The sequence below is a fragment of the Oryctolagus cuniculus genome, chromosome 2, assembly GCF_051225735.1.
Source record: "Oryctolagus cuniculus isolate XC-2025 breed Fujian yellow rabbit chromosome 2, ASM5122573v1, whole genome shotgun sequence".
Lineage (NCBI taxonomy): Eukaryota > Metazoa > Chordata > Mammalia > Lagomorpha > Leporidae > Oryctolagus > Oryctolagus cuniculus.
In genome coordinates this window covers 42,835,209-42,947,436 of record NC_142868.1, presented here as the reverse complement: position 1 = coordinate 42,947,436, position 112,228 = coordinate 42,835,209, and the positions used below count along the sequence as shown (strand labels likewise).

Sequence of the window (112,228 nt, the reverse complement as noted above, 5' to 3'; positions counted from 1 at the left end):
CCTACTTGAGTCCCGGCTGCCCCACTTCTGATCCAGTTCTCTGCTATGACCTGGGAAAGCAGCAGAAGATGGCCCAAGCCCTTGGGCCCCTGTACCCCTGTGGGAGACCTGGAAGAAGCTCCTGACTTCTGACTTCAGATCTGCCCAGCTCCTGACTTCTGTAGTAGGCTAAGTCTCTGCCTGTGGTGCTGGCATCCCCTGTGAGCACCAGTTTGTGTCCTGGCTGCTGATCTTCCAGTGCAGTTCTCTGTTTCTGGCTGGGAAAGCACTGGAAGATGGCCCAAGTGCTTGGGCCCCTGCAGCCCTGTGGGAGATCTGGAAGAAGCTCCTGGCTCCTGGCTTCATATCAGCCCAGCTCTGGCCGTTGCAGCCATTTGGGGAGTGAACCAAATGATGGAAGAGCACTCTCTCTCTCTGCCTTTCAAATAAATGAATATATCTTAAAATAAGTATGTGGAGAGGGTGAGCAGGGGTCCAAAGGCCACTCCTGCTTGTCACTGGTGAAATCAGTCTTGCCACTTCCCTTTAGTAATGACTTTCACAACACAATTACAGACAATGCCGGAAGACCCCTCATTCCTCTTAGAACATGTCCCTCCCCCCAGACTGCTCACCAGACTTGGCTGCTTCCTCAACCCCGGGGTATCCAGAGCAGGCCAAGTTGCCACCAAACAGGATAGAGTAGAAGATGCAATTTCTATATGGCTGGGGGGTGGTGGGGGAGGGTAGTAGATCATCGTCCTTAGAATAAAGGATGATCCAGTGGGCGAGTGAAGCTGCCTAGGGTGCAAGGCTGCGGTGAAATCCCTCCCGTTCCCTTGCAGCCATGCGTCTGGCTTTGACAAAGCCACTGACGCGCAGGGCCAGCCACGTGACAATTGGAGAGAATCACTCTTCAGTATTTGACTTGTCTGCCTTTAAGGGCAATAATCTACAGAAGCAGATTTAGTTGTGATTATGCTTGGCATGGGTTCAGAGGAGGTGGAAGGAAGTGGATACTCACTGACTGTATACTGAAGCGAGCCAGGGTTGGGGTATCTGGAAGAACTCCCACTGCAGAGCCCCCAGAACCCGCCATCCTGACTTGTGTACTGAGCGTGTGGGACACAGCCATTTGGAAAGGGGCTTTTGGAGTAGGTGAGGGTGTTATGCTTTGGGTTAGCTGGATTCAGATTTTGTGACCCGGGAAGCTGCTCTCCGGATTGCATCCTCACCGTGCTTGAAGCTGGAACACAAATACGTGTCACCCGTGGCCGTGGACCAGCCTTGGAGCTTCCAGGTGTGGTACGGAAGTAGTGTCTCTGGGAATCCGAAGTCTGGTCTGACACCCAGCACTGCTGCTGAGGGCTCTGTGCCTGCGGGGCTGCCTCGGAAGCCCTGGCTCCCGTGTGACTCATATTTCTCCCCATATAGCTGCAGCAGTCGCATTTGGAAAAAGGCTGATAACAAGTGAGAATAAAATAATCAAAGCCAAGATGACATTAAAGCAGACCTGGTGTTTCAATGACCAGGTGTTTTTTTTTTTTTTTTTCCCTTGTCTTTTCATTGCTAGCTCGCTCTCTGGCCAACACCTAGGAGACTGTGGGTTTGCTTTTACACAAGGCAGAGACTGCACAGCTGCCCTCTGGGCTAATAACAGGAGAGAGAAAAGGCCAGTGAGGTGCCCAGTGCTCATGGCAGCCGGCCCTCTGCGGGGAGGTCTGCAGATGGACGCACAAGGGAGCGTCTCCCTCCCAAGTGAAGAGTGATGAATGAGACCCTCTCATACCCCCTCACAGTCCACCCCTTCTCCCCTCTCCAGTGGCTGTGGCTACCAAGAAACCTCTCTCTCTCGCTCTCTCTGTGTCCCTCCTCCCACCATTGGATTTACAGCAGGTTTTTAACGGCACACCCGCAGCTCTAATCATTTCAAATCAACAGGACAAGTGAAGGTTCCTAACCCATGATTCCCTATGATGAGTTCGGCCCAAAGCAGCCCAATTCTTGTAGACAGTACCAGCAGACTGCTCTTACAGGAGAGGTACTGCAGTTTCTTGTGTGTGTGTGTGTGTGTGTGTGTGTGTTTTAAAAGATTTATTTTATTTATTTCAAAGATGGAGTTACAGAGAGAGGTAGAGACAGAGATCTTCCATCCGCTGGTTCACTCCAAAGATGGCTGCAATGGCCGGAGCTGCGCCGATCCGGAGCCAGGAGCCAGTAGCTTCTTCCAGGTCTCCCACACAGGTGCAGGGTCCTTGGGCACTTTATACTGCTTTCCCAGGCCAGAGAGCTGGATCAGAAGTGGAGCAGCTGGGACTAGAACCGGCATCCATATGGGATGCCAGCACTTTGGGCCAGGGCTTTAACCCACTGCACCACAGCGCTGGCCCCTTTTTTTTTGTTTGTTTTTAATCTATTTATTTCAAAGTCAGAGTTACAGAGAGAGAGACGGAGAGACAGAGATCTCCTATCTGCTGGTTCATTCCCCAAATGACCACAATGACCAGGCTGTGCTCAGCCAGGCCAAAGCCAGGAGTCAGGAGATTCTTCTAGGTCTCCCACATGGGAGCAGAGGCCCAGGTACTTGGGCCATCCTTCACTGCTTTTCCAGGTGCACTAGCAGGGAGCTGGAGCAGAAGTAGAGCAGCCAGGACTCGAACCAGTGACCATATAGGATGCCAGTGCTGCAGATGGTGGCTTTACCTGCTACACCACAGTGCCGGTCCCTATTGTAGTCTATTGTGCTGCCTCTTCTTTAAGATTTAATAATCTGCTGACATGAAATGAATAGTAATCATATATGTTAAAAAATTCAATTGATTCTCCCTCTTTTGTGCTTTTCCTTTAGAACTCAATTAAAGGTAAAAATAAAATATCTGTTATTGCTAGGATTCTTGATTATCTGAAATGGTTGAGCTGGGATGAAGATATATTTGGCAAGAAAAGACTGAAATAACAATCCTAAATAGGCCTTGGACCAGAGATGCTGAGCAAAGCAAGAGGTGGTGCCAAGTCACATGCCGTCCAATGGGAGGAGTTGCTATCAGTCCACTACCAGTCCTGCCGTACTAGGGTGGATTGGACACTCATTAAGTCAACCTCCGTTCCCACCTCTTCCTGCCGTCCCCACCGTGGTTCCCCAGGCACCTTTCTCTGGATATCTCCAACCTTATCAGAGTCCCCTTTGTCCACACCCACCTGTGCCTCACTTCCAATCTGCAATCATGCTATCTACACAACCATTTGGGCTTCCCTTCATATTTCATGGATCAAAACTATAACCTCATATAACTTGTACTTTTATTTTAAAGAGGACAAAAACCCCAACTTCATCTCCACCAACTAGTACCAGCTGAGTTCTTGCCTAAGGCACAGACATCTGATTTCATTCAGGGCCTTGTTACTGATGCTGAGCAGTTGGCCACTTGGGGGATTTCTGACTATTTTTTAATGGCTGTGGGTTCCTAATGGGTGATGCTTTGGGCCACGGGGGGTCTAGGAAAGGACCGTGCCATGCACACACCCTTGGGATGGCTTCTGCATCTGTGTCCAGTTGGGCCAAGAAAGTGCCCCAAACAGGGAATTCTGAGACCCGTGCATCACACTGCTCTCACCTCAGCATCCTCAAGCATAAAGAGTTTCAGACTGGGGATCTTTAAGCTCCAAGGAGTCTGTGATAGCTGAAATAATCTGAAACTATCCCTGCTGTATCTGTCACCAGACAAGGAGCACAGGTCACCTTTCCTTTGTGACACTCTACCAGGCTGCAAGAGTGGTCAGGGAGAGACAGAAAGAATCCCCCGTCCCCCGCCCCCGTCACACTGCATCGCACCCAGCACCTCTGGGCTGGCAGCCGAGGCTATCAGGAGTTGCAAGACGGGGCCTCACCTCTCCCTCTCCTCACACACTATTGGTGGGAAAGAAGAAAGCCCAGGGCTCCAACATGCAAAGGTGGGTCCTTCTGAGACTCAAGATGGTGCTCTCCAAATGCAGAACAGGACCTTGACGGGCCCAGTGTTGTGTGGCCATGGAATGCAGCAGAAAGCACACAGCCAGTGAGCACTGCCCCTCAAAGTAGCTTCCCGGGGAAGTGAACTCATCTCAAAGTTCCAGCAAAAACAAGCATTGTAACTCCCTTCAGACACTGTCCAGAACCTGCTCATGAACAGCCACAGAGAGCAAGCCTTGTGGCTTCTTAGCCACATTTCCTTAGGGGGCCCCAAACACAATCATGCCACCTGACCATTTCTGGTGCGGTCCTGGTTCTGCGGTGAGGGCCTACTGAAGCTGGGCTCGTAAGCTCTGCAAAGGGATTCCAGCCAAGGCAGCCTCAGCTGCTCCCCAGAAGGGGACAGCACAGCGCGCTTTAGTCCTAGGTGTGTCTTCCCAAGCCCATCAAATGGCCTTGGCATTGTCCCTCATTGCCCAGCTGTTCTGGGCAGATGTGAGAGGGGCTGCAGGTTATGAGGGGGGGGCAACTCGGAGGTTTCGTGCATAGAGAGTGTTTGAGGTCAGTCATTGCAACAATTTGGGACAATGTGTGTGTGTGTTAACTTTTGGAAGTTACAAACCTCTGAAAATATACAAAAGCTGTGCCCACTGTCCCCAGAGAAGTACATAAATCTTGAGGCTTTGGGCACCACTTACCATTTTAGGGGTTTTATGAACTCTAGAAGCTTCTTCAGATATCCCAGGTTAAGAACCCCTGCTCTGAGGATCCGGTTTAGTACAGAACTACAAAGACCAGTTAACTTCATCTAGGGTGTCTGGGGCTTGGCCCAGAGTGAACCTTCCTGTTCAGCTATGAAGTCAAGCAAGCAAACAGTCCCAGGACTGCTGTCCAAGCCCCTGGGGCTGCTCTCAGCTCCAGGTAGGGACTGCAGCCTAAAACCTAGCTGTTTGCACAAAGGCCAGGCTGGGGAATTTCTGTGAAAGTCCTTCCTCCCAGGAGGGTATGGGTCGGCTTTGTAGGAGTGTTGTGGGGTTTCAGGAGACAAACTGCTAAGGATTTGAGAAGTTAGAACCAGTAAGGTTTCCAACAGCTAGCCTGGGGGAACTGAACAAAACAAAAGGAAACTGAACCCTGCTATGAACAAAGCAGCCAAGATTGAGACACCAGACCCATTTCTATCAATTTTGAGAGGTCTCAGAGATCATCTGGTCCAAATCCTTTTTTTGTGCTGTGGAAGGAACTTGCCCAGACCACAGAACTGGTATGGGGAAGAGCAACTTTGACTCAGCATCTGCCCTTGACTGAGAAGGTCATGGACACAGGCACCGTGCTTGCAGTTAATGCAATAGCCATGTGGGGGCGCCCATGCTCTCTCTCATCTTGCCTTCAGTCTAGCCCATGTTTCCAAACTCCATGGCTCTGATCATCCCAGTCTCCTAACAAAAAGCACCTATTGCTTGTTGAGCAATACTGCATGCCAGACACCACTAGGAGCTTTAAATAGCCACAGAAAAAAAGCTATATATTCCCACAATCACATTTTGCACACAGAGAAGACAGGATCCACACTTTTTTTTTTTTTTAAGACTTACTTATTTATTTGAAAGACAGAGTTACAGACAGACAGAAAGGGAGAAACAGGGAGAGCTCTTCCATCCGCTGGTTCACTCCCCAAATGGCTGGGAAGCGCTGAGGCTGGTGCTCGGCCAGGCCAAAGCCAGGAGCCAGAAGTTGCATCTGGGTCTCCAATGTGGGTGCAGAGGCCCAAGCACTTGGGCCATCTTCTGCTGCATTCCCAGGCCATTAGAGGGAGCTGGATCAGAAGTAAAACAGCCAGAGGGTTGACACCCTTATGGAATGATGGGGTCGCAGGCAGCAGCTTAACCTGCTACACCAAGACCCTGGCCCCAGGGTCCATTCGCTTTGAGTCATTCCTTGAAGGTTACAGAGCTAGTGAGTGCAGGATCAGGATTCAAAAAGCTTTTCTATCTGTCTCTAGAGTCTGGGCTTTCATACCCCATCACTGCCTTTCCTAAGAGTAGACACCCCCTAGCCGGGGATAGTTGCACATCCTGGGTAAGCACTTGCTACTGTATGGGAAGTGTTTACACGTGTTTCCTAGCCACTTCATTAACCATTCAACATAGGTTGATTCAAAGCCCTCCAACTGCCGAGTACTACTGCTCTATGCCCTTGCTGCTCAGAGTGCTCGCTGGGCCAGCAGCAGCAGCACTGGGGAGCTTTTTAGAAACATAAAATATTTTTTTTAAAGCTACTTATTTGAGAGATGGAGAGAGAGAGAGAGAGAGAACTTTCCCTTTCATTGGTTCACTCCCCAAATGCAGAACTCAATCTGGGTGGCAGGGACTCAATGTTTGAGTCACCACTTGCTGCCTCCTAGGGTACACATTAGCAGGAAGCTGGAATGAGAAGCGGAAATGGGAATGGAACCCAGGCATTCTGACATGGGATGCAGGCATCCCGAGTAGTGTCTCTATTTTATTTTTATTTTTTTAAGATTTATTTATTTATTTGAAAGTCAGAGTTACACAGAGAGAAGGAGAGGCAGAGAGAGAGATAGGTCTTCCATCACTCTCCAACTGGCTGAAGCCAGGAGCCAGGAGCCAGGAACTTCTTCAGGGTTCCTCCATGTGGGTGCAGGGGCCCAAGGACTTGGGCCATCTTCTACTGCTTTCCCAGTCCAAAGCAGAGAGCTAGATTGGAAGTGGAGTAACCGGGACTCGAGCTGGCACCCATATGGGATGCTGGCACTGCAGGTGGCGGCTTTACCCACTAGGCCACGGCACTGGCCCCCCAAGTAGTATCTTAACCGTTGCACCAAATACCCACCCTGAGAGGTAAAATCTTGAGCCCCGCTATAGACCTGAGTCAGAACTGGAATTTAAACAAAGCTCCCAGGTGACTGACACACACATTAAAGTTTGAGAAGTGTGTCTTTATAGTAGTTCTGTAAGACCGTGCAATGAACAAGCCTGAATGAATAGATTTGGAGATGCTGTCAGAGGTACTAGGACTTGCTTGTATTCTCACAGCTGAGGCATTATGGGAAGGCAACTGGTGCAGAGTTAAGATGTCACTTGGGACACCTGCATCCCATACCAGAGCGCTCGAGTTCATTCAGTTCCCACTATGCTTATGATCCAGCTTCCTGCTAACGCCTAGCCTGGGAGGCAGCAGGTGGTGGTTCAAATATGTGAATTCCAGGGTTGGTTGCCATGGAGCAGCGGGTTAACACCCTGGCCTGCAGTGCCAGCATCCCATATGAGCGCTGGTTTGAGACCCAGCTGCTCCACTTCCGATCCAGCTCTCTGCTATGGCCTAGGAAAGCAGTAGAAGATGTCCCAAGTCCTTGGGCTCCTGCACCCATGTGGGAGACTGGGAAGAAGCTCCTGGCTCCTGGCTTTGGATTGGTGCAGCTCCGGCCGTTGCGGCCATCTGAGGAGCGAATCATCGGATGAAAGACCTCTCCCTCTCTCTCTCTGTGTGTGTGTGTAATTCTGACTTTCAAATAAATAAATCTTAAAAAAAAATATGAATTCCAGCCACCCACATAGGCAACATAGATTGAGTTCCAAGATCCAGGCTTTGGCCTGCCCAGTCCTGGGGTAAACCAGGGGATGGAAGATCTCTCTGTGTCTGTGTCTTTCTCTCCCTTTCAGATGTTTTAATTCATAATGAGGCACTCTGTCTAAAAAACTTAAACACCAGTGTCTTGTACATAGCATGTGCTCAATGGACAACAGCTATAATATATATATAACATGACAGACCCAAGCTGCGTACTGTCTGGTTTCTCACCTGCCCAGCTCCTTGGCCTCAGCAGATTCCTCTTAGAGACCAGGCATCGGCATGACCAGGTGAGGCAAGGACCGTGGCCATGGTTTCCCTCCCAGCACAGCCACAAGCTACAGAAGGGACCACCAGCGTTCTAGAAACCAGCCTGGGGTGAGCCTGATCCCATAGCAGGAGGCATCAGGTGGAGAGGATGCTACTCTTCAGAAGATAGAAAGTGGGGGACCCCTCTCCCGGAGCCTCATCCCCTCTGCTCCGGGGTTTCTCTCTGGCTGGGGACCTGGCTATCCGGAGCCTTTCTCTCCTCTCCCTGCCCCAGCCCTTTCAGCAAGCGGGCACTGTACTGCTCCCTGTTGGCAGCCGACACGGTGGCATCTCTGAGGACCACTGGCTGGGCTTGGCCAGGGTCGCGCGGCTGGCTGTTTCCTGAACACCTGCTCGGGCACTTCCCCAAACTTCCTCGCTGCCTTCCTGGAAAGTGCTGGCCGGGCATCCCCCCTGGAGAACCAACGGCAACAGAGGTATTTTATCTTTGAATAATCTATTCTTTTATCTTTCATTTATTGAAATAAAAAACACAAAACTTTAAAGCAAAATTTGCTGTGAGTGAAAATTCAAATATAAAATAGAAAATCCCCCCCTTTAAAAACTTCAGGAGGGCCCAGCATTGTGGCGTAGCAGGTAAAGCCGCTGCCTGCGACATGGGCATCCCATGTGAGGAAGACAAATGGGGGGATGGGGGTAGGGTGCGGGTTCAAGACCCGGCTGCTCCACTTCTGATCCAGCTCCCTGCTAACGTGCCTTGGAAAGCAGCAGAAGATGTACCTGGGCCCCTGTCACCCACTTGGGAGACTTGGCAGAAGCTCCTGGCTTGGGCCTGGCCCAGCACCGGCCATTGCAGCCATCTGGGGGGTGAACCAGCAGATAGAAGATCTCTTTCTGTCTCTCTGTGTAACTCTGACTTAAATAAATAAATGACTTCACGGGAATTTCTTGACAACCTGGATCCTTTCCGTCATTCCTAGGCTCCGAGGACGAGCAGAACCAACAGAAAGGTTTGTCTTGTGCCCGCACCCCACAAAGTGCTCCCATTCAGCAACGCACCCGCCTTCTTCCATCACTGTCTTGTGTTCTGATCCTCAGTCTCCAGTTCTAGTCCCGGAACCCGCCAACCTCTCACCCGGGTACTCTCCACCCTTGGCGGCTGCCCCGCCTCCAGCAGCCCACCCCCCAACACCCTCCCCAAAGCGGCGCCCTCTCCAGGAGAACAGGGCCGGCGCCGCCAGGACGGGGCCCCGCCCCCAAGGGGCGGAGCGCCGCAAGCCCGCCTCCATCCCGGCTTCGCCCCGCCTCCTGCGCGCACGCTCCGGGCCGGCGTCGGAAGCGAGCGTGCGAAGTGCGCTGCAGAGCCGCGGCGAGCCCAGGGCGGCCGCCCGGAGCCGGTGAGTTCGGCAGCCAGCCGCTCGCTGCGCGCCCGCCTCCTCGGCCCGACCGGGGCCTGCGGAGGGGTGCAGGCGGGGAGGGCCGTGCGGCTCCCGAGCCGAGGCTCTGCGGAGTGTGCGCGGCGCGGCCTCGCGCGCGCCCAGAGCAAACGGGTGCGCCGCGCTGTTTTTCGGAGTGAAAACTTAATGACAGGAACATTAAGAAGGGTCTCTAGACTCCCGCTCCCGGTTCAGTTTCTTTGTTGTGCGCGGCCAGTGGCCCTCGGTCCCGTCTCCGCGCGCTCCTCTTCCCCTACCCCAAGACTTGCGGAAAGCAGTCATTTTTAGACTCCTTGGGTGGTAACGACGTCAGCGGCGACCCCCGTGCGGGGATGGGGCACGCGGGTGGGGGGCGGTTCTCCTCGTGCTGCCGCTCGTCCCCCTCCGCAGAAACACCTGAGAGAAGCAGGGGGGGGGGGGAGCTTTTCCAGAACCTTCGTCCAGGCTCACCCGCACTGCTGGCAGGACCCCTGCAGGGCTTCCCGGCGTTAGGATTTAGGAGAAAAGTGGCTGCGTCGCAGGGAATCCCTGGCAGCTGCGAACAGATGTGCGTTACCCAAAGTGCAGCTAACCAAGCTGTGAGCAGGCATGGATTGTCAGCGGCAGTTTGCTAATCTTGTAAAGGTCTTTTAGAGTCACTGAAATGCGATAGATTCTACCCCCCCCCCCCTTCGGCAGCACCTGTGCACCGTTACTACAGCGAGTCTTGCGCTGCTGAGGAACCTGGGGGCTTCCGTATGCGAGCAGCCACGCAGACCTCCTGTGGGTGGCGTTGGCGCAGAGGGGGAAGGGGCCACAGACAACTCTGCATCAGCGTTGAAGGGACGCACAGCTGTGCCGCGGTTACTAGGGATCCGTCTCTAGTTAAACCGCGAGCGACCCCTCCCTGCTCCGAACTGGCCTGGCTAGGTGTCTGCGCTTGTCAGGATTCCGGGCTCTGCCCTGCGCCTGCGTGTCCCCATTACTGGAGTGGAGATTCTGGGAGGTCCGAATCCACGGCCGTGTCTCCGTGTCCCTCGCAGCCTTCACCACTGGGTCCCCTAAAGGTGGTGGTTGGGGGGGATGAATCAGCATGGAGAGGGTTGCAGTGGGGGCAGAGAGAGCCTGGAGATGAGATAGGGGCCCACAATCCAGGCAAAAAGTAACAGGGTCAGCTCCTGCTGCGGATGGAAACGGCAGGTGGTCCCGACGGGCTGCTTTGCCCACTGTGGGTGGTGGAGGCGGAAGAGGCAAGGAGGGGGCCGTTCCTTGTGAATTTCTTGTGAAGTTGATCCACTTGGGGCTGCGGCTCATCCCCACTGGTGAGCTAACCCCGTCCCCAGCCACATTGGCTTTTGGGCGCTCTCTGCTTTTAAAGTTGGTGGCATAGAGGGCTGTTTGCAGCCTGAGGTGAGTCAGCGTGCTAGAGAGAAGTCCGCGGCCTCTGACGCCGGTTTCTGCCTGCAGGGATGCCGGAAGGGCCGTCTGTGAGGAAATTTCACCACCTGGTGTCCCCCTTTGTGGGCCAGCAGGTGGTCAAGACAGGGGGCAGCAGCAAGAAGCTGCACCCACCCGACCTTCAGTCTCTGTGGCTCCAGGACACCCAGGTGAGTTGAGCATCCTCAGGTGCGTTGATTCCCTCGGCCCCTCCCACGCTTCCTCCTGGAGTCTGTCCCAAGACATCCCCGGCTGTCGCTGCCATGGGCCCCAACCAGCACACTGGGACTCCACACAGCTCCCATGGGCGTCACAGTGGGCTGTGGAGACCCTGATTCAGCAAGTCTGGAGCGACTCTGGTCCTTCCTGCTGTGCCCATCAGGCACCTCTGGCTGGAAACCCATGCTAGATCCCACCGGGAAGTAAGGGGAGCTGTGGGTCAGTCCTGGAGCAGAAGTCGGGTTCTTCCCCGCTCGCACAGCGCCCTCTGGTCTGACCCCTGCGCTGCCCTCCAGCCTTCTCCCCCTGCCCACCTGGGGCTCTCCCGACAGTCTGTGTTGCCCATGCTTTTGACCTGCTGCTCCCGTCATCCCGAGCAGGGCTTCCTTTTCTCCCAGCCCCGCCTGTCTCCTCAGCTGACCACGGCAGTTCTGTCTTCTGGTTGCTGCTTGGCTGTCACCTCCTCCGTGAAACCTGCCCTGCCTGCTTTGGACTCCTCTGTGCTTCCTGGGCACCCTGTAGCCCCTCCTCTTGCATCCTTCCTGCTGACTGTGTCCGGCCTGTTGAGTGGAGGAGACAGATACACAGGACGGGGCTGTGTCCTCATCAGTCATGTATCCCGGCTGCGTGGCACCCAGTGCCAGGTGTTTGCAGAGTAGACTTGGGGCTGTGCTGCCGTTTGCTTGGCTGTGTTCTCCAGCAAGCTCCTGAACCTCGCAGCTCTAGTTTCTTCAGAGGTGAAATGGGGATAGGCTGCCCACTTATTACCGTGATCCTAGGACTGGACGTTATGCCTGGCACATTGTAGGCATTTGAGAAATACTAGTTCTGCTTCTACCCTGCTGTTTGCCACCACTATCTCCCACCGCAGAATGGGTAGCTGGTGAGGGGCAGCCTGGAGCGCGGGTCGTCTGACCTCCAGGTGCATGGCCTCTTAGTTCACACAGCCCTGGGAGGCTTACAGGGGTCAGCATGATGCCCCTGTCTCTGGAATGTCCGAGTGATCACAGTGCTGTCCGCAGAGCTGGTGCTCAGACTATTTACTCACTTGTAGCATGTGGCAGCTCTTTTTCTCCTTTTATTGCTGAATTATATTCCATGATGCAGATACACATTTTTAAAAATATTATTTATTTGAAAGGCAGAGTTACAGAGAGAGGGAGAGAGAGGTCGTCCATCTGCTGGTTCACTCCACAAATGATTGCAACGGATGGAGCTGAGCCAATCTGAAGTCAGGAGCTTCCTCCAGGTCTCCCACATGGGAGCAGGGGCCCAAGCATTTGGGCCGTCTTTTACTGCTTTCCCAGGTGCATTAGCAGGGAGCCAGATTGGAGTGGAACATCCAGGACTTGAACCTGCACCCATATGGGATGCCAGCATCGCAGGCAGCAGTTTTACCTGCTACGCCACAGTGCTGGCGCCTGTTACTACTTTTTGATGTGAAGAGTGATGCTGCCCAGGGGCAGGTGTTGGGCATAGTGGTTAACTTGCTGCTTGGAATGCCCAGACCCATACCAGAGTTCCTGGCTTCAAGTGCTCTCTGATTCTGATGATCCTGCTAACACGCTTCCTGGGAGGCAGCAGTTGATGGCTCCTGTATGGCTCCCTGCCACACATGGATGAGACTAGGATCGAGTTCTTGGCTCCTGGCTTCAGCCTGGTGCAACCTTAGCCATTAACAGTTATTTGGAGAGTCAACCAGTGGCTGGAATCTCAATCTCTCTCTTTTTTTTTTCTTTCTCTCTTTTACTCCTCTCCTCCCCAATTTTTCTCTGCCCCCCCCCATTAACTGTACTTTGCAAATAAATAAGTAAATCTTTTAAAAAAAAAAGGCATTTCCAATGTTAATGGCAGATGTTTTGATTTTAAGTTTTTGAAAGACTGCCTGAATTTAAGGTTGTACAGAACAGACATCCTGGCTGGGACCGGCGGGCACTATGGAGCAGTGGGTTAATGCCTGGGCCTGAGGCGCCAGCATCCCATATGGGCGTAGGTTCAAGACCTGGCTCCACTTCCTGTCCAGCTCTCTGCTATGGCCCAGGAGAGCAGTTCAGGATGCCCCAATCCTTGGGCGCCTGCACCCACGTGGGAGACCTGGGAGAAGCTCCTGGCTCCTGGCTTTGGATCGGTGCAGCTCCGGCCATTGCGGCCATCTGGGGAGTGAACTAGCGGATGGAAGACCTCTCTCTCTCTCTCTCTGTCTGCCTCTCTTGTCTTTGTGTAACTCTGAATTTAAAATAAATAAATAAACCTTTAAAAAAAAAAAAGAACACACCCTGGAATCTGGGCATGCAGATATTACATACTAGGAGCTGGCAATGTGAAAATAGAGCACAAAGCAGCTGGAACGTTCTTTTACATACATTTCTTATTTTCATATTCTTTTACTGAAATCATTTTCTTTGTGATAAGGTGAGTCCTTTGCCTTGCTTATTTTTTTTTTTTATTTGACAGGTAGAGTTATAGACAGTGAGAGAGAGAGAGACAAAGGTCTTCCTTCTGTTGGTTCACTCCCCAAATGGCTGCCACAGCTGGTGCTGCGCCGATCAGAAGCCAGGAGCTAGGTGCTTCTTCCTGGTCTCCCATGGGGTGCAGGGCCCAAGCACTTGGGCCATCCTCCACTGCCTTCCTGGGCCACAGCAGAGAGCTGGACTGGAAGAGGAGCAACAGGGACTAGAACCCGGCGCCCATGTGGGATGCCGGCGCCGCAGGTGGAGGATTAATCAAGTGAGCCACAGCGCTGGCCCGCCTTGCTTATTTTATAGTAGTGGTTTGATTCATTTATTTTTGGTGTCAAGATTCAGGTGTGTGGTTTTTTTTTTAAACATTATTTATTTATTTATTTGAGAGGTAGAGTTAAAGACAGTGAGAAGGAGAGACAGAGAGAAAGGTCTTCTGTCCACTGGTTCAGTCCCCAAATGGCCGCAATTGCTGGAGCTGCCAGGACTAGAACCGGCGCTCATATGGAATGCTGGCGCCGCAGGCGGAGGATTAACCTACTGTGCCACGGTGCTGGCTCCGATTCAAGTTTTTAAAAAATATTTATTGATTTGAGAGGTAGAGTTACAGACAGAGGGGGAGACAGAAAGGTCTTCCATACACTGGTTCACTAACCAAATGGCCACAACAGCTGGAGCTAGGCTGATCCAAAGCCAGGAGCCAGGAGCTTCTTCTGGGTGTCCCATGCGGGTGCAGGGGCCCAAGCACTTGGGCCGTCTTCTACTGCTTCCCCAGACTACAAGCAGAAAGCTGGATCAGAAGAGTAGCAGCTGGGACACAAACTAGTGCCCATATGGGATGCCGGCACCACAGGCAGAGGCTTAGCCTACTACACCACAGCACTGGCCCCTAGTTTTTCTTACAGAATTTTTTTCAATTGTGAGTTCTCTTGCAACTTTTATCAAGTCCAATGTGCTGGGCGGGTGTGTGTGTGTAGTAAGGGGCACTGCCTTATACAGTGTGCTGTCGTTAGCTGGTGTCTACTTGTGTGTGCTGATCATTTCCAGCATGAAAGAATGAGAGTTTGTATTTATTTTTTAGCTAATTCATGAAAACATTGGGAGCAATTATTGGGCATCCTTGCGTGGCCTGCTACCTAGCGGAAATCATTTTATTGGTAATCTAATTCTTCCAGTTGGTACCAGTCGCTTTGAAAGCCATGTGCTAACTGCCCACAGCACTGAGATGAAAAGCAGAAGACAGGGCCCAAGCCCTGGACCTGGGAGAGCTTCTGGGGAGGAGACAAGGAAGCAATTCCCAGTAAGGCAGCAATCTGCATACCCATCTTGTGTCCCTTTCTGAATCTCAGATCCATGTTGTTTTCTTTCTAGGTCCATGGAAAGAAATTATTCCTTAGATTTGATCCAGATGAAGAACTGAGGCTCCGTGGCAATGACCCACTTCCAGAACCTCTCCGAAAAGGAGCCCAGGAGGTGGAGGCCGCAGACCAAGAGCAGGCCGTGGGGCCCAGCAGACAGACAGCTTCTGACAAGTCCTCTCAGGCTGCGGCGCTTGCCGTCCCCCCTGGAGACGAGGGGCCCAAGTGTCTGGGGGCGGATTGCCTCACGCCAGGTGCTGAGAGGTGGCTGCAAGTCAGCTTCGGCCTGTTTGGCAGCATTTGGGTGAACGAGTTCTCCAGAGCGAAGAAAGCCAACAAGAGGGGTGACTGGAGGGATCCCGCGCCCAGGTGAGGGAGTGGCTGGCCAGGTCTTTGCGGGGTCTGCAGTACTCACGGGCCCTCGGCAGTGGGGAGCTCCAGCCGGCTACCCGGCACCCTGCTGTCCAGGGGCCAGAAGAGGCTGCTGGGCAAGGGTGCTTGGGAAAGCCTGTGGGAAAATGGAATAGAAGAGAAAGCTTCCTTTGGTGCAGAGCATTCTGAAATCCACACATAGGGTTTTTTGTAGCATGCATTTTCCATGAGCTTTTTGAAGACTCCTCATATTTACTCAAAACAAAGTAGACTATGGAGGCCAGTGTTGTGGGGTAGTGGGTAAAGCTGCCGCCCACGACACCAGTACCCCATACAGGTGCTGGTTTATGTCCCAGCTGCACCACTTCAAATCCAGCTCCCTCCTAATGGCCTGGGAAAACAGCAGGAGACAGCCCAAATGGTTGGGCCCCTGCCACCCATGTGGGAGACCAGGAAGAAGTTCCTGGCTTCTGCTTGGTCCAGCCCTGGCTGTTGTGACCACCTGGGGAGTGAACCAGCAGATGGAAGATTGTTGAAGTTGATTTCTTTCTGAGATGAGGAGTGTGGTGGGGGCAAGAGGCATGGAGTCACCACACAGACCCCGAGAGTTGGGTTAAAGCGGGCCAGAGGCGAGCAGCCCGCAGACTCGTTTATTTCAGTTGGTACAACATCTTATATAGCCAAGATAGCCAATTCAGTCAAGGGGCAGTTTATGCCCTAACCAATCACAGCCTGTTGCCAGGCAGGCTCCGTTGCCAGGTGGGCTTCAAAGCCATTCCTGAGTAACTGACGCTTGATTGCCAGCGGCCATCTTGGCATGGCCTTCTCATTCCACCACATTTCCCCCTTTTCATTTATTTTTGAGCAACGGGAGGCGTGATTCTTGGCCATACCATTGTTGACCCCATTTCCATGTGGTCTCCATACGCAGCTGTGCCTGTCTTAGGTTGTCCCCAAGGGGATCTTACCCGTTGTTGACTAACCAATGCTTAAATCGAGAGACCACAGGAGTTCTTGCCCAGATAGGGGTAGGAATGAGGAATAATGGTTATCAGGAATGGCATGACCGCACACAGGCTGTGGGCCATTTGAGTGGCTGACCAGAGCTAAGTGGGGTATAAAACAGCAATGGATGTGGCTATGGCCAGTTTCTCAGGGTAGGATGATAGGGCAGGTATGTCTGCTAACAAGGCGGACTCTCAGTCTTGTTCAGCTGGTTCTGGTTGGCTGTCAGTTGCAGGCTTTATGTTTCTGGCTGGTACCCAAATGGGCTGTCCCACATTCTCTGGAAAGACACAAGCATATCCTTAACCCTTGGTTAGCAGAGGGTGTGGTCCTTTCCATTCTCCTGTCAGGGGGTCTTTCCACCTAACCATAGGGGCTGGGGTTTGGGATGGAAAGGATCCCCAGTGTTTATAAGCTGGGCTGATCCCTTGGGAATCAAAACTAAGAAAATTGATAATGAAAAGGACCTCATTCAAAGCAAGCTGTGGGTCTGGGGGCATGATTGTTATTCTGTCTTTGTAAGAGATCTTTAATTGTCCTATGAGTTCTTTCAATGATTGCCTGTCCCTGTGGGTTGTATGGGATACCTGTGGCAGACTGTATGTTCCAAGATTTCAGGAAGGAATTAAATTCCTATGATGTATACACTGGCCCGTTATCAGTCTTTATGGTCCAGGGTACACCAAGGACCAGCATGGCTGATTTAACCGCCTTTATCGCATTACTAGCCTTTTCTTCGGATTGGGCTGTTGCAAATACAGCCTTTGAATAAGTATCTACCACCACAGAAGATCTCTCTGTCTCTGTCTCTCTCTCACTTTCTCTCCTATCATCCCTCCCTCACTCCCTCCCCCTCTGTCTCTGTAGCTCTGACTTTAGATAAATAAATTATTAAAAAACAAAAAGAAATTGGACTATGTTGGGCACCCAGGAGAGGACTCCTAACTCACTGGGGAGGCTTAGGAAAGGAGGGCACTGTTCCAGCAGACTTGGGACTGCGGGTAGAAGGGCTCAAGAACATTCTATGGCTTGACTCGTGCTCTCTGAATTTCAGGGCAGGATTTCCCCAGTTTTCATCTGAATGCGAGAACAACCTCTTTGTGCATACAAGTCTGTTTGGGTTTACTTCCTTAGCAATCTGTTCCCAGAGAAGTAATTGCTGGTTGAAGAGAAGGAACTTTCTTAGGGGCACACGTTTTCATGGCCTTAGAAAAGTGATAGCTTAACTGAATTGTCACCAGCATTAGGTCGTTTGTGTATTCCCCTCCGTTTCTTGAAGCTTAACAGATGTGAAGTCCATTCACCTCTGTGATACGTGTTGCCTGTGTTGTTCCGAGGCTGTACTGTGTCCTTTGACTGTGATACCTTTTAGCATTCAGGATTTTTAATTTTTAAATAGTTGATGGTCAGTATAGGTTTTGGATGCATTTAACTTTTTCCTCTCACCAAAGAAGTTGCCTTCCACCCCAAAGTCTTTTTTTTTTTTTTTTTTTTGGTGGGGGGGTAGAGTGACAGAGATGGAGAGAGAGATACACTGGTTCCCTCCCCAAATGGTTGTAATGGACAGGGCTGTGCCAGGCTGACGCCAGCAGGCTTGAACTCCATCTGGGTCTCCCATGTGGCTAGCAGGAGCCCGATTCCACTGCTTTCCCAGGCACATTAACAGGGAGCTGGACTGGAAGTGGAGTAGCCAGGACTTGAAACAGCGCTCTAATAGGAGATGCTGGTGTCTTGGGCAATGGTTTAACCCACTGCACCACAATGCCAGCCCATACACATGGACTTCCTGTGTTTTAAAGGTTTTTTTTTTTTTTTATGTTTAGAACCGTGGTCTTTAAAAAAATATTTTTTTTTCTTTTAAATTTATTTGAAAGACAGAGAGAGATCTTCCATCAGCTGGGTCCTTCCCCAAATGCCTGCAACAGCTGGAGCTTGGCCACACTGAAGGCAGCCTGGAATTTAATAGAGGTCTCCCATGTGGGCGGCAGGGACCCAGTTACGTGAGCCATCACCTACTGCCTCACAGGGTGCACATTAGCAAGAAGCTGGAATCAGAAATAGAAGCTAGACTCAAACCCAGGCACTGCACCATGGGATGTGGGCATCCCGCATCTCAGTCACCCTGCCAACTGCCCGCCCCTGGGCCTGTAGTCTTTATGTATGATGTGATTAGGCGCCATAGGATGCTTTACGTTGTAGAAACAGCTCCAAGTGGCTTACGTGGTAAGGAACTATTTCGGTTAGTGTACTTGAAAGTTCAGAGGGAAAGAAGGAGTTGCCTTCGACTCGGCTCCAGGGTTCTGGCCCCATGTTTGTGGTCCTCCTGGCTTCGCCTTTGTTCACGTTGCTCTTGTCCTTGGAGCTGCAGCGCAGGATGCTGCTGCAGGTCTTGGCTTCGTTTCCACCCAAGACCACGTCCAGGAGAAGAAAGAGCTGAGAGCATCACTTCTGGAAGTGGGGATGAGCCAGGAGCGCTTCCTCAGAACCCCCAGCAAACCTCTTGCTGCCTGAGCTCAGCCCTGCCGATTCTTGGCTTGGTCTCTAGCTCGGACGGGAACGCCCTCCCAGGGAGCAGCCTCGCCCTGGGGCTCATGTTTATTGTCAGAGAATAAATACATGTCCCACATCACGTCCTCGCTTTTTTCTCTCTTCTTGTTAAGTTGTATCCCGTTTCTCATTTTTCACATTTTTATATTTTTCTCTATCCTTTCTCTTTTATTTGTTAGGCTTACCTGAGTTTTATCTACCTCGCTGGTCTTTCAAATTAATATTAGCTTTATAGACTCTTTCTGTGTGGAAGAATATTTCCTGATTTACATAGTGCTTAGGATGATTTTCTAAATAATTTATTAATTTGAGAGAGAGAGCTGCCATCCACTGGTTCACTCTAGTTATCCAGAACGACTGAGCCGGGAACTCAGTTCAGGCCTTCCACCTGGGAAGCAGGAACCCAGCTACTTGAACCAGCACCTGCTGCCTCCCAAGGTCTGCATCTGCAGAAAGCTGGACCCTGCACTGAACCCAGGCACTCTGATGGAAGCTGCCTAACATCTTTTTTTTTTTTTTTTTTTTTTTAAGATTTATTTTATTTACTTGAAAGACACACTTACAGAGAGAGAGAGAGAGGTCTTCCATCCAATGGTTCACTCCCCAGATGGCCACAACGGCAGGAGCTGCACTGATCCAAAGCCAGGAGCCAGGAGCTTCTTCTGAGTCTCCCATGTGGGTGCAGGGGCCCAAGGACCTGGTCCATCTTCACTGCTTTCCCAGGCCATAGCAGAGAGCTGGATCAGAAGAGGAGCAGCCGGGACTAGAACTGACTGCCATGTGGGATGCCGGCGCCTCAGGCCAGGGCTTTAGCCTGCTGCGCCACAGCACCAGCCCCCACTGCCTGACATCTTAACTGCCAGGCTGAACATCAGCCCTGGCCAGGGTGATCTTTTTTGTTGTTTTAAAACTTGTCATTGCGGCCAGCGTTGTGGCGTAGAAGGATAAGCCTCCGCTTGGCACCAGTTTGAGTCCCAGCTGCTTCACCGCCAATCCAGCTCCCTACAACACCTGGGAGAAGCAGCAGAAGATGGCACCCCACACCCATGTGGGAGACCTGGAAGAAGCTCCTGGCTTTGGCTATGGTTAGTGCCAGCCATTTTGACCATTTGGGGAGTGAAACAAAGAATGGAAGATTGATCTCTCTCTGTCTTTCAAATAAATAAATATTTAAAAAAGAGAAAAACAAAAAAAAACACTTATCACTGGATTATGGTCAGACCACAGCCTGTAACTTCTACTTTTGGCACCCATTAAATTTGATCTTTGCTTACATTTTGTGTGCATAAATGAAGATTTACTTTCTTTAGGAACATACAATGAAGAGTAAACATTGCCGGCACTGAGGTGTAGCAGGTAAGGTAAAGCTGCCGCCTGCAGTGCCGGCATCCCATATTGGCACTGGTTCGAGTCCTGGCTGCTCTGTTTCCAGTCCAGCTCTCTGCTATGGCCTGGGAAAGCAGTAGAAGATGGCCCAAGTCCTTGGGCCCCTGCACCTGTGTGGCAGACCCGGCGGAAACTCCTGGCTCCTGGCTTCAGATTAGCACAGCTCTGGCTGTTGCAGCCATCTAGGGAGTGAACCAGCGTATGGAGGACCTCTCTCTCTCTCTGCCTCTCCTTCCCTCTCTGTGAAACTCCGACTTTCAAATAAATAAATAAACCTTTAAAAAAAAAAGAAAGTGTAAACATTAACTGTTATTAAAACATTGAGCAAAGGAAAAGAATAGGTTATTGTTTTGCTAACTCAGAACTTGGCACGAGCCTTCGAGCCTCCTGGGTAGGTAACGGATTTTGTGCAACTGAGCACTGGAGTTTGTTGATTTTGCTGAGTCACTGTCCCAGGCCTCAGCATCCCTGACTGTCCAGGGCTTTCTGGTGGGGGCAGCGTCCCTGCCACGCTGTGCCTTCTCTTCAGTGAAGCTGTTCGTGGCTCGCCGGCCCTGCCCTTTCACGTAATTCAGTGTGTTTACACCCAGTGTTCACTTGGTTTAGCTGTGCTGCTTAGAGGAAGTTGCTGTGTCTCATTAAACTCCAGCTGAAACTCAGGAAATGTGAGAACTGTGCAGTGTGGATTTTGTTTCATTGCCTGTTTATTGGACTTTGTTTTCTTCTCTACTGTTGGATGTACTATTTCTTTTTTTCTTTTTATACTCATGACACTGAGTTTCTTTGGACAGGTTGCTGTTCATCTTCATTCTGATGGTAATTATCTTTAAATGAAAAGTGGATTTTTCTGTTAATAACTTCATTTTTTAATTACATCAACATTAATTATTCTCATTATTAGAACTAATTTTTGGCCAGCGCCGCGGCTCAATAGGCTAATCCTCCACCTAGCGGCGCCGGCACACCAGGTTCTAGCCCCCGTCGGGGCGCCAGATTTTGTCCCGGTTGCCCCTCTTCCAGGCCAGCTCTCTGCTGTGGCCAGGGAGTGCAGTGGAGGATGGCCCAAGTGCTTGGGCCCTGCACCCGCATGGGAGACCAGGAGAAGCACCTGGCTCCTGGCTTGGGATCAGCGTGGTGCGCTGGTCACAGTGCGCTAGCCGTGGCGGCCATTGGAGGGTGAACCAACAGCAAAAGGAAGACCTTTCTCTCTATCTCTCTCTCACTGTCCACTCTGCCTGTCAAAAAAAAAAAAAAAAAAAATTAGGTTTTTGTTTTTTTTTTTTTTTTTTGACCGTTGGTTCACCCTCTAATGGCTGCCGCGGCCGGCGCACCGCGCTGAACCGATGGCAGGAGCCAGGTACTTATCCTGGTCTCCCATGGGGTGCAGGGCCCAAGGACTCGGGCCATCCTCCACTGCACTCCCTGGCCACAGCAGAGAGCTGGCCTGGAAGAGGGGCAACCGGGACAGAATCCGGCGCCCCGACCAGGACTAGAACCCGGTGTGCCGGTGCCGCAAGGAGGAGGATTAGCCTAGTGAGCCGCAGCGCCGGCCAAGAACTAATTTTTTGCTTGTTCTCCTCACCTCTAGAAAAAATCCTTTAACATATTTTTTGCCTGCTACTTTTCTTTTGAAAGATGTATTTTTTTTTTTTTTTTTGAAAGGCAGAGTTACAGAGAGAGAGAGGGAGAGACAGAGAGCGCACTTTGAGCAGCTAGTGCACTCTTCAAATGGCTGCAATGGCCAGGGCTAGGCCAGGCCAAAACCAGGAGCCTGGAACTTCATTTGGGTCTCCCATGTGGTGGCAGAAGCCCAAATACTTGGGACCATGTTCTGCTGCTTCCCAGGGCACATTAACTAATTGCTATTTCTTTTTATTTTTTTAGTAAGATTTATTTATTTTATTTGAAAGGCAGGGTTACAGAGAGGCAGAAGCAGAGCCGGAGAGAAATCTTCCATCCACTGGTTCACTCTTTAAATGGCTGCAGCAGCCAGAGCTGGGCCAATCTGAACCCAGGAACCTGGATTTTCTTCTGGGTCTCCCACGTGGGTGCATGGGTCCAAGGACTTGGGCCATCTTCTACTGCTTTCCTAGGCTATAGCAGAGAGCTGGATCAGAAGTAGAGCAGCCAGGACTCGAACTGGTGCCCTTATGGGCTGGTGGCACTGCAGGTGGTAGCTTTACCTCTATGCCACAGTGCAGGCCCCTACCTACTATTTCTTTTCTCTGACATATTCACCCAACTCTTGAGTTTGCCCAGCTACTTCAGTGTTTTGGATTATTAAGTGAATGAATAGTGTTAATTTACGGTTTAATTAGATATCAATTAAATTGATACTAAATTCATAAATACATAACTGAAGTAGCTATTTTTTTAAATTTATTTATTTACTTGAAAGGTAGAGTTATGGAGAGGTAGAGGCAGAGAGAGAGAAGTCTTCCATCTGCTCATTCACTACCCAGATGGCTGCAACGGCCAGAGCTGCGCCAATCAGAAGCCAGGAGCCAGGAGCTTCTTCTGGGCCTCCCATGCAGGTTCAGGGACCCCAGGATTTGGGCCATCCTCTACTGCTTTCCTAGACCATAGAAGATCTGGCTCAGAAGTGAAACAGCAGAGACTCAAACTGGTGCTCATATGGGATGCTGGCACTACAGGTGATGGCTTCACCCTCTACGCCACAGTGCCGGCCCCATGCTATGTTTTGTTTTAAGAGTTCTTTTGTAACAGTTGAATTACAGCCTCTGCTACACATCAGAATCATAGTCTATTTTTATTTTTTTAAAGATTTTTTTATTTGAGAGGCAGACTTACTGAGAGAGGTCTTCCATCTGCTGGTTCACTCTCAGATGGCCACAATGACCAGAGCTGGGCCCATCCGAAGCCAGGAGCCAGGAGCTTCTTCCTGTTCTTCCACATAGGTGTAGGGGTCCAAGGACTTGGACCATCTTCTGCTGCTTTCCCAGGTGCATCAGCAGGGAGCGGGATTGGAAGAGGATCAGCCAGGACTTGAACCAGCGCCCATATGGAATGCTGGCGCCCCAGGCAAAGGCTTAACCTGCTACACCACTGCACCAGCCCCAGTCACAGTCCATCTGGAGCTCACATATGTTATGAAATTCAGAGCTGTGTGGTGTTTCTCATCTGTGTGTCTCCTGTGTCCTGATGCCCTTGGTGATTTCCTTTCTGTTAGCCGTGTGTTTTACCTGCTGCGTTGTGTTTGAGTCCCTGCTCATGTAGAATTCCCTGTTACTTTTACAGAAGGATCTGCGGGTTTCTGCTTCAGTGTAGAGTCCAGTTCCAGCCGGATTGCCTTCCCTGACAAAGTAACCCGTTGTTTCTTCTCAGGTGATAAGATCAGGCTGCTCTGTCCTTGGCATTCAGGAAGCTCAGCTGAGTATGTGGGAGTGTGTCTTGCTTTGTTTTGTTCTTGGAGAGCCAGAGAGGAGAGGGAGACAGGGACAGAGATAGATGGATCTCCTGTTTGCTGCTTCATTCCCCAAATGCTCACAACACATAGGTGTGGGCCAGGCTAAAGTCAGGAGCTGGAAATTTAGTCCAGGTCTCCCATGTGAGCGGCAGGGACTCCACTACTTGAGCCATCGCCCGTTGTCCCCCAGGCTGCACATTAGCAGGAAGCTGCTGGAGAGTGGGGCTGGGTCTGGAACCCCTGCTCTCTGATAGGGCACGCGAGCATCCCGAGAAGTACAGCCACTCACGCGGTGTCTGCCCCTGGCTGTGTCTGTGTCTGGGGAATGAGCCTGACACTGGTTCCTCTCCTGTGTCCATTGCCCTGTCTCCTTCCTCGTGAGCCAGTTGTGTCCAGGTAGCCGTACTTCCTTAACTTCAGACTTTATCCTTTCCAAATGTTCTGTGAACATGAGTTGCTATAATCAGAAAAATGTGTATGTAGTTTTTCCTTTTGTTTTGAATTCAAGAGGCAAAGTGACAGAGCCCCCCCCCCCTTTTTTTAATTTGACAGAGTTAGACAGTAAGAGAGAGACAGAGAAGGGTCTTTCTTCCGTTGGTTCACCCCCCAAATGGCCGTCACGGCCGGTGCGCTGTGCCGATCCGAAGCCAGGAGCCAGGTACTTCTTCCTGGTCTCCCATGGGGTGCAGGGCCCAAGCACTTGGGCCATCCTCCACTGCACTCCCGGGCCACAGCAGAGAGCTGGACTGGAGGAGGAGCAACCAGGACAGAACCGGTGCCCCAACCAGGACTAGAAACCGGGAGGATTAGCCTAGTGAGCCGCAGCGCTGGCCAGAGCTCCCTTCTGCTGACTTATTCTCCAAATGTCCACAACAGACCAAAGCTGCGTCGCAGAAAAGCTGGATTTGGGAGCTGGAGCCAGAAATCAAACCCAGGCACTCCAGTATGGGATGTGGGCATCTTAGCCAATGGCTAAACACTGTGTGTTCTTTTAATTATTCCATTCAGGCCTGAGATGTTTGTACTTCTTACAGAGCTTCTCTCCCCCTCCCCCTCCCCCTCCCCTCCCCCCTCCCCCTCCTATCCCTCCCTCTCCCTATCCCTCCCTTTCCCTATCCCTCCCTTTCCCTATCCCTCTTTCCTTTTTAAAGATTTTATTTTATTTATTTGAAAGAGTTACAGAGAGAGGTAGAGACACGGAGAGAGAGAGGTCATTCATCAACTGGTTCACTCCCTAAATGGCTGCAACGGCCAGAGCTAAGCCAGTCTGAAGCCAGGCACTCCCTCTGGGTCTCCCACACAGGTACAGAGGCCCCAGGGCTTGCGCCATCTTCTGCTTTCCTAGGCACATTCACAGGGAGCTGGATTGGAAGTGGAGCAGCTGGGACTCGAACTGGCACCCAAATGGGATGCCGGTGCTGCAGGCTAGGACTTTAACCACTGTGCCACAGCATCAGCCCTGCACCTTTCTCTTTCAGGGCCTTTGTTTCCGCAGGTCGACCAAGACTGCAGACAGGAAGCTGTGTGTGTGTGTGCATGCGGAGTGTGCGGAGTGACGGTGTGTACCTGTTGCCTGTGTTGTGCTAACTGCGCGTGTGATCTGTGCTTTCTTCCCAGGCTGGTCCTTTATTTTGGCGGTGGTGGCTTTCTGGCGTTTTACAATTGTCAGATGTCTTGGAGCTCTTCCCCAGTGGTCAGACCCACCTCTGACATCCTGTCTGAAAAGTTCCATCGAGGACAAGCCCTGGAAGCTTTGGGCCAGGCCCAGCCTGTCTGCTATACGCTGTTGGACCAGAGATACTTCTCAGGCTTAGGTATGAGCCATGGAGATGGGATGGAGTTGCTAAATGCTACAAAGTCAGTCGTCTGGGGGTCATGAGACTCACCCCAGTTGGTCTGGCAGCAAACTCTTACTCTCTTTACCCTCATTTCCCATTTTTAAACTGAAGAAGTTAGATTATGCATTTCTTTTTTTTTCTTTTTAATTAAAGATATGTCATTTATTTGACAGAGTTGGGGCCGGTGTTGTGGCATAGCAGGTTTAGCCTCTGCCTGCTACACTAGCATCCCATATGGGCACTGGTTTGAGTCCTAGTTGCTCCACTTCTGATCCAGCTCCCTGCTAATGCACCTGGGAAGGTAGCAGAAGGTGGTCCAAGTGCTTGGACTCCTGCACCCACATGAGAGACCCAGCCTTGGCCTGGCCCAGCCCCGGCTATTGCAACCATTTTAGGAGTGAACCAGTGGATGGAAGAGTGTGCGCTTGCTCGCGCTCTCTCTCTCTCTCTCTCTCCCTCCCCCCCCCTCTCCCCTCCTATCTCTGTAACTATGACTTTCAAATTAAAAAAATATATATTTTTTCCATCTGTTGGTTCACTCCCTAAATGGCCACAATGGCCAGGGCTGGGCAAGCTGAAGCCAGGAGACTGGAACTCCATCCAGGTCTCCCAGTTGAGTAGAAGGAGACCAAACACTTAGCAGGGAGCTGGGAAGTGGACCATCCAGGACTGAAACTGGCACCCATACGGTATGCCAGTGTCAGAAGCAGCAGCTTAACCCACTGTGCCATAAGGCCCCTCTGTGGTTTCTGACTTCTCTCTTGGTTTTGGAATTCACACCATGACTATATTATCAGTTGTTAGCTTTTTTTTTTTTTTTTTAATTTATTTGAAGGGCAGAGTTACAGAGAGAGAGAGGGAGAGGGAAGAGAAGAGAGGGAGAGAGAGAAGATTTCCATCTGCTGGTTTACTCCCCAAAGACGCAATGACCAGGTCTGGGCCAGGTCGAAGCCAGAAACCAGGAGCTTCATCCGGGTCTCCCACATGGATGCAGGAGCCCAAGGACCTGCACCATCTTCTGCTGCTTTCCTAGGCACATTCATGGGGAGCTGGATTAGAAGTGGAGCAGCGTGGACTTGAACTGGCTCTCCTGTGGGATTCCGGTGTTGCAGGTGGCAGCTAACTTGCTATGCCACAAAGCTGGCCCCAGTTGTTAGCTTCTGAACAGGCACATTAGAGCATGTGCTACTAAAGGGCAGGGGTCATGCTTGTACACCCTGTGCTTTCTGCTGCCCACACACTGCTTGGCCCATGGGAGGTGCCTGATCAGGATCTGCTAGGAGCAGAAAGTCTTGCAGCTTGCTAATGGATACTGCTCTTTGGTAGATCTGCTTGAAGGCACAGGTGACTCGTGCCTGCATCATGTTCTGGTTCCCTCTTTGTTCAGGAGGCCTGAGTGATAGACCGTGAGTATTTGGAGGTGGGGAGAACTGAACAATCTGATAAAAGAGATCACGGCTACTTAGCTGGACTAGGAGAGCGTACCGTTCTCATTACCCACAGCCGGGGAGTCTGTGTGACCCAGGACATCAGGCAGGCTGGTGATGACAAAGTCACCTCCATATCCATGGCGTGACTTTGCTGCTGCAGGCAAAGATCCTGCATTCTCCAGGCACTGGCCTTGCTTCCCCATGTAGGACCCTGGGGGCTCCCCTGGCCAGTGACAGAGTAGCAGCTGTAATAACCGGACTGCACTGTGCCGGTGCACGGCTTCATCCTCGCTGCTTTGTGCTGGGAGAAGGTACTTGTTTTCCCTTTATTCAGAAGGTGAAACCAAAGCAGAGGGCCCATTGCAAGTTCAGCCACACAGCTGAAATTCCAGTGCAGTAGCCTGCCCGTGGCCTTGGGAGAGAGAGTGTGTGTGTAGCCAGCACTGTGACTTCGAAGCTCTTGGGAGGAGCAGTAATTCCATTCAGCCCCTCCCCACAGGCATTCAGAGCCCTTGCCCTCGGGCAGGCTCACCTTCCCTCCTCCATGAAGGAAATCTTTGTTTAATGGCCCGGGAAGCACAGATTGTGATAATGCCTAGTAGAGGCACTGTGGGAACATTTTGAAGAATTACTTGATTCTGTAAGGAGGGATCAAGGCTGGCTTCCTGAAGAATGAGGCAGGAGTAGAAAAACAAGAAAATAACACCTCTTAGAGCTTTCTATAGAATAGGCCTTGTGCTTGACATTTCACATAATAGTAACCATTCATGGGGCTGGTGCTGTGGTGTAGTGGGTAAAGCGCTGCCTGCAGTGCCGGCATCCCATATGGGTGCTGGTTCGAGTCCTGGATGTTCCATTTCCAATCCAGCTTTCTGCTATGGCCTGGAAATCGGTGGAAGATGGCCCAAGTCCTTGGGCTCTGTACCCACGTGGGAGACCCTGAGGAAGCTCCTAGCTTCAGATCAGTCCAACTCTGCTGCAACCATTTGGGGAGTGAACCAGTGGATGGAAAATCTCTTTTTTTCTCTCTTTCTCTACCCCTTCCTCTCTGTAATTCTGCCTTTCTTCTTCTTTTTTTTTTTTTTGTAAATTTATTTTTTTTAAAGATTTATTTACTTGAAAGGCAGAACTACAAAGAGGCAGAGAGAAAGAGATCTTCATCTACTAGATCACTCCCCAAATGGCCATGGCTACCAGAGCTGCGCCGATCTAACACCAGGAGCCAGAAGCTTCCTCTGGGTCTCCCACGCGGGTACAGAGCCCAAGCACTTGGGCCATCTTCCACTGCTTTCCCAGGCCATTTTGACAAAGAGATTGCAGGCTTGCCCGAGGTCCCCCAGTATGTGGCGCAGCCAGTTCCAGTCCTCCTGGGTGTACTCGCCTGCTGCTGCCATGCCACCGTCGGCTTGCCCGGCTGACTTTGGGGATGGTTTCCTGTGCCGTGTGCGTTTTGTCCTGGCCTTACCCTCTGCCTGCTTTGTTGCAGGGAACATCATCAAGAACGAAGTCCTCTACAGAGCCGGGGTCCATCCGCTCTCCCTCGGCTCGCTCCTGAGTCCTTCGTGTCTGGAGGCCCTTGTGGACCACGTGGTGGAGTTCAGTACACACTGGCTGCAGGACAAGCTGCAGGGCCGACAGCAGCACCCCCAGATCTACCAGAAGGAGCAGTGTCCTGCCGGGCACCAGGTCCTGAAGCAGGAGCTTGGGCCCCCGGGCGGGTTTCAGAGGCTGACCTGGTGGTGCCCGCAGTGCCAGCCCCGGCTCCCAGCCGAGGGGCCAGAGCAGCACCAGCGCGCCTAGTCACCTGGCCCTTCCTCTGGGGGCCCTGTGTGGTGCCCAGAGAGGAGAGGGATGTCAGTTTTCTTGATGGTCGTCTCACTAGAGGTGTGTCTAAGGAAGCGCTTTCCCAGGGTTAGAGTTTTTTCCTTTTCTAGTTCATTCTTCCGAGGGAAGTTCTAGTTCTGCTATTGGGACAGATGAGAAACATCACGGCGGTGGGCGAGGAGGCTGCCGAGCGCAGTGGGATGTGGAGGGTGAAAGCTCCCGGCCTTGCCTCCCAGGTTCTGAGCTTTGTTTGTGTTTGAACTTCGGTTGACGTTAAGACCCTCCATTTGGAGAAACAGAATTTTCTTTCTTTGTTCCCTTGGAGGGATTGGGGTGAGGAGCTAGCAGCTGTGGTCAGCTTCCTGCCTGGGAGCCTTCCACGGCAGACCCCGAGGGGCCTGTGTGAGGGAGCAGGGAGCTGGCCGTCTTCCTGGCACGCCCTGGGCCTGTAGGGGAAAGCTACGCATGTCCTCCTGAAGCTGATAGAGCTGTGACCATGGATATGTTGAACACTCCAGGAATCAGGGGTTATAGAGAAGCTGCTGTCAGATGGTTGGCAACAACTAGATGAAACAAGACAGTGGCTTGAAAATAAAGTGATTTTCTCTTCTCTTCTCATCTTTATTTGGCAGTAAAGGGTGTTAAGTTGTCAATACTTGAACTCTTTGTGAAGGTGGCTGTGGCCTCGTGGGGCTTGCTGTATCGGCCTGATGCTTCCACACACACCTGCTCTTCTGCCCCAGGTGAGCAGAGATGGACTTTTACTTCTGTCCCCACAGCCCCTGGCACAGTCCTTGCGGGCCTAGTCACCTCCCCAAGACCCCATCTCCAAATACCTCATGAGTTCTGGAGGGACATATTCAGCCCATAGCAGCCAGGTACCACAGTCCCCTCTGTCAGGAGCAGCAGCTGCACCACAGGAGCTCCCAGCCCGGGCCAGCAGCACCTGCAACCTCGGGAATACATCCCTCAGGGTAGCCAGGTTTCCTTTGACCCATCGGCTCTGACAGTGTGACACCAGGAAGAATGATCACTCAGAAATCCCACAAAAGAAGGGTGAAATACGTTTGAGAACTACTGCATGCTGCCCCCACCACCACCACCACCACTTGGAGCTGTATATTGCACATAAAGTCTCTAAGAAATCCCACAGCAGAGAAAACTGTTTCACTTTGCTCTAGATGTTTCTGAATCTTTTACTACTCCTTGGTACACAGTGTAGGCAATGCTGTCAGAACCTGTCTGCTCCCAGACTTGCGAAGGCATCGTTTGAATTTGGATGCTGCAGTGACTGCTTCAAATGTGCCTCTCCACTCTCTCAGTGCAGCACCTGCGGCTGTGGTCCTGTGGGCTGTGGCCAGCAGCACCGTGGCTGTGGTTAGCAATGTCCATGCTGTGGTCCTGTGGCTGTAGCCAACAGCGCCTGTGGCTATGGTCAATAGCACCTGTGGCTGTGCTCACAGTTTACAGCCTCTGTCCAGTCTAAATCCTCTTCACAGAAGAATAGAATTAAAAGAGAAATTTATTTGGGTACACAATATTTTGAAATCCTATAAAGAAGGGGTCTTCAGAAAGTTAGTGGAAAATATCTATTACTAAAAAAATTGTGGTGTCAAATTTTTTGACCCCCAAAGTAAATTTAACTTTCATTTCCATGCCCCACAGGCCTTCTGTGGTACTCTCATTATTGACTACCGCTGCCGAAGTACAGAATGTACTACCAGAGACCGGGCAGCTTAAACAACAGACAGTGACTTGCTCCTCCTCCTGGAGGCTCCAAGTCCAAGGCCAAGTTGTGAGCTGGGTTGGTTTCGTCTGAGGTTTTCGTCCATCTCCTTGCATTGTAGTTGTCACCTACTTGGTCTGTCCTCATGTGACTTTTTTCCTTGTCTGTGTGCACTCTTGGTGTCTCTTATAGGGATGTCGGCCAGGCCCCACCCTTAGGACTTCATTTAACCCTAACCACCTCTTTGAAGGCTTTATCTCCAAACTGGAGTTTAGGGCAGCAGCGTAGCAATTTTAGGGGGAGGTGCTTAGGCTATTGTAGGCTACAAAGGGGATTTGGAGAAAATCCTATAGGTGAGTTTGGGTTTTTGTAACAAGGAGAAGCAGTCAACCTCTGAGTGGCGATCTACTCTCAGGTAAGTCCTCCCGAGACTCAGAAAATGGATTTTACTCTTTTTTTTTTTAATCATTCTGCCACCATTTTGGCTTTTATTTTTTTTCAGGCAGAAACATGGAGACTGTAATAGAATCTTAGAGAAAGGCTTGTGTTTAAGGGGCCCAGGGCGGGGGGGGGGGGGTGGGGGGGTGGGGTGGGGGGGGGGGAAGCCAGTCAGTGATGTAGGAAGGGAGAAAAGAAATCCCAGCAGGAGCTGATGGTTGATAATAGTGGAGTCCTGTGGTGTAAGGCCGCCACAAAACACACCAGACACCAGAGTAAGGGAAATGGTTTATTGGGGAAAACCCTGCAGGCTGGAGGGAAGGGGCGAGGAAGGAAGGAAGAGAGAGGAGCCAGTGAGGGGAGAAGAGAGGAGCGAGAGAGAAGCCAAGAGAGAGCAGAGAGACAGCTGAGAGCAAGAGATGAGAGCAGAGGAGAGGAGCGGAGCCAAGAGAGCCACATGTTCGGGAACAGGTCCTTTTAAAACTTTGCCGGGGGGGGGGGGGCGGGCAGGGAAGTAGGAGCAGCAAATCCCATCAGGATGGGGGTGGGGCTTGACACTGGTGGTTGGCCCATGTGGCCACCTGGCTTTCAGCAATGGCGGCGGGGGCTACGGCCTAGGATGTAGAATCGTGCCATAGATAAGACTGCGCCATTTTCCTAACAAATGGCTGAGGCTGTTGATGGAACCTGAGGTCAGGAGGACTTTCAAGAGAGTAATTTGTGCAGAGTGGGAGCTGAGAAGTGGAATGGAATGGTGAGAACAGTCTGCTGTTTGTTTAGATTTGAAATTCGACATGACCCCCTAAAATTTACACTGAAATGTGGCCCCTCAAGTTCCCCAGAAGTGCTATCTGGGGTGCCACATATGCTACCAGAATTTGGGGTGCCATATGATTTCACCATTGCCTTATTACTAAATCCCCAATATTAATAAGCCCGAGAGGGTTCTTGCCTAATATTTAGAGAAGAATTTTAAATACTGGCACAGATAAATGAGGCAGCGTGGTACGTTTTAAGCTTTTATTTAGTGAGAAAGATGCATAGGAGAGAGCTTTATTAAGAGAGAGAAGTAGGGGTCTGCGCCGTGGCTCACTTGGCTAATCCTCCGCCTGCGGCGCCAGAATCCCATATGGGATTCCCGGCTACTCCTCTTCCAGTCCAACTCTCTGCTGTGGCCCGGGAGGGCAGTGGAGGATGGCCCAAGTGCTTGGGCCCTGCACCCGCATGGGAGACCAGGAGGCGGCACCTGGCTCCTGGCTTCGGATCAGCATAGCTCTGGCGGTAGCGGACATTTGGGGGGTGAACCAACGGAAGGAAGACCTTTCTCTCTGTCTCTCCCTCTCACTGTCTGTAACTCTACCTGTCAAATAAATACTCTTAAAAAAAAAAAAAAAGAGAAGTAAATCTGGTTCATACCGAGCAGCAGGAACCAGCCACGTGGAGGAGCATCTAGGCCTGGAAGCTTAGGGTGCGTGGCCTGAAGGCCTTGTGACCTGGAGGCGCAGGGATACAGAGAGCCTTCTCCTGGCAAGAGGCCAGGGGAGAAGAGAAGGGCTGGGACACACCGGGTCCCGGGCTTTTAACCCACTTCCAAAGGGGAGTGGTTAATTAACTTGATTGTCTGGTGGGCACCCAGGTGTGGCCAGGTAGGGGAATAAGGACATACAGGGGCATGGTGAAGGTATCAGGGCATGAGGTCACACAGGGGGCGTGGTGAAGGCGTGGTCTTCAGCTCACAAATCTTATCAATTTTAGCCTGTATGCCTGACTACTTAAGATTGGCCTCAGAGAAAATGAAAAAGGTTGTCAAGGAGAATTACTACTACTTTTTAAAATTATTATTACTAGAGGCCTGGGGAAGGGGGAGAGAGCTCCCATCCACTGGTGCACTGTCCAAATGCCTGTAACAGCCAGGGCTAAGATAGGAACTTAATCCAGGTCTCCCGCATGGGTGGCATGAACTCAAATACTTGAGCAGTCAACATTGCTTCCCAGGGTCTGCATCAGCAGGAAGCACTTGACCCAGGATTTGAAGCCCGACACTCTGATATGGGATGCAGGCATCCAACCAGTGGCTTAACCGCTAGGACAAACACCCACCGTGAGAGTTACTTTTTAAAGGATGGATATACTAGGAGGACTTGCATATGATTAGTCGAGGGGGAAGAAAAAAAACAAGAAGGGGCAAGTGCCCACTAGTGCCAGCACTTACAGGTGACGTTCTCCCACTAAACATCTTATGCAAATTAGGTGTTACATTAGGATGTGATAAATTGCGTGGGGGAAAAATTAGGATGGGGGATGCGTGGGCCGCGGGTGGGGGCTGCAGCATCAAACAGGGTGGTCCCAATGAGAATGTGGATTCAGTCAGAGACTTCCAAGAGGTGAAGGTGTTAGCCAAATAGCCGGCCACAAAGGCGCTGGGGTCAGAAAGAGTAACGGCCGGCAGGGTTAGCCTTGCAGGGCCCTGGAGACCCTACAGGCGTCTTGAGCTTTTTCTGAGGGAGCTGCACAGAGACTGCAGGGTTTGGGGGCTGTCAGCTCTTCTTTCCAAAGATCACTCGTGCTGACACAGGCTGCAGGGGGCTCTGGAGCTAGTGAGCGCGACGAGCCGCGCTGTTTTCTAAGCCCTCCCTAGGACTGAGATCTACAACAAACTCCCCGGAGGGCTGCTGAGGCTGAGGGCGCTCTGCCCACTGAGGTCGGACCCGGGGAGGGGCGTTTCTGCGAGCCTGGGCCGCCGTGTCTTCCAGGCTGGATGCGGTGGGCTCCGGGTGACTCCTGACAGAAGCTGCTTTTGTCAGTGAAGACTGACAGCTTGGTGGTGGGCTCCCCTTTCAGGCTCAAGCTCTAATCCAGCCGCCAGCCGCAAAGTCGAACAAGTGGGCGGCTTCTGACATCATCGTTGCAGAATCCGTTCAGCGAGTGCGGTCTCCCTACGCGTCCCACGCCCTCGCCAGAGTCGGGGGCCGCGTTCCTCCCGGAGGCCCACGCTCCCCTGTTGGAGGCAGGCAAAGGAAAACAAAAGCCCCCACGAGGGGCACCAATCCCGGATGCCGGCCTCTTTCTCGTCATCCAATGAGATGCTAGGGTGTGGTCGTCACGCCAGGCTCATCCTGCCGCCGGTTGGTCGGTGTCTTCCTGGTGCGAGCAGCCCTGGCCAATCAGCGCCCGTCAGCTCACTCCGCGAGCCCGGGGATAGCGGCGCGAGCGCCCGAGGTCCGTTGAAGAGGGCGGGAAGCAGGCGGGACGCTGTGGCGCGGGCCCGCCTCCGCGCCCGCCCCGCCCCGCCCGCCGCATCGCCTCAGCCTCGAGGTTGGCCGAGTGCTGGCGGCTAAGAGCCGGAGGTCCCCGAGAGAGCCGGCCGCCGAGCCCCGGCCCGACGCCAGCATGGAGTTCTTGAAGTGCCTGAGCCACCCGGAGGAGTTCTACAACCTGCTGCGCTTCCGGTTGGGGGGCAGACGCAAGGTGATACCCAAGATGGACCAGGTGGGCCGAGCATCCTCGCCTCTCCGCCTGGCGGGAGGCTACGCGCGGCGGCGGCGGCTGCTGCCTGGTCCCCGGGGAGGGGCGCCTCCGCCAGGCTCCCCGGTCCTTAGCCCAGCGGCGCTCCGGGGTGGACCTTGCCCTCCCGACGGTCCCCCGCCCGCCCTCCAGGTGTTCCGGGCGTCGTGCGTCAGCGCTCGCCCTCCGTGAACCTTGGTGTTTGTGAGCGCTGGGGTCGAGGTGACACGGACAGGTGAAGCTGGGGGCATTTTGGGTGAACATAAGGAACTGTGCATGTGTTACCCCGTGAACACCTCCTCGGAATGAAACCTTACTTCTTCCAGTTTTCGGTAAAGCCACCTTCTACAGCTGGCTACCCCAGCTTCCTGCAGGCCACAGCCGCTCCTGTGTCTGAGTGCTTGTTCTTATCTCTAGGTCAGGCGATTGGCCGCCTGAAGACCAGAACTTCATTTTATTGATCTCTCATCTGCCTCCTGCCCCTACCCTTCATTGAATGAATGATTACAAATGTTTTTGTCCCAATAGGAAGATTATTTTTACTTGATGATTCTTACCCTTCCCCCATAGAAATGTCACAGGTACTGCACTTTGCTTAAATGCACTCCTAATCTGTTTTCTTTATTAAAGCACTTTAATTTTCCCCTTTATCTCATAGCTAAGAATCCTCATGCTTTAAGGTCTAGCTCATTCAGCAGACACTCACTGAACACCTGTTCCCCTGTTAGGTTCTACTTTGGGTGCAAGGTGGTAGAAAGGTGCCTTTAGACAAATGAGACCCTCAGAGAACTCCCCACCCTGTCAGGGCACTAAGATGTTATGAGGTTGTTCGCCGAAAACCTAGAAGGCAGCATCCTGAGACAGCCCTGCTTCCCCTCTGTCCCTCGCATGGTCTGATGTTGGTTATTGGTGCTTTGGTTTTATATTCCCAAAGTCCTTGTCAGATTAAAGATTTTACACTTGTTTCTGGATTCTAAGCTGTTTGCAGACAGGAGCCTTTTTTGATGCGATGTGTCTGTTGTGACCCAACACGATAGCTTGTCAATGCATGTAAAGATGAATTAATGAACTAAGGCTGGGTGCCCTGCCTCAAGAAGCTAATAGCCCTTTAAGCAAGATAAACTTCGGTAGAGGTAGCAGAAGACAGTAAATGCCATAGGAAATGCACAGGAGGAGGAATTCACTGCTGGCTAGGATGGGAATGTCATCAAGAAATACAGACTTAAATTATGTTTAATTGCTGAATAAAAATTTGTCTAACCAGAGATTCTTATTATGATTTCTAACTTAGGGCACTCTTGAGATTACTTCAGATACAGATTGAGAATATTTAATCCAAAAACCAGATATCCAAAATGCACCAAAATTCAAAACTTTTAAAGTACAAGCTTGAAGCCGAAAGTGGAAAATTCCGCACCTGACCTCATGTGACAGGCCACCGTCAAAATGCAGGTGCATTACAGATACCAGATAAAATTACCTTCAGACTATGTGCATTAGGTGTATATTCAACAAATGAATTTCCTGTTTAGCTTGGGTCTGGTCTACAAGACTTACAGAAATATTCTGAGTCTGAGAGCCAAACACTTCTGCTGCCAGGCATCTCAGATAAGGGATATTCAACCTGGATTTGTTATTGTACATTCATACGTTTGTTTTTAAGTCTTTAAATTTGTTTTCATTTTATTTGAAAGACAGAGAGACAGAGACCTTCCATCCTTTAGTTTGTTCCCCAGATGCCGGAACAGCTGAGGCTAGGCCAGGCGTCAGCCAGGTGGCAAGGACCCAAGTACTTGAGCCATCACCTGCTGCCTCCCAGGATCAGCAGCTGCGCCAAACGCCTGCCCCACATTTGTGTGTGTTGTAGGGAGGAGAGCAGTGTCGACTCTTGCCAAATTCTTCCATGGGATCTGTGACCTGAACAAATAGTGCTTTCCAACCTAGGGTGTGCAGTTTGCTAAACACCAAAAGTGACAGGTAGTTCACTGCCTCTGGAGATGGCCCACTTAGTTTCCAGATGGTTCTGGTATTTAGAAATGCTACTGTAGAGTGAATTGTACGTCCACGCTTTGTTCTTCCAAAACCAGAGAATCTAATCCTTGTTTTGTAATATAGCACTTGAAGTATGTATGAGAACTCTCATATTCTCTTTTAAGAATCCTGATGTGCAAATCTAATGTTCTGTGCTCTTCCTCTATTCATTGTGTGTCACTCTTGCCTGAATGACCTGCTCGCTCGCTCTCTTAAAGTACAGAATTGCAGTATTTTAGGTGTGGTCTGGCCACTTTAGACTACTTCTTTTCTTATAGATGTTGTGTTCATTCTAATTATTACAGCTTAAAATTCCTTTAACTTGGGGCTGGCATTGGAGAGAGGCTGCCTATGATGCTGTCATCCCATATGGGTATTGGTTTGAAGATTTATTTATTTATTTGAAATTCAGAGTTACACAGAGAGAGAAGGAGAGGCCGAGAGACAGGTCTTCTATCCGCTGGTTCACTCTCCAATTGGCCAAAATGGCTGGAGCTGCGCTGATCTGAAGCCAGGAGCCAGGAGCTTCTTCCGGGTCTCCGATGCGGGTACAGGGGCCCAAGGATGTGGGCCATCTTCTACTGCTTTCCCAGGCCATAGCAGAGAGCTGGATCAGAAGTGGAGCAGCCGAGACTCAAATTGGTGCCCATATGATTTGCTGGCACTGCAGGCAGCGGCTTTACCTGCTATGCCACAGCACCGGCCCCCCCCAGCTGCTCCACTTCTGATCCGGCTCTCTGCTGATGGCCTGGGAAAAGCAACAGAAGCTGGCACAAGTATTTGGGCCCCTGCTACCTGCATGGGAGACCTGGAAGAGGCTTCTGGCTCCTGGCTTCACCCAGGCTCGGCCTTGGCCATTGTGGCCATCTGGGGAATGAACAAGCAGATGGAAGATCTCTGTTTCTGTCTCTCTCTGTGTCTCTCTGTAACTTTGATTTTCAAATGGATGAGTAAATCTTAAAAAAACACAAAGATTACTTAAGCTTAAAAATGCACTTATGATTATAAAATATTTGAAGTAAATAGCAAAGTTCTGAAAATGTTGTAAGCCACTTGGGCCATCCGTGAGATTAAATGCCAACTTTTTGCCATATTTTTTCATCTTTTTTGTTAAAATATAAAATGCCCAAGTACAACTAAAGCCATTTTCCCCATTTCAAACCCTCCTCTGCTCTCCCATATCGGTGTTCATTGACATTTCAAGCAGAATTGTGGTCATTTCAGATCCCTAATTGCCCCTCTTCCGCCTCTAGTTTCCTAGGATGGTGCCCTGCTGAAAGACTTTTTATTTCTTTATTCATGTGTTTTAAAGTTATTTATTTGAAATGCAGGCAGAGTGATAGGAAGAGAGGGAGAGAGCAAGAGAGTAAGAGAGAGAGATACCTTCCATCTGTTGGTTCATTCCCCCAGATGACTGCAAGAGCTGGGAACTCCATCCAGGTCTCCCATATGTGGCAGGGCCATTAGCTGCCTTCTGAGACTCATTAATAGAAAGCTGGATCAGAAGTGACACAGGCAGGACTTGAACTGGCAGGTACTTCAATGTCAGATGTTAGTGTCCTCAGTGTTTAAGCACCTTCCACAATGCCAGCCCCTTAAAGGTTTTTTAAACCTGGGACTTTACCTTTCAGGCAGAGAGTATCATAATAATAATGGCTAAGATTTATTGAACTTGTACTGTGTGCTAGGCAGTATTTTAAATACCTCACATCTATTATTATTTAAACCTCCAGTGATCCTATGAGGAAGCTGGAGTTGTTTTTTCTAAGTTACAGATGAGGACACAGGCACAGAGGTTAATTGCCCAGGACCTAATGGCTTTTAAGTGGCAGAACCTGGCTTTAACCCTTGCACTCCAACTATAGAGCTCACTCTCTTTACCCTGCTTTGCTTCTAATTTTTTTTAAAGATTTATTCATTTTATTTGAAACTCGGAGTTACACAGAGAGAGAGGGAGAGAGACCGGTCTTCCATCTGCTGGTTCACTCCCCAATTGGCCTTAATGGCTGGAGCCGCGCAGATGCGAAGCCAGGAGCCAGGAGCTTCTTCCCGGTCTCTCATGTGGGTGCAGGGGCGCAAGGGCTTGGGCCATCTTCTATTGCTTTCCCAGGCCATAGGCAGGGAGCTGGATTGGAAGTGGAGCAGCCAGAACTTGAACCGGCTCTCATATGGGATGCCAGCACTGCAGGTAGTGGCTTTACCCGCTACACCACAGCGCCGGCTCCTGCCTATAATTAAGACGGTGCACTACAAAGAGACATTAAGCAGCAGATTGCCCAGCCCAGCTGAGAGTTGGACACACTTTCATGTGCTGGACATAGAGAGGAAAATGCTTGCCCCCACAGTCTAATGGGGAGCAGAAGTGCAAAAGTTCAAAGAGCCTAGGAACTGTCATGCAATACCAAGTACTTTTTTTTTTTTTTAAGATTTATTTTATTTATTTGAGAGGCAGAGTTACAGAGAGAGATCTTCCGTCTGCTGGTTCACTCCCCAAATGGCTGCAGTGGCCAGAGCTGAGCTGATCAGGAGCCAGGAGCTTCTTCTGGTCTCCCACATGGGTTCAGAGCCCAAGCACTTGGGCTCTCTTCTGCTGCTTTCCCAGGCACATTAGCAGAGAGCTGTATCAGAAGAGGAGCAGCCAGGACTAGAACCAGCACCTATATGGGATGCCAGCACTAGCAGGAGGCAGCTTTACCATGCCACAGCGCTGGCCCCATCTTTTTTTTTTTTTTTTTAATTTATCTATTTCAAATAGATAAATTTCAAAGTTAAAATATCTATTTGAAATAGATACATTTCAGAGTTACAGAGAGAGGAGAGGTCTTCCTCCACCAATCCACTCCTTAAATGGCTGCAATGGCTGGAACTAAGCCCATCTGAAGCCAGGAGTCCAGAGCCGCTTCTGGGTCTCCCATGTCAGTGCAGGGACCCAAGGGTTTAGGCCATCCTCCACTGCCCTCCCAGGCACACCAGAAGGGAGTTGAATCAGAAGTGGAATAACTGGGACTTGAACCGGCACCCACGTGGGATGTTGGCGCTGCAGGCGGTGGCCTTACCTGGTACGCCACAGCACCGGCCCCAGGCTGGTTTTCTTTTAAAGACTGTAGCTTTTCACGTCCACTGTGACTGTATCTTTGTGCTTATTGACCTTAGCTCAAAAATCATTAATTGTAGCTGAGGATGGAAACTTGGCAGAGCAGTGAAAGGAATCCCTGTGGTCTGATAGCTGTCAGGTTGTGGGAAGAGCTGGCCTGGAGCTAGGTAAAGAACTTTCAAACTTCTTCTTATACCATAAAATTTTGCCTCTGCACAGTTTGGGAGGGAAGGAGTTAGTGAACTGTTTTTGCCTTTTTTTTTTTTTTTTTAAGATTTAATATTTACTTATCTTGAAAGAAAAGCAGAGTTACAGAGAGAGCAGGAGAGAGAGAAAGAGAACAAGAGAGATCTGTCTGCTGGTTCACTCTTCAGATGGCCACAACAGCCAAGACTGGGCCAGGCCAAAGCCAGGAGCTTCATCCAGGTCTCCCACGTGGGTGCAGGGACCCAGGGACTTGGGCCATCTGCTGCTGCTTTCCCAGGCGCATGAGGAGGGAGCTGGAAAGGAAGCAGACCATTCAGGACTTACGGGATGACGGTGACGCAGGTGGCCTAACCTGCTGCGCCACAGCGCTGGCCCCTGGTAGACTATTTTAAATACTCTGCATTTTATTCATCAAGCCTTCACTGAATGCTTTTGTGTGCCAGACCTTGTGCTGTACTAAAATACAGTACCCAGTAAATATTAACTTTTACTAACAATTGTTTATTGGGAATGGCAGTAAAATGAAATTATCAACATTATGTGACATTTTTTTAAAAAGAAAAAGCTTTACTCTGTTTGACAAAATAACATATATCAGTGATAGGAAATTTTTGGAAATGTACATAAGGAAAATCTTAGTACACTTGGACCCCACCAGGGTTCTCTTAACATTCCAGTGTGACTTTATGCGATTCTTACCAGTAGATAAGCTGTCGTAACTCTTCTGTTATATATTGTAAATGTTTCCCATGTCTCTCTTAAGAACAAGGTAGGGCCTGGGAAGGCAGTGGAGATGACCCCAGAACTTGGGCCTCTGCCACTCATGTGGGAGACCCTGATGGAGCTCCTTGACCCAGCCCAGGCTGTTGTGGCTGTTAGGGGAGTGAATCAGCAGATGGAATCTCTCTGTCTCTCTTTCTGTCGTTCCCTCTCTTTCTTGTTCTCACTCTGCTTTCAAACATATTTCTTTAACAGAAGGTGGGGAGACTTGTAGGGAGAGGAAGTGTATGGGAACTCCTGGTACTTTGTACTCAATCTGATTTTTTTAAAAAGCCTACATAACAAATTACACACACAGGAAAGGCGAGTCTTTCTGACTTTCTGATAGGCCTGCCTTCCGTCACCTCTGGAGAAGAGGGGTCCTTACTTGTTTTCTTTAGGGAAGAGTAAAGGTCAGGAAACGGCGCAGTACAGTTCACTGATTTCAAAGGGAAAGGCAAGAAGAAATCGTGGAAGGAGGAGCCCGCTTTCCAGAGGACAGTAGAGGCTTAGCAGGTGTTTAGGAAAAACGACAGCTGGGCAGTAGCAAAGCGGGAGGAGACTGCGCTCAATCCTACATCCCTCCAAGGGAAAATGGCAAGTTAGAGTGGCGCCCTGGGTGGAGGGGAAAGAGACCCCAGGGGTAAGGGGCGACTCTGGCCAATCTGCACCAAGGTGCGGGCCTGGTTGGAAGGGGATCCAGCCGTGGGGTCTGTGAGAGACTCTGTCAGAGGGAGGAAGTGGCCTGGGTTCCCTCAGCAGCCTGTGGATTCCAGGGAGAAGGGCAAGCCCCAGAGGAAGCGCCCTGGCGCTGGGGCTTTGGGACTGCTGGGGCGGGGGCGGGGCTGCGGGTGGCTGGGCCGAGGGGCGGGGGCGGAGCTGTTCGGGGCGGGGCTGCGGGGCGGGGCCGAGGGGCGGCCTCCACGTGTGGGGCTGCGCGGGGGGCGGGGCTGTGCTTGGGGAGAGGGGGAGGCGGGGGCGGGGCGGCCTCCACGTGTGGGGCGGGGCGCCCTCGGGGCTCGGCCTGCGCAGTGCTTTATTTGGGGGGAGGGAGAGTCCGTTGCGCCCCTCAGCGGGCGCCTCCCAGCTCTGCTGGGGTCTATGGAGGAAAAACTCGGCTGGCTCCAAGATTCCCATGGCCGCAGCCGCCTGCAGCACCAAGGCCATGTCCCTGTTCAAGCGCACCTTGGTGCTGAGCCCTGCTGCGGCGCCCAGGGGCCCGAGCGCCGGCGCCCCACCGCGGGGCTGCCCTTTGCCTCCGGCCGCCTGGCCCTCCAAGGACTGGCTGCGGGGAGAGGGCGTCTGCGGTAGGCTGCGGAGCCCGGCCGCCAGCCTCCTGCCCCCGTCCCACTCGTGCTCTTCCGCGCCGCCCACCGCCGTGTGTGTTGTCTGCCCTCAGGACTCGCTCAGCAGCAGCCTGAAAACTTGCTACAAGTATCTGAATCAGACCAGTCGCAGTTTCGCAGCTGTTATCGAGGCGCTGGATGGGGAAATGCGGTGAGTGGCAGATGCAGCAGTGTCTCCGACTTGGGGGAGGAAAGATTTTCCGTGGGCAGTTGAGTCATCGAAGCTACTTTGGGAGGGCTGCAGTCCCATTGCTCTTGGCTTTGCGAGAACGCGGCCCCGCCTGTGTGCAGGAAATGTTGGGGATTGGAAATGCCCATGTGTTTACTTTAGAATGCCCTTCCAGGCACCTGGCCATCTAATAGTGTCCCTGCGGGCCCAGCTCTTTCGGGGGGGGGGGGATGGTAATGTTTATTAACTTTTTTTAGTCCTGGCTGCTGAACCTGCCTGGGTAGGTCATGTATTTTTTTGGCTTCCCTTACTCTGCTTTGCGTTTCTGGCCTAGTGGGTTAATTCCTCTGAAGCTGCCTTTGTGCAGAGTATACACAACAGGCTACACCAGCTGCCTTTATGTGTGATATCTTTAACTGAGAAGAAGTTGTGTCTTGGGACTTCCTTTTCTATCTGCAGGTTATTAGTTTGGTCTAAACATTTGGTTTGTGTAGTTCTACATTAGTTAAATTAACTCATAGGGCTCATAGGGTTAATAACTCCATCTGGTAGTTTTTATTATTTTTTAAAATAGATTACAGAGGTCCATACACTCATTTAAGAAAATAAAACTAGTGTAAGTCTCATTAAGTATGAAGAGTCTAAGATATCTTTTCATAGTTCTGTAGAGCTAAGGTAAAGGCAGGTTTAGAAAGTGGCCTGTACATGGGGCTGGTGTTGAAGCACAGTGGGTTAAGCCGCGGCCTAGAACGCCAGTGTGGGCTCTGATCTGTGTCCCAGCTGCTCCACTTGTGATCCAGCTCCCTGCTAATTGCTTGGGAAAAGAAGTACAAGACGGTCCAAGTATTTGGGCCTCTGCATCCCCCGGGAGACCAGATGAAACTCCTGTCTTGGGCCTGGTCCTGCACTGACCATTGCAGCCACCTGGGGAGTGAACCCATGGATGGAAGATCTCTTTCTCTCTCCCTTTTTCTCTGTAACTCTGACTTTCAAAATAAATAGATCTTAAAAAAAAAAAAAAGAAAAGAAAATGGCCAGTACAAATTAGATGTTATTTTGAAGTTCATATCTTTGGATGTCCTTATGTATTAACAGTTCCTCTTTTTTTACAGCCATGCGGTATGCATATTTTATCTGGTTCTTCGGGCTCTGGACACCCTGGAAGATGACATGACCATCAGTGTGGAAAAGAAGATTCCACTGTTACACAACTTTCACTCTTTCCTTTATGAACCCGACTGGCGGTTTATGGAGAGCAAGGAGAAGGATCGACAAGTGCTGGAGGACTTCCCAACGGTAGTGGAATGATGAGTCTCTTGTGCCCACATTTGTGTTTGTACTTGGTAATGCAGTTGTCAGCCTGCATCCCAACGTAGTAACGGGTGGTTGGTGATACAGCCTCTCTATGCCTCCATTTCTTCATGTGTGAAACACCTACCTCATTGTATTGTTGTGAGGGGTAAGAGTTAATATAGGAAAAGTTCTTAGAACAGTGTTCACTACTATTTTTATTGCAGTATATTGTTTGGAAGTCCTGTGCATCTTCCTGTGGAAAAATGCATCCAAAGGTTGTGGGAGACGCCACACTCACCGTGGTAGCTCCCACACTCGCTGTGTGACGTGACTGAGTTCTGGAGCATCGTGAGCCTTGACATGGGCTTGCTGCTCCAGAGAAGTAGGCAGTGAGCTCTTCCCGCTGGAGTGAGGCTTGAGAAGCAGGCTGACGCGCTGCTGCTTAGAGCTGTCTGGACCTGGCACGTCCCTTCCCTGCTTTATGCTCGTGTCCTTATCTGTAGAGGTAGAACCCTGAGGATTGGATCATTTCCTACCTGTAACGTACTTAAAATAATGATAAAGCTTGGTACGTGCCAAGTGGTCTGTAAATATTAGCTATTTTGTCCATCTTGTTGGAGTAAAGTGAGCTGTAATTAAAACCTTGTGCTGTAGAGTCCCACACATTTATATGTGTGAGTATGCCCACTTTTCCAGAATTTTCATGTCTTATCACATAGATTGTAGATAGTCCATATATAATAAGTAAAAGTCTGATTTAACAAAGTCATATATTCCCGAATAGCCCAAAGAAGTCCATTTTATACCCATTTGCCAGAGTTTTGGGAGTGGGACAGTGCTTCTGTGACTTTACTGTTGAATCACAGCTGTGTGTGGTGTGTCTGAGCGGGAAGGAGCTGGAGGGACAGCGCAGAGTTTACCTATTCCAGAAGAATGTTTCAGAAAGACTCCTTCAGAGCAGGGCCTATTTCAGATTGCTGAGGTCACATCAGGTCACATCCGATCCAAAACAAAGGGTCTGTGAAGAAGATGAGAAGGGAGAGTTCTACCCGAGGGCAGGTACTCGTGGGTTAGTCCTCACGGAACACCTGAGGACCAGAGCATGGCTGTCTTCTCCCTGGAAACCTGTGACTGGCTCTGGAGGAGCCTTTGGACCCTGCTAGGGTGGATGAATTGCTGCCAGTAGTGGGCACGTGCCATTTATAGTAGATTTTCACTTAAACCAATACTTACCAAAGGCAACAACAGCCTCCCCAAACTTCTCTTTTTTTATTTTTTAAGATTTATTTATTTATTTTAAGGCAGAGTTACAGAGAGGCAGAGAGAGAGAGAGAGAAAGGGCTTCCATCTGCAGGTTCACTCCCCAGATGGCCACAATAGCCAGAGCTGTGCCAACCCAAAGCCAGTAGCTGCTTCTGGGTCTCCCATGTGAGTGCAGGGACCCAAGGACTTGGGCCATCTTCTACTGCTTTCCCAGGCCATAGCAGAGAGCTGGATTGGAAGAGAAGAAGCTGGGAGTTGAACTGGTGCCCATATGGGATGCTGGCACTACAGGTGGCGGCTTTACCTGCTATGCCACAGTGCCAGCCCCGCCAAACTCCTCTTGACCTGAGTAGATTCATAACAAATAATTAATGGTTATAGGATAAATGTGTTAGGTAATATCAAAAACAAGGCTAGGCTGGGCATTTGGCACAGAAGTTAAGGTCCTGCTTGGGGCATCCAGGCCCACCATGTGGGCATCCCATATCAAAGTACCTGAGTTTGAGTCCCAGCTCCTCCAATTCCATCTTCCTGCTAACGTGCAGCTGGGAGGCAGCAGGTGATAGGGAGATACCTGCCACCCACGTAGGAGAGACCTGGATTGAGTTCCTGGCTCCTGGCTTTAGCCTGGCCCAGCTTTTGCTGTTGCAGTCAATGGGGAATGAACCAGTGGATGGAAGATTTCTCTGTTTCTTTCTCTCTCAAATAAATAAGCAAAAAGTTTGTGGAAAATGAATTAAGGGCTAAGTTTTTTTAAAATTTATGTTAATTTTGGTTAATCTTAGCTAGTAAATTTTCAGCCAGTATTTCAGCATATTTATAAGTGCTTATTTGTAAGTGCCTTTACACATAGAGCATTCTAATGGAAAAATAATGTTTTATTCTAGAAGATATCAAATGTGAACATGAAATGTGTCTTTTCCGTTTGGGGTAGCAGCGCCCCCATGACCCTGAAAGCAGAGAACTGTTCCTAGGCAGAGTAAAGGGAGTGAAAGCCCAGGACAGCCAGCACTGTTGTGTTGCTATTCGCCTTTTATATCCTTAGGAATGTGATGTGTTTTGTGGGCATGTATAATTTTAAGATACCTGAGTTTGAGGTCCTTTTGGTCTGTGATTCAGCAGGAGACAGCAATAGGTAGAAATGGTCTTCTTAAGAAATGAGTGTGTGCGTGTGTTGGTGGGTGGTGTGGTTGCCTGGTGTTCTGCTACAGGTAGCTTCTGACCGGATCACAGGACAGAACAAGTAAGGGATTGAGAGTTTGACCTCGCTTCCATAGCTCTGTTCTGAGACTGAGGCAAGAGAGTTCCCTTACCCTATTTTATTATTATTTTTTTAAAGATTTATTTATTTTTTTTAAGATATATTTATTTACTTGAAAGTCAGAATTAGACACAGAGAGAGAAGGAGAGGCAGAGAGAGAGAGAGGGCTTCCATCGGATGGTTCACTCCCCAGTTGACCGCAACTGGCCAGAACTGCGCCGATCTGAAGCCAGGAGCCAGGAGCTTCTTCCGGGCTTCCCTTGCGGATGAGGGGCCCAAGCACTTGGGCCATCCTCCATCGCTTTCCCAGGCCTCAGCAGAGAGCTGGATCGGAAGTGGAGCAACCGGGACTAGAACCGTTGCCCATATGGGATGCCGGCGCTTCAGGCCAGGGCATTAACCCACTGTGCCACAGCGCCGGCCCCCTATTATTATTTTTTAAAGATTTATTTATTTGAAAGGCAGAGCTACAGAGAGAGAGAGAGAGAAAGAGATCGACCTTCCATCCACTGGTTCACTTCCCAGATGGCTGCAGTGCCCACAGCTAGACTGGTCTGAAGCCAGGAGCTTCATCCAGGTCTCCCACATGGGTGCAGGGGCCCAAGCACCAGGGCCTCCTCTGCTTCTTTGCCAGGAGCATTAGCAGGGAGCTGGATTAGAAGTGGAGCAGCCGGGACTCAAACCACCGCTTATATGGGATTCCAGTGTTGCTGGAGGCAGCTTTACCTGCTATGCCACAATACCACCACCTATTTTATTTTAATGATTGATTTATTTTATTTGATAGGTAGATTGACAGGGAGAGAGAGATAGCTTCCATCTGTTGGTTCACTCCCCAAATGCCACAACAGACAGGACTAACATAGGCTGAATTCAAGAACTGGAGCTGGGTCTTCCATGTAGATAATAACAACCCAGGTACCTGAGCTATCATCCTCTGGCTCCCAGGCTCATTCGTGGGAAGCTGGATTGGAAGTAGAAAGTAGCCAGGATTCACACCAGCACTCTGAAATGGAATGCTACCATCCCCTTCTCAACTATTGTTCTGGGTGTCTGGAACCCCCTGTCTCTGAGCCCATGCCCAAGGTCTGACTGTCTCCTTAAGTCCATCTCTTATCTAGAATGGAACATGCCACCAGTGGCTGTGTCTGGAGGCCTGAGGGGTGGCCAAGGGCTGTGTTTGGGAGGGTGGTGGATGAAACTGGTCCTACAGGCTAGAGCATCCTTACATGTGAATGTGAGGTCCCTCCCAGGGCTGGACAGAACTGGGGGTGGTAGGGAGGGGCACTGGGGATCTACAGTCTCTGCCCTGCTGCATTTTTGGAGCAAAACCCTGAGCACCAAGCATTTTAAATTCAAACCTGAACCATCCAGGTTGTCAGGAAGAGAGGTTTGTCAGGACAGGAAGGTAGAACATATTTGAATGAACACGTTTAATAGAAAATTTAAAAAATATTAGCAACATATGGTATGTGGGCCTCCATTTGCTCTGGTGTCCCAGACCCATAGAATTTAGGAATAAGCCTAGACAGAACAATCTGATCTAATCAAGTAACTACCTCCATGTACTGTCAGTCTGTGCCTTCAGATTGAACCTGAGGCTTTTTGCTATAGTGATCATTTGTTGATACCATTTCAAGTCAGGCTTTCTAGAACTCTCATTGTATACTATGGATCCAGTTAGAATATCATCATCCCGTGCCTCTGTGGAGTTGGTTCTAGGACCACATGATACTGAAATCTCTCCGGTATGAGGAGGTATGGTATTTACGCACTTCTGTAATTCAGTCCTCTCTAGATGACCCACCATACCTCATCCGGTGTAAATGCACATAAATTGTTGTTACATTATCTGGGGGAATGACCAGAAAAGCCTGTACTGTTCAGTATGGACACATTGTGTTTATTAAATGTGTTCAGTGTGCAGTTCATAGAATCTGAAGATACAGAGCCCATGCTTATGGAAGTCCACATATATTTCTTACCAGAATTTAGTGCAAGAAATAGTACGGTGTTTTTTGGTTTTGGTTTTGTTTTGTTTTAGTGTTTTAATTTCATTTTGTTTGAGAGACAGAGAGCTCTCATCCACTGGTTCACTCCCCACATGTCTGCAGTGGCTGGAGCTGAGCTGCGCTGAAGCTGGGAACCAGGAATGTCATCCAGGTCTCCCACATGAGTGGCAGTGACCCCGTTACTTGGGCCATCATTGTTGCCTTCTGGGGTCTGCATTGGCAGGAAGCTGGGGTCAGAAGCCAGAGCCTGGAATTGAACCCAGGCACTCTGATATGGAACACAGGCCTCTTAGCTGCTAGACTGAATTACTTTTAAACAGTGGCAATAATACATTTATTAATTTACTGTAAATCAGTTACTAAAAATATTTCATGATTCTTTTTTTTTCTATAATGTAGTTTCTTTTTTTTTTTTTCTTTTTTGACAGGTAGAATGGACAATGAGTGAGAGAGACAGAGAGAAAGGTCTTCCTTTTGCCATTGGTTCACCCTCCAATGGCCGTCGCGGCCGGCGCATCGCGCTGATCCGAAGGCAGGAGCCAGGTGTTTCTCCTGGTCTCCATGTGGGTGCAGGGCCCAAGCACTTGGGCCATCCTCCACTGCACTCCCGGACCACAGCAGAGAGCTGGACTGGAAGAGGGGCAACCGGGACAGAATCTGGCACCCTGATCAGGACTAGAACCCGGTGTGCCGGCGCCGCAAGGCAGAGGATTAGCCTATTGAGCCACGGCGCTGGCCCTATAATGTAGTTTCAATAGGCGAACTACCTAAAACATGATACGCTGTTACCTACATTTTTGTCAGATCACCTGTGAGATGCAGATCTTGCATTTAATCATTGGCATAATTAACTGCCTCTTTCAAGCTGGCCTTTTTTTTTTTTATAAATTAATGATTTCTTTTATTTTTTAAAATATTTGTTTATTTATTTGAAAGTCAGACTTACACAGAGAGAGAAGGAGAGGCAGAGAGAGAGAGAGAGAGAGAGAGAGAATCTTCCATCCGTTGGTTCACTCCCTAGTTGGCTGCAACAGCTGGAGCTGCACCCATCCAAAGCCAGGAGCTTCTTCCGGGTCTCCCACGTAGGTGCAGGCAGGAGCCCAAGGCCTTGGGCCATCTTTTACTGCTTTCCCAGGCCACAGCAGAGAGCTGGATTGGAAGAGGAGCAGCCGGGACTCGAACTGTCACCTATATGGGATACTGACACTGCAGGCAGCAGCTTTACTCACTATGCCACAGTGCTAGCCCCTCAAGCTGTTTTTAAAAAAGCAAATAAGCAAAAAACTCTTGAACATAGTAGGGATTTGATAACAGTGTTCTAAGATTTCTGATTGGGGAGTTTGCCTTCACAGGTGAACGGAAATGCCATGCTGTCCTTGCCCGTGACACAGGATCTGGCGTTTGTCCACTCTCCCTGTGGGCTCCTATCACACCGGTGCTTCCTTCATGAGCTCACAGGCACCAGGAAGTGGTCTGAGGCCCAAGGCACCGTGTCTAGTCTGGAGTGGAACCCACCTGGCACGAGGGGCTGGGGAGGGCACCCCTCTCACGGGAGAGCTTGTCGCTGGGCCTGGAGAATGCACAGAACCGGGCAGTGAGCCTGGAGTTGGCAAAGCACCCCTCTTCCCTTGGGTTCACTTTTTTCTTGCATATTTTTGTTTTCACATTTTGAACTGCATAATCATGTAATACATTTGAAAAAGTTATTGGAAGAGACAGCTCAAATTCAGAAATGAGAAAGTGTTTATTTTGAAGAGTTTGTTTTCCTGAGTCTAAGCTCCTCCTCCCACCCTCATTGGCCTTTTCATTTTATAAATAGAACTGGTCTGGCCGAGGATCTGTGTAAGGAAGGGTTCTGGGGGGAGTCGGAGTCGCCTACCTTCTGCGAGAGGTGCTAGTATTTTCCATCCACAGGAGGAATTTGCTTTTGGCCCTGGCTTGGAACAGCTGTTCTGGAAGGAGCAGGGGTCAGAGACTGATTTTATGGGTTTTGGGGGGTTAAACAGTGGATTAAATGACATCATTTTTATTAGTTTATTTTGTTAACCCATAAACATTTCTTTGAATTTAAACAAGATATTTCTGCAGTACCAATAAACTTAATAAACATTAAGACTGTTTTCTACATTAGAACATGGCTATGAAAAAAAAAATACCAGGCAGGATGCTTCGTATTGTGTGAGTTGCTTAAGGAAATAAAAAATATAACTTTACAGTGAGAGAGACACTCCAGCTTTAAGATACAATTGGGAAACTGACAATGGGAAGTGGCTGGCTGATCTCCTTGCTAGAATACGAGCTGCAAGGGTAGAAGTTTTCGTTTTCCCTGACGTCTCTCCCTAGTGCCTAGAACAAGGTTTGTTAGGTAGAAATGGCTTGATAGACGCTTGCACAAATGAATCTTTGCCATAACAAGGTTCACCTGAAGCAAGATGTTTGTTCTTCCTAAAATTCTTACACTTAATATCCAACTCTGTGTTGAAGTATCTTATTTATTATATATTGGAAAATGAATAGATAACGAGACTTTGAGTTTTATTTTGCATCTAGGAACATTAGCATTTCTGTTTGGTATTTATAGAATGCACAGAGCTTATTATTTAGCATGTAGAATGGTATGGTTGAGGTTGAGCACACAGATGAACTGTTGGGGAGCCATCAAGAGAGTTCTACCCTGCTCTGTGGTGTAGTCGTTCATACTTTCTGTTTTCTGTGATCTCCGTTTCAGATCTCCCTTGAGTTTAGGAATTTGGCTGAGAAGTATCAGAAAGTGATTGCCGACATTTGCCGGAGGATGGGGATGGGGATGGCAGAGTTTTTGGACAAGCACGTGACCTCTGAACAGGAGTGGGACAAGGTTAGTGACTGCAAAACAGTGTCTGAGCATGGGCCAAAACCCAGCAGTCCGCATCGTAGAGTGAAGAACAAGGAACAAGTCTGCTAGTTCCAGGTTTTCTAACTTGACAAGTCATCTGTTTGGGTTGAATGTCTCATCAGAAGCCCTTGATAGCGAATTAAAGTTTAATTCTCTGTCAACAAAATTTTTCACGCCCTCGAAAGTTTACTGTGAAGCAAGGCCGGAGTAGATTGGACTTGTCTGAAGATAGACATTAAGCTCATAATTGAAAAAATGCTTTCTGTTCTTTTCCATCACTGAGTATGTGTGTTTGTGTGTCTGCCTTAGTATCCGAGTCATTTCAAGTCCCATCTTAAGACTGTGTTTACGTCAGTACCGGGCTGGCCCTGTTTGTTTCTGAGACACAGATACCAGTTAAGCTCTTACATTGTGTGTCTGTTTCCTTGGAAACAAAGAACAGCTCATGAGAATCCAAAGGCATTGGCTTTGGGTTTTCGGTGTCTTACGCTGAAGGGTGAGTATCTCTAATATCCTACTTCTTCCTCTCTCATTGTCTCCTGACTGAAGTAAGACGCTTATAGATGCTTCCACGTTTCTTCGTGGCCTCCCCCCTCAGTTTGCGTGGTGGTTATTGTCATAACTCATTTTGGGGTATATCACAGAATACCAGAGAGGGCCATTTATGAAGAAAGATTTATTTCTCACAGCTCTGGGAGCTGGGAAGTCTCATATCGGGTTACCAGCGCCTGGGGCCTTCCTGCCACATCACTCTGTGGCGTGAAGGGCGGAGAGGCCCAGAGAGAACAAGAGTCACCTCCCAGGGGCTCTGCCTGGAGCACGTTGCATTGGGGATTGCGTTTCCAGCACACAGTTTTGTAGGCAGACATTCAGATTATAGAAGTTACAGGCAGACAGATGAAGGAATGAGCTGTAGGAGACCCACATACTTGTAGGTTTGAATTAGGGGTCTGGGGAACAGGCTCATTTATGTAGCCAAAAGGACACAATTGACTGTAGGGCCTAAGTAACAAAACTAAACATAAAAATACAAAGTAGGGGCAGAAATTTGCCCATTTTCCTTAAAATGGTGATTGTGAGACTCACACATCACCCCTATGGAAGCAGATTTTAAGTGTCTAGTGTTCATGTATGCTGAGTCTTCACCCGTGCCTGGGCTGGGATCTCAGAAGAGATGCTGCTACATTTTCATTGAGTCAGTGTAGATCAGATGTCCGGCCTCTTCGTTTTTTAAGCCTCAAAACTTGATGAAAACATCTTTGGAATTTCTGGCTTATGCTGCCCCAGTTAACAAGCCAGAAAATCCATCTAAAGTTGAAGTTCCCACTTTTGGCCCGGAACCAGCACTGGCTATCTGATAGTAACTTCCTTTTTTGTGGAACAGATCTATTCAGGAAACTTAATTCTATGTTGTTACAGTTCTGATCAGATAAAATTGAATATTTGAAGAACTTTTCCTCCTTCAACTTTGGAAAAAGATGGAAGTCTCCTTTCTGGGAGCACAAGATATTTCAAAAAGTTCAAGAAAAATTAAAAGATAGGTTTACTTTGGTGCAAAACATTTTTGAGGGGCCAGTGTTTGGCCTCGCAGTTGGGATAACCACGTGCCTTATGGGAATGTCCAGCTCTGCTCCTGACTCCTGCCTCGGGGGCAGCAGTGGTGGCTCGGGGGTTGGGTGTCCAGCTCCCAGCCTCTGCTGGGAGGCATTTGGAGAGTAAACCAGTGGACACAACCTCTCTGTCTCCATGTGTGTGTCTGTCTGTCTCTCTGCCTCCTGAATAAAGGGGAAAAACAATTGAAATGTGTGCATATGAGAGTTCTTCCAAAAATTCATTAAAAACACATGAAAAAAACTACATTGATTGCAAAAAATTTTTAAACCAAAATAAACTTATCTTTTAATTCCATATTCCATAAACTTCTTCAAGTACCCTCATATTTCTATCCAAGGAACTGTTATTTTAAAATACAGTTAAACAGTACTCTAGCTGTTCTAAATTTTTTTCCCAATAGTTCTTTTTAGTAGCTATCCACACCTGATTTCCTTCTAATTTCAGCAGATCTTCCCTTTTCCCAGACTCTTCCTCTCCTAGAACATGTCCGTGTTTCTACTCCAGGCAGTTTGTTACTCTTTGGTCTCTAACGTTTACCCTTGCTGAGGACCACTGTGGGTGTTTCCCTTCTTTATCCCTTCTTAGATTGCCTGACAGACATTCATTGTAGAAGAGCATTGCAGTAAGTTGTTTTAGAGTCCCTTTTTTAGGGGACCACAGTTCTGACAAACTGCTTTCATCGAAGACAGTTCTTTAACAATTAAGAATTACATTTACTAAAATCTTTGTTGAGAGCGGGAAAGTTTTACTGAAATTGATAAAGCCTAACTCTTAAGGTGGACTTAACCTCTGGCCTCTGATTTCCCGGATGGATGATCTGTGAAACTGTTAATCAGATGTTTGTGATGATGGAAAATACAGAGCACTTACAGCAGTGCCAGAGCCTCGCTGGGCTACCTTGTTCTCAGACGTCGAATTCTCGTTACCTGGAGACCAGTGTTGTTAAATTTTTGGTGCACAGTCCTTCCATGTGCATGTGTATGCTTGTATATTTGTGTGTTTTAATCAAAATGAGATCTTGAACATTCTGCTTGGAACCTGCCTTTTTGTAGCTAGTCATCTCTAATGTTTCCATTTTAGTAAATTTTTCTTTATTAATTTACTTTATAATCTTTTACAGTACTGTCACTATGTTGCCGGACTGGTGGGAATTGGCCTTTCCCGTCTTTTCTCTGCCTCAGAATTTGAAGACCCCTTAGTTGGAGAAGACATAGAGCGTGCTAACTCTATGGGCCTGTTTCTGCAAAAAACAAACATAATTCGTGATTATTTGGAAGACCAGAGGGAAGGAAGAGAGTTTTGGCCTCAAGAGGTAACAGATTCAGAGTATTTGGGGAAAAAAAAATTTTTAGACACACTCTGAAAACAAATCATTAAACTTTTGTAGTTGCAAGTGACAGAAATACAGGTCAAACTGCCTTAGGCACGTGAGTATAAAGTTAAGATTCAGTGTGCTTCAGGTAGTCGCTGGATCTCGGGTGTCAGTACAATCAGACATTCGTGACATCTGGCTCTTCTCCATATCCTTAGAAATACCCTTTACAGGAAACTGTTCGAGACATGTTTCCCTGGGTTCTACAAGCTGCTCTGGCAAACTAAACAGACCCAAGGAGGGGGTTGTGGAAATCCCAGCGTGCAGCCAGTCTGGTGTACAGGTGACAGCCTGCTGCCTGCAGTCTGTGGGCTGAGCCCTCAGCCTGTAGCATGTACTGCCATCTCCAGGCCAGAGAGTGCCAGAATGGAATGGAATTATGAAACAGTTGGCACCGGTGCTGTGGCTCAATAGGCTAATCCTCCGCCTGCGGCGCCTGTACACCGGGTTCTAGTCCTGATCAGGGTGCCGGATTCTGTCCCGGTTGCCCCTCTTCCAGTCCAGCTCTCTGCTGTGGTCCGGGAGTGCAGTGGAGGATGGCCCAAGTGCTTGGGCCCTGCACCCACATGGAGACCAGGAAAAACACCTATCTCCTGGCTTCAGATCAGCGCGGTGCGCCGGCTGCAGCAGCCATTGGAGGGGGAACCAATGGTAAAGGAAGACCTTTCTCTCTGTCTCTCTCTCATTGTCCACTCTGCCTGTCAAAAAAAAAAAAAAAGTTGGCATCCGCTGTGAGCTCCATATTGAGGAGTGAAATAAAAGTTGAGTAGAATAGAGAAGACCAACATGAAGACAATAGAGGTTCTAGATCATAGTGGGTGCAGGGCTTGGAATACAGGAGGAGATCTCAGCGAGGTGCCATATTGGTGCTGTACTGTCTAGTACAGCAGCCACGAGTCACATAGACTGCTGAGCCCTTGAAATGTGGCTGCTGCGACTGAGGCATTGAATTGGACTTCTGTTTGATTTTAGCTCATTTAAATGTACATAGCCAAATATACTCAGCTTGCACTGCACTGGACAGCGCAACTCCACACACTAACAACAGAACAGGACGCTCCATGGGATTAGGAAACTGAACTGTGATTTTTCTAAGGAGGCATGGTTCAGGGAAAATATAGGATCCAATGAAGTATTCTTGCCAGACCTGTCAATGAACAGGAAGAACAAAGGAAGAATGAAAATATGAAATGGCACTACAGGATACAACCAGCAAAATCCAGAATGGAAGAAATTTGTCAGGAAACAAAACCCTTTTCTTCAATAAATGGCCTGAAAAAAGGCAAGAGAGATTCTAGAGATTAAAAAAGACCTAAGAGATATCAAAATGCAATTTGTAAAGCTTGTTTAGATCTTTATTTGAATAAGACAAGTGTAAAAAAAAAGACCATGGAAAAATTTGAATTCTAGCTGTTTTAAGTATTTTTATTCTTAATGTTTAGGTGTGATAAATAATTATGTATTTAAGAAGGGGCCCTCCACTTTGGAAATATGTCATGACATTTATGGTTCAAATTATACAATCCATCAATCTGAGTAAGAATAGATAATTTTTTTGTTTGACAGGCAGAGTTAGTGAGAGAGAGAGAGAGAGAGAGAAAGAAAAGTCTTCCCTCTGTTGGTTCACCCCCCAAATGGCCGCTACAGCTGGCGCTGTGCCGATCCAAAGCCAGGAGCCAGGTGCTTCTCCTAGTCTCCCATGCAGGTGCCAGGGCCCAAGCACCTGGGCCATCCTCCACTGCACTCCCGGGCCACAGCAGAGAGCTGGACTGGAAGAGGAGCAACCGAGACTATATCCCGGTGCCCATATGGGCTGCTGGCGCTGCAGGCGGAGAATTAGCCAAGTGAGCCATGGCGCCGGTCCCAGAATAGATAAAAATTTGACCTTTAATAGAATCTCCTACTCCTTTTAGGCCTAGTCATTTTTAAAATATTTATTTATTTATTTATTTACTTGCTTTATTTTTTATTTGAAAGGCAGACAGACAAAGGGAGTGAGACATCTTCTGTCTACTGGTTTATTCCCCAAATGACCACAGCAGTTAGGTCTGGGTCAAGCTGAAGCCAGGAGTCAGGAACTCCATCCTGGTCTCTCAGATGGGTGGCAGGGGTCCAAGCACTTAGGCCATCTTTATTGCCTTCCCAGCACATCAGCAGGGAGCAGGGAAGTAGAATAGCCAGGACTTGAACCAGCACTCTAGTATGGGAAGCTGATGTCCCAAGCACCAGCTTAACCCACTTTGCCACAGTGCCATAGGCTTTTTTTTTTTCTTTGTAAGATTTATTTATTTGAAAGTTAGAGAGACATCGTCCATTCACTGGTTTACTCCCCAAATGACCACAAGAGCTGGGACTGTCAGTCTGAAGCCAGGAGGCAGGAACTCCATCTGAGGCTCCCGTGTGGTTGGCAGGAACTCAAGTACTTGAGCCATCATCCCCTGCCTTCCCAGGCACAGGGCAGGAAGCTGGATCAGAAGTGGAGTAATTAGCACTTGAACTGCATTCTGACAGGGGACGTGGGTGGGCATCCCAAGTGGCACTGCAGTGCCCGCCCTGTCCTTATTTATTTTGAGGAGTATGTAAGGTTGCAGTAAACATATTTTAAGAAGCTGAAGAATTACCTAAGAATAAAAGTAAGTTATTTGCTAGCTTCAGATAATCTTCTAAATAATATTTATTAAAAATCATAAGTTCGGTGGGACCGGCACCATGGCGCAATGGGTTAATCCTCCGCCTGCAGTGCCAGCCAGCATCCTATATGGGCTCTGGTTTTAGTCCCAGCTGCTCCTCTTCCAGTCCAGCTCTGCTGTGGCCTGAGAAAGCAGTAGAAAATGGCCCAAGTGCTTGGGCCTCTGCACCCACGTGGAGGACTTGGAGAAGCTCCTGGCTCCCCACTTTGGAATGGCGCAGCTCCATCCTTTGTGGCCATTTGGGGAGTAAATCAAAGGAGGGAAGACCTTTCTGTCTCTCCCTCTCACTGTCTGTGGCTTTACCTCTCAAATAAATAAAATCTTTTAAAAAATAAATTAAATTACATTTAAAAAATCATAAGATCGGCACTTATGGTGTAGCACTATGGTGTAGTGGGTAAAACCGCCACATGCAACCTGGCATCCCATATGGGTGCTGGTTTGTGTTCTGGCTGCTCTACTTCTGATCCAGCTCCCTGCTATGTACCTGGGAAGGCAGGGGTGACGGCCCAAGTACTTGAGTTCCTGCCACCCACATAGGAGCCTCGGATGGAGTTCCTGGCTCCTGGCTTCAGCCTGGCCCAGCCCTGGCCATTGGTGGCCATCTGGGGAGTGAACCAGCTGATGGAAGATTTAAAAAAAAAAATCATAGGATCAATCCCACCAGTCCAACTGAAAAAGTGTTGTGTTTTTTTTTGTTTTGTTTTTGTTTTTGTTTTTTTTTTCCAAGCAACTAAGATCCAGGGAGGTAATGTTAGAGTTTAAACCTGTTTGTTTTCCCGAAATGTGCTTGTTCAGTATTTTTACCAGAATGAATAGTGTAACGTTAATCATTAATTGTCTTGAGACCTGGCCGTCTTGGGAGGGTTTAATGTTTATCCCGTGGTACTGTTGTAGCTGCTTTTGTTTATAGCTGACGCCTCTTTAGTTTGAGGTCAGTAAAGCATTGTTTTGTGCATATTGCAATAATGGTCTCTAAGGACATTCCCATTAACTCACTCTTGCCTTGCAACAGGCCCCCAATGCCAGTAAATGGCTATGGCATCACAATGGACTTGCCCTTGGGGAAAGCTGAGTCAGTGGCAAAGGGAGATTTTACTGTATATCACAGTTCTTACTCATACATCCCTCAATATCATTTGTAAATGCACCCCAGGCACATGCTGACTTGCTGTTTAATCCTCCCCTCTGTCTAGGTTTGGAGCAGGTATGTTAAGAAGTTGGGGGATTTTGCTAAGCCAGAGAATATTGACTTGGCTGTGCAGTGCCTGAACGAACTCATAACCAATGCCCTGCACCACATCCCGGATGTCATCACCTACCTTTCAAGACTCAGAAATCAGAGTGTGTTTAACTTCTGTGCTATTCCGCAGGTATGCAGGGGGCTCCTCTTGGTGTGGATGGGAGGCAGGGGCTACAGGGAGCAGGGCGGTGGCGAGCGAGGGGCATGCAGATACCGCTCGGCTCTGCTGTATTCCAGGGGCATGAGTCCTTTAAAATGGCAATTTTCTTTTGCTTCGGATCCACGAGACTCCCTGTGTCTCCCAGCCAGTGTCATACCTCAGCCCGGAGGCTACGTCTGCTTGTTTTCAGAAGCTTCCTTCTGGATTTACTTTTCCTGCCAACTGTTCTGAACTAGCTAGACCGTTAGGGTGGATCAAGGGCTTCAACCTGTATCTATGGGGGTGCTGGGTGAAACTTGGGGAAGTTGTTACTGTTAAAACATCTTCCTTAAGCAGCTGTCCTTTTCCTAGACTTGGGATTCCAAAACCTGACGCTGCAGACCTGGCCCTGGTATTCTGGGAGCTTCTCCCAGGTGTCTTTATTGGGCACTTCAGTTATTTACTCAAATCAGTGAGGAAAGTAAGAGGACTTAACTGCTTTGGAAATGGGATTGTTCTTGTTCTGAGGGCCAACTTTGAATAGTGGCTGGAACGAAAATGTGTATCCCTGTCTTTTTTTTTTATTTTAAAGATTTATTTATTTATTTGCAAGGCAAAGTTACAGAGAGGCAGAGGCAGAGAGAGAGATCTTCCATCCACTGGTTCACTCCCCAAATGGCCGCAAAGGCCGGAGCTGGGCGGATCCGAAGCCAGTAGTTAGGAGCTTCTTCCAGGTCTCCCATGTGGATGCAGGGGTCCAAGGACTTGGGCCGTCCTCCACTGCTTTCCTAGGTCACAGCAGAGAGCTTTATTGGAAGTAGAGCAGCCAAGTCTCGAACCAGCGCCCATGTGAGATGCTGGCACTGTAGGTGGTGACTGTACCCGCTGTGCCACAGCACCAGCCCTATTTATCCCTGTCTTAGGTCTTCATTTATTCTTGAAATTTTTTCCTTTGAGGAAATCATCCCCCTTCTATTACCCTCCCATATTGTTTTCTTTATTTGAAAGGCAGGGAGACAAAAAAATCGTCCATCTATTCGTTCATTGCGCCAGATGCCCATGACAGCTGAAGCCAGGAGCCCAAAACCCAGTCCTTGCCTCCCACCTGGATGGCAGGGACCCAGCTACGTTAGCCATCACCTGCCTTCCAGGGTCCACATGAGCAGGAAGCTGGAGTTGGAAGTAGAGCTAGAACTCAAACTCTGGCACTCTGATAAGAGGTGCAGGTGTTAGAAGCAGTGTCTTAACTGCTATGCCAAACACTAACACCCCTCCCCCATTTTTAAATGTACAATGATTAAATTCATTGTAGGCAAAACCAACCAAAAATAGAAAACTCTTTCCTGATACTATTTTGAAATGTACATTTCAGATCTAATAACTGTGTACTCTGTCATGGGAAGTGTGTCATTTATTTGTATTTGTTTCTTCCACATAAAGTGGAACCTCTGGCTAAATCATTTCAGAATCATTTCAGACTGCAAAGACTGCTTGATTCTGTGTGTTGGTGAGAAGGGAGGAGTGGGACAAGGACAAATCTTGATGTACTTTGTCACTGGTGCGTTTTGATTACTGAAATCTTTGCTCTTTGGCTGTTGTTCACTTGCGGAGAGTTTTCTCAGGTTCATGACAGCTGCTTGCAGCACCCTTTCTAACTTTTATCCTGAAATGAAATGAATTTGGATTTTTCCCTCCTGTTTCTCCTTGTCACCCACAGGTAATGGCCATTGCTACTTTGGCTGCCTGTTATAATAATCAGCAGGTTTTCAAAGGGGTGGTGAAGATTCGGAAAGGGCAAGCCGTAACCCTCATGATGGATGCCACCAACATGCCAGCTGTCAAAGCTATCATCTACCAGTATATGGAAGAGGTGGGTTTTAGTCAGCTCCCTGGATACGGTGTAGCTACTTTTGTGATTTAAGTGTTATTATTTACACATACCATGTTTGGATGTTAGATGATGCCAACAGCTCCCAGGAGTCAGTGTCCTTACTAGGAAACAAATACGTGTACAGAAGCTGAGTTGATTGTTCAGAGCTACCCAGGTCCTGGGTCAGAGACCATCAGTGAAGCAAGGAATAGGCAGGCCAAAGGAGAATCGTGTTTTTGGAACTAGAAGATGATGCTATGGGCATCATAAGAGACCTTAGACTGACTACACCAGCCTGTGGCCAAGGAGGAGTATTGTGAGGGGATTTTTACTTTTTACTTTATTTTTCTATCACCGTTATTACACACAGAAGTTTTTGAAAGAAATTAGAAATGGTGGTTTATCCCCACTGCTTTTCTCTCTATTGCTGTCCTTTATAGCGTAATACTAGATATTAGACACCATTAGCATGTTCCTCTGGTGTATTCTTTAGGGAAGAGAGTAACAAGGATTAAGCTATGCCTGTTGTGGGGTGGTGGTGGAATACTTTGTATAATGAAAATTAGGGGTAAAAACTATTTTACAATGACCTGTCCAGTCTGTTCGCCTCAGTCCTGGCTCTGATTGTTGTTACTTGGCACCAGCAATCCTTGAGCTGGCTGGTTCAACCCAGTGAGCATTTATGGAGCGCCTGCTGTGTGCTAGACATAGTGCTAGACTGGAGCTCAAAAGGGGGAACAAAACAGGGCAGTGCAGCTGGGGGCGCAGACACAGCAGTTGTCTCTGTGAGAGGTTGGTCTGTCCAGGAGAGGCGCTCTTGGCCCTCTGCTGAGAGCTGGGGAATAGGTCAGTGCTGGCCAGGGGAAGAAGGGGTTGGGAGGAGCTGCCCAGAGAGGGAGTGGTGTGAGGGAAGAGAGGAACAGAGTTCACAGAGCCTTGCACAGGCAGGGCCACCACTGGCGCCGCGGGTGGAGTGGTCAGTGGGCGCCCAGCAGCCTGCGTCCCCGGCAGCCTGGGATCCCACGTGAAGGCACTTGGGCAAGAGGGAGCCACTGAGTTGTCGGGCAGGGCTTTTAGGTGTCTGTGACTGTGAAGACGGATGAGTGGATTTGGGTCAAGCTAACAGGTGGCCCAGCCGAGAGGCAGCAGGAAGGGCCCACCTTTGTCAGTAAGCGTAAGTATCAGGGGGAGATGGGCTCTGCGCACGTGTGGAGGCACAGGGCGCACTCCTGCCCCTGCATCTGGCCGTCAGCACACGCTGATCTGGTTTCCCTGAGCTGCTCTCACCCTGTCTTTCCTCTGCTCAGCTCACCATTTATTGAGCATCTACTGTGTGCCTGGCACTGGGGGGAGGGGTCGGAAAGAAGAGCAGCGTGGCACAGCTGCTGCTCCGGGGGTCTCTGCTTGCTGGCACGGCGGTCCAGGTGGGCCCCCGCCCTGTCAGGGCCTCAGTGGTGAAATAACGCGGAGAATGTTTGCAGAGGACCCGGTGCTCCGCGCAGAGCGCTGACTGTGTCTTCCTCTCCTCTGACAGATTTATCACAGAATCCCCAGCTCAGACCCATCCTCCGGGAAAACCAGGCAGATCATCTCCACCATCAGGACGCAGAACCTGCCCAACTGCCAGCTCATCTCCCGCAGCCACTACTCCCCCTTCTACCTGTCCTTCGTAATGCTCTTGGCTGCCCTGAGCTGGCAGTACCTGAGCACGCTGTCCCAGGTCACGGAGGACTATGTCCAGACCGGAGAACACTGATTGGAATGTGTGCAGAAGCTGCAGTTCACGAAATGGCCTCACCTGCGAGGATGATGTCGGCTTCTCTGTTACTTTTTTTCCTCCTACTTTCATCCCTGAAGGAGCTCAGGGTGCCTGAACCTCTAGAAGCCGTGAGGTGCAGTTGAGAAGTTACACACAAAAGGAAGGCCGCCTGGCCCCAGCGGCTCCCCGACGCGAGCCTGGCCTCATGGCTGCCACCGAGGCGAAGCAGCTGCATGGGCACGAGATTGGTGCAGAGTGCATCAGGCTGTGTTGAGGATTCAACGTACTGAATTGAAGCAACCTTCGAGTAGCTATCGTAGTCGAAAATGAAGTGGACTCTCTCTGTCCATTCCTGTTTTTCTCATCGCTTCGTTGCGTTTCCTTGTTTGAATGTGGTAGACCTGAATGTTGGTAGTTCGGGGTGATGCTTCTGTGCTTCCTTAGAAGGCAGACTCGTCTTCTGCATACGAAGGCTGGGAATAAAAATCTGGATGTCCTGGTACTGTTTTCTGATTTAAGGGGAGTTGGGCTTCAGGGAGAATCGGCAGGGATGCCTTTGGCCTCATTGTAGAGGTGTGGCCTCCAGCGAGGCTGGCGTCTTGGGGAGGAAGATTTTGTAATAAAGAATTTCCTTGTTCTGCATTTGTCAAGTCAGTTCACTTGAAGGCCTGCGTGAGTGGGAAAGCTGGAGCCCGAGAATGGATTAGTGAGGAGGAGGAGGAGCCATCTGCTCCCAGGTGACGCCAGGACCAGAGTGGGCAGGGCTGCTGGCAGCAGCAGGTGGCGGCGGCGCCTCACTGCTGTAGCCGGGCTCTCTGCACCTTAGCAGCCATCCGAAGTTTTGCTTTGTGAGTATTCCCAGCTAACATACTGGAGTCTGAAGCGAAGGCCAGAGGTTCTTCCCAGGCGATTGGCAAAAAGCCATCATGCTTAGCCTGGTCCTCCTTAGCCTAGTGCCTCCTGCCTCACCTCCTCCTCGTGCCAGCACAGCTGGGATTTGTGCTCTGTTCTCAGGAGGAGCAGGAGACAGCACATGGCCTCCTGCTAAGGGTGTGTTTGAGAAAGCCCCTCAGGTTGAATATCCGTGTCAGAGCATTAAAATGCTCTAGATGTATGTGTCGGTCTGTTTGTACCTGGGGCTGAGCACTTTAGGTAGAAGAGGTGGATGAAGCTCGCAGGTTTGGAGGCTCCAGGTCCGAGATGGGCTGGTCCCATCGGTGGGCGCCCCAGAATCCAGCATCACCATGGTGGGAGCTCAGTGGAATGGATCCCACGGTGAGATGGGAACACAGAGGAAGGGAGCCAGGGACCAGGCTTCCACGTTCTCTAACAGCTCCCTGGAGAATCAGCCCACTCCAGGAGGTCAGCAAGTCCTCCCTGAGGGCAAGAGCTGATTACCTAGGCCTCACCTCTCTGGAAGGTTCCCCAGCATGTGGCAGCTTTGCGGGGCACAGTAACCGTTACCGTATGTATGTGGATGGTCTCTGCTGAGTCCACTGTGTACGGTGACTTGGTCACTACGTTCAAGGGTTCCTTCCCAGTGGTGACGCTGGTGTATACGTGGTTCTACACGAAACACTGATTTACAGATTTTCTTTCTGTGACCGCTGGAGCTTGGGTCTGTGAAGATTTCCATTCATTTATTCTTCGGAGGCTCAGCCCTGGACACACTTGACACCATGCTGAAGCCAGGCCGGTGACATGCCACCTAGATACAGCTGGCTTACAAGCCAACTCAGTCACCAAAACTGGGCTTGAGGGAGCAGCGTTTGGCTCTGAAGTTGGGGAACTCATGTTGGAGTGCCTGCTTCAGGTCCCGCTCCATTTCCACCTCCTGCTTCCTGCTAATGCACACCCAGAGAGGCAGCAGATACGATGGTTCAAATAGTAGGGTCCCTGCCACCCATGTTGGAGAACCAGATTGAGTTCCTGGCTCCTGGCTTCAGCCTGGTTTGCGATTTCAAAGGTTGTTACAGTTCGTGTCAAGATCTAAGACTTTGTTCTCAAGTCCTCATAAGACACGAGACTACCAGTAGAAACAGCTGGAACCTGAAGCTATGGAATTCTGTCCAGCACTGCCTCATACAAAGGCCTTAGCAGTTACCCATACGGCAGTTCTTTGAAAGGCTTGCCTGTCTGAACACTGTCCCTCAGGATTTAGGGGTTTGCTTCCCAAAGTCTTATGCTATGGCACTAGGAGAGTGGAAACTCAACCCAATTATGGCATTTGGAGGTAGGGCTTTGGAAGGTGACTGGTTAGGTCATTAGGATGGGGCCCATGGTCAAGTCCTGGTGGCTTTTATCATGTGGTGCTCTGTGCCACTTGATCACTCTGCCAGCAAGACTGCCATCATCAGGCTAAACCAACAATGGAGGCTGCCCAATGCGACTGTGAGCTGCAATGTTGGCTTACAGGTTAGCTGCCTTAGCTATTTCATTATGGTGATAAAATACTAACAACATTGTCTTCCTAGGTATCTTCTCTAAGGTTGCAAAGTGCAATAAGCCCAATTAAACTTGAATTTCAGATTAAAGGGTCTTAGTATAATTATAGCCCCAATATGGCATGGAACATTTATGCTAAAAAGTATGTATCTGAAATTCAAATTTAATTGCACATCTTGTATTTTTACTTGCTAAGTCTGGCAAACCCACCTTCCACTCCCCAGCTCAATTTATAGCCTCCCTGGTATGCCATCTGTTTGGTTCCTGCTTAGAGTGAGCATCTGACCCATCCGAGTCTAGGCCTTTAAAATAGAACAGTTGGGAGCAAGAACCTGTTCTCAACCCGGGGGACTTGTGGAAGTCCAATCCGGACACGCACATGCTTCTGCCTCTGGTGCCAGGGCCATCCCGGAGAGGCCCCATTCCACCAGCTGCTGAGCTCCATCCCGGGGCCTGGCTGTGCGGAGCGGAGGGACAGCAGGCATCTGCTGAGTAACAAGCGTCCTGAGTTCTTGGCACCTTTAGGAGCAGAGCTGTAAGGCTGAGAGTTTTGAAACCATCAGAATTGCCCCGTTGCAAGGACCAGAGATTTCCCAACCCTGCAGCAGCTGCTGCTGGTGGGGCTGGTTTGAGGACGACTGCTTCCAGAAACCACCAGAGGTCTTTTAAAACACAAATGGCTCCCCCCTGCCCCCCCACCCCCGGCATCCTGAGTGCGTTTCCGGGAGGCCCTGGGGTGATGGCCATGCTGCTGGCTGCAGACCACTTAGAGTAACAAGGCTTTCAGAGTGGAAAAGGCTGAACTATTTTGCCCAAACTTCTAAATTGTTACGGCCTCAAAGAATGTCCTTTGCTAGGGCTGCAAAGGCAATGTGACCTCCATCTGTCACCTGTGGACGGGCATCCAAGAAAAGTCCCAAACTGACGGATGATTCACCCGTGGTGCATCTCCCCCAATCAGGAAGGTGGCAAGGCAGGCTTCTCTCCCAGAAGCTGCGCAGCCACGTGTGAAGGTGCCCCACGCTTCACTGACTCCACAGCTGCAAGGGGGTGCGTGAGGGAGGCAGGGAAAGAAATATGGGACTGGAATTACTCAACTCAGTTTGGGCACAGGTAGCACTAAGAACTATGAGCTATGAATTTATTTGGAATTCTAAGAATAAAGTGATTGCCAACTTGTGCCTCAGGTCACCACTGTTCATCATCCGAGTGTCCCACTTTTCCTGCAGTGTTCAGGTTTTTGGAGCTTATCTGATACGGCTTCTGATCTCCAACTCCCGAGTGATGCCGGACGCCAGGCTCCCCGTGCTTCTGGAAGGAGCTATCCCCACTGACATTCTCAGTTGGCGAAGGGAAAGAAATGAGGTATCTCAACTGATCCGTGGGTTGAGTGTGGATTCTCCTGGCTTCCTCAGGAACCTGGGCACCGAGATGTGATTCTTTTTTTTCTTTTTTTTTGACAGGCAGAGTGGACAGTGAGAGAGAGAGACAGAGAGAAAGGTCTTCCTTTGCCGTTGGTTCACCCTCCAATGGCCGCTGCGGCCGGCGCACCACGCTGATCCAATAGCAGGAGCCAGGTAGTTATCCTGGTCTCCCATCGGGTGCAGGGCCCAAGCACTTGGGCCATCCTCCACTACCTTCCCTGGCCACAGCAGAGAGCTGGCCTGGAAGAGGGACAACAGGGACAGAATCCGATGCCCCGACCAGGACTAGAACCCGGTGTGCCGGTGCCACAAGGCGGAGGATTAGCCTAGTGAGCCGCGGCGCCGGCCCTGAGATGTGATTCTTAACCAGGGCATTACAATGGCGAAGTCCTCCCCCAGCAGCGTCAGCCAGGGACACAGGGAACTCTCAAAACCCCCTACACTGAGCACTCCCACGGAAATGGCACCCTCTGGTAGGGTCCCTGTCTTCACCATGGGCGATGTGCCATGCCTGCATCTTGCCAGGTACAAGGTTTGTGGTTAATAAAAAAATGCACTACAACCACGACCTTAATTCTCTAAGCGGGAGCACACTGGCCAAGGCTGGGGCGTATTCAGAGGGAGCGATCTACAGGGAAGGATTACGGGGACGGCAGGGAGCTGTAAGGAGAATGATGCCATGGACTATAAACAGGGTTGGGGCAATGAGAAGTTGAAACTGCAGCTGCAGGGGCATGCAGTTACACACACACACACACACACACACACACACACACACGATTCTTGCAGGGGCGGGATGCGGCGGCAGAGACAGCAGCCACCAGGCTGCAGGCAGTGAGCAAGGGCTTGGAGACGCCAGCAGAGCACAGACCTCGGGTAGAAGGAGAAACCTTTTATTGGCACAGTCATTCCTCATTAAATGGACAGGGTGAAGCAGTGATTTTTAGAAAACAGTAAAAGCTGGTTTCTCCCACACTAGTCCTGCCAGGTGCCATGTCAGGAGACAGTCAGCAAATCCAGACCACCAGGTTTTGTTTCACGCCGCGCCATTGGGAGACAATCTGGAAAGGGAGTGCCGCTCTTCCAACTATTAGACCTGTTTGGTCACGTGATCAGCTCAAGGATGCAAAAAAATACAACTTCTATTAGAAAGGAACCATGCCGAGGACAAGACCGGAGAGGGTTTGCGACACTGCGAAGCTTGGCAGGTGCAGGGGCCCTGGGGGGAGGTGGCGTCTTCCAGAGAGTTGCCGCCATCTCTCCTCGGAACCTGGTGCAGGTCTAGAAGGCGACTTGCTGGCGGCGTCAGCAGGAACGCCACTCGCCAATGCCTCGGAACGCCTGCTGCCCACGCCGACAGGTCTGTCCTGCTCTTGGAGGTTCCGGAGAGAGGAGGGGTGCGGTGGTTGCAGCTGGGGCGGGAGCAGCAGGTGCCTAGTGGAGGAGGAGCCTCCTGCGCTCACAGCAGTGGCCGGCGCGGCCCGTTGCCTCCTGACCAGCGTCCACTGAGCAGGCTTGGAGGGGGCAGCCATGGATGCGTCTCCTTGGAAGACAGCTCTGGGGCGGACGCAAGCGTGGCCCAGTCCAGTCCTTCAGGCCCTGTCTAAAACCTCCCGTATCATCTTGTGTGGAAAGCCATTCCTACCTACCCCAACCCCATCTCATCTCCTCCCCAGCCCAATCCGATACATTTAGGGGCGCCTCCCCCACGGCGGGGGAGGGGGCCAGCCCACAGCGGGTTAGATCTGTCGCCAGTACTGGTCAGTGCGCGGGATTCCGGCCACAATTTCGGATTCGATTCCACAGTGATCCTGTCCTCTGAGGATTTTAAAGAAGCCTGGGAAAGAAAAGGTGCTTTCACAGTGGGCCTTGGTTTGGACTGTCATCGAAGCAAGGAGACCCATCCTCTAAAAGACCCAGGAGCAGGTCGCCAAGCCAGCCCAAAGCAGGATGTCACAGAGGGAGCTGTGGTGGCCACACTCCCCAATAAGCAAGGCCTCAGGGTGGCCTGGGGAAACCTGGCTCAGGCAAAGCTTGGGGTTCAGGGGCTCAGGGTTGGGAGCTGTGTGGCTGGTGGAGCCCAGAGCCCCAGGTGGCCACTCTGTCCTGGCCCCCGGCTCCCCACTTTTGGAAGGAAGGGGACTGCCACTCACCCTTGTCACCCCAGTCGGTGTTCCACGAGTTGGCCACCAGCCAGTAGGGGACGCCGTTCTCCTCGCCCCAGCCCAGGATGCGGATGGCGTGGCCTCCCATGATGTCGCCAGTTGTGTGCTGGTACACTCCTGGGGAAGGCAACCGGCCCGGTCACACCCACACGCCATTCTACCTCCCACAGCAGCCCCGGGAGACACAGGCTCCAGATGGATCAAGAGGGCCCTGCGAGGGAGGCACCGGCCCCTGGGTGCTCCTCCCACCAGGAGCTTCCAGACACTCCCATGATACCAGGGGCATTATTCAGATACATCTCTGGGGCCGGCGCTGTGGCATAGCAGATTAAGCTTCCGCCTGCAGCGCCGGCATCCCATATGGGCACCAGTTGGAGTCCCGGCTGCTCCACTTCCGATCCAGCTCTCTACTATGGCCTGGGAAAGCAGTGGAAGATGGCCCAAGTCCCTGGGGCCCTGCACCCACGTGGGTGACCCAGAAGATCCTGGCTCCTGGCTTTGGCCCTGGCTGTTGCAGCCATTTGGGGCGTGAAACAGCTGCTGGCGGATCTCTGTAACTCTGACTTTCAAATAAATTAAAAACAAAACAAAAAACCAGGAGTGGGGATGGCATTCAGAGTTGCATCTTTACAGCAGTTTTTTTTTTTTTTACTTTGTCCAGTCCTGGTTTTCATGAGAACCGAGGGCTTCGTTCCCGATTTAACTGCTCATAGAAGAGATCCAGGGAGGAAGGGCTCTGGAAGAAAGCTCTGCCCACAGCAGCGGGGCATCAGGCGAGGGGCCCGACAAAGCGCAGAGGCTAGGGCAGGCGGGAGGACGGGACGGGAGGGTGAAGGCTTCTCAGGAGAGCCGGGCCCCAGGGACAGGAAGGAGAGAGCCAATCAGAAACAACCCTGGGGAGACTTTGAGGAGCCAGGGAGACACAGGCACGGAGAGCTGGGCGAGAGGAAGCCTGCGCGATCCTCCAAGGAGCCAGGAGCCCAGAGCCCCGAGCCCCGAGCCCCGAGCCCCAGCCCGTGTGCGGCGCTGCCCCTGCAGTAGCCCTCTGCCGGGGGCACGCACCTGACTTGTACATCAGGAAGTCGGAGTACACGGTGAAGGCGCCCTCCACCGGGCCGTTTTTGTAGATCTCTGCCTTGATCTCATTCTCGTCACTGGAGACGCTGTAGGAACTGTATCCTGGGGAGGCAACCGGGCAGGGTGATGGTGCTGCCCGTGGGGGACACTGTGGCGCCAGGGGAGCGCAAGCCTCGGGGGCGCCCAGAGAAAGGGCCTGCAGGAGGCCCGAGGGAGCCCCTCAGACGGACGGCTCCGCCATCCCTTCCGGCTTGCAGGAATGCAGTGGGGAACGGCAGACAAGGCAAGTGTACCGTGGCCTGAGGCAGGGCAGGCCTCACTGCCGTTCCTTGGTCTGCCCCGGTGTCCGCGACTCCAGGATCCAGTGTGGCTGGCCTGTCCCCACCGTGGCTCCAGGGAGTGCCGGCAGACACCCCCAGCCCACTTACCATAGTGCTTGTCCTCCTTGTAGGACGGGCTGTAGCCGGGCTCGCAGGTCTTGCTGCACCTGGGCGTGTCTCCCTCCCCCGTGCACGCGGGCCGGGAGCCGTTGACGTGGTGCTCGCACGGAGGGATGGAGTAGGGTTTGCAGCCTAAGGCAACCAAGGAGCAAGAGGGGCAGTTGGTCTCCAGCCCCCACTGGGAGACCCTGCAGGCCAGGGCTGCCTTCCGCCTGCAGCTGACAGTGCTGGCGCTGCCGGCCGGGTGACTGGCTTGTGTCCACCCCACCTCTCAGCCCAGCCCTGTGCCCTGTGCTGTGGACCTTCGCGTTACAAAGGAGGATGGAGCCATCAGGACTCAGCCTATAAAATCCAGCCGCATATCTGGGCTAAGGGCACACACTCACCTACGTGGGAGTCATAGAGGCCCCCGGACACGAGGCCTTTTTTGGTCCAGAAGTTCCAAGCTCCAGAGGGGTAGCCGCCATTACAGCTGAAAAGGAAACACGCGCGTGTGCAGCTCTAGTCAGAGCCACTGTGAGAAGTTCTAGCTGCTCCCCAGAGCACGGCCAGGAGACAGGGGCACCGGGCCCAGAGCCTTCAGCGAGGTTATGAGACCCAGTTTCGCTAGGACTCTGGGAGCCCTGCCGGCTCTCCCATGCCTTCTGACTCGACGGAGCACCGCTTCCCTGCACCAGGCACCCTGGGTCGCCCCGCCGCGGACTCACCCGTCTCCACACTGGCCGCCGCAGCAGGTGAGCATGTCCTCCGCCGACACCTCCACATTCACGTGCCCGTTGGTGTGGATGCAGATCCGGTCGGAGATGGCTTCCACGGCCCCGAAAGCCTGCAGGAACAAGCGCCATGGGCTGAGGAGGCCGCCTCCCTGGCCGGTGGCCAGCTCCAGCTGTCACCTGGGGGGGCCGCAGACCTTCTGTGGGGGCCCATCTCTTGGTACATCTGCCGATGAGCAGGTGGGCTCCGACTCAGCTGTACCGTAGGAGACCACCTTAAACCTCCGCTAGGGAATTCCATTCGTTTCCGAGACAGCAGCTTGTGTGTCCAACGTAAAACACAGCTCACGCAGAAGGCCAGCACCATGTGCTTTCACTTAGAGGAAGCCCTGGCATTGTCAAACTCACAGAAACAGGAACCATAGCGGGGCCTGCCGGGACCTGGGGAGCAGGGGTCACTGGGCATGGGGATGGTTACTCAACACTGGGCAGGCTGGGGCCAGCGCTGTGGTGCAGCAGGTAAAGCCGCCGTCCGCAGTGCCGGCATCCCATATGGGTGCCGATTTGAGTCCCGGCTGCCCCACTTCCAATCCAGCTCTCTGCTAATAGTCTGGGAAAACAGTGGAAGATGGTCCAGGTCCTTGGGCCCCTTCACTTGCATGGGAGACCCGGAAGAAGCTCCTGGCTCCTGGCTTTGGATCAGCCCATCTCTAGCCATTGCAGCCATATTTGGGGAGTGAACCAGCAGATGGAAGACCTCTCTCTTTCTGTGTCTCTGCCACTGCCTCTGTGTAACTCTGCCTTTCAAATAAATAAATAAATCTTAAAAAAAAAAAAAAAAACAAAAAACAAAACAAAACAAAAACACTGGAAAGGCACTTAAGGCCACCGGACTGTGCATTTAACAAATGGTTCTGATGGCTACATTTGGCCACCCTGTGCCACAATTAAGCAAAATCAAGATAGCGCGTTGCACAGATGGGGCACTTTCACGGAGCGGAGCAGCGGTCAGAGGCACTGGTACTTGCTGACAGGCCAGGCAGCGTGTGACAGCAAGGAAACCAGCTACACAACCCAGGCGCTCGGGACTGCCGGTGTGCAGCATGCTTCGCCCATCCGTCGTACCACCTAATCCTGGCGAGAACTCACAACCAACCAGAGGCACCTGATGATTATTTTTTTAATGGATGGAAACGGAGATGCTGAAAGCTTACATGCTGGCCTTGTCACAGGCTGGTCTGATCCTAACCCCGGGATCGCTGACCCCGCCCCCTGTGCCCGACGCCCGCCCCAGGCATCAGGGGCTTACCCAGCAAGAGCCGCAGGACCCCTGGTCTCTGATCTCCTTGATGGTTGGACAGTTCGGCCACTGTTCCCGCGCGTCGAAGCTCTCAGGCAGTTTTATGTCATCAGCGAACTCAACTCTGGGGAAGGAAAGGTCTTTATCAGAAACCCTCATCCTATAGCTCGTGCCCTGCCTCCCTGCAGAGGCTGCCTGGCTTAAGAGCAGCTGGCTGGGGCCGGCGTTGTAGCGCAGCAGGTTAAAGCCCTGGCCTGAAGTGCAGGCATCCCATATGGACGCCGGTTCTAGTCCCAGCTGCTCCTCTTCTGATCCAGCTCTCTGCCATGGCCTGGGGAAACAGTGGAGGATGGCCCAAGTCCTTGGGCCCCTGCACCCATGAGGGAGACCCGGAAGAAGCTCCTGGCTCCTGGCTTCGGATCAGTGCAGCTCCGGCCATTGAGGCCAATTGGGGAGTGAACCAGCGGATGGAAGACCTCTCTCTCTGCGTTGTCTGCTTCCTTCTAGACTTACTACCTGGGAGTTTCGAGGGTCTCAGACACAGGGTTTCCTGTTTCCCCTGCTCCCAGGCATAAACAGCTGCCCAGGTCCCTGACATCACCATAAGTATCACCACCATCAGATGACGGTGTGGTCTCCCCTCACTCAACTACCCCGGCCTTGGGGAGACACCTGATGCTTGTTCAAGAGTAGCATCTGTGTGAAAATGTGCACTGCAGTTTGCTGGGAAAAAAGCATTAACGGGAGATCACATAGCTTTTCTTAGGTTTCGCCTTAAATTCTCCAAGGTTGAGTCCGGGCAGACCTGAACCTCCCTGTCACACCTGCCGCCCCTCCCCCCGGGGGCCCTGCTCTGAGGCAATCCAGCTTCCCAGGGCAGCCCTTACTTCACATGGCCTCTGCAGCCCTGGGGGCCTTCTCCCTCTCCTGCTTCCCTCCCCGGGGCTCTCCCAGGGCACTCACCTGCGGGGCAGCTTGGGCCCTCCCAGGAAGGTGCCGCACAGCTTCTTGAGGTAGCTCACCTCCACGTTGAAGAAGTTGTGCCCGGCCTGGAAGAGAGCCACCCTCTCAGTCACCCAGCAGCAGACGGGTGCTGCCTCCTCTGAAAGCCGGCGTGGGAAGGGCAGGGGTCCTGCACAGCTGGGGAATGGCTGGAGTGACCCTCGGACCTCTCATCGCCACCATTTGCTGGCAAGAAGACAGAACCTCCCAACCCCCAACACAGGGGTCGGTACCGATGAAGCAGCACGGGACCTCCCTGGCTGTGGACACTCCTGAAGTTTGCTTACGCCCGCACGTGCACACGCTCACACACACGCCCCCCAACACACAGTGCTCAGGATGGGAGGTCAAGGGCCTGGTCCTGAGCTTCAACTGCCCAGGACATAGTCCTGCGGCCACAGCAGGCGTCTCTTTCCTGGGGATCCGTGTGCAGATAAACCTGCGGAGCGGACCCAGGCTGGGAGCAGCCCCCAGCCCACCTGCCACGTCGTGTTCTGCTTGTTGATGAAGTTGACCAGCTCATCCGACAGCGGGTGCAGATGGGAGTCGCTCCAGGCGCTGGTCAGTGCCAGCAGGCAGCAGAGAGGGGACAGGAGTCGCCACATTCTGGAAGACAGATCCTTGATGCACCTGCCAAAGATGGAACAGCAAACATCAGGCTGCTTCTCCCCCACTGGGCTCCCTTGCTCTGCTCATAGGGCACAGTCTCGGCGCACACCTGTCCTGGCCCCACCCCTGCCTGTTCCCCCCTAGGTGACTGAAGCGTGGTGCAAGAGCAGAGAGCCCTCAAGGACCAGGGATGTCCATGGGCTCCCAGCCTCATGGCCATGCAAAGTCCCTAACTGTGCCTGGTGCACAGAGCCACGTGCAAAGCCCTGTCTGTGCCGGGTGTGCCGGAGCCAGGAACGGGAAAGCCCTGGGCTGTGTTGCAGCTACACTGAGTCCAGGGCCTGCTCTGTTTTCAGATCTGCAGAACAAAGGTTGAGACTTTTCCCCAGTGAGAGATCTGAAACTGTGTGATCATGACCTAGGGGAGGAGAAACCTGAGAGAAAGTAAGACGCGTGAGCACCGTTCTCGACAAAACGCGCACAGGCCCCAGAGTGCCGGCCCGCGTGCCGACTGGGGCACGGAGCAGGTCTGGCGGGTGGCACCAGCCTTCTGGGATCTGCTCTGGCTTTTCCGGTCAGCCAAGGGCTCCGCTTCCGGCTTGAGATGAGGCTTCTGAGACGTCATCACATCACTGCCTCGGCCTTTGCCCTTGGACTCGCTCCTTGGTTAAGAGACCAACGAGTTCCAGCCGACCCATGAGTCACCCTCTTACGCAAGTCGAACAAAAGCAAGAAGTGTTCCCTGGGCACCGGCACCTGGGGCCCTGTGGGCACCTGTCCCCGGCCTGATGTAGGAGCTGGCACTTGACACTCCGCCTCGCCTGGTGAGGTCTGTTTCAGGGAAAATCTGAACTTCATTGTTGCTTAGTTCACAAGTCATCCGGAAGAACAAACGCGTGAGGACAGCAAGATGACTCTGACGGGAGCCTGGTCCTCCAGGGCAGCAAACTGCTTCACGCAGCACCAGAGCAGCTCTTCAACGGGGCGCCCAGAAGCACGCCCCACACGGGGCGCCCAGAAGCACGCCCCACACGGGGGCGCCCAGGGCAGCTGGGCAAGGCCCCCGAGGAGGCGACAGGCGATGCCGCAGCAGGTACTGCCTGCACATCTGCTGTCCATTTTGGAAAAAAGAGTAAGGCTGAATTTTTGCACTTGACTCCTACCTCACAGAAAGTGCCTCAGTGAGACAAAACTCACAAATAAAAAAACAGGAAAGTCTCATGAAGAAAAACCCATGATTTTCAACATTGTATCATTTTGAGGAACGCCTAAGACTGATGTAAAACATGACCTTCAAGGAGAAAGATCTGATTACATGAAAATAAAATTTCTTTAAAAAAATCAAATAAAGACAAACTTAAGATGCCCGCGTTCCATATCAGAGTACCTGGGTTTGAGTCTGGCGGCAGCTTCCTGTTCGTGCAGAGCCTGGGAGGCAGCACTGATTGGCTCAAGCACTTCGGACCCTGCTACCTTTGTGGGAGACCTGGACTGAGTTCCTAGCGCCCAGCTTCCACCTGGATTGTCCCAGCTGGTCTAGTTATTTGGGGGAGTGAAACAGCAGATGGGAGCTGTCACTTTGTCTCTTTGCCTCTCTCAAACAACAGTAACATGGGGCTGGCACTGTGGGTAAAGCTGCTGCCTACAATGCTGGCACCCTACACGGGCACCAGCACCAGTTCCAGTGCTGGCTGCTTCACTTTTTTTTTTTTTTTAATTTATTTATTTGAAAGTCAGAGTTACACAGAGAGGAGAAGAGGCAGAAAGAGAGAGAGAGAGGTCTTCCATCTGCTGGTTCACTCTCCAACTGGCTGCAATGGCCAGAGCTGTGCCAATCCAAAGCCAGGAGCCAGGAGTTTCCTCTGGGTCTCCCATGCAGGTGCAGGGGCCCAAGGACTTGGGCCATCTCCCATTGCTTTCCCAGGTCATAGCAGAGAGCTGGATGGGAAGTGGAGTAGCCGGGTCTCGAACCGGTGCCCATATGGGATGCCAGCACCTTAGGCAGTGGCTTAACCCACTATGCCACAGTGCTGGCCCCTGCTTCACTTCCAATCCAACTCCCTGATAATAAGCCTTGGAAGGCAGCAGAAGATGGCCTGGGTACTTAGGCCCTTGCCACACATGTGGGAGACTTGAATGGAGTTCCAGGGTCCTGGGTTCGGTCTGGCCCAGCCCTATTGCAGCCATCTGGGGAATGAACTAAAGGATGGAAGATCTCTCTGTGTCTCACCCTCTCTCTGTAACTCTGTCTTTAAAGTAAACAAATAAATCTTTAAATATAGCCCAAAAAATCAGAGAAATACAAACAGCATAAAAGAAAAATGGTAAAAGGATATACAGTGACTTTATAGAAAACTACAAATGGCAGCATAGATATAACAATGCCGAGCCTCAGAGGCACGTAGATTAAGTCAAGGGGATATTCATTAGATGTCAGACTGGGAAAGGCTGGGCGGGTGTGGCCCTTCCCTGTGGGGAAAAAGAGGCCAGCACTGATAACAGGTGCTTGGGGCAGGGCAGCCATGGCAGGGCCAGCCTGCGATGCCTCCCAATCCTTAAATCTGCAGGCCCTGGAACATAGCAATTTGACATTTAGAATTCATTGGACACGTAGAGTAGTCCCTACAAACAGAGATACAAATACAGGATTTTTACTAAATAGTCCTTGTTTGTAGTAGCAAAAGGCCAGAAACAAAAGCCGATAAGGAAGCAACAGTTAAATTATGGTAAGTGGTTACTTGGAATACAAAGTAGCCACCGAACAACTGTGCTAGCTGAACTGCATCCTACCACACAGCTAAAATAAAAATGCCCCAGTCAGACTGTCAGTGGGGGAAAGCGAGTTGCAGATGCTCAATGCGCGAGTCTATTAAGCAGCACGCGCCCAGAGCTGCATTCCTGTTACGGCATCCAGGGCATCACGGCAAGGATACAAAAGAGGTGAGGATGCTACAGGGGTTTGTGTCACTACAGATCCTTCCTTTTTTAAAAAAGAAGCAGGGGAAGACATTCGGCTTAGCTTAAGATGCCCACACCTCACATCAGGGTCCCCGGGTTCAACACCTGGCCCCTGTGCCTGACTCCAGCTTCCTACTGGAAATGACTCGATCCCCTAGGTCCCTGCCACACACAGAGGGAACCTGGATTGAGTTCCAGGCTCCCAGCTCCAGACACTGCAGGCATGCGGGCAGTGAACCAGTGGATAATGGCAGATCTTCCTGCCTCTCACATAAATAATACTTTAAATTAAGAAATACACTTGTTTTTGTATTTTATTTTTTAAAATTAACTGATTTATTCAAAAAGCAGAGTTACACAGAGACAGAGGGAAAGATAGAGAGATCTTCCATCTACTGGTTCACTTCCCAAATGGCTGCAACGACCTGAGTGGGACCAGCCAAAGCTAGGAGCAGGAGCTTCTTCTGGGTCTCCCACATGGGCAGCAGGAACTCAAGTACTTGAGCCGTCCGCTGCTGCTTTCCCAGGCCATAGCAGGGAGCTGGATCAGAAGTGGGGCAGCCGGGACTTGAACACACAACGCTGGCCCCTTGCTCTTTTTTTTTATTTTTTAAAGAATTATTTATTTATTTTAAAGTAAGAGTTACACAGAGAAAGAAGGAGAGGCAGAGGGAGAGAGGGAGAGAGGGAGGGGGGGAGAGAGGGGGAGAGAGAGGGGGAGATAAAGGGGTAGAGAGAGGGAGAGAGAGAGAGGTCTTCCACCCGCTAATTCACTCCCCAATTGGCCACAATGGCCGAAGCTATGCTGATCTGAAGCCATGAACCAGGAGCTTCTTCAGGTTGCCCAGGCAGGTGCAGGGGCCCAAAGGCTTGGGCCATCTTCTACTGCTTTCCCAGGCCATAGCAGAGAGCTGGATTGGAAGTGAAGCAGCCAGGACTCAAACCGGTGCCCATATGGGATGCTGGCACCGTAGATGGTAGCTTTACCTGCTATGACACAGCGCCGCTTCTTGTTCTTGAATTTTAAAGTTTTGTTTCTTTTAGGAAGAATGGTAGCACTGCTTCTGAGACCCTAAGCCACCAAACTGATAAACATCTGATCCCCAAATGCATTTTCAGTGACTTCTGAGACTGCCTGCCTAGTGACTTTCTGTTCATACACTTCACTTCCGTTTCCAATGACTCACAGGGGACTGGGAGTCACATGGCCACATGACCACATGTCAGCCACCCACACGGCCTCTGAAATGTTAGGTAAATGCGTCTCCTGGGCAGCAGGGTGCAGCAGGCTGGTTCTTTTCCTTCCTTTCAGTGGTACCCTCTGACCTACACGGGGCACTTTAACCTTTCCGCAAGATGGGAGGAGCTGGTACAGGAACCCCGCGGAGTCCACTCGCTGTAGGCACAATCAGCAGCACAGGGCCTGAGCAGAAGGGCTGCCCCGCTCGGCTTCTCACCAGCACGGGTCCAGGGTGACATGCAGGACCTGGCTGGGTCCTCAGGAAAGCCTCGCGTGAGACAAGATGCTGCACACATGTCCAATGGCAGCAGAACGTCCCCAGGTGCCCCTGGGAGAATGGCATCTGTTGTCACATTAAGTCACAAGCCAAGCGGAAGACGGCTCATTCCTATGGCAACTCAAATTTCTAAACAAGATCTCTGGTTTCTCTGTTGGCAGAACACAGGCGCTCCTATCTCCCAAGGGGTCCCTAGCTCCTGCATGCCCACCTGCCTTGGCCAGTGCCACGCCATTCCCAGCCGAGTCCCCTGGCCTGCAGGCCTTGCATGGGCTCCATTCCCTTCCTCCGGCTCTGCAATCCTCCGCCCACCTCTGCCAACCTTGTTCTCCCTACGCACCACCAGGGCTCTCCGTGAACTCCAAGCTGACAGCTGGGGACTGCTATCCAGCATTAATGTCTGACACGACGTGGCGCCCACACACAGCTAGGGTGTCAGGGACCCTCACACAGGTAGGGTGTCAGGGACCCTCACACAGGTAGGGCATCAGGGACTCTCCACTCCTTCCCCGAAGCCCCTGGGTTAAGATTCTAGGGGCCACAAGCGAGGCCTGGGCTTGGAGGATGGGAACCTACATCTCAGCTCTGCCACCTGCTGACTTTGCCTGAGCCGCAGTCTTTCTCTGTAAAGTGGGAGTAATGGCCTCCAGATCTGGGTGGAAGCCGGGAACAAACTGAGGTGGGCAAAAGCCCCTGGCAGGGGTACAGTGAGAAGGTAATGAAACTGCTCAGCCCAGCAGCTTTGCTGCCCTCCCTTCTCCTCATTCCCGCACTTCTAATTTCAGGAGGGAAGGGGTCCAAGCAGATGGGGAACAGCTGGGAGTCATCAGAACCCCTTTCTCCAGGCGTGGCCCAGGGGCTAACAGCTGTGGGCACCAGTGACTGCTGCTCCTCAGGCAGCTGGGCCCTTGGGCAGACATGCTCTGCCCCTTCCCCAAGCTAATCTCTGGCGAAAGTACCCGAGCTCTTCTCACTTCTTCCTTTTCCAAACCCACACAGCACTCAGTAGTTTCTAAGTCCCACCAAGGTGGGTAGAATGCTGTCATGTCACCAGGCGAGACGTCCACCAAATCACCTGCTGTCCCAGCAAAGCCACTCCTCAGATTGCCTTGAAGCCACACCTAGGACACACAGGGACCCTGGGACCCTGAAAGATGGAATGAACATCGAAGGGGAAGGGGAAGATGCCTGTATCCCGCATCAGAGTGCTGGTTCAAATCCTGGCTCCTCTGCTTCAGATCCAGCTTCCTGCCAGTGCAACCCAGGAGGCGGCCGAGGACAACCCTAGTGCCTAGGCCCCCACCACCCACGTGGGACACCTGGACAGTGCTCATGGTTCCTGGCTCTGGCCTGGTCCAGCCCAAGCTATTGTGGTCATTTGGGGTGTGAACCAGCGGATGGAAGATCTCCTCTTTCTCTCTCTCTCTCTCTCATTCTAACTTTCAAGTAGATGAAAATAAGTAAGCCGTTTTTGAAAAGCGAACAAATGTCTAGCAACACGGTATTTATGCGGTCCATTGCTCCTCCCTGATCACCCCTCTGTGACAGCGCGGCTGACTTCTTCCACAGAGGGCTGGAAGGAATCAGAAACTTCGAGTGCCTGTGTTTTCCCGACACTGCCAGTTGGAGGGTGCCTTACCCAGCGCAGTGGAGTGCTCAGGGTTGAGGGATGGCGGAAGGCAGGCAGGCTGCGAGGACACGGCCGGGCCCTTGCTGAGAACTCGGTAAGCTTCTTTCTCTTCTATAAAAACTCCTCTTGCCTGTGTCGCTAGAGGCAGCTGCTCTTCCAGTTTCGACCACTTCAGCGCAGTCACAGACAAGACCGTGCAGATCTGCTATCCCCCACAAGCCGGTCAGAACACGGCAGCCCTGCGGCGGCTGGGAGCGCACTGACCTGTGCTCTGAACACATCGACGGAGGCCAAGACACTGCCTGTCTGGTCTGAATCACAGCCTTGATGTGGTCTCTCATGTTCTGTTTTTGCCCTTTATGGTATTCAGTGCCTTCTGGTTGACAACGCTGAAGGACAAAAACCCCAGTCCTCAGCCCCATCCATCTCTTTATGAACAGACACCAGCTGCCCACTTGTCCCCTGGAGCTGGGCTCCTGGCAGCCATCGGTTGTGTGGCCCAGAAAGGCCATTCAGGGCAGGCAGTGGGCAGCTGGCAGGTGCTGACCAGCCCTGGGGGACCCAAGGGAGCCGGAGGAGCTGTTAGACGACCCTGCCCCTCCTCACCCACCCAAGCCCTTCAGGCCACGCACAGGCACTGCCATGCTGCCCACCTGTCAGCCATCTACCCACAATAAGCCACTCCTTTGCACCAGGTGCAGCAGGGCCAGCCTACTCAAGCTACTCCCCCACATGCCTGGAAAATGTCTCACTACAACGCCCACACTCGGAACCCAGCCCAACACCAGCGCAGTAAACCCTTGCCCGGCGCGTCGTGCATCAAAGAAAATGACGACTGCAGGCCTACAACCACAGACACCATGAAAGCTCCCAGCAGTTCAAAATGTCTTTATTGTTAGTGAGACAATCTAGGCAATGTTCTGGAAAGTTCTGGAAGCTTCTGTCTACCGGCTCTGCTCTATGGCTCTGTTACTTCATGAGATGCACATCTCCGTTGCTAAAGTGGGCATGGCGCCTGGATACTGAAGGATGCTGGGTCTACTTTATATAAAAGCTTTTGATCCTTTGGGATTTAAATGAGATTAATGCTCCTGGCCTCTCCAGCTTGCAGCACACCAAAGTGCCCTAATTCGACTGCAGGTTAGATTACGTAGATTATACTTCCCGCTGGCAGGTGGAGAGCACGCCACACAGAGGTCCTGCCCCCCCAGCTCGGCACTGGTTTCCTCTCCTGGGGAGAGGGCTGACAGAAGGCGGAAGGGGATGCTCCCACGGGCCATCTGCATCACCGGGAGGGGACTCCACAGTTCCCCATGCACATGGCAGGTGACACTTGCTGCCCAGGGTCATTTTATTTTCAAATCTATCCCAGATTAGATGAAAAAAGATATGGCCTCTGACCTACCAGTAAGAAGGCCTTCAACATTATTCATTCTGCTATCTTGACTAACAAAAAGTCACCCCCACACACACACACACAAGGAGAGTTAACTGAGTAGAGCTGCAGCAGGTGCCAGCCATCGGAGGTCTGACCGGTCCTCGCGTGGCAGCAGCCCGTGACTGGCAGCATTCTCCCAGGATTTCTGCAAGCCAGGAAGGCACCAGACTCCTCTGTGCGGGCACATCCCGCCCAAGTGCAGGTCAGCAGGGCACAGGGCCGTGGAGCAGTCACAGCCCGTGTTGCTGAGGGTAGAACATCCTGCCGCTCTGCAGTGCTCCCGTGCCGGGTCTGCCGACTATCTTGGCGCTGTCAGTCCCTTTCTCCTCCACCCATGCGTGCAGATAACGTGAGATTATCTTGACCAGACCTCAGGAGGTTTGCCCTGCTCATTACAGATAACACGGTCAAGGCTCCCCAGCACCTGGCATGCACACAGTACTAATCCCCATAAAGGACCATCGCGCTCGTCTAAGGAGTGCATTGTCCAGGGGAGGAAAACCTCTAAGCAGGGTGGACCTACGTAGAAACTGGTAATGGTCAGGAGACAATCCCAGGTGGAATTTCACAGCTGAGTGACCCCAACCACAGGGACACTTGCAGGCACCCTGCTTTTCTCGTTTGTAAAGTGAAACATGTCTGGAGTTTATGGATTGGCAAATATTACCTGATCGCTGTGAGGCTGGCAGAGCAGACGCCAAGAACCCGCTGCCTCACAGCGGGGCTGCTTACCTGGTCCCAGGTAACCCTGAGACTGGGTGGCCCCAGGTCTGTAGGGGAGGGGCAAGGGCCTGAACCCGTGAGATTTCAGGGGGTCTGGTTCCAGGTGTGGCCATGCTCCATCCCTGCACCGCCCCTCCCACACAGACCAGGGTGGAATGAAAACATCCGCAGCCACACAGCCTCCCTTAGTTCCTGGAGCGGGACCAGGTGTGCACTGCTGACTGCACCCCAATATTCAGTGAGCAAATACACCCCCATACACACTCAGCACCCTCCCTGCCTGAGAACTCCGTGAAAGGCAAAAGCACTCATTTCGCATAGTTCAGCCTCACGGATTTCTGATACTTTCCTTGGGCCAGAGCAGCACAAGCGGGCAGCAGCCCTGTGCGGCCTCCTCTCTCCCCAGTGTGGGTATTCCACACAACTCGCCACTGCCTCTAAGGAAACCACACACGGTGGGCAGTCAAGCCGTGGCCTGGGACACCCGCATCCCGTGAGGGTGCCTGGGTGTGCAACCCAGCTCCACGGCTGCCGGCTTTCTCGTAGGGAGCATCCTGGGAGGCAGCAGGCTCAGCTACTCGGGTCCTGCCAGGCTAGTGAGACCCCGATTCAGTTTCAGGTTGTAGCTTCAACCTGGCCTAGCCTGGGTTGCTGCGCGCACCTGGGGGAAGTGAGTGAAGAAGAGACAGAACCTCTGTCTCTGCCATTCAAGTACAATAAAATTTTAAAAGAAAATCAGGCAATAGTGGTCTCCCTCTACTTTCCAATCCACTGCCAATAGCCGAATAAAATGTCTTCTACCCTACCCTGAATGTGTGTAACTCCCAGACCCAGCAGTTGGGGAAAGAAAAGAAGCAAGGACCTCGGCCCCTGCTGCTGAGTCAGCACCACAGGGGCAATTTCGCCCTGGAGCCAAAGGGCTCCCACCCACGCCCGAATCCAAGCAGCTTGGAAACAGGGCTGTGCTGCCCAGGCCAGCCTCGGGACACCCGGGGAGCCAGGGCCTCGGAAGCAACCCCAGAGGGCCCCGCACCTGTGCCATCAGCAGAACCCTCCGACTTTCTGAAACGGCTTCGCAGCATAGGCAGCCCTGCCCTTCTCCAGGTCTCCATCACCGGAGCCAAGCGGAAGCGGTGTCCTCCATCAACGAAAGGATGGCAGGGAAGGAGTGGCCTCTCCTCAGCCAGCTCCTCTTCACCTACCTCCCAGTGACCCCGGCCCTGGTGGCCGCACCTCTGCCGGTCTCCTCTGGCGAGAGACACCCGGAGATGTGTTCCTAAGAGACCCGAGGTGCTAGGTGGTCCCCTGCATTCCGCAACCTCACTCGCTCCACCACTAGGCAATGGGGTCCCTCCCAGGTCGGATGAAGAATGCCAGAGCCACAGTCCTGCACCTCACACCTGCACCCGCAAACAAGCAGGGTCCAGTTCACTTCCCCCGGTCTGCCTGCCCACCCGTCGTCCCCCTCCCCCAGCTGCTCCTCAGGGCCAGGAGCAGAGGGCAGAGGTGAAGTCCCAGGCAAACACCCTGCTTCCCCTCCCACAGCCCTGCCCCCGGCACCCCGGGGACAGCCTGGGGCCCCCAAGTCCGGGACGGGCTCCTCTCCTCTCCGCTCAGTTTCTCTTCCTGTTTATGAATCGCACTCCTCCTCGTGCCGGTTCCACCCTAGCCACCCAGTTCCAGGTTTCTGTTTTCGAAGGGACCCGACTCCTGGGACTCCAGGAATGGTGTGGAGATTGTGCGCAGTCAAGCTCTTCAGAACGAGAAAAAAGCGACCACGCAGGCAGACGGGGCGCTCTGAGCCCGGGACTGTGTCCCCAAGAGCCCCAAGGCCGGGGTCTGATCGGCGCGCCCCGGCAACCCCACTCGGGTCGGGCCCTGGGTGTGAGCCGAGCAGGCCCAGGGTCACTGCGCCCAGCGATGGCGCAAAGGCGGCCCGGGGCCACCCCTGCTGGCATCGCAGCGACGGCCCCAAGCGTGGCTCTCCTCCGCCAGCCGGGCCCCCAGGCCTGGCCAAGGTTACTTTCCGCAGCCGCAGCGCCGCCACCCAGGCCCGCGCGCCTCCAGCGCCGACTCACCGAGCGCAGCCGTGAGAACCGGGCCTGCAGCCTCCTCGCGCCCGCCGCCGCCGCGCCGCAGCCGGAGCCGAGCAGCCGCCGTAGCTCCCGCAGCCCGCCCGGCGCCCTTTTACCCAGCCGGCCCCGCCCGCCGCCCGGCTGACTCGTCACGTGACGCCGCGCCCCGCCCCGCCCCGCACCCCTGCCCCGGCTCCTGCCCCGCCTGCCCCGCCGGGCCTCGGTTCCGGGAGACCCGGCGGGGGCCGCTCGGAGCCCAGGGCGCACGGGCCAGAGGAGCGTCCCCCCCGGCTTCCAGGGGGACCTGCCGCGGGCGGGAGGCGCACAAGTGGGCCCAGGTCCCCACCAGGCAAAGCTGCGGGATGTCTGCGTGTTGCCATCCATTCGCAGAGCAGAGGCTGGGGCTGCAGGTGTGGGGACAGCCAGCCTCACAGAGGAGCCTTAACGCGGGGCTCCCTTAGCGCTAACGTTTCCAGATAGTGTTGTGGAGATTCAGGACAAGGCACCCAAATGCCGTGCACTGGCGTGCTGAGAACTTCGAGCCCAAGAAAGCACGCTCGCCAGATCTGGCGGACCTTTCTCCCCCCAAAACAGGCGCAGGAACTAGACTGCCTCTTCCCCCAGGTAAGTCATAGCAGCTAGGACCCTGCGCCTACACACCTGGAAAACCTAGAAGTAGAATCGGACCTTGCCTGGCCTTTCCGTGTGGGAGCTGGCCACCCTCTGGAACCACCTTGTCTGATGCTAGGTTCCCAGAGGGCCTGCCCGGCACCAGAGGGAGGAAGGGCTGCTACACAGTGGGGCCAAGCAGAGTCTGAACAGGGACATAGGCAACCAGCACAGGGTGTTTTTTTTTTGTTTTGTTTTTGGTTTTTTTTTTTTTTTTTTTTTTTTTTTTTGCTGGAGAGGCTGGTGGAAATGGTAGGGTGGCTTGGGCCCATTTCCCCCCCACAAGCACCCCCAAACCTCTCTAGCCCTCATGACAAGCTAGAGACCCAGAAAAGTCTGGCACCTGATCCAGGCAGGAGAAGGCTCCCTGATGGGCCAGGGCAGGCTCAGGAGCTGTGTGACAGCTGATGGCTGGGCATCTGTACCTACGGCAGAGAGCCAGCCTCCTGCAGTCAGCCGGACCCACAGCTCGCAGCCTTCTCCTGCCTGGGTCAGGTGCCAGACTTTTCTGGGTCTCCTAAATGAAACCGGGGTCAAGCCTACCTTGCAAGCTTGTCGTGAGGGCTAGAGAGGTTTGGGGGTGCTTGTTGGGGGGAGATGGGCCCGAGCCACCCTACCATCTCCACCAGACAGAGTGTTTCCATCTGCTGGCCCACTCCCTGTATTCCCATGGCAGCCAGGGCTGGGCCAGGCTGAAGCCAGGAGCCTGGAACTCCATCCAGGTTTCCCATGAGGGTGGCAGGGCCCAAGCTTGGGCCACCATCTGCTGCTTCTGAGGAAGCATTGGCAGGAAGCTGAATCTGAAGCAGAGGAGCCGAGACTCAGCCCAGCTCCCTGACAGAGGATATGGGCATCCCTAGCATAGCTTAACCTACCGCGCTACAACAGCCACCCAAGACACATGGTCTAAGGAAAATCAGCACCTGGTGAAATGAGGAAGCCCCCCACCTCCCCTACACCATGTTACAGAGGCAGAAAAGGGAACCCAGGAAAGTTCTAGTAAGTTACTGTTAGGTTCTAGGGTTCGAAGAAGGCCAGGAGGCAGCTAAAGCAGAAAAGACTGTTTTAGTGGGGACAGAAACACTTTGAGAAAGTGTAAGGAGAGCCTGGATCAGACGCCAGACTTCTCTGGGTCTCCTGAGTAAAACTGGGATCATAGCTGTTTCATCCGGCCTGGGTTCAGGCCCAGTGACCTAAGGGGTTCCAGCGAGCCGAGCCTCAGTGGCCTAAAATGTTCGGACAGTAGCCAGTCAGTCAGTGCCACAGGGTAGCAGTGCAGCAGGCTTTTGTAACGCCAGCCAGGGACTCTGAAGCCCCCGCAGCTCTCCTGCTCAGCAGGTGAAGGAGTGGCCACAGCTCCCAGACCTGTGGGCCACAGAGGCTGTGATGGGATGTTAGGAAGGCACCGAGAGCAACTTGTTTTCTAGACAAGGTATTTTGTCCTTGAGAGCTGGCATTAAAATGCAAATACATAATCTGGAGAGGTAGCAGGTTGCCCAGCTGTATTTTCTGCTGCTCTTTGTTTTACAAAAAAGTAGCTGGGTTCTTCACTATAGCCACCGTGGTCCTGTCTATATATAGCTATGAATCTCTGTGGATCCCATAGCCTCATGTTGCAAGCCTCAAGTAGATGCATGACATTTTGTTTCCAAAAGGAAAAAATACACTCTCTTCCTTTACTTTCGCCTGGCCACTTTGCCAGGTGTGTCCTGGGGTGGGGGTGGGGGCTTTCCTTCCTGCTAAGATAGCCAGCCCCAGCCGCAAAGCCCCTCTGATCCCAGGCTTGCATTTTGTCTCACAGATGGGTCTGGATGCAGAGTGGTACAGTTGAGGACAACCCAGCCTGGGTGAGGACGTGACCTTGGTGTGGATCCTCATGTCTGAAGGAAGGCTACACGGTGTTTTCTTAGCACTGTAGCTCCACGTCTGCAGCCCCCTGTCAATCTTCCACAAGGAGGTAGAGCAAGCTTAGACTCTGCCCCAGAGAACCGTGTGACACCTGGGTAAGTGTCTTAGTCACCCTGTTTTCCAGGGTCCTTATCTGGCTAGTGAAGATGGCTGTTGATTAAATCGTTTTCCTCTCCATTTGTGTTCCAAGCCACAACACTGCACACAACTCCTTAGACAAATGTGAGCGCTCCCTGGGGATGGATAGCCTCCCCTGGTCCAACAGCCACTTTGGGAGCTGCCGCTGGAGCAGCCCTCCCTAAAGGCACAAGACAGCGAGTGAGACCCTCTGAGTCAGAAAGCCTCATCTCCTGAGACCTCTTGCAGATAGAAGGAAGGCCTTTGGAGGATAATTTACTTTTTTAATGGTTTATTCACTTATTTTTCTTGAAAGACAGAGTGGCAGAGAGGGAGAGAACATGAGTGAGGGATCTTATATCTATCTGCCGGTTCACACCCAAAGTAGCCACAGCTGGGGTGGTGCCAGGCCAAAGCCAAGAGCCAGGAAATCCATCCTGGTCTCCCACGTGGGTGGCAGGGGCCCAAGGACTTGGGCCATCCTCTGCTGCTTTCTCAGGCGCATTAGCAGGGAGCTGGATTGGAACTGGAGCAGCCAGGACTTGAACCAGCACCTATATGGGATGTGGGCATTGCAGAGGTGGCTTAACCCGCTACGCCACAGGGCCTGCCAGCCCCATAGGATTCCTTTTAAACAAAGTTCTGAAACAGGCAATACTCATCTATGGAGGAACGGTATCAAAGCTGGTTGCCTCTGTGGTTAGGAATTGACTGGCAAGGGCCCCAGAGAACTTTCTGGAGTGATGATTTTGTTCTGTGTCTTGACGGAGGTTTGGGTTACATGGGTGGATGTGCTTGTCAACTCTTGGCAACTATGCACTTGAGATTTGTGCATTTTGTCTTTGTAGCTACATTTAGCATCAGAAGAAACCGGTGCGAGCGCATGCTGGACTCTGGCTAACGAGAAGGATGCTGAAAGAGAAGTGACAGTTACACAGTTTACTGTGAGATGCATTAGCGTGCTGGATTGATGGATGGAGGTCGGGAGGCAGGGTGCATGGACGGATCTGTGATAGACCGGCTGAAATGAAATGTTCACAGTAGAATCTAGATGGGCATCCCAGTGTGCCCTGTAAAAATTCACTGTGACGTACTTTCAGCTTTGTTGTGTCTTGAAAATGTACACATCGTCTTTTAAGCCTATGACATAAAAACAAAACCTGAAACAAAAAGGACTTCACAAAAACTGTTCTTCAAGGTGGGCTCAGATATCCGTTATTCCAAAAAATCTGCTGAGCCAGTTACCTACTAAGAATGTTTGTTCCAGGCCGGTGCTGTGGCGCAGCGGGTTAAAGCCCTGGCCTGAAGCGCGGACATCCCATATGGGCACCAGTTCTAGTCCTGGCTGCTCCTCTTCCAATCCAGTTCTCTGTATGGCCTGGGAAGGCAGTAGAAGATGGCCCAAGTCCTTGAGCCCCTGCACCCACGTGGGAGACCTTGAAGAAGCTCCTGGCTCCTGGTTTCGGATTGACGCAGCTCCGGCCATTGTGGCCATCTGGGGAGTGAACCAGCAGATGGAAGACTCTCTCTGTCTCTACCTCTCTCTGTAACTCTGTCTTTCAAATAAATAAATCTTAAAAAAAAAAAAAAAAGAATGTTTGTTCCAGCCTCTGCAGTCCACTGACCTTGCTTCCAGCCACTCTGCAGGTGTGGGTGGCATGCTTGCCTGTCGCTCCCCCTCTTTGTGGAGGAACGACACTAAACCCTGCCTAGGCTTCATATCCGAGTCACGGCACCATTATGTCGCTCCCCCTCTTCGTGGAGGAACGACACAGGACCCTGCGCTGTTCTTTTGTCTGCTCGGCCCTCCCCGGGTTTGCTGCTGGTTCTTCCCGGGTTGGCTACTGTCCCTTCCACCTCCGTGGAAGGGCGGTTCCCCCTGCCACTTTCCCCACTTCCGCGGGGGAGCGGCACACCGCCGGCCGGCTCTCTCAGGGGCTGCACAGGTGTTCCTTCAGATAGATGTTCCTGGTGCATGTTGTCTCTCTCCTCCTTTATAGTCCTCTTCCACCAATCCCAACTCTGCTACCCACACGCCGAGTACGCTGCTCTCCTCCAATCAGGAGCAGGTCCTACAGTTTATTGTTTGAACTGGAGGCAGCTGTGTAGAAGCTGTTTCCTCCTCTCCCAGCGCCATATTGTGGGAGAGCAGATGCATAGAATAAGTCTTAATTCCAGTAACTTAGTCTAGTCCGAGTTGCTCCCAGTTGCTCCCCACACTTGCCATCACTGCTTTTTAAATTTTTTTAATAACAATTACATTCTTTTTTTTTTAATTTATTTATTTGAAAGGCACAGTTACAGAAAGAGAGAGTGAGATCTTTCACTCCCCAAATAGCCACAACTGCTGGAGCTGGGCCAATCCAAAGCCAGCAGCCAGGAGCTTCTTCCAGGTCTCCCAAGTGGGTGCAGGGGCCCAAGCACTGGGGCCATCCTCTGCTGCTTTCCTGGGCGATTAGCAGAGAGTTGGATTGGGAGTGGAGCAGCTGGGACTTGAACTGGCACCCATGTGAGATGCCAGCACCACTTACACCATGGTGCTGGCCCTGCCATCACTACTTTTGTTACTATCATTTATGTGTTGCGGTGACAGTACCAGCCATGTTCCTCACTACTCTATAAGCTGGTGGAACATAGGAACTGTGCCTCAGTTTCTAGGGCATATCCTTGCAGATGATCTGATTCTGATTTTATGTGACTAATTGTGCTGCATTCCTCTAATTTGCAGATAACTGACAGCAATGCAAAATAACCTCCTTAGCATGTAAACCCTGTCTGTGGACACTTGGGCTCCCATTTGGCCAGCTGTTGTGGCGTTTGTGCTCTATGCGTGGGTTTGCTTTGGGTGTTCTCCACTGGAGCCTTATGACGCCTTACCAGTTTCCACACAGAGGAGTTCGGCAAGCTCTCTGATACATGTATGTTTTTATATCTATTTGAGACTCATGATTTTTCCTAAATCCTTGGGGCAGTGGGGTGCTGCCATGCATTAAGCCATGCTTGGGTCTCAAATCCTGTGCGTGAGTGCAGGTCAAATTCTGGCTGCTCCACTTCTAACTCAGCTCCCTGCCAATGCACCGGGGAAGTAGTGAAGATGGCTCAAATACCTGGGGCCCTGCTACCAACCTGGGAGACCCGGATGTAGTCCCAGTTTCTTGGCTTTGACCTGGCCCAACATTTGGGGAGTGAACTAGCAGGTGGAAGATCTCTCTCTCTCTCTCTCTCTCTTTTTCTCTCTCTCCCTCTCTGCCTATCAAGTGGATTAAAATAAATAAATAAACATTAAAAATCATCCTTGAGCACCCCACAGTGCCTAACTGATAGTGTTGAGCTGAGGTAGATTTCCTGGTTGACTATAATCATATTCAGTACTTTCATAAATACGTTATCATTGCCTGCCCAGACTCTGAGGTGCTCTGGGGAAGAGCACCATCTTATTCTTGTGTTTGGTTTCAGCCCCTCTATTGTCCTCCTTCCAGCAAGGAGGTATGGGCTGTGCATTGGGGCACCTCATTTTCCCTCTGACAGCTCTCTTTCTTTGGGGGTGACCATCAGCAGTGAGAGGGGACATGGTGATGCTTTGGTTCCAGTAACTTCTAAATTTCTGGGTCTAGCTTGCTTCGGCTGACTGGGTCTTTTTCCATTGGCTTCCAGAAAGAAATCTCATTATTCTCATGCCAGTGTCTCCTTCATGGCCTATCTTGGTTTGAGGGCAATTGAGTTACTGCAGACAAAAGACATGGGGTCTCCTCTGGTACCCACCAGGGCCTCAGCACCTGCATGTGCTCTACTGGGCTAGAAGCCTGGCCTGGCAACGCCTCAGCCCTTCAGCTTTGCCCCTGACGCCAGCACTCAGAGCCCTCTGTGTTTCTGATGCGGCCTCTGTGCCCCTATCCATGGCCTCCTTGCCAGGACGCAGGAGAGCTGACGTTGTGTGACCTCCTTAGCTCCCCAGCGTGTATCATCCCACTCCAGCTTCCCAAACGTTGCCTTTGCAACTATAAACAATATACCCAACCTATCACATTTCTCATTTTCACAACTTTTGACTGTTTGGTTTTTTTTTTAAGGTTTATTTAATTTCATCTTAATGAAAGAGCAACAGAGAGAGATAAAAAAGGAGATCTTTGATCCATTGGTTCACTCCCTAAATGCCTGCAACAGCCAAACTTTGGCCAGGCTGATGCCAGGAGCCAGGAATCCCAGCCAGGTCTCTGATGGGAGTGGCAGAGGCTTAAGCACCTGGCCCATCAGCCGGGTTGCTGATCGACAGCAGAACAGCCAGGACTGGATCTAGTGGGGGATGCAGGTGACCCAAGTCACAGCTCAGCAACTGAACCACAACTCCCACCCTGGCAGTTGGACCCTGAAGATCCTGGGCCAGCCTGGACACTGTGTTTCTCAGACTCTCCCTCTGGGGGATTCTCAGACTCATGCAGGTTTGGGAATTGCTGTTCTATAATGACGAGAGGTGGCATTATTAGAAGTTTAGGTGTCTGTTTAGAGAAGGGTCCATTGGAGGCTCCAGGGCTGACTCACTGTCATGCTCTCTCCCAAATCCAACACGGGCTTCTTTGCCCAAGGGCAGGAGCAGTTTTCTGCTGTAGACAGCACACTCTTCAGGGACCAGCAGCAAGTGTGTGCCTCCAGGCCCCCCGGGGCCATGTGATCCACGGTCTGGGCCATCGTGAGGTCCACCCAGCCTTGAGAGTCACCTCCTGGTGACCAGATGGCTGCCTGCGCTGCTGAGCCCAGCTCCAGAGAACTCCAATGCAGTGACTCAGCAAGGGTGGCTTTTTGTGCAAGAGAAACAGAAGAAGATTGAGTAGCCCCAGGGAGGCTTGAGGCCCCGGTTTTGTTTTGAGAGGGCGTGTGCATGTCACACGGGGCATCCATTACCCTGGATGACAGGTGATGATTTTAGCAGTGGCGGTGAGGAACTTAATCTAAACAAAGACATCCTGTGTCTTCATCTGGCTGCAAGTGTGGTCCACTTGGATAACCCGAAGTGCAGTGTTCAAGCGCCTTCCTCATGAAATCATTGTTGATGCCATCAAAATCAAGATGATACCAAGGAAAGTAAATTCATTTTGGTCCAAAAAAAAACCCCGCATACATACTAGAGCTCTTCAAAGAGTTCATGAGGGGCCTGGCATTGTGGCATGGTGGGTAAAGCTGCCACCTGTAGTGCTGGCATCCCATATGGGTGCCGGTTCGAGACCTGGCTGCTCCACTTCCAATCCAGCTTTCTGCTATGGCCTGGAAAAGCAGTAGAAAATGGCCCAAGTCCTTGGGCTCCTACACCCACATAGGAGACCCCGAAGAAGCTCCTGGCTCCTGGCTTCAGATCAGCTCAGCTCTAGCTGTTGTGGCCACTTGGGGAATGGAACAGCAGATGGAAGACCTCTCTATGTCTCTGCCTCTCTGTAACTCTGCCTTTCAAATAACTAACTAACTAACTAACTAAATAAATAAATCTTTAAAAAAAAAAAGAGTTCATGAAAAATGTGTATTGAGAAAATGCAGTGTGTGGCTTTCCAAACATTTTTGCAGCAAAATAAATTATCTTTTCTTTCCACTTTCCTGTGAACTTGTTGAAGTACCTTTGTATTATTGCAGGGTAAAAAATTTGAGGTGGTGGGGGCTGGTGTTGTGGGGCAGTGGGTTAAACTACCACCTGCAATGCAAGTATCCCATATTGGGAGTGCCAGTTTGAGTCCCAGCTGTTCTACTTCCAGACAAGTTCCCTGCCAATAATGCACCTGGGAAGGCAGCAGAAGATGGTCCAAGTGCTGGGACCCTTGCTACCCACATGGGAGACCTGGATGGAGTTCCAGGCTGCTGGCTTTATCCTGGTCCAGCCCTGACTGTCACAGCCATTCGTAGAGTGAACCAGCAGATGGAAGATCGATCTCTCTCTCTCTCTGTCTCTCTCTCTCCTCTGCTCTCTCTGTCACTCTGCCATTCAGATAAATAAAATAAATCTTTTTTAAAAATTGAGCTGATAGGGGCCGGCTCTGTGGCACAGCGGGTTAAAGCCCTGGTCTGAAGCACCGACATCCCATATGGGTGCCAGTTTCTAGTCCCAGCTGTTCCTCTTCCGAGCCAGCTCTCTGCTATGGCCTGGGAAAGCAGTAGAAGATGGCCCAAGTCCTTGGGTCCCTGCACCCATGTGGGAGACCCAGAAGAAGCCCTTGGCTCCTGGCTTTGGATCGGTGCAGCTCCGGCTGTTGTGGCCATCTGGGGAATGAACCACCAGATGGAAGATTCTCTCTCTCTCTCTCTCTCTCTCTCTCTCTCTCTCTGCCTCTCTCTGCAACTCTTTCAAAATAAATCCTTAAAAAAATTAAGCTGATAAAAAAATCATTCTGTGTATGCAGTCTGTTGTCCACTGAAATGTCATTATGTAATGCATGACCGTACTCACATTCTTTTTTTAAACTCCACCTCAACATATAATTCTCAGACTCTTCCAGCAAAACTCTCATTTCACCTTACATTCCTAAAATACCTCTCATTCTCTCACCACACTTTATAAGAATTTTCTGTACCCATGGCCCCAACTTTCTATCACCCTGTTCACTTCTCAGCCGTTAAAATCTTGTTTCTGACTTCATCAGCTCACTAAGACTTCTGTTGCGTTATCTAATAAGACCCTACTTGGCAAATACAATGCACATTTTCGGTCCCTATCTGAGTTGGCCTGTCCTGTCACCCTGCCCCGTTTTCTGTGTCTGAACACTGTGTACTGGTGGGTACCACAATCACACTCTTCCTCGCGGGCTTCCTTCCTTTCCGACGGCTTCAGAGTCTTTTCCACGACTCTACCTTCCTGTGCCTCCTGGTAAATATCCACATGAGAAGTGTTCCTCATTCTTCTCTTCTCACTCTTGAATCTCTCTTGTTGAGCCCATCATTTTTGTGGATTTTTAGCTACTGATTCTAAAACTCATATATGCAATCTCAAGATATGAAACCAGGGGCCAACGCTGTCACGTATTAGGCTAAGTCTCCACCTATGGTGCCAGCATCCCATATGGGTGCTAGTTGAGTCCTGGCTGCTGCTCTTCTGATGCAGCTCTCTGCTATGGCCTAGGACAGCAGTGGAAGATGGCCCAAATGCTTGGGCCCCTGCACCCACATGGGAGACCCGGAAGAAGCTTCTGGCTCCTGGCTTTGAATTGGCCCAACTCTGGCTGTTGCAGCCATTTGAGGAGCGAACCAGCAGATGAAAGAGCTCTCTATCTCTCTCTGTGTGTGTGAGTGTGTGTATATGTGTGTGCAACTCTGTCAAGTAGATCAATAAATATTTAAAACAAAGAAATAGACTTTCTACAAAAATTGAGCTGATAGTGTGGGCATGTGGTACAGCAATGAAGATGCTTCTTGGGAATGTGTGCGTCTGTGTCAAAGTGCCTGGCTCCACTTCTTTTAGTTTTTTAAGATTTATTTATCCATTTGGAAGTCAGAGTTACAAAGAAAGAGGGGGGAGGGAGAGAGAGAGAGAGAGAGAGTGAGCTTTTATCCACTGATTCATTCCCCAGATGGCCGCAACTGCCAGTGCTGGGCCAGGCCAAAATCAGGAGCCAGGAGCTCCATCCGGGTCCTCCACATGGGTGGCAGGGCCTAAGCACTTGAGCCATCTTCTGCTGCTTTTCCCAAGCTATTAGCAGGGAGCTGGATTGGAAGAGGAGCAGCCAGGACATGAACTGGTGTCCATATAGCATGCCAGCATCACCAGGGGTGGCCTTACCTGCTGTGCCATAACACCAGCCCCATGTCTCCACTTCTGATTCTGACTTCCTACTGTGGGGAGCAACTGGGAGCAACTCGGACTAGACTAAGTTACTCGGATTAAGACTTATTCTATGCATCTGCTCTCCCACAATATGGCGCTGGGAGAGGAGGAAACAGCTTCTACACAGCTGCCTCCAGTTCAACCAATAAACTGTAGGACCTGCTCCTGATTGGAGGAGAGCAGCGTACTCGGCGTGTGGGTAGCAGAGTTTGGATTGGTGGAAGAGGACTATAAAGGAGGAGAGAGGGCCGGCGCCGTGGCTCAATAGGCTAATCCTCCACCTTGTGGCGCCGGCACACCGGGTTCTAGTCCCGGTCGGGGCGCCGGATTCTGTCCCGGTTGCCCCTCTTCCAGGCCAGCTCTCTGCTATGGCCAGGGAGTGCAGTGGAGGATGGCCCAGGTGCTTGGGCCCTGCACCCCATGGGAGACCAGGAAAAAGCACCTGGATCCTGGCTCCTGCCATCGGATCAGCGCGGTGCGCCGGCTGCAGCGGTGGCCATTGGAGGGTGAACCAACGGCAAAGGAAGACCTTTCTCTCTCTGTCTCTCTCTCTCACTGTCCACTCTGCCTGTCAAAAAAAAAAAAAAAAAAAAAAAAAAAGGAAAGAGACAACATGCACCAGGAACATCTAAGGGGAACATCTATCTAAGAGGAACACCTGTGCAGCCCCCAGAGAGCCGGCCGGTGGTGTGCCGCTCCCCTGCGGAAGTGGGGAAAGTGGCTAGGGGGAACCGCCCTTCCACGGAGGTGGAAGGGTCGGTAGCCAACCCGGGAAGAACCAGCAGCAAACCCGGGGAGGGCCGAGCAGACACAAGAACAACGCAGGGTCCTGTGTCGTTCCTCCACAAAGAGGGGGAGCGACACCTACTAATGCACACCTGGGAGGCAGCAGGTGACCGATCAGGTACTTGTGTCCCTGCCACCTGCATGGGAGACCCAGATGGAGTTCCTGGCTCCTGGTTTCAGCCTGGTCTAGCTCTGGCTATAGTGGGCATTTGGGTACTGAACCCATGGATGGAAGATTCTCTGTTTCTGTCTCTCTGCCTTTCAAATAAATAGACAATTTTTTAAATTCTATATAATAAATGGGCCCATTCCAACAACAATAAATTTCATTCTTTTTTTTCCTTTAAAAATGTTTAGAAATAAAGCTTGTTTATTTAGTTGGGGCTGAAGCCAGGAGCTGGGCACTCAATCCAGGCCTCCCGTGTAGGTGGTGGGGCCTGATTACCTGAACCATCACCGCTGCCTCCCAGGTCTGCATTCTCAGGAAACTGGAGCAGCTCCCCGAGTCCCTGCATGAGGACCCTGCTCGAGGGCAGAGGCAGAGTGGGGAGCCCCCTGATCTCTCAGCAGCCCTCGCCTGCCAGTGATCTGTAGAGCTTCTACACATGGCCCCTTCACGGAAGCTGTGTGGCTGTCCGTGGGCTGGGAAGTGTGGTTTAGCCACACGTGCAGCAGCCCAGAACAAAGAAATGGTTTTGGTGAGCTCTGACTGGCCAGTGGCACAAGTTTATGATCCTGGTTCCACCACTTCCCATTTAGGGACTTGGGGAAGCTCACGAAACCCTCTGGGTTGGTTTTCTTCATCTGTAGCAAGGGGTGATGATGGGACTGATCTCACAGGGACGTGGTGAGGGCACTAATACTCATAAGGCATTCAGCGGCCAGCACAGCGCAACCTCCAGACTGCTCCAAATCACAAGTGCATGGTCTCTGATTTCCACAGGGGATTGGTTCCAGGCCTCCCCCTGCTTCCACGCAGATCCCAAAATCTGTGGTTGCTCAGGTTCTTCCTATAAAATGGCTTAATATTTGCGTATAACCTACACAATCCTCCTGCATACTTTCAATGGTTTCTAGGTTACTTAAAGCTCCCAATATAATGTAAATGCCTTTCAGTCTAGTAGCTAAGATGCCCTTGTCCCACATCAGAGTCCCTGGGTTCAATTCCTGGCTCTGCTCCTGACTCCAGCTTCCTGCTAATGCACGCCCTGGAAGGCAGCAGGGAGCTGGGTCCTTGTCACCCATGTTGGAGACTTGCATTGAGTTCCTGGCCCCCAGTTCCAGCCATTGTAGTCATTTGGGGAGTGAAGAGAGCTAACTGTCTATCTCAATAAAGAATTGTTTTTTAACAAGTGCATCTGAGAGCAGGTGTTTGCACAGTGCTTAAGCTGCCCTTTAGGATGCCTGCATCCTGTGTCAGAGGGCCTGTGTTCCAGGCCTGGCTCTGCTCTGATCCAGATTCCTGCTAACGCAGACCCTGGAAGGCCACAGATGACGACTCAAGTATTGAGGTCCCTGCCACCCCAAGGGGAAGCTGTGGGTATCTTCAGGATACCTCCCAGCATTTTCTTTTCACATGTCTGCCTCTGTGGGAGACCCAAATTCCGTACCAGGCTCCTGGCTTTGGCCTGGCCGAGTCTTAACTGTTTCAGGTATTTGGGGAGTGAACCAGTGGATAGAAGATTCTCTCTCTCCTTCCCTTTCTCTCTCTCTCTCTCTCTCTCTCTCTCTGTGTGTGTGTGTGTGCACGCACCTTTCAAAGAAAATGAAAATAAATAGAAAATAAAATTATATTTAAAAATATCTGTGTATATTCCATGTTTTTCCCCCGAATCTTCCCAGGCAAGGTTGGCAGAATCTGTGGGTGTGGAACTTGCAGATACCAAGGCTGAGTGCACTGCAAACCCACAGGACACACTGCTCCCACCCAGCTCCTGGCCGCTCCTGGCGCCTTCTCATCTTCAGAAGCATTTCTGACTTGGGCCTCTTAGCAACCCGGTGAGGCAGGCATTTTACAGACGAGAAGACCCAAGAGAGGCTGGGATGTTTGCCAGGGTCACACGGCGCGGAAGCAGCTGGGCCTCCTGACTCAGCCCCGCGCCTTTCCTGGCTCTTGTTGAGGTCGCGGCCACCACCCCTGTGACTCTGCAGTGCCCCGGGCCCCCTCCGGGGCAGCTGTCTGAGTGACAGGGAAGTGGGCTGTCTTCTTGGGCTCCTATGCCTTAGAGTCTCGCGGGCGGTCTCAGAACATTTGTCCTGGGGAATGAATTTCCCCCCATGGACAGCCCTACAGACTCAGCTCCCAGAAAAATAGCTCAGTGCTGTTGGCGGTGGATTCCGAGTATCTACCTGGGAAAGTTCTCAGTTGTGGCCAAGGAGGAGCGACAGTTGGGAAGTACCCGACTCAGGGTTCCTCGGCCGTTTTTGGCACGGACCACGAGACCAACAGAAGTTTCATGACCATAGGTCAGCAGAAGGAGTTTTTGAGGGGAATCTTTTTTGCTAAGGGAAGATAGAGTAGGCCGCTTCGATTTCAGCATGTCATTGCTCCAGCTCATTTCGATACCAGCAAGATCCACCAGGGAGAATGGTCTCTGTTTGTTATGGATTTCAGAAACATTGGCATGTTTGTGTAGCTGGTTAGTAAGTCGTTTTCTAAACTGTTCTGGTCTTTGAAGAAGTGTTTTGTTGTTGCTGAACTCTGCTTTGGCTCGAGGATGTCTCTGGATGTCAGAAATCCACACTGAGACATGAGCTCATCTGTTGCCCCAGATGGTCACCTGTCTGAGCTCGCCATCCCTGTTCATTTGTGTGGGGCTCTGTGTAGGTGTGAAGACTTCCTCTGATTGACACGTGCGTGTGACTGGACGTAGGAAAACATTGTTGCTAACTCTCCTTTGTGTGTGTGTGTGTTGCGGGGGGAGTAGTGGATCTGTCATCGGGGTGCGCAAGGCAAGTTGGTGGAGTTTGCTGGAGGAGCTGGGAGGGGTGTGTGCTGAGCCAGCCCCCTCCTTCCCCTGCACTGGGTCACTGACTGACAGTCAACAGAGCGACTTGTGAGCTGGAACAGGACTGCGTGAAGGCTGCTGGGGTCGTGGGCAAATAAAGCTGTTGGGCAGAGCCTCTCGCCAGCAGTGGACAGGTGCCGTGAGGAGGCAGGCTTCCAGCGTGCCCGGGTGTGGGGTCAGAGCCGCTGGAGGCACTGGGCCACATGCAGGTCAGAAGGTCCAAGCAGGAGGCCTAACTGCCCAAGCGTGGAGCCAGCCTTCATGATGAATCAGTGCATCAGCTGTAGACTAGGGGCAGGAGGGGAGCCGCGATCCGTGTGGCCTAGATGAACCTGAATTAATTAAAGCAAAAACAATATCTGTTACCTTCTCCCTTGTATGGTTTTCTGCTTTCTTGCTTGGCCTTGAAGTCCTTCATCAGGAGCCTCTCTCTGCTTTAGATTAGTAAAATGGACAGAAGCCTCCCACTTCCATGGCCTCTGGTTGTTGACAGTTGTCCTCAAGGGTCTGGTGTTGTGGTGCAGTGGGTTAAACCACCACGCGTGATACCAGTATCCCATATCAGAGTGCTGGTTTAAATCCTGGCTGCTCCATTTCCGATCCAGCTCCCTGCTAATGTGCCTGGGAAAGCAGCAACAGATGGCCCAGGTCTTTGAACTCCTGCTACCCACATGGCAGACCCAGATGGAGTTCTAAGCTCCTGCCTTTGGCCTGGCCCAGCCCCAGCTGTTGTAGTCATTTGGGGAGTGAACCAGTAGATAAAAAGAAAATTCTTTCTGGCCTTCCCTGTCTATCACTCGGCCTTTCAAATAAATTAAAGTGAATCTTTAAAAAAAGAAAAAAAAAAAAAGAAACTTATCCTCAAGATGTTGGCAAACCTCCAAGTAGACACACTGGGGGAGGGGAGGCGGCTGTGGCGTCTTCCAACGTCCCTCGCCCGCCAGCACAGTCTTTTCCCATGTCCTGTCTCCTGGGCATGCTCTGTCTGACCACAAAACTCAAGCCCTGGCTGGATTTCCACACACATGTGAGTCACGGTGAGTTTGGCAGGCTTCTCTGGAGTGTTGGGGCTAGGCAGACAGGATGGGGGGAAGGCAGCCAAGCGATGGCAGAAAAACGCGCCCGGAACGCAGGTGTCTCTTTTCTGAAAATGTTGACCCTGCCCTGCTGGATTCTGTTGCATCTCAACTTTTCCATCCTTTCTGCTCCTCTCTGCCTGCTTCACAGATCTCTCCTGTTCCCTTTCGGGGGCGAAACAAACCCGCGTCTTCCTGTCCCTTGCAGACAGCCTCCCTCACTCTGTGATTCGGTCCTTGCTGCTGGCCCACACCCTTCGTCTGCGCCACCCTGGTCTCTCCAGGCTCTAGAACCCCTGCCCCGGTTAGAATTCTGGGGCCAGCGGCACTTCCTGTCTTTCGCTTCCTTTCTCTAGAAAAGTGCACTTCATTCCAGCCTTGCTCAGCTCTGTGGAGAAGGGCAGGGCCGAGCTGCTGGCAGGGCTGTTTACACCTGGAGATCTGTCATTGTGCCAGCGCCCTCAGTCCCAGATGTGCTCATCAAAAACACCCAGCAGCAGGTGGGGGTGCCCAGAGGACACAACCCCTGTGTCTGTGCCCCAAAAGTTCTCCCAGAAGAGAGATCATATTCCAAAGCCGTGCCTGCAGAGCCAGCTTTCTCTACCATTTTCATCTTAAAAATGTATGTGAGAGTTGGCTTCCATTCCATGACACTGTCAGCGGTGGTTCACTGGAAAAATATTTTAGGATAAAAGGGAGCCTTTATTTCAGGAAGCACTTTGCAAGCTGGGGGGGCGGGGCATAGCCATGGGCACGTAATCAAAGTCCACTCTGAAGGAGCAGGGGGAAGGGTTGTCTCATGTAGAGAAATTTCCCTCCCAGGTGCTGCTCTGCTCCACTGCTGGAAACGAGGGATGCAAGCTTTCATGAATGCACTAGTTCTGATTTTTAAACAAGCTTTAATTTGTTTATTTGAAAAAGAGAGAAGGGGAGAGAAAGAATCTTCCATCTTTAGGTTCAAGGCTGGGCCAGGCTGAAGCCAGGAGCCCAGAACTCAATCCAGGTCTCCCATCTGAGTGGCAGAGACCCACGTTCTTGAGCCATCAGTTGCTGGCCTCCTAGAGTACACATTAGCAGGAAGCTAGAATCAGAAGCAGGCCTTGAACTCAGCAACTCTGATACGAGACGCAGGTGTTCCAAGTAGTGTCTTAATCACCGGACCAGATGCCTGGTTGATCTTTAAAACTGACCATAGGTCAGATTCACTGGTCAGGTCTGGGTGTTGACAGGAGCCTTTTCAAAGGCTGTTGACCTCAGCAGCTGAAACAGGAGCACGCCCTGGCGAGGGCCACACCGTGGCTTTTCCAGGAACACAGAGCATAGCAGAGCGTGTGTATCCTCCCAGAGGCACACGGCTCCTTGGCTCTGTCGTGACTCTCAGGCTCATTCTGCCACTCAGGATCCATCTGGGAGGTTCACCTTTTCCCAGGTTTGCAGTGCCGTGTCCATGTTTGTATTAACAGAAAAGCAGCTCCCTTTCCTGGGCTGAAAGTGGTTGATGTTTCTCTTGCAGGCACTGCCCTAGCAATGGCAAGCCCATGCAAATGGAATTTAGGGTCTCGATGGGGAGACAGAGCCCCTAAGACAGACAAGTCAACCAACCGCGGCGACGTTCAAGGCTACCCACCTGCAGGGGCCTGCTGCACCAGGTGATCGAGTCCTTTCTTCTTTTCTTCCCCCAGGACTTTCTGTATTTCTTCCAATACCTGGCTCACAATAGCACTTCATAGTTGTTGGCTGAATGATTGAGTACAGGGATAAAGGTATCTATTACACAGATTGACTCTTTGTCATCTAGGAGTTTGGTCCAGCCGCTCGGTGACAGCTAAAATCGAGGGTGTTTTACCAGTCTTCAGAAAACAGTGAGCTCAATCCCTTAACTGAGGTGAGAAGGATCAGGCCCCGATAAATAAAATGGACATGAAACACGTTTGAACTGAAGTGGACAGAACCCAGACCCCTGGGTCAAGCACTGTGGTTCTGAATCCCCAGGCTCTGCAGTGCTTGTCCTTCGAGGCACACCCGAATGAGCAACTGACATCACCTGTTGGTATAAATGTCAACAAACATGACATCGGATTCAACTGATAGGAATCATCCTCTTGCTAATGTTCCCTGGGCCTGAGTTGACAAATACCATGGTCACGGTGTTGATGCTGGCTGATTCCCCAGCCCGCTGGCTGCATGTTGGAGTGTGGATGAAGGGCGGGCAGCGGAAGGAGGGCAGAATGCCGGGAGCTGTTGAGATGGCTTGGCGGGAATGTGCTGTCCGTAATTCCCCTTTGGTTTGCTCCTGGCTGGGGACTTGTTTCATTCTCTGCATCATCTGAGGTATGTGAATCATATTTACCTCCCCAAATGGGTGACAGATTAGAAATGACAAAATGTCACTGCAGGGGCTGGGTTGCATGTAATGGCCATCATCACAATTATTGTCATAAGGTAAGGGGCCTTGCTGTCTGAGGTCCAGCTTCCTGTTGGATCTGCTCAACACCCTGTGGAACTAATATTCAAGCCACAAAAGAGCTCAGGTGTTGAGTATTTGATGGAGCTTTCCCTCTCAGGCCGGTAAACTGCGGGTCTGTATGCCATTGCCATGGGTGGTGGTGATGCAGGTCCAGGCCGTGAAACCAGCAGAGCCCAGTTGTCCCGTGGTCTCAGCAAGATATCCCTTCCTTTGGAATATCCTCCAGTGATCGGTCCAGTACTGGGTAGGTTCTAGAGTACTTTCGGTAAACATTATACTAAGGCCAAAAGAGGATGGATTTTACAATTATACTCAACCTGATTTCAAATCCTGGCTCTGGCATTCACTCAATACGAGAAACTGACACAAACTGACTTCTGTGAGCCCAGATTTCTTCTGCAAAATAGGGAAAAGTCATGACAGTTACAAGGACGGAATGAAATAGCCCAGGTATGGTGGCTTGCTAGGGCTGCCATGACAAAATGACACCAGCCAAGAGGCTTACACAACAGACGTTCATTTTCTCACAATTGAGGGGGCTGGAAGTCCAGGTTGAAGATGTGGGCCTTTTTGGCTTGTAGTTAGTCTCCTTGTGTCCAGTCTCCTCCTCACTCAGTTCTGACACTAACTACCTGGTGTAAGTGTCAGGTCCCCAGGGTTGGAGGCTCAGTCTCACCAGGCTGTCCCTCACTTTGGATATCAATGACCAGATCCAGGCTGTGACCTATGCCTCTGATCCACCAGCTGTAAATTAGAGTTTCCATGATTACCTTGGTTTCTGTAATGTGTTGGAATAGATAACAGGACTCAGGGGAAACTGATGATAAGGGATACCAGTCAGACCCGGATGATGTCATGTTAGCTTAGCCCCTCTTTAAAGACCCTACCCCCCAGTAGAGTCCCATTCTGAGACACTGAAGGCTGGAGCTTCAACACAGGAATCTGGGGGACACAAGTCCACCCATGACCCCAGATAAGGCATCTGCTGAGTGGTAGCCGCCTTAGGTACTCATTACTATGAGATCCTGTCATTTCTTTCTCCAGCGACTTCCTAATTCTGCAGTGTTTCAGTGGTTTGGAGCTGATAATTCTGCAGGTGGTTATAGTGATTTTTTAAGAGCTTCATAATCAAAGCTAACAAATGTCAGAAAAGAAAACAGTTCAGCCAGCGACTTTATGAGCAGAGTCTCCCCTCAGGTGTTTTGTGGGCTAATATTGAGATGGTATGAACAGGCAGACAGCTGGCCAGCTCCAGGTGAGCTGGAAGCCCTGCAGGCCTGCACGCAGTGCTGCCTCTTCACCTTCCCAGGATGCCCCGTGCCTCATCCAGGACAAAAAAGGGGGAGACACCTTGACAACCACATGGATATTAAACTCCCCCTGGGTGCCATACAGTTCCTGGATGGCTTGATGCATGCTAAGGCACTAACCCCTACCTCACAGAAGAGGCTGAAAACGGGGGAGAGCTCTCTTCTTGCCCCTGACCGTGGCTGGGGGTCTAGACAGGCTTGTTCCTCTCTCTGGGTCACCCTCCGGCCCACTCAGGCACTTGCTCTCTCTCCCTGTTCCAGAAATCCTGTTCCTAGCTGTGCACATTCCTATGCCCCTTAGAATTCTTATCTCTGTGACAGACAAGAACCTGGAATAAAAATTAAGATATTCAAGCCCACATCAATATTAGCAAAAAATTGTTTGTTGGTTCTGGAATGTACCAGAATATGTTGGAACCAGGTCAAAAACATGCTGTGTTGAACCAACCCCGCTTTCCTGCCTGAGAACAAAGTGCCCCTAAAAGTCCAACACTGCACTGGAGAGAAATACCTCCTGGCTTGGTGGGACAGACTCTCAGCCTTATCTGTCAGGTGACAGCCCTGTGGGGTGATGTGGCAAAGGGTCTGTTTTGTCTTAGCCATCTGGGGCAGCCTTGTGTAATCCTTTGTTCTTTATCTCTTTGTCCTTATCCATTCCCAGAGACGTCCTCCTTGAAAGTTAACCAGCAGCCTTCCTGCCAGTCCTCTCTTTTCAGACCCTGCCCATCTCTGAAGGTGCTTTTAGCCACTCATTACCTAAAACCCTTCTTTGGGGGCCAGGTCAACATATGCTCATCCTGTAATACCTGCATTCTGACTAGAGTTTGATCGCTTTGGGATACTTCTTGCGGCTCGTGGAAAGTCACCAGCTCTGTTTCGTGAACCCAGCTCATTCATGTCTGCCCTGAAAAAAAAAAAAAAAAACTTATATTAACAGATCCTCTTCATTTCTGTTAACAGGCCTTCTGCCATGGGTTATTTGCTGCTAAGGGCAGAACCACCTCACAGACTGTCTTCCCGCCTCTCAACACAGAACAGGACGCTCTGACACCAGATGTGGGGAGGGCTCTCCCACCCTCCGACCCCCTCCCCACCGATGCTGACTAGATATCCCTCCTAGGGAACTCCATGCTGACACTGCAGCCTGGAGTTAGCAACAGACTCCGCCGTGTCGCACAAGACTGCCCCCGCCCTGGAACCCCACAACAAGTCCCAGGCTATGACCTGTGCTTCTGACCCACCAGCTGTAAATTAGGGTTCCCATGACCCCCTCCTTGGGTCTAGTAACTTGCTAGTGATGGCTCAAAGAACCTGGGTTACATGTACCAGTTAGTTATAAAGGATAATACAAAGGACTGCAGTGAGAAGATATGCAGGGCAGGATGCGGGCACGGGGCCGGTGCTGTGGCCTGGGAAAGCAGTAGAAGATGGCCCAAGTCCTTGGGCCCCTGCACCCATGTGGGAGACCTGGAAGAATCTCCTGGCTCCTGGCTTCGGATCGGCGCAGCTCCAGCCATTGTGGTCAACTGGGGGAGTGAACCAGTGGATGGAAGACCTCTCTCTCTCTGCCTCTCCTCTCACTGTGTAACTCTTTCATATAAATAAATAAATCTTTTTTTAAAAAAATAAGCAGGGAAAAGGCATGGAGGTCCATGTTGTTTGTCTCTTAAAAATTATTTATCTGAAAGAGTGACAGAGAGGGAGACACACAGAGATAGCTCTTCCATCTGCTGGTTCACTCCCCAGATGGCTGTAACAGCCGAATCTGGGCCAGGCCAAAGCCAGGAGCCAGGAGCTTCTTCTGTGTCTCCCACATGGGTGCAGGGGCCTAAGTACTTGGGCCATCCTCTGCTGCTTTCCCAGGCCATTAGCAGGGAGCTGGATCAGAAGTGGAGCAGCCAGGACTCGAACCAGTGCCCAAATGGGATGCCAGTATCCCAGGCAGTGCCCACTACACCACAATGCCAGCCCCATACTGTACCTGCAAGTTCAGCAACTGGGAAGCTCTCCTAACCTTGACCTTTGGGTTTCCACAGAGGCTTCATTGCTCAGGCATGACTGATGACATCACTGGCTATGGGCGATCTATTCAATCTCCAGCCCCTCTCCCTCCCTGGAGGTAGGGGAGGAGACTGGATGGGTGAGGCTAATTCTAATTCTCTAATCACTTGAGGCTGTTCAGGAGTCTCCCACATCAGTCATCTTATTAGCATACAAAAAATGACATCACCCTCCCGGGAACTGTGTGCCTGGAAATCACAATATCACAGTTCCTAATGAGTGGTCTCTCCTTGGTGAGAAGGTGTTTTTTTTTTTTTTTTTTTTTTTTTTTTTTTTTTTTTTACAGAGTGGATAGTGAGAAAGAGAGAGAGAGAGAGAGAGAGAGAGAGAGAGAGAGAGAGAGAGAGAGAGAAAGGTCTTCCTTTTGCCGTTGGTTCATCCTCCAATGGCCGCCACGGCTGGCATGCTGCGGCCGGCGCACCGCGCTGATCCAAAGGCAGGAGCCAGGTGCTTCTCCTGGTCTCCCATGGGGTGCAGGGCCCAAGCACCTGGGCCATCCTCCACTGCCTTCCTGGGCCACAGCAGAGAGCTGGCCTGGAAGAGGGGCAACTGGGAAAGAATCCTGCGCCCCGACCGGGACTAGAACCTGGTGTGCCGGCGCCGCTAGGTGGAGAATTATCCTATTGAGCCGCGGCGCCGGCTTGAGAAGGTCTTTTCTAATAGCATTATTATTCATTTGTTATAGTTCTTGAAACAGTTTAATCTTAAAATGTAAATGCAGGGGCTGGCATTGTGGCGCAGTGGGCTAAGCTGCAGCCTGCAATGCTGGCTTCCCATATGGGTACCAGTTGAAGTCCCCGCTACTCCACTTCAGATCCAGCTCCCAGCTAATGTGCCTGGGAAAGCAACAGAAGGTGGCTCAAGTGCTTGGGCCTCTATACCCATGTAGGGGACCCAGATGGAGTTTTTGGCTCCTGTCTTCAGTTTGGCCCAGTCCTGGCCATTGCAGCCATTTGGGTAGTGAACCAACAGATGCAAGATATGTTTCTCGTTATCTCTCTCTGTGTGTGTGTCTCTCCTCTCTCTCTCTCTCTCCCTTTTTTTTTTTTTTCAGGCAGAGTGGACAGTGAGAGAGAGAGAGAGAGACAGAGAGAAAGGTCTTCCTTTTGCCGTTGTTTCACCCTCCAATGGCCACCACTGCCGGCGTGCTGCGGCCCACGCACCGCCCCTATCCGAAGGCAGGAGCCAGGAGCCAGGTGCTTCTCCTGGTCTCCCATGGGGTGCAGGGCCCAAGCACTTGGGCCATCCTCCACTGCACTCCCGGGCCACAGCAGATAGCTGGCCTGGAAGAGGGGCAACCGGGACAGAATCCGGCACCCCGACCGGGACTAGAACCCAGTGTGCCGGCACTGCAGGTGGAGGATTAGCCTAGTGAGCCACGGTGCTGGCCTTTTCTCCCCCTCCTCTCCCCTGCCCCCCAACTGTCTTTCAAGTAATAAATAAATCTAAAAAAAAAAAAAAAAAGGAAAGGCACAGCAAACCTGCCCGAGGGTCTTGTGTGTGCTGGGTCCTTCACCTGCTGCTGGGGATACCAGAGGGACTGCCAGGCTGTCTGCTGCAGCACCCCATCATCAAAAGCTTGCCGTGCAGTGGTGTTTTGTTTTTGGAAGGCAAACCCCAGCCAGTGGTCACTGGTCACCTGAACAACGGGGTGCTACGGTGCTTGCTACCTCATAAGGCCTTTCCAGGTTCCATCTACTGGTTCACTTCCCAAGTGGCTGCAACAGCCAGGGCTGGGCCAGGCTGAAGCCAGGAGCCAGGAGCTTCTTCTGGGTCTCCCACTTAGGTTGCAGGGGCCCAAACACTTGAGCCCTCTTCTGCTGCTTACCCATGTACATTAGCAGAGAGCTGGATCAGAAGTGGAGCGGCCATACTCAAACCGGCACCCATATGGGATGCTGGCATTGCAAGAGGTAGCTTAACCCACTTTGCCATAGTGGCACCGGCCACTATCCTGGCTTTTTACCAAGTGCCACTATCTCCCATAGGGCACGGTGCCCTCCACTGTGCTGTTCCACACTAAGAAGCAAAGACTTCCTGTTTCAGATTCTGCTTGTTCTACTGTCACTGCCTCACATGACTTCTTCGCATTCGGGGGCCACAGTGAAGTCACATGTCTCTCATCCCTCCCCCTTTTAAAGTTTATTTATTTATTTGAAATGCAGAGCAACCAGAAAGAGAGAGAGAGAGAGAGAGAGAGAGAGACCTTCTGTCTTCTCTCTGCTGGTTCACTTCCCAAATGCCCACAATAGCTGGGGCCGGGCAGGCCAAAGTCAGGAGCCAGGGATTCCTCAGGATCTGCCATGTCTTGGCGGGGATCCAAGCACTTGAGTGAGCCATCCCCTGCTGCCTTGCTGGGTGTGCGTTAGCGGGAAGCCAGAATGGAAGCAGAGGCAGGATCGGCTCCCAAGCACTCTACTGTGGGATGCAAGTGTCCCCAGTGGCAGTTTAGCCTGCTGTGCCATGACCTCTGCCTCTTTCAGTCCCTGTCTTTATTTATTTATTTATTTATTTAAAGATGACGTTAAAGATATGTATTTATTTAAGATTCAGGGAGACAGAGAGAGTTCCCATTGGCTGGTTTGCTTGCAAAATGCCCACAACTCCTGGGGCCAGGGCCAAAGCCGGCAGCTGGGAACTCAATCCAGTTCTCCCAAGTGGAGACCCAGTTACCTGAGCCATCACTGCTGCCTCCCAGGCTCTGTGTTAGTTGGAAGCTGGAGTCAGGAGCCAGAGCTGGGAATCAGTCCTAGGCACTGCGATGTGGGACAGGGCTGGCTGAGCCACCAGGCTGGCTGCCTGCCTCTCTCATCCCCTTTATCCTTGTGAATAATGATGTGATGATGACTATAATTTGTTGGCAGCCTGCAGGAAGTCAAGTGGGGAAGAGGACCTGTCCTAACTTGTGGGGAGCAACTCGGACTAGACTAAGTTACTGGAATTAAGACTTATTCTATGCATCTGCTCTCCCACAATATGGCGCTGAGACAAAGAGACCAAACAACCTCTACGCAGCTGCCTCATCAGTTTGACAAGCTGCAGGAGCTGATCCTGCTCCTGATTGGAGGAGAGCAGCATGCTCGGCATGTGGGTAGCAGAGTTGGGATTGGTGGAAGAGGACTATAAAGGAGGAGAGAGACACCTTGCACCAGGAACATCCGGATAACATCTGAGCAGCCCCCGAGAGAGCCGGCCGGTGGTGTGCCGCTCCTCCGCGGAAGCGGGGAAAATGGCAGGGGGAGCCGCCCCTCCACGGAGGTGGAGGGGTCGGCAGCCAACCCCGGAAGGACCAGCAGCAAACCCGGGAAGGGCCGAGCAGACAAAAGAACAGCGCAGGGTCCTGTGTCGTTCCTCCGCGAATGGGCGAGCGACACTAACTATCCCAGGGACTTCTAAAAGTCTGACCTGTGGTTTGAGCTGCAAACAGAATGTCAGGGATTCCTTTTGAATTCAGGATAGTCCCAGGTCCCTGGGGGCCCAAGCAAACTCTTCTCTTTAGGTACAAGGTGAAAATCACTTTGAGGCTTTCAAAGGCAGAATAAGAACTGCAGAAGGCCTTGTCTCTTGGCATCTTCAAGGGGTTGATTCCTGGGCCAGGACACCAAAATTGGTGCATGCTTAAGTCTCTTACTACAAAAGCCTGGTAGCCTTTGCCAATCACCTATGTGCAGTCTCCTGTTACCACAAATCATGCCCAGATTACTCATAGGCCTGATACAGTGTAAATGCTATGCACGTAGTTGTTATACTGTGTTACTTAGGGAATAATGATGGGAAACATTATGTACACATTCAATACAGGTACAACCATTGTAGGATTAATTACACAGTTCATGTTAGCAACATGGAGGATTTCTTTTCAAGTGTTTTCTGTTCAAGTTTGGTTGAATTTGGAACATGTGGGTACAGAAGACCAACTACATATGCTTTGTATACCTAGCAAGTCTGCTGGGGCTGGCACTGTGGCATAGCGGGTAAAACTGCCACATGTGATGCTGGCATCCATGTGGGCACCTGTTCATGTCCCGGCTGCTCCACTTTCCATCCAGCTCTCTGCTATGGCCTGAGAAAGCAGCAGAAGATGGCCCAAGTGCTTGGACCTGTGCTACCCATGTGGGAGACCTCAAGGAAGCTCCTGGCTCCTGGCTTCAGCCTGGCCCAGCATTGCCCATTGTGGCCATCTGTGCAGTGAACCAGAGGATGGAAGCGCTTTCCCTCTCTCTGTGTGTCTCTTCCTCTCTCTAGCTCTTTCAAATAAATGAGTAAGTCTTTAAAAAAAAAAAAAAAGAAAAAAGAAAGTCCACCTAAGTGATAATAATAGTATGCGGCCGGCGCCGCGGCTCACTAGGCTAATCCTCTGCTTTGTGGCGCCGGCACACCGGGTTCTAGTCCCGGTCGGGGTGCCGGATTCTGTCCCGGTTGCCCCTCTTCCAGGCCAGCTCTCTGCTATGGCCCGGGAGTGCAGTGGAGGATAGCCCAAGTGGTTGGGCCCTGCACCTGCATGGGAGACCAGGAGAAGTACCTGGCTCCTGGCTTCGGATCAGCGTGGTGCGCTGGCCGCGGCTGCCATTGGAGGGTGAACCAACGGTAAAGGAAGACCTTTCTCTCTGTCTCTCTCTCTCTCTCTCACTGTCCACTCTGCCTGTCAAAAAAAAAAAAAATAATAGTATGCACTTTTAATGATAATACCATTCAGTTCTTTATTTGTTTTCATTTTTTAAATTTGAAAGACAGAGAGACAGACCAAAAGGGATCTTCTGTCTCAGAGAGCTTCCATCCCACAAGAGCAGGGGCTTGGCCTGGCCAAAGCCAGGAGCCTGGAACTCAACCTGGGTCCGCCCCAAAGGTCACAGGGACCCAAATACTTGAGCTGCCATTTGCTGCCTTCCAGATTTGTTTGTCTAACTTCAGGCCTGGTAACATCCTTTGACAGAGGAAGAAACTGAGGCATGGGAGCACGGTAACCTGTCCAAGGTTCCAGGGTGAGTCAGAGGAGGCCAGGCCTGGACCCAGCGCACTGCCTGGGATTCAGCAGCAGGCTTATGGTCCAAGCCTGTTTCCCTGTAGCGTATCCCTGTCGCTGGAGAAGGAAGAAAGTGCTCTGCATCCCTCCCTTCAGGACTGTGGGTCTTTGGGGGGCCACAAATGGAGGAGAGGGAAGCGGGAGGAGAAGCCACTGGATCCCTGCAGGGTTGACTTACCCAAGAAGGGAACAGCACAGAAACACTGAACACGCAACAGTCCTGTGAAGAAAGCGAAGGAAAACCTCCGACCATGCCCAAGGCCCAGGAAGACGGCCGGGCAGAGGGAAACCCTGAACCTTCCCAGGAAGTCAGCCAGGAGGCAGAAGGAGCCTGGGAGGAGGGCCGACTCAGCCCTCAGGTCAGAAAGAGCATGCTCCCATGAGGCATTTGGACCCTGAAGAATGGAAAAGGGGAGTAGATGAGTTGGAAAGGCGTAGGGAGGAGATAAGAGCGAGACACACACTGGTGGTGACGCACTGGAAGCAAAGACATCCAGCGGACTCCTGTCCTCGGGGCTGCAGGCTGTGACGTCTCATCTGCTCCGACACTAACATCTGGCCCCTGCTTCCGTTCTATTAGCGTTTTCTCGTGTGTCGTCACCTTCATTTTACTTTTAGTTATCTGGGGGTGTTTTGTTTCAGGTCATTTCCTTGTTACCAGCACCTCATTGGATTTTGACCCATCTTCCAGTCTGTTTTCTAAATGGAAAGTTTCACACATATGCACGGAAACACTCGTTCCGTAAATTCAAACATAACAGGTTAAAATTCCAAGTTGTGTGTGTGTGTGTGTGTGTGTGTGTGTACATACAATCATATAGCAAAAACAGAACTGTTTGTTTCTGTGTGGTGGGAAGTTTTGTTTGTTTTTTCTTATCTGCATTTTTAAATGAAATTCTGTGTCTCACACACACAAAAAGTAATGGGAATTTTTTTTATGGATAAGTAAGAGTTAAATAATTTTGCAACCAGTTATGTGAGCAATGAGAGCAAACTAAACTCTGGAAAGAACTACACAAAAGAGATGTAAATCTCAAATTACGTCTGGGTCTCTTAGCCGGGGGAATAAACCTGGCAGTTACTGCAGAAAAAAAGCAGCATTAACAGACTGAGGACCATCTTGGGGCTGGTGCTGGGAGGGGAGCTGGCTGAGCTGGCGCACCCACACCACACACACACAGTCTCTCTCTCTCTCTCTCTCTCTCAGCAGGGAGCAGGAGAAGGCAGAACTCTGGACCGGAGAACCAGCACTGCTCTACTGAGCGAGGAGAGTGTCACAGCGAATGCTCTGAGCAGTTCCAAAGTCTTTATTGTGATGCCTTCCTATTTCAAGGTTGTTGGTTTTGGTTTTTTTTTTTTTTGACAGGCAGAGTGGACAGTGAGAGAGACAGACAGAGAGAAAGGTCTTCCTTTGCCGTTGGTTCACCCTCCAATGGCCGCCGCGGCCAGCGCACCGCGCTGATCTGATGGCAGGAGCCAGGTACTCATCCTGGTCTCCCATGGGGTGCAGGGCCCAAGCACTTGGGCCATCCTCCACTGCACTCCCTGGTCACAGCAGAGAGCTGGCCTGGAAGAGGGGCAACCGGGACAGAATCCGGCGCCCCGACCGGGACTAGAACCCGGGGTGCCGGCGCCGCAAAGCAGAGGATTAGCCTAGTGAGCCACGGCGCCGGCCTATTTCGAGGTTCTAAAAGCACCTGATGTTTCCCAAAGTTGTTTTCCATTGCATCGCAGGGAGACATGTAATCCCCAGCCCCCCGGACCTGACTACAGGAGCACCACCTGTGCAGGTGGGGCAGCATGGGCCCAGACCCCTCCCTCCATTTCAGCAGGAAGGTCTCTTCCCCGGAGGACGTAGCCTTATTGCCGTCACATGTAACCAGCACTGGAGCGTGTTTCCAAGCTGCACCTGCATGGGATTGCTTAGCCATTTCCCACTAAAATCAAAGACACCTGTTTACCTGGGGAACCGCAGAAATGATTGCTATGGTCTCCTTATTTACTGCAAATACATTACTGTGTGAGGCAATTCTGCTGATACATTTCTTAATCGAACTCTCCAGAAGGCAGGCCTTCAACCACTGCAGAACTGCTGCCTTTGCATCTTGGACTCCAGCCCCAGGAGGAGGGCTATGTGTGCGGCCAGGGGAGGGAAGTGAAGCCCAAGGAGGGACCCAGGATCTCCTCGCCCCATCTCCCAGCCACGCCTTTGATCTTTGTTTTTGCTGCTCCTGGTGTTTCAAATGCCCTCCTCACTCTCCATCTCCACCCCAGAACTCGGAGCCAAGAATAAATGCCTCTCTTCCCTGCAGTGCTATTGATCTTGGTGGCAGGAAGTGAGCTCTGGTCTCCGAGCGCAAGGTGGTGGTGGGGGGGAGTTGATGCCGGGAAGTCACCTTAACCGTGGACCTGTATGCTCTCGGGCACAGGGCTGCTCTCCTGTGAGCAGCGGTGCCCTGCCCGACTCTGCCCCCTTTCAGGACCCACCAGTTCCTGGTCTAGCACATACAGCATCATTTTTTTCCCCACTTTATTTGAAAAGTGGAGAAGCAGAGACAGAGATCTTCCATCTGCTGGTTCACTCCCCAAATGCCCATGACAGTCCTTCTCGCCCCATGTTGGCACCTTAACGTCTTCCCCTGGCCTTTCCCAGCCCCCTCTTGCCCAATTAGCCCATGGGCTTGTAATAGGAAGCCCTCAGCCACCCCCCAAGAGGCCTCAAGAGGCCTGGGCACCCACCATGCGGTGGACTCAGTGTTCTTGGGGTGGCAGGTGGGATCCACTCTGGCTGTCATCTCGTCTCTGGATGCCTCCCCAAGGCGTGTGTCCCCCTCCTCAGAAAACAGGCCTGCCAGAGAAAAGACAGGCCTCCGCAGCTGACAACTCTGAGTTCCCTTTCCCATTTTAAAAACACTGTATTTATTTATTTGAAAGGCAGAGTGACAGAAAGATGTTCCCTCCTCTGGTTCACTTCTCACATGCCCATAAAAGCAGGGCTGGCCCAAACCAGAGCCAGGAGCCAGGAGCTCCATGTGGGTCTGTGGGTCTGTGGGTCTGCCATGTAGGTGCAGGAGCCCAAGTATTTGCATCAGCATCTGCTGCCTCCCATGGACATTAGCAGGAAGTTGGGTCAAAAGTGGAGGTTGGGGGTGGGGGGTGACACACAACATTGTAGTACAGTGGGTTCAGCTGCTGCCTGCAACCCAGGCATCCCATATAGGTGCTGATTGGAGTCACAGCTGCTCCATTTCGGATCCAGCTCCCTGCTAATGCACCTGGGAAGAGCGGAAGATGGCTCAAGTGCTTGCGTCCCTGCCA

The 112,228-nt window shown here is 51.4% G+C and overlaps 3 protein-coding genes and 2 long non-coding RNA genes across 10 annotated transcripts; 4 read left to right on the top strand and 1 right to left on the bottom strand.

Annotated features, from left to right (window-relative positions):
• The first annotated feature begins 9,055 nt into the window (after positions 1-9,055).
• Positions 9,056-29,116, top strand: NEIL2 (nei like DNA glycosylase 2). Of its 4 annotated transcripts, none has more exons than XM_002709292.6 (5): positions 9,056-9,186; positions 10,672-10,811; positions 14,691-15,046; positions 25,032-25,228; positions 28,169-29,116. In XM_002709292.6, the coding sequence occupies exons 2-5, from the start codon at positions 10,674-10,676 to the stop codon at positions 28,480-28,482; spliced, it is 1,005 nt and encodes a 334-aa protein (XP_002709338.1). In that variant the 5' UTR covers positions 9,056-9,186; positions 10,672-10,673; the 3' UTR covers positions 28,483-29,116. The 4 variants fall into 4 exon arrangements, with proteins under 4 accessions (XP_002709338.1, XP_069924310.1, XP_089181550.1 ...); XM_089325424.1 differs by lacking the exon at positions 9,056-9,186 and adding an exon at positions 10,071-10,210; XM_089325425.1 differs by lacking the exon at positions 9,056-9,186 and adding an exon at positions 10,139-10,271.
• A 4,886-nt stretch (positions 29,117-34,002) lies between these two features.
• Positions 34,003-61,813, top strand: FDFT1 (farnesyl-diphosphate farnesyltransferase 1). 2 transcript variants are annotated; one of them, XM_002709437.6, is made up of 8 exons: positions 34,003-34,159; positions 41,665-41,762; positions 42,893-43,076; positions 50,338-50,466; positions 53,219-53,410; positions 57,357-57,533; positions 59,260-59,412; positions 60,947-61,813. In XM_002709437.6, exons 1-8 carry the CDS (start codon positions 34,061-34,063, stop codon positions 61,166-61,168), a joined length of 1,254 nt encoding a protein of 417 aa, XP_002709483.1. In that variant the 5' UTR covers positions 34,003-34,060; the 3' UTR covers positions 61,169-61,813. The 2 variants fall into 2 exon arrangements, with proteins under 2 accessions (XP_002709483.1, XP_008247080.1); XM_008248858.5 differs by lacking the exon at positions 34,003-34,159 and having other exon boundaries at positions 41,224-41,762.
• A 4,104-nt stretch (positions 61,814-65,917) lies between these two features.
• Positions 65,918-82,772, bottom strand: CTSB (cathepsin B). The gene is made up of 10 exons (XM_002709436.6): positions 82,691-82,772; positions 72,217-72,367; positions 71,699-71,784; positions 70,745-70,859; positions 69,430-69,548; positions 69,109-69,194; positions 68,711-68,854; positions 68,268-68,384; positions 67,194-67,322; positions 65,918-66,877 (listed from the first exon to the last, which is right to left on the bottom strand). The coding sequence occupies exons 2-10, from the start codon at positions 72,340-72,342 to the stop codon at positions 66,780-66,782; spliced, it is 1,020 nt and encodes a 339-aa protein (XP_002709482.1). The 5' UTR covers positions 72,343-72,367; positions 82,691-82,772; the 3' UTR covers positions 65,918-66,779.
• Positions 82,773-82,875: 103 nt separating this feature from the next.
• Positions 82,876-86,973, top strand: LOC138848446 (uncharacterized). The gene is made up of 3 exons (XR_011386234.2): positions 82,876-83,311; positions 85,158-85,359; positions 86,230-86,973. It is a non-coding gene; the product is annotated as an uncharacterized LOC138848446 (long non-coding RNA).
• Positions 86,974-97,863: 10,890 nt separating this feature from the next.
• Positions 97,864-103,490, top strand: LOC149127744 (uncharacterized). 2 transcript variants are annotated; one of them, XR_016228890.1, is made up of 3 exons: positions 97,864-98,010; positions 99,563-99,698; positions 102,787-103,490. It is a non-coding gene; the product is annotated as an uncharacterized LOC149127744 (long non-coding RNA). The 2 variants fall into 2 exon arrangements; XR_016228889.1 differs by lacking the exon at positions 97,864-98,010 and adding an exon at positions 98,802-99,478 and having other exon boundaries at positions 102,787-103,488.
• The last annotated feature ends 8,738 nt before the right edge of the window (positions 103,491-112,228 follow it).

Excerpts from the sequence above, each read along its gene's own strand:
- NEIL2 (XM_002709292.6), top strand. The coding sequence starts at position 10,674 with ATGCCGGAAGGGCCGTCTGTGAGGAAATTTCACCACCTGGTGTCCCCC. Across the intron at positions 15,047-25,031 it reads TGGAGGGATCCCGCGCCCAG|GCTGGTCCTTTATTTTGGCG; the intron begins GTGAGGGAGTGG and ends CTTTCTTCCCAG. Across the intron at positions 25,229-28,168 it reads GAGATACTTCTCAGGCTTAG|GGAACATCATCAAGAACGAA; the intron begins GTATGAGCCATG and ends GCTTTGTTGCAG.
- FDFT1 (XM_008248858.5), top strand. The coding sequence starts at position 41,401 with ATGGCCGCAGCCGCCTGCAGCACCAAGGCCATGTCCCTGTTCAAGCGC. Across the intron at positions 57,534-59,259 it reads ACTTCTGTGCTATTCCGCAG|GTAATGGCCATTGCTACTTT; the intron begins GTATGCAGGGGG and ends TGTCACCCACAG. Across the intron at positions 59,413-60,946 it reads TCTACCAGTATATGGAAGAG|ATTTATCACAGAATCCCCAG; the intron begins GTGGGTTTTAGT and ends CTCCTCTGACAG.
- CTSB (XM_002709436.6), bottom strand. The coding sequence starts at position 72,342 with ATGTGGCGACTCCTGTCCCCTCTCTGCTGCCTGCTGGCACTGACCAGC. Across the intron at positions 69,549-70,744 it reads GGTCCTGCGGCTCTTGCTGG|GCTTTCGGGGCCGTGGAAGC; the intron begins GTAAGCCCCTGA and ends TTGTTCCTGCAG. Across the intron at positions 68,385-68,710 it reads CAAGGAGGACAAGCACTATG|GATACAGTTCCTACAGCGTC; the intron begins GTAAGTGGGCTG and ends TTGCCTCCCCAG.